This window comes from Glycine max, chromosome 8, assembly GCF_000004515.6.
Source record: "Glycine max cultivar Williams 82 chromosome 8, Glycine_max_v4.0, whole genome shotgun sequence".
Classification (NCBI taxonomy): domain Eukaryota; kingdom Viridiplantae; phylum Streptophyta; class Magnoliopsida; order Fabales; family Fabaceae; genus Glycine; species Glycine max.
The window spans coordinates 44987259-45102046 of record NC_038244.2 but is presented as its reverse complement, the minus strand read 5'-3'; the positions used below and the strand labels follow the sequence as shown (position 1 = coordinate 45102046).

Sequence of the window (114788 nt, the reverse complement as noted above, 5' to 3'; positions counted from 1 at the left end):
ACATTTATATCAAATAAATTGTTATGGTTTATTTTAAATTTAACTATATATTTCAAAATTCTTATTATTATTTATTATTGTTTGTAAGACATTCAAAAATTAATGTCCAAAATAAAAATACACTTGAACATAAAATATATATAAAATTTGTTCTTACTTATTTTAAGTTGGGACCATTTTTTTGTTACAGATAGTATTTTTGGGGCAGATAGTTCATTAGAAAATACATATCTTTCAATTCCCGATTATTTTAAAGATACAAATACCTTTTTGATAGATAAAAAAATAAGAAGCTGAAAAACCAAAGCAAGACCTATTGATTAAATAAAAAAGAAAACGTTAAAGAAAGTAGAGTATTGCACATAATTTTAGATGCTCTGTATATTTAAAAAAAAAAAAATGAGTTAGTGAATTAGCCGACTAACCAGAAGTCAACCCACACAAGTTACCTCTCTGAAACCTATAACATTTTATTAAAAGTTTAATGTTTATGAACCGAAATTATAAAATAGTATTAAATTATCATTTAATTATAAATTATTATTTGAATTATTTTAAAATTAATAAATTTATCATATATAATAAATTGTGATTAGATAACATGTAAAAAAATTAATTAATTATTAATCTATAATATTTTTTCTCTTCGATCTATCAATCTTTCTCATTATTTATATCAAAGTTGCATATGTAACTAGATTAAATGCTCTAAGGAAAGTTTTGTCATAACAGTCTTGCTACCCTTTCGAACAATAATATTACCTCTAGTAAGAAATAAGTGTCCTTTATAACAAACAAAAAAAATTGCTCAGCCTAATTATTGAATAATACTCCTATTTAATAATCAGTAAACTTTATATTTTCTTGTTTTAAATTTGAGTTATATAGCAAATTACCCGGTCCACCACAAGTCTGCCCTGTCCTCGACCTAAATTACAACACCATCTTAATGGTCTTAGGTTCGAGACATGGACATGATCAAAATCAAAACCACAAGTCTGCCCACAGGTTAGCAGATTTTAGACCTAAATTTTATTAATCTGACTCATTTTGCATATATATCAAACTGATCGGCCTAACTTTTTTGAATAACACTCTTATTTTATATATCTCGGGTCAGTACGAATGTTTTAGAAGATGCCCACAACTAGCAACCTCCAACGTTGATTAGTAGAAAAATGAACAGAAGACAAACATGGGTGATGGCCTGTTGATTTATACACGTCACATGCTTCACTAGAAAAATGAACAAAAATCAGGAATCGTCCTATAAATATTGTGTGTAATTTAATGCCTTAGAAGAGGATGCCAGCTAACCACGCCTAACAAAAGTGCTATAGTATAATATATTATATTCAATCAATTGTGTTGTAGTATAATATTATATTATCTGGATTGAGATGGGTGATCATCTACGACACGAGAGTACAAGCCTTACGTAACATGCTTCAATAGAAAAATTAACAAAAATTCAGGAAGTAGAGTTGGCAGTGATGGCTAAGAATGAATGAGCGATGATGATACGTGGACATTTATATTTTTTTTAAATACTTAATAAATATTTCTTTTTTTTATTTCTCTCTTTATATCAAATCCTAATATATATATATATATATATATATATATATATATATATATATATATATATATATATATATATATATATTTCACTTTTATCTCTTTCACTCCGTGTCAATTAATTGGTATATATATATATATATATATATATATATATATATATATATATATATATATATCACTTTTATCTCTTTCACTCCGTGTCAATTAATTGGTATATTAGGTGTTCATGTATAATTTAATAATATATAGTCCATCTCTCTTGCCATGCAACATGCACGTAGCAAACACCCCCAACCTAGCCCTAGCTCTACTCTTCCATGAGCTGATGATGAGCTGAAACGCAACGTTCATGATGAGACCATTTTTAATGATCAAGGACGCTTTGGAGTCGGCATATATATTATATGCTCATCATCACACTTCTGAGTTTTGATTTTATTTATCCATGCTATTCTCTTGACTGAAATGAAATAAGCCACTTTCTGAAAGAAAGAAAAATTCAAATAGTCTAAAAGTCAGGCGCTTGGTTGAATTTGATATATTATTTATCTACTTGCCTATCTATCTCAGGTTCATGTACATGATTTGCGGTCCCCTCAGGCAATGATAAAACGCTTCCCTCTTGATGTATCGTTTGAGTTATTTATTAATATCCTCCTTTCTTTAAATAAAAAAAAATTGCAACTCAAATAATTAAAAAGAATTAGCTAGCAAAATATATTTAATTTGCTTAGGATTAACTCAACAAGTTATTTTCAAGGAAATATATTTTCCTTAGGAAATGTACTATATATTATATTTATTAAGCTTTGGGTGTACAGTCATATTTATTTAATTATTGATGCTACGTACTATTGTGTTTTAGAGTTTTTAAAAATATATTTCAAAAGATAAAATCTTCTATTATTTAGAATAATTTTGATTTAATTGTTTATATATTAACTTGTGAAATGAACTTTTAAAATGAATAATAATAAATTAAAGTCTTTGAGCTTAAGTCTAGTGAACTTGACGTAATGCAATCGATTTGTCCCCTTTGCACATGTGATAATAAACTTTACAAACTTTCAAAGTGGATAGTAATGAATGAAAGTCTTCGTTTTCATTTTTTTTCATGCACCTGGGATTTAGTTTTCGTACTTGCCAGTTTTCGCACCGTTTCCAACAGCTACTAAACTCCAAGTTCCCAATTAGATGGGCATTGGTGAACCATAGTTGAGTATTCTGATCTTTACAAAATTTCATCAAGGCTAGCCAACGATGTGCATGACGTGTATGTGCCAATGTCTGCAAATATTTGATTTACTTTACAAAATTTCTCGTGCAATATGCACAGGGTGCATTCTTTCCTCAACTAACTAACTTTTTTTACATTTTTAATTTCATCTTTAAGAATAAATAATTATTTTGCTCTTGTATGTATATATACAAGGGATAATTTAATATCTGAAAGTACAAAAATAAAATTCTAATTTAATCATTAAATATGTAAAAGTGTAATAATTTTGTGTTATGCATAATTAAATGATAAATTAGTCTTTACATTTTATAATTTGATTTTAAATAAATTTTTAAAAAATATTAAATTAATCTTTAAATATTACAACTTAATAATAAAATAATTTCATAAATTTACCACTAAATGAAATTGTGATATTTTTTTCACATTAAAAAACACAGACTACTTAACCATAATAACTATTTATCCATAATTTAAACATGTTTAGTTATTGGTGATAGAAAGGCGGCTCATTTTTTCTTTAATTAAGTTGTTTGCGTGCAGGACTTAAGGCGGCTCAATACTCCTTATTCTCATGTGACTTTAAAATAAGTAATGTATATTACGTATTATCTAATCATAAAATATGGCGTAACTTATTTTGTTATATCTGGTAAGTTTATTTTTTATTATTTTAATTAAAATATAAAAATCTTTTTATAAATATATATTTTTAATTTAATTTTTTTAAAAAAAATAAAATACTTTAATCTTAATTCTAAACCTAAAACGTTCACCATTTCAACAGATCATACAACTTCAGCCTAGCCTCAAGGAATTCCAAACAAGGCAATAGGAATGCAGGATGATTAACGTGAATTGGTGATGTGCCACATCGAGTAAAAGTAAAAAGGTTGAACACCATATAAATAAAGAAAAGACTCGAGCCTTAAAGTTTTGGATTAGAGTGTGATGTCAGATTTGTTGATATGATGTGGTTAGTACAACTGGCCTCAAATTTCCAATAATAATAAAAAGATGACGGGGTAAAATAACAAGCAAAACAGAAGCACACTTGGTCCAGTGCTTCCTCTACGCTTCATAAAACTGCTTTAGTTACGTTCCTGTATAGAGCAGTGTGTTGCTGCGGTGTGGAACAGGACTACGCCAACTTTCACTCAAAACCCGAACCTAAAAAGATTATGGAGAAGTACGAGGTGGATCCTGGTTAGTGACAAAGTAGGAGGCACGTCATCGGTGGCGAGTTAACAGTCAGAAGAAGATGAAAGCTACCAGATTCAAAATTAGAAAATTAGGAATTAAATTTAAAAGATCAATGATAAAATGATTTTTTTAATAAAATATTAAATTAAAAATCAAAAATATAAAATTTACTATAAAATTCTCAAATTTGAATTATAAACAAAATTAAATCTAATTGATTGACGTGATTAATGTAATTCATATGACATTCTATTGAACTATATATAATTTATATTATTGTGACTTTAGAAAAAAGTTATACGGAATTAACGGACATTGAATATAGCTCCATCTTTACACGTATTACATATTTCGTGTTACAGAAATTCGTAAAGGCACTATTCTTATTTTATTCAGTCTTGAATTAATCATTACAACCAAAGCATTTATTCAGTCTTACACTACGAGAAACCACATGATTTTTTAAGGCCACCTCAAGCAGTAGCTGATGATTCAACTTCAACTTTCTTAAAGTGAACCAATAACGGATCATTATTCTCAGTCACCACCAAACGCCTGTTTCCTTCACCATCAATATAAACCCCAATATCCACACACGTGCTATCTTCAGTTGCACAGAACACAAGCTTATAGTCATTGAATTCAAGGGAAACTCTCTCAATTTTAAACCAACCAGGCACTTTATTTTCATACCCAGTAAGTTTAACAGCGAGTCCTTCTGGTAAACCCTTAACAGTAGTCCACTCAGAAGGAATTAGGGCACAGGGGGGCACAAAAGTGAACCCAATGTTCAAAATAAGGCCTTCTTGGATGCTAAGGATTTCGAATGGTGATGAAATGATTAGTGGTAGACCCTTAGAGACCTCAAGGGGAGATTGCACTACAGTGAGAGGGCATGTTTCGTTTCCTGTTGCGGCGAATTCTATTCCACCTCCGTCTCCTCTTATAACTGGCAAGATGTAGTATGTGCCACCGTTTCGGACAAAATCACCATTTATGTCGAAGATAGTATCAGCGGTGGCTGAAGGTAGGTATGAGGTGAAGGCACAAACAAGAAAGAGAGCGAAGAAGATAGTATTCTTCATTTTTTAAAGGAATTTTTTTTTTAAAAAAAAAGGCTTTTGTTGTTGAGTTGCGTGAATAAGTAATGTTGGAAGAATCTATTTATAGTCAATATATAAGCTTAGAAATTTGGATTAATATGATAAGGGACGATGGAAGTACGTGGAATAAAATTTAATAGGTGTTAGTGGCACTTATTTAAAATAAAAATGGAATAGGAATTATTCGATGCATCTCATCTTATCATTTTATTCAATGACCACTAGACGAGCCATAAGGTTCTAAAAATCTTTGACAAATTCCACAACGCACGTGCTTTGCTTTTCCTTTTAAACTTTAAATTTTCAATGTTTATCCTTTTCATAATATTAGTTTTTGTAGAATTATTTTTTATACAATTCATTTTCATACTTATCTTTTTTTTATTGACATATGTTTGTACGAGTATCTCGGACTGCTCATGGAGGCTATATAATCCCTTTCAGGAAATTTGAATGTACCCAAAGGTAGGTTAACTTCTTTCAACTAATTTGTTTTCTCTATACACACAAGAGTCAAGATTGGAAGTCTACTTGCTTCATGAAGCACATGACTTTCCATGGTCAATGATGCTTCATGCAGTGATCTAACTTTCTGAAACTGAACCAACAACGGATCGTTCTCAGTCACCACCCCAGACGAATGTTTCCTTTATTACGATCGACATAATCAAACATCAATATCCTCACACGTGTCTTACTCACGTGCACAAAACTTAAGCTTATAGTTATTGTCGTCATAGTCATCATGGGAGAAGGTACAAAGTAAATTAAAACAACCGAAAGCATAAGCTTGGATTATTTTATTTTGTCTCACAATAATGTTATTACTTATTCCAACCAAAGCATTTATTTAGTCTTACACTTGTTTCTCACTAGGAGAAAAAGGTTCTTAATGCTCCTTCTATTCCACCTCCTCTAAGATTAGCATCCAATATATATATAGCAAAAGCCTTTGTTTTCGAGCTTGTTACCATTCATGTCATACACAAATACAACAGAGGCTGAAGGTAGGTATGAGGTGAAGGCACAAATTAATTAAAGTAGTAGACACTATTAAAAAAACACTTTTTTACGACACAATATTTACAACGGTCGTAAAAAACCGTTTTAGTATGTATAACGATGACAATCTCTTAGATATTGTAAATATTTTAAAGGTGGTTTCACAAAAACCGTCTTTGAATTCGGGTCATTTTAATTCTCGCGTCCGTTCCTCTTCTTTCCACAATTAATGTCGCGTTTCTCTCTCCACAAATCTTGCGTTTGTTCCTCTCTCCACTCGCTCGCTGTCTACGATCTCCTCCTCTTCCCATTACCCTTTCTCCACCTTCTCCCTGGGACTGCAAAAAACCCTCTCCTCCGGTGGAACCGCAAAAAACCCTAATCCCCAAAAAACCCACAACTTATTCACTCTAGACGGAACTGAACTGGAGCTGCACAAGGCTACACCTGATGTGCGTTCGTGCGCTGCAATGATCATGAATGAGGGAAAATGCGAATAAGTCAAAGCAAAGGAGAGAGAAAATGGTGTTGTTGCGCACGATGATAGTCAATCACCGGTAGCGGCGAGTTTCCCTTGTGTCACTTGTAACTTCATCCTTCTCTTTGTTGCTTGCATTTGATGAAGGCTTTATTGTTAATGGGCTTGTCTTGGTGTTGTGTGGGCCTAGTTCATGTTTGATTCAAGATTGAGTGATGATTAATGTTGGTTGGGGATGCATAGAGGTTGAGACGGTTACAGAGAGGGCGATGGTGTGCTTGTAGTGGAGATTCGCTGAGGTGTGTTCAGATGGTTTGTGGGGTGGAAGCGAGAATGAATGTTGAAAAGGTAAAATAGTTTTGTAAAGTTACTCTCTCTCTCTCTCTGATATCAAACCCCTAATTACATTGAAGTGCTTACAAATTTGAATGCATTTGTTTTGTGAAGGCAGAAAAGTAGTGTCGATTATGATAGCAGAGGAGTTGTTGGATGGTTATTTCCCAGAAGGAAAAAATATTGTTGATGTATGATTTTGGGTAAGTAATTCACCCTAATAGTACGTATTTTGTTTTAATGTTGTCTCTAATATGCTTGGTGAGGTGATTAACTGTTTGGGTTTCATTTCCTCCTCTTCATCTTTAAGCTTTGGTTGCACCACTAAGATGAGCACATCAATATTTTGTCAGGCAGAAAATGAATACCATCGAGCCAGGAACCAAGAACTAGTGAATCTGCAAGAGGAATCATTAATCAGACAAGACGTGCAACAAAAGAACAAATTCAAGCTCAAAGAAGGCATTTAACATTAATTTTTGGAGTGACATGTTATATTATCTTATTCTACCTTCATAATTTTGTGTACTCAGTGAACCATTGGCTTTAATCTATAGCCTATAACTTTTTATTCATTTTTCCCTGATTACTTACTGACATCAGTGTTTTTGCTTGACTGGTTTAGATGAACTCCATTCCATAACAATCTGTATGTTGCAGGGGGATTAAGAGTCATTCTAACCAATCAAAATAAGTTGGTTTTAGCAGTTTGTGGAGTGACTGCTCTGGCAGCAGGGAGGGGTCTACACTGCAAGGTATACATTAACCATGCCATTATTGGTTATTGCTGCCACTTTTTCATCATGCCCTTATTTTAAAAATGAAACAGTACGACAATGTAGTAATGAGATATATCATGTACTATTTTTCCAGCCTTACTCACTTTTAGAAATTTAAACCTGAAAGAACCTTGTTTTTTTCCCTTCATGAGATATTTCTTATACCGTGGAAAAATTCCACTTTGGTGTCATTTGCTTGCTAGAGTTGCACAATTTTGTTCATACTGGACCTTTCATGTTTTCCTCATTAGTTGTTGTGAGTGAAATCATGGCTTGTGCTGTTTTATAATCACATTGATGTTTTCGTCTTATGTTTCTTGGCAGAAACAATTTGAAGAGATATGTAAAAAAATATGTAAGGTGCCTGCTCTTTCGATTACATTTTGTGTGACTCCAGATGTCGATCCTTGATAAGCTTACAGGTTATGAATCAAAACCTGATTTTAGTGCTCATACTCATATCATTATCATTATATGTGTACATTATGAAAAAATACTGCCAACACCTTATGTTAGGTGGAATGTCTTGAAAATTATGACCAGGCCTTACTTACTTCAGGGAATAGAAAAGAAGACTGCGAAGTTGAGAGGAATTGAGAAGGCTCTAGTTGCACGGCATGAAGCTGGTCATGCTGTAGTAGGTAATGCAGTAGCAAACATTCTTGCTGGACAGCCACGTGTTGAGGTAAACCATGGAAAATGCTCTATTTTTCGCCATTTAAATATGTCAATGCCATTGCAGATATGTAGATGATGCTTGGACCAAGTTACTTGTCTGCTTGAATTTTTGGATTTGAGACACTATTGAACTATAATTATTCTCAAATACTCTGATTGATGATTTCTAGTTCATACATGCTCTGGTTATCAGATTCCTGATTTAATGACTTGTGACCAAAATTGGTTAATTTAAATTTTTTATTATTTTTTAAAATTTTAGGTGTGGACTTTGGGATATTTTATTTTAGAAACCATTTTAATGTTTTTAATTAAACTCCTAATTACCCTCACTTATGTGATATTTTTTCTCTTTTCATCAGCTAATATGAAAACAATAATTAAACTCCTAATTACCCTCACTTATATCATAGTCCATTTTATACAGAATTAAATTTAAAAATATGAAGGCAGCTATATATCGAAGGCTTTTCTTTTTCAGTTGTGAATAAGAAACGACGGAAGAATCTATTTATAAGACCGTGCTAGTTTTAGATAAACATGAAAGGGAAATTGTGGGCTTACACTCAAACACTAGTTAGGGAAAAGATTCTCGTACCTACGAAAATTATACATCGTCCCACGTGAATAAGTAATAGACTATGTGTGTAGATATGGTTGTTTCATGAATAGTTAAAAATAGATGAATATAAGTCTTTGACTTCCCGATGAGATTTTGAGTGATTATCATTTCATAAAAATATATTTTGAACGGATTAAATTTAGGTTCTTACTTACAAATTAAAGTATGTGTTAACAAACTAGATTATATTCATTAAATTCTTTTTTCTTTTTACTAAATGTTATTTTTAACATCATTGAATGATAACTTTTACCTAGTTTTGATAACTCTTTTTTATTATAAAAACATTTATTGTGTGTATTACTTTTTGCAATAATAATCATATTTTGATAATGATTTGTATCTCTTAATTAATTAAGTGATTCAAGATATAATTCTTAGTTAACCTTTGTGTATAAAATAAATCTTGTTTGAAAAAGAATATACATTTTGTGTCTACTCATAGTTCCCAACAAAAATTAGTAACCACATTTGACAGAGATTATTTGATACTAATATCATAATCCGTAAAAAAAGACCTTATTCAATGTACATGACATTTTAGATTTATAAGTATTTTAATAAAAAAAATTATGAATATAAGTGAACAATTTTTTAACATATATTATATTTTAGATTTATGATAAAAAAAAGTTATATAATGACATAATATTTTTTAACTATTAATATTTTTTTTTAAAAGTATTAAACTCAATAAAAGGTAAAAAAAAAAAACAGAAATTGAAAGGTATGAGAGATTAAAAAATATTCCTAAAAATGCTCTAGATAAAGAAGAAAAAAAATTGTAAAATGATGTTTTTTAATATAATTCCTAAAAATGCTCTTGAGTCTTATTTAAGATATTTTTTCTAATTTAAATAGAGAGCCGATATAGGATGGTATATTATTAAAGATTTATGTATTTTTTTCTAGTGTATTTTATTTTTGACGATAAAGTGTGTTATGAATTAAAATTCATCAAAGACCAAAAAACAAATGAAATTAAGGATGGCCGAGAAATTATGAATTAAAGTTTTGCCGTGCAATGCAAAAGTTAGATAATCCTTGTTATATTAGATAATAAAGTTATTATTGTATAATTTTGTTAATAAAAATAAAATTGGTTGTTTTGGTTATTATTTTAAAATATAAAATTATTGTATATTATATATAGATATAAATTAGAACATTGACAACAAAATTGTCATCAAATCTAACCAACACATGCAACCATGGACCACCTTAATAGATCTTCAACGACCCTGAAGAGTACTCAAATCATGACATAAATTAAAGTGTACCACATGCAGTAGGTGTAGTTTTTATTCTTGTGGGTGAGATTCAAGCAACTGACTATTATCACGTGCGTCCCTATATGCACCCGTAACACAAAGCAAATGATTCAATTCACGATGGAGAAAAAAAAAAACTCAATGGAGAACCCAAAAACAAAGATAGCTTTCATGAAAAATGAAATAACTTAAATAGATTTTTATTACTTTAAATTAGTGAAACTTTTAATTTTTGTAAGTCAATTAAAAATTTACTCCCTTTTAGTCTTTAAAATTTGAGGAGTGTTGTTTTTAGTTGCTAGATTTCATTTTGAAAATCAAAAATTTACATTTTAGTTCTCAACTGAAAATAATATTTTATGAATAAGAGACTAAAAAAATATTAATTAGATTATCAAAATCAAAAGTATCTTAAATTTGAGATACTAAAATCATATTTAAGACAATAAAATAAAGATAATGTTAACACTAAATTGGATTGTAAGTAGGTAGGTGTAGCTTTTTCCTTGTAAGTGAGATTCAACAAACTCTAAGACTTAATTGTACTTTCTTTTCCATATTTTTTACTTTATAATAAATTTTAACATCAACAAATTAATTTAACACATTTTATCTTTTTATCTTTAAGAAATTTTTATATTTTATTTTGTTTATTTGTTTGTTAATTGTCTACCCGATAGTTGACGTGGTATGCTGACATAATAGAATATACTAATTGAATCAAGTTAGTCAATTACTGCATGCCATATGATGTGCCGGAAGTTCCTAACCTTCTTTCCTCTAAGAATTGAACAATGTTGGAGGTAATAAGCCACCATCTTGTCAGAAATTCCATTAATATCAATTCTATTTCAATTTCTTTTCATAAAATTTTGTCATCGATTCGTGTTATGTATACCAGATCAATAGGTTTCGGGGAGAAGGTACGAATTAAATTACAACAGCATAAGACATAAGCTCTGATTATTTTATGCAGTCTTACAATAATGCTATTACAACCAAAGCATTTATTTAAGTCTTATACTAGTCTCTCACTAGAAGAAAAAAGCACCAATTTTTTTTTTCAGGGCTATGCCAGTGGTGCCTTAATTCATGCAGATGATGATCTAGTATTCTGAAAGTGAACTAGTAATGGATCGTTCTGAGTGATCACCAAACGCCTGCTCCCATCATCATCGGTATGAATCCCAACATCCCCACATTTGATATTGTCAAGATCACAGAACTCAAGCTTATAGTCCTTAGAGTTAGGTGAAGCCCCCCAAATATAAAAAAAACCGGGTATTATCGATGATGAAGTTTTAGTAAGCTTAACAGCATCATTGACGATAGTCCACTTAGTAGTGGCTATAGAACTGGGGCTACACGGCGGTCGATAAGCGAAACGAATCTCCAAACCAAAGCCTTCAAGGATATCATCAAGCGTTTCTATAAATGGATATGAAAACCTTATTGGAAACCCAATAGAGTCGCCACTGGGAGATTGCACGACAGTTAGAGGGCAAGTGTCGTTTCCAGTTGCGGCAAATTCTATTCCACCGCCGTTTCCTCTTGTAGCTGCCAACACAAAATATGTGCGACCCTTTTGAAGAATATTACCATCCGTATCGTACACACTAGCAGCGGTGGCTGAAGGTAGGTATGAGGTGAAAGCAAGGAGTAGAAAGATAGTGAACAACGCAGTATTCTTCATTCTTTTTTGGCTGCTATATATGGAATAGTGGAAGGCTTTTCTTTTTCAGTTGCGTGAATAAGCAGCGTTGGAAGAAGATTCTATTTATAGACCTGTTAGTTTTTGATAATGAAAAGAAAATGGGGCTTTCACACTCAAACTCGGGTTAGGGAAAAGATTCCCGTACATATGAAAATTATGGGAATTTTTTCTCGAATGCACTTTCTCTCTGTTTTATTTTTCTACTATATACATCTTTTTTAAAATTAACTCTTCAAATGCACCTTGCACCTTTTTTTTAACTGGTGGTGAGAAGTGGGGATTTGGTAAACTCATTTCTCTCAGGTTGTTTTTTTATTTAAATTTAAGTTAACATTATAATATTATGTTAACTCATTGGCAAGTGTACCAAATCGTTACAAGTAGTAAAGTTCTCGGAAGTCCGAGTGTCGAATCCACATGGACTTTGTTTATACTTAGATTAATGCAAACTCAATTAAAAAGCAAGAGATAAGAAATTAAAATAAAAGATAAAGAAAGATAGAAGATAAGGTAAAGAAAAGATAAGATATTTAAAGATAAAATTAGAAGATAAATGAAAAAATAACATATTTAAAGATAAAATTAGAAGATAAAAGAAAAGGATAAAAGATTGAAAGATCAAAATAGAAGATAAAATATTTAAATTGCGATAAAGATAACTACTTCTACGAAATTCAAATAAAGTCTAAATCTACTAAGCCTAACTACTTACTCCTAATAAAACCCAATAGTAAAACACGGAATAACTACTTCTGATACCTCACGATGACAAGCCTACCTTAATTACCTATCTTCCAAATGCTATTTGCGAAGACTCAATAACTAAAATGCATTAAGATTACATTCTAGATGTTTTGCTAAAGCATGGGCATTGAGGCATTAAGTCATGCTAACCCAATGATTTCTTTCTTTTATTGTTCTATTAAGCGTTACCCTCTCCCGAGTGGCCTAACCCTTAAAACTGATTCACGCATCCATTCCTTATCCCTAATTAGGCTTTACCCTCTTCCGAGTGACCTAAAGACTAACAGAAAACAAAGTCCGAGATGCAGAATAAGCAAGAAAGAAAAGCAGATAAACGAACATGAAAGGAAAACCCTCTAAAAGATAACCCGATAATTTCTTCCTTTTAGTGTTCTCTTAAGCGTTACCCTCCCGAGTGGCCTAACCCTTAAAATAGATTCAAATATTCATTCCTTATCCCTAATTAGGCTTTACCATCTTCCGAGTGGACTAAACCGTAACAGAAAGCAAGTTCCAAGATACAGGATGTAAAAAGAAAGAACGGTAAATAAATAAAAAAAACCTGGAGAGAATTCCTCTTTTTATTAATAACTCTTGAAATGCTCCATACATCATTGGCTTTTTAGGCCTGTCAGGCCCTAGCTAGGGGGTTTAGCCACTCATAGTCATGAGGACTTTACAATGAGAAGAGGGGTGAAAGAAAGTAAATGAAACCCCTAGGAGAGGGGATTCTGTGGTGGTGTCTTCTGTCCCTTGGACTAGCTCTCTATTCATAGCTGCTGAAGTGGGCTTTGGGCCTACGTAGGCGTGCTTAGCGCGACACCCGCGCTTAGCGCGTGTACTTCCTGGCCCGCTTAGCCCGTGACGCGCACTGAGCGCTCGTATTGGGCTGGACTTTCTTCAAATTTTCTTCTTTTCTTCAATTTTTTTGCCTTTTTTGCTTGTTACACCTCCAATTTTTATATCTGCAATCAAAATTCGAAATTAATTAAATCTTTCCAAATTGAAGCATAAATAACTGCTAAATAATTAATTCTAAGTTAATTTTAGACCAATTTTCCACTATTAATTCACTATTATTTAGCAGTTATCATATCATAATATAAGAAAGCTAAGAAGTCGAGAATTCACTACTTGACTTTCCAATTTTATTTATTTAAAATGATATATTTTATGAAAAATAATTTTTATTAATCTAAAAACTTATTTTTATTTTTTAAAAATAATATTTACTTTTTTAAGAAAATGATCTTGTTAAATATAATATTTCATTATATTATTTAATTATTAAAATTTGATAATATTTTTTGGTTTAATAATAATTAATTTATACAAGACATTCAAACTTTTGATTTTTTTTAAATATTTTTTTATAAAGAACACAATAAATATATAGTTATCAAATGTTAATTATATTATATGAAGAAATTAAAACACTCAAATAATGAAAAATACTATCAATAACAATTGAAAATAATAAAACATAATTGAAACATAATAAATGGAACATAATAAAACAAAAATAATGAAATGTACTAACAATAATAATTCAAACATGAAAATGATAAAACTAATCATAGTTTGAAAGATGTTGTGCAGCGGACATATCTTTTTCCAACATTGTTTTTCTACTCTATTATTTGATATTCGATTAATTTTTCTGAATATTTTGTATGACCCGATTATCAAAAGAACAATTGTCTGACCAATTTGAATTCCATAAGACAAACCCTTATAGGCAAAATTTACTTGATGATATCCTTGAGTTTTTCTATGCTACATCTTGAATGAATTTCAAATCTTATTAGGTTTGTTTCAGTGAAGGAGTAACCCAAAAAATTGTCTTGTCGTGATATTTTTTACTTGTCGTTGTAATACAAGATTGCATCCTGAGTAAGAGTGATGATGGATCGAAATAGGTGGAATTTATATTGCTGAGTATTCTGTTAATGGTACATAAGAATTATATAGAACCAACACATGGGTATGCTCATTGCACATTAACATTGTGCAAACATCATCATCATCATTTTTCAATTGCAGAGAATGAAAAAAAGATTGTTAATTTACATTTATGGATGGTTGTTGGTAATAGATTTCATTCACTAATTGGTCATTGGTTAGTCAAAGAGTGTTGCATTTTACTCCTGAGTGTCACAAAAGAACACTCATCAAGAACTTGCATTGGTATTAGAGCAGGACATTGAGAATAAACATCAGTTTAGTTGTGAATGATTGATCCATTTGAAAAAGCGAATGCTAATCTCGAGTTAGAAATGATCTGTGTTTATTTCTCCAAAGAATGTCATAGTATTGAGATTGAATATGGTTTGTAAAGGTATGTTATGTGAAAGTGTGTGATTGTATTGAGGGTGTTTGGTGTTATTTATAGTTGTTTGAGTATTTGCCCTCTTGATGTTTACTGAGACATGTCATTATTTTAATTTTACTTTTATCGATATAGTACATAGTATTGTGAATTTCGATTATGATTTTATCATGCTACCTGGTGCACCAGACATTCATTTTTACTTTCATACTTGAATTTAAATTGTGAATTATCTATTAAATGTCAGTTTTGTTGGAGAAACATCTATTATTTTTTCATAGATGTAGGTAAATTGCAAAGTGTTATAACTTTAGACTGTGATTTTACCTTACTACTTGACGCACTAGACTGTTAATTATTACTTTCATGGTGTAGTTTATGATAGTATTATACCTGATGACTCTCCATATAATTTATAGGAGATTTATACTGGACCAAGTCATCATGAGGTGTGTCCCTATGTTCTAATGTACCACCACTCCATTTGAAATGTAAACAAAATAAAACCACTATTCATTGTAATGTTATAATGTGCATCATTGAAATTAAAAATTTAGATTTCACTATTTCTAATAACCTTTCAGCAAGTGGGTAAGTTATTTCGGGCCATGGGACTCTTGATGCAATAAAAGGCATGTGGTACCAAGCCCATGACTGTAATAGTAGGGTATAACCACCCATAACTATACCAACCTTGGATGATGCCTAACGCAGTTTTTTGTACAAGTTTGCTAAACAAGTAAAACCTCAACTATATTTTTTTATGTTTTTGAAGTCATGTAATAGGTTCAAATACATTAGATGAATTCTATTTCTAGATTTATTAGGTATTAAAGCACCACCAATCATGTACATTATGTATGCACCACACCTACATTATAGTTTGTGTATTGTTGGTTCTTCAGACAATGGTGCGCACAAGATGCTAAGCAATCATGTTAGCTTCAGTGCGGCTTTCTTACGTGCATTATCTGGAGGGACTTCGCCTAGTAACTCGTTGCATAACTCATCTCAATGTAAGAAGTTAGGTTCAATTATAGCATGACCATCGACCCTAACTCCTAGATGCAATGCAACATCTTCGAGTGTGGCGATACATTCACTCCATGGCAGGTGAAAGGTGTGTGTTTCAGGCCTTCATCGTTCAACCAATGCAGTGATTAATGCAAGATCAATTATGCACTGTTCGATTAGGGCAATATGTTGGTACCCGGTAGATGATAATAATGGTGTAATCTGTGGTACATGAACGGTGAACGTGTTAATGATACAATAGAGGTATATGAGCCATGACAACGAGGTTAAATGGTAAATCGGGTACAAATCGGGCAATGAAAATATGATATTGACATGCACCTCACATCTATTTATAATATAAACTATGTCGAGATTTCAAAGCACATTTACACTTTGTCTCATTGTAAGGCCTCAAGATTCAAAAGCGTATTAACACGACTATGTTACTGTCACACATCGAGATTTCAATTCATGTGAACCATGGACCCATGATTGATTGTATATATAAAGACATCATATCACCACAGACTATGCATAGTTGCATCAAATCAAATTGTACGAGGAAAAAAAAAGAGTAAGCAAAATGAGTTCGAAGCCAATTTGTGCGTACATTTATATCAACGGTGAGATCATTCACAGTTCAAGTGCAAATGCTATTTTCAGAAGTGAGAAAACAAAATCGATACCATCGAATCCAACAATGATGCTGCCAAACATAATCACCACAATATTGTCATCAATTAGAGATAATCATATTATGCCTATAATTACTACACTTTGGTATCATTGTCATATATACCAATTCAATGGTCGTGTTGAGTATAGGGCAATTCAAATTATTGACGAAGAAGGTGGTTGGCACATGTTCGATACATTTACAAATACGGCAAGTGTAATATGTATGGAACTTAAAGTTGATGTTCATAATTCATTATAGTCTTCTCAAGTTAATGACCTAAGTTCGGCGGAGGAGCATAAGCTACACAATTCCCTGAAATTAGAATAAATAATTTAACATATTTTGCTATTATATTGTGTTTAAGTTTTTGTTAGTCTTTATTATGTAATCGTAGTTGTTCCATGCTTTTCAGTTTTTATTTTCAATTAACTTTAATAACATGATCATAAATGTTTGATAACCGCATTAATGTATATCTTAATAATCTACATGGGCTCGACACACGATGCAAAACAATTCTTTGAACAATCATGACGCAAAATAAAATTATCATTTGTGATGTGCACAACCGCACATTATTCACTCACATGCACAGACAATCGCATTAATGCAAATCTCAATAATTTGTGTGTGTTCAGTGCGTGATGCGGAACAATGTCGTGAATAGTCATGATGCAAAAAAAAATTGTCATTTGTGATGTGCACAGTTGAACATTGTTCACTCACATGCACCGATAATCGCATTGATGTGAATCTCAATAATCCGTGTGAGCTCGATGTGTAATGTGGAATAGTGCGGTCAACAATCATAATGCAACGGATAGATTGTCGTCTTTGATGTGCACAGCTGCACATTGTTCACTCATATGCACTGACTCTTCTATCTATGTCTTCCACCTAATTTTCTCACCTAACTCTCCTATCAAACCTTCCACCCAACCCCCTCGCCTAACTCTCCTACCAAACCCCCCACCTAACTTTCTTATCTAACCTTCTCACCTTACCCTCAGTACCAAACTTTCTCACCTATATGTAATCCTACCATTTCACAACACATCACAAGCAACAACATTCCCACCTAACTCTCCTATCTAACATTCTCACCTAACCCTCGGTACCAAACTTTCTCACCCTATATGTAATCTTACCATTTCATGACACATAATAGACAATAACATTCTCACAAAAGTTTCCTATGTTCCTAACTCACAATTTTCCACTCACATCCCACAAACACCACTCATGGCTCTAGCTAAAGAAATATTGAATGTTATTCACCACCATGTGAGTCAGTCTATTATGTTAAGACAATTGATTCAAAAAATTAACAATCATCTCCTTACTCGGGTTTATTGAAATAGTTGTTTAATTGTTATATCGTGTCCCTATTTCATTTCATCATGGCCAAACACATTTCTTTTTACCACGACTACATAACAATGACGATCGCAGAGGCTTGCTAGAAAAAATTGTGCAAAATCCAAAATTGAATTATGCATTGGTCAACATCATTTCGTTTAGCAACAAGATTGTGTACAACCACTAACCAGTGCACTTAAGGTTTGCATGACCTTCGATGAAGAAGCACAATGTATTCAAACAGTCAAAGAATACAACATTAGAAATCATGTTGATTGCAAAACAATATATTCTTATCAGAGAAGGCTAAACTTTATGTGTAAATTACATAAAAATGGTTGTATATGAAGCTTAGGTACATGCAATTCAAAGAGACATAAGAAATGTATTATCAATAGTATCAGAGGTCATCACACTTGTCATGCATCAATGCTCAGACAGGATCGTCGGTAACTCAACAAACACGTTATAGCGCAAATCATCTAACTTATTGTTAAAATGAACCTACCGATCTCCATCAAAATGTTGATTGAAGAGATCAAAGCATTCATGAATTATACTCCATCCTACAAAGAGACATTGGTTAGCAAAGCAAAGAGCATTGGAGATAACTCATGGAAATTGGGAAGAATCATGTGCCAAGCTGCCAAAAGTTTTGGGAGCTTTGCAATCTTGTGTTCCCAAGGTTGTGGTCGTTGCTCGAACAGCTGTGTTTGAAGAAAAGAAATGGTACCTGGCAAAAAATGTGTAAACGTGTGATCATTTGGTTCATGCATTAATGGGTTTGCATACTGCAAACTCATTGTACAAGTGGATGATAAATGACTTTATGGGAAGTATACTGACACATTATTGATAGTTACATCACAAGACGATGCTAACCATATCTTCCCGATTGTCTACGCCATTGTAGAACGATAGACAACTTCAGCGTGGGGGTTTGGTTTTTTCTAAAGAATTTGAGAAGACACGTTACTTCTCAAGGTAACATTTCTCTCATTTCATATGGGCACCCCTCAATTATAAGCACCTACAACAACCCAAAGTAACTTGTGGGGTCAGGACACATCCCATTTCTTTTTCCTACACCACATTACACAAAATTTCCTTTGTGGATACTCGAACTGCAAAAATTTGAAGAAACCACTCATGTAGGCCCGTGAGAATCTATAATATTTTATTTTTTTGTTAAACTTTACTTTAAATCAAGTCTCATAACATATTAAATTGATTGAATATTTACAAGATACACATATGCAAAAAAGATGCATTGCCGACACCTTAGGGATATCAGTGCGAACAAGCCAAGCACAGCTGAATAGCTTGATCAGTTACCCAAAAAATATTGGGTACAATGCTTCGATGAGGAGACTTTGGGGACATATGACTATAAATTTGTATAAGTCAGTCAATTCCATGTTCGAAAGCACAAGACATTTGTCAGTGTCTTCGTTAGTTGAGAAGACTTACTTCAAGACCACAAAAAATTTTGCTATTAGAGGTTGACAAACCAAGAAATGATCAACTTCAGCTCACAATATTTTGAAATCGTCTCCGAGGCAATGAATAATGGTAAGCAAGAATCAAATATGCACATTGTTAATGAATTCAACAGACACAACCACACACTTATTGTAACAAAGATGCAAATCCTACTTCAAATACCTAGACCACCTAGAAGGTTTAGGGTCATATTACAATCCCAAGATTGTGATTATGGTTTACTATCACACGAATTAATGTGACAAGAATATGAAAGAGATCAGTGGAACAGGATATATACTAGAAAAAAAATATGAAATTTACTAGCAACAAGAGCATAACAAGAAAAAAAAAATTCCAAACTTACCTTGATCTTCAGTTTTTCCTTAGACAAAATATTATTATTTATATATTTTATTTACAATGTAATGTATTCTTCTATAAATAAATTGTTAAACAAAAAATATTATCATTTTAAAAAAAAATTAAATGGCATAAACAAAAAAAATAATATTAAAAAAACAACAACCCTAGAGAAGTCGGGTTCTCAAATCCTAACTTCTCACCACCAGCACAAAGAGGTGCATTTCTAGATTTCATTTTCAAAATGGTGTATATTGAGAAAATAGATGAGAGAGAAGGTGTATTTTTAAAAAAATTCCAAAATTATGCACCGCACGTGTAGACTCGAGAATCATGGCATAAATTGACGTGCACCAAAGCAGGTGTTGTTTTTTTTTTTCTTGGGGTGAATAGTTATTTTCTTTCTTCAAAGTGTGTGGCACTCACAAATCTTTCTTTAAAAATGAAAAACAAAATTTAATATTTTAAAGTATAAAAAATGAGACAAATTTGTCTCACCGTAAACTTTTATTTGTTAAAGTTAAAAAACTCGCATGCGTGACATGCATGAACAAAATTATCATAAAATTGATACTCATGTGAATATAGGAACTAAAATGACTAACAAATACAAACATCTTTAAATTTAACAACTTTTGAAATTTCTGTCCTTAAAAAATACTATTAACAAATATATTCATGAAATATATAAATCTAATGCTCTTGAGTGTTATTTAAGATATTTATTCTAATTTAAGTAGAGAGAGGATATATGGAGTACGGTATATTATTAAAAATTTATGTATTATTTTTCTAGTATATTTTATGTTGTGACGATAAAGTGTGTTATGAATTCAAATTCATCAAAGACCAAGAAACAAATGAAATTTGGATGGCCCATAAATTATGAATTAAACTTTTGCAAAAGTTAGATTATCCTTTTATGAATTAAACTTTTGCAAAAGTTAGATTATCCTTTTATGTTAGTTAATAAAGTAATTATTGCATAATTTTGTTAATAAAAAAAATTGTTTTGGTTATTTTTTTAAAAATATAAAATTATTGTATATTATATATAGATATAAATTAGAACATTAACAACAAAATTGTCATCAAATCTAACCAATACATGCAACCATGGACCACATATTAATATGTCTCCAACGACCCTCAGGAGTACTCAAATCATGACATAAATTAAGGTGTACCACACTATTATTTCTACAATAATGTTACCGCTATTATTTCTACGACGTTTTACATCTAACCGTGGTAAGTGTGATGTCATAAAATAGTAGTGTAGGTGTAATTTTTATTCTTGTAGGTGAGATTCAAGAAACTGATTAATTATCATCAGCGTCCCTACATGCACTGGTACCACAGAGCAAATGATTCAATTCACAATGGAGATGGAAAAAAAATCAATGGAGAACCCAAAACAAAGAAAACTTTTATGAAAAATAAAATAACTTAAATAGGATTTTAGTACTTTAAATTAGTGACACTTTTAATTTTTGCACGTCAATTAAAAATTTGCTCCCTTTTAGTCTTTAAAATATGAGGAGTGTTATTTTTAGTTCTTAAACTTCATTTTAAAAATTAAAAATTTACATATTTTTAGTTTTCAAATTCACTTTAGAAATTAAAAATAATATTTTCTAAATTTGAGAGATTAAAAAAACATTTTTAATTGGGTTATCAAAATTAAAATTATCTTAAATTTAAAAGATTAAAATTATATCTAAGTCAATAAAATATACACAATGCTAACTCTAAATTGAATTGTATGTAGGTAGGTGTAGCTTTTTCCTTGTAAGTGGATTGCACGAACTCTAAGATTTAACTGTACTTTTTTTCCTACTTTTCACTTTATACTAAATTTTAATTCCAACAGATTAATTTAACATATTTTATCTTTTATTTTTAAGAAATTTGTATATTTTATTTTATTTGTTGGTTAAGTTTCTAGCTGATAGTTGACGTGGCATGCTGACATAATAGAATATACTAAATGAACCAAGTTAGTCCGTTACTGCATGCCAAAAGTTCCTGAACTTCTTTCCTCTAAGAGTTGAACAATGTTGGAGATAATAAGCCACCATCTTGTCAGAAATTCTGTTATCAATGTCAATTCTAAGACAGGTGTTGTTTTTTTTAATAGTCATTTTTACTTCTAAAAGTGTATGAAACTAATAAAGTTGTATCTGAAAGATAAAAATAATAATAATAAATTTTAATCTTCAAAAGTTGTAAAAACAATTAAACAATTAATTTTACTTTAATTTAGCTCATATCTCCCATGTAAAGTGAGAAAGATGTAAAATAGCTTCCAAGAAGGTACAAGTTTAATTAAAAAATATAGATATATAACTCCTCGCAACCAAATTAAGCATAAGGCTTTGATTATTTTATTTAGTCTTGCAATAATTTATTTATTACAATCAGAGCATTTATATTATTCAGTTTTACACTTGTGTCTCACTGACATGATTTTTCAGGCCAGTGGGGCTTGATGCAGTTGATGATGATCTAGTTTCTGAAACTGAACCAATAACGGGGTGTTTCCATCATCATCGACATGAATCCCAATATCCCCACATGTTCTCGCGTCAATTCGACAGAACACAAGCTTATAGTCGTTAGAGTAATGACGTGAAGGTGCAAATTAAAGTAGGAAAAAGAGACCAAACAACGTTGTACTCTTCGTTTCTAAAGCGGCTGGGAAAGGCTTTCTTGTTCAGTTTGGTTATATATACTGTAGTTTATTTAATAAAATAATAAAAAATGTAAATGTAGATATACATATCTAACATAATTGGCAATCAAATGTAACCATGGAACACAATAGATCACCAACAACCTTGAAGGGTCAAGTCATGACACAATAGATCGTCAATCCTACCAATGCATGTACCTAAATCCACGCTTTCGAGACACAAAGAGAATATACGATTCAAAATCGATCACAATGGAGATGTGAACCTAATTAAAGGAGCTCAATGGAGAACCCATAACAAAAGAAAAAAAGTTTTATGAAGAATAAAATAAAGGGAATGCTAACAATATACTTCATCAATCTAGCTAGTTTCCTGAATAAAAATTAAGAAGAAAAAAAGATCTGTGCCAAAATTAAATAAATAAAAACTAGCTTGTTTGCAGGTGAATTAGTAATTATATTTATACACTTAACTTCTCTTCATCTCACTTTTATTTTGTTTTTTCTCCCTTTCTCTCTTTTTATATCTATATAAGAACCTAAGCAGAAGTAATTAAGTGCACGCACACAAAGTCTTAATGTTACTTACATCTAATAAATCATTTTAAGGATTTGAATAATGTAATTCTTATGTATAAATTAAAAAAACGTAATTCTTAAAGAAAAGGTCCCCGCATAGTAATAGTAGAAAAAGCAAAGGTCTCCGCATAGTAATAGTAGACAGGATGTATGAACATATATAATATAACCTTTACCTTTCAAAAGCTTACCTCTTCTTTATTAAGAGTAAACCGAAGCATTGCAAATCATCCCTCGAATTGTTTTATTTCCTGACCTGTCCTTCCATATCCTTTTGGAACTGGCACTCAAAGCCAGCCTAACATAAAATAAGGTCTATAACAAATTTGACCCTTTACTTTAAAAGTTGAGAGACACTTATATAAAAATTGAGAATGAAAGCAGCATCTCAAAATATTTGAAAAATTATGTCAACCATATATGGAGGAAGTTCGTGATCCTCAAGTTACTCTGAAAATAGGGTTTATTACAATGAGGAATAAACTGAAATCGCATCTGAAAATTGACGGAGGCTTTGACCTTATGGTTGTTAGACTTAGACATGGATTCTGTAGGGTTAACTTTGACTTAGAGACTGAAAAAGGCTATTAACGGCGGCCCATGGATGATCTATCATCATTATCTCACCCTTCGTTCTTTCTTTCTGACAACTAAATCTTTTGATTAAATTAAAGATAAAATAAAAAATTAAAAGTTAAATTGTACTCTTTCAAGGATAAATCAATAAATAATAAACATATGCATATATAAAGGGGAATTAAAGATGATGTAACCAGACCAATAGCATTAGAGAAGGCTACAATACAAACCAAGCTTTGGTTATTTTATTCATGTGGTGCTTGGCGTCTCTCAGACTTGGTCCTACAACAAAACCATTTTATTGGTCATACACTTAATTGTCTCTCACAGCTAGAAATTAAGCACATGAATTTTTTTTTTGGGCCAGTGTGGTACTGCTTCATGCAGTTGAAGAACTAATTTTGTGAAAGTGAACCAAAAACGGTTCACCAGTAACAGCAAGCACCAAACGCCTGTTTCCTTGACGATCGACGTAAATGCCGACATCCAAACACCAGGTCTCATCATACTGGCAGAACACAAGCTTGTAGTCATTAGAGTCACAGGATTTGGAAGCTTTCTGAATTTTAAACCAACCGAGTTCAGTACCATGGAACCCAGAGAGTTTAATAGCAGGTGGTCCTTCAGATATATCCTTAGAAATGGCCCACCAAGGATTCTTTCTTTCACACTGCTGTGGGTAACTGAACTTTATTTGCAAAATTAGGGTTTCGTTTATGTAATAGGCGGGGTATGCAGATTCAAACTTAATTTCTAACCCCTTAGAGTTTGGATTGGGAGATTGCACTACAGTGATAGGGCAAGTGTCTTTCCCGAGTGCGGCTCGTTCTATTCCGCCACCGTTTCCTCTTATTGCCGGCAAAACGTAGTATATGAAACCGTTCCGAATCGGATCGCCATCCACGTCGAGCACGTCCTGGGCGGTGGCGGAAGGTAGGTATGAGGTGAAGGCGCAAAGTAGAAAGATAGCGAACAAGCTAGTGCTCTTCATTTTCTTAGGCTGCTATGGAAATGGCTTTTCTTAATTATTCAGTTGCATGAATAAGCAACGTTGGAAGAAGAATCTATTTATAGACGTACGTATTGGACTACTTGTCATTAGGGTTATTAATATTTGTATAAGTTTCTTTACAAGTATTTTTAAAGAGAAAATTTGAATTTCTCTATAAGCTAGGCAATGAGAGCACTCCATTAGTAGACAGCTTCTACAAATTTAGTGTTACTATTTATGACAGTAATTTTAAATATTTTTATATTATTATATACCTGTAGTACTTGCCTTCGTGTTTTTGTAGTTTTTATAATAATTTTGTTAATAAGGATGATTTTTTTTCTTTTGATTCTTGTTTTATAATATAAAATATGACATGATATATATATATATATATATATATATATATATATATATATATATATATATATATATATTTAAGTTTATTTAATAATATAAAATTAACAAGAAATTTGGCTATCAAATCTAACCAATGCATGCGTAAATGCACTCTTGGACACAAAGCCAATGATTCAAATTACAACAGAAATGGATAAAAAAAAAAAAAAAAAACACTCGTCAATGGAGACGCTAGAACAAACAAAGTTTTTATGAAGAACAAAATAATGCCAACAATATACTTCAGAGAAATTGTCGCATGAGCATGTGATGGATTATGCTCATTAAGGACAAAAATCAACACCTTATCCTTATGCACAACTAATAAAAAATTTGTAATTAATAAAATAAAAAATGTCAAAATGTTAATTAAGATAAAATAAAATAAGTAAATCCACTATTCTTTTCTCCATCTACACGTATTAAAAAAGAGTGATGATTCTTCCCTTCATTTACATACATACACACACATATGTGCTAAAAGCAAAAACAATGTATATATAACATTATTACAACGTTTTCTTATATTTTTTTAATTACATCTTTGGTCTTTGAAAAGAAAGAAATATATTAAAAAAAATCATCTTATTTAACTTAATCTAATACGAAACTAAATAAAAATGTTGAAATATTTTTGTTAACATTTAATGAATAAAGCAATAAAATAAATAAGGTGATTAATGAAAAAATATTCCTCAAAAAATATTTATAGCTTTCGAAAAGGAAAATATATAAGACTCTATTTGAGTTATGAAAATATTTTTATCTTTTCTTTTATAAATAATTATAAAATCATAATATATATATATATATATATTAAATTAAAAATAATAAAAAGTAATAAAAGTATATCCTTATTGATATCTCCTTTTAACTTTTATGTTAATACCAAACTAAAAAAAAATTAACTTTCTTTACACTAGAATGTCAGATTAAACGAAGCTTGGAAACTTTTATTTTAAAAATAATTGAAGTTAATTGCATTATTTTTTTATTGATTGAAATGTAATGAATAATTCAACATTTTTATTTATTTTCTTGCTAGATTATGCTTAAATAAGATAAATTGTATTTTTTTTCAAAGACTAAGAAATGTGATAAAAAAAAAAAGTGTTACTCATGCAATGGAAGTTAGAGTATTTTTTATTTTTACCACTACACTTGCTCTCTCTCACGTACTCTCTTTCTCTTAGTTCACTGTGATGTCTGTGCAAAGCCCAGTTGGATGGTTCTAGTTTCAATTAATGTTGAATTTGAAAATTTTATTATGAAGAATAGGATAAGGTTGGGAAACTTTTGTTTTTTTCCCTAAAATGAAAATTTGTATTTAAAATTTAAATTCTAAAATTAATAATTCTTGACAATTTTACATAATGTAAAACAGTTTGTCATATTGCAAGTTCCGTTAACACCATTTTAATGGAGGGACTGAAAACAGTATTTTTCGAGTTTGAGAAATTAAAAAATACAAATTTTAATTTAAGGAATAAAAATAAAAGTGTCTCAAATTTGAAAGAAAAAACATTTTTAAGAATAAAATTTATTCACAAACTAATTTCGACCCTAATATAGGTAATATAGTAATTATAACATAATTTTGTTAATAAGGATGAGATTTTTTGTTTTGACTCTTATTTTATAATATAATATATGACATAATATATATAGTAGTTTATTTAATAAAATAAAAACAATATAAACATTAACAAGAAATTTGGCCATCAAATCTAACCAATGCATGTATCATGGACCACAAATATCACCTACAAGGCAAGTAGGCAACAACCTGAAGACTCAAGTCACAGTAGACCGTCCATCTAACCAATGCATGCATAAATGTACTCTTGGACACAGCCCATGATTCAGATTACAATGGAAATGGATATAAAAAATAAAAAAAACACTCATCAATGGAGACGCTAGAAGAAACAAAGTTTTTATGAAGAATAAAATAATGCCAACAATATACTTCAGAGAAATTCTCGCATGAGCAGGTGTTGGATCATGCTCATTAAGGACAAAAATCAACACCTTATCCTTATGCACAACTAATAAAAAAATTATAATTAATAAAATAAAAAAAAATGCCAAAATGTTAATTAAGATTAAAAGAAAAAAAAAAGTAAATCCACTATTCTTTTCTCCATCTACACGTATTAAAAAAAAAAACTGATGATTCTTCCCTCCATTTACATATATATTGTACCGTAATTAAAATGTGTGATAAAAGCAAAAAAAAATGTGTAGATAACATTATTACAACGTTTTCTTATATTTTTTAATTTCATCTTTAGTCTTTTTGAAAAGAAAGAAATATATAAAAAAAAATCATCTTATTTAAGTTAATCTAATAAGAAACTAAATAAAAATGTTGAAATATTTTTGTTACCATTTAATGAATAAAACAATAAAATAAAATAAATAAGGTGATTAATGAAAAAATATTCCTCAAAAAATATGTATTTCAAAAAGGAAAATATATAAGACTATATTTGAGTTATGAAAATATTTTTATCTTTTCTTTAATTAATAATTATAAAATCATAATATATATATATATATTAAAATTATATCCTTATTAATATCTCTTTTTAACTTTTATGTTAATACCAAACCAAAAAAAAATAACTTTCTTTACACTAGAATGTCAGGTTAAACGAAGCTTGGAAACTTTTGTTTTAAAAATAATTGAAGTTAATTGCATTTTTTTATTTTATTGATTGAAATGTAATGAATAATTCAACATTTTTATTTATTTTCTTGCTAGGTTATGCTTAAATAAGATCAATTGTTTTTTTTCAGAAAGACTAAGAAATGCGATAAAAGAAAAAGTGTTACATCCTTATGGTGTTAAATGTCTTACTATGCTTAATTATTGATGGTTCATAATTATGATTTATATATGAAGGTTGAATTTATGATATGGTAAATTATTATGATATTGATATTGATGAATAGTAGTATATATAATTAATGTATGTTAGTTTGTTGGTTAACTCATGAGCAACATAATTTTACGTGTACCAATAAAAAAAATTATTTTAATTTCTTTCTTAAGGATAAGATTTATTTTTATCATTAGAAGGGAAACACAATTAACTGACAAAAGCCAAATATGGGTGATTAATTGATACACTTGACATGCTTCACTAAAAAATGAATAAAAAACTGAAATCGTCTACGTGTATGAACAAAAGCCAAGCATTTTGTGGTCGTCCTTGTGTGTGTAACTTATTGCTTAATTAATTATGTGAATTATGGATGATCTTCTCTATACGAAAAGACACTTGGTTGGCTGATAGACTGCTGATTGAAATACTGACATGCTTCAGAAGAAATATCAACAACATTAAATAAATCAAGAAAGCCTTGCTAGCTGCCTACGAATTAACAAATCATATTTCGTGCATTCGATTCCCACTATTAAATTCACCACTTTAGACTTCTATTGAATCTTTAATTAGTCCATTTTCGTTAGATGTTTATATATTCTTTTCTTTTCTTTGATTTCGTAAAAGGAGAAGCATTATAAAAGGAAAAATGTAAAAATATGGTTGTTAACTAGAAAAATAATAATTTAAAATAACGAATTATATTTAAAAACTTTCACAATTTATATTATAAACATGTATTTTATTACAACCTTAATTATTAAATTTTAATATCAGTTATAGTTTTGTATTTTTTTTAAAGTGTATCATCATTTGGGAAAACAAAATATGCATGATGAATTAGGGCAATAATATTATAATGTATAGTATCTATCTACGTGGTTCACCGGTGAGTCATGAATTTTGTATAGTTGGATTTAAATTAAAATAGTCAACGGTCCAGATTAGTTACTGTATTTTCAATTTTGTAATACTTGAAAGAATATATTAAAATGAGAATTGACATTTTTAAACTTAATCCGCCGGCATCTCCAACGCCGGGAAGGAGTCGAGCCATACGTGTGGAAATGTGTCAGAGATCCACTTTCCCAGTAGTTGATGAGAATCGAGGATTGAAACAAACACACTATTACATAGCAAAAGCACAATTAGATATTAGCAAAATTAATTATACTATTTATTTTAATTATTAATAAAATAATTTATTTTAAAACAAAAATCATAAGAGTGTAAAATTCATTAACAAACAAAAAGGTATGATTACCCAAAAACATGTTTTTTACCTACCAAGTAATTATAATATATAAAAAATCATTTAAATTTCTTATATTTTTACATTTAATAACTGGATCAACAAATAATTTTACTGTGTTTTTCCAATTCAATAAGCTAATTTTCATTTTTAACTAAATTAGCTTTTTTATTTTCAATTTCAACTGATGTATTATAAAATTTCACCAAACAAAGCCCAAAATATAAAAGAAATAAAAGTTTATGCTATATTTATAATAAATTATTGGCAAAGGAGAATCTTATAAGAAAATAAAATTACAACAATTTTATCAGTGATGTTCATATATCAACATTGTTTAACCCTATAAGACGAAATCGTGATTAAAGGTAATGCATTACTTATATTTTTTAAAAGTCTTCGAAAGTTTCTAGTAACATTTATAAAATGTTTTATTTCCATTAATTAATATTGTTTTCTTCTCATTTTCAGAATAACGGTAATTATGTCAATTCAGTTTGAAATTGTATTCTATTCACATTGTAACGTGTCGTTTCAAACTTCAATTCATACTGCAACACAATGATGATTCCGTTAGTCAGTTTTTTTACTTCATATTTAAAACTATCATTCCACTTTGTTAACTCCCTAGTCCATCCAATTCACAGTTCTATCCTACGGTATTTCATTTATGCAACACTTATTATCTGATGCACATTAACAATTTATTTGCACGGACATTTGTCTCCAGATGCAATCTTCGTATAAATCCAGAACAGCTAAATAACGTATTTCGAATATTAAAATATAAAATTACATGGATGAAATGTACAATATTAAAGTAACATATCGTAATACTCTTATTTTAGAATATACAACGGGTGCAAGGTTAAATTGTCAATTTAAAACACTTGCACTTCAATAAAAATTAAAAAAAAAAATCACTAAAACCCAATCATACTAGAGTCAATCATTAAGTGCACAGAACTTGATCAAAATAATAACCAAATCAAATTAATTTATAATTTATACCTTTTATCAAATCAATTCCTAAGATTTGTTGTTCCAAAAACATACTATACAAGTAATTACATCAAATTTATGCACATGATGTATGATCAGTACGAGACCATCACTTTCAAGTCATTATTGACACTTTTCACGAAGTAAAATTGGGGTCACACGCACACCTCCTAATTTATCCAGGGTTAAGATGCTCACCTCTTATGTGGAATTCAAATCTGAGTCGAATCAGCATTTTCATCCAAGGATTGCAGCAGCAACCAAAGTCATTATTACAAGAGCATGTCACATTCTCAAGGGCAGACATAAATTCATCCAAACACATCCTCAGTGATTTACGAAAAAAGAATCCTCTCTACTTTATAATATATTAATCATTGTAATCAATGTAGTCGTATACAGGGGCAGAGCCTAGGAAAACAAATTGCAGAATAAAGAATATTGAGTATCATAATGAAAAAGGTTTTCTATGCACATCAAATGCTTCGCAAGCTGTTAACTGTGGTTCCTGTTGAAACAAAAGGAAATAGGAAGAAGAAACAATAGCAGAAGTCAGTTTAACAATAGGAAACAAAGTGGACACAAACATAAAAGGCACTGATATAGGTGGTATACATGAACTAATGAGTTCGAATCATCGAGCAATTGACATAAATAAAACAGTCAAAACTTTTGTAATATGATCAGCAGATCAGGTAACTGTCAAATCTAACTATATTACCTGTCCCAGTCCACCGACACCGCTGAGACTCCCTCCAGTCAAAAGCATGGAGAGAAGGGATGTTACCACATCACCACCCCCGGTACCGCCGCCGCCGCCGCCAACATTTCTGATGGAAGTGCGCATTGCAGTAAGAATGCTGCCATAGGTAGCCCCATGGCCACGCTCTATGGCTTGGATGAAGCAAAATGTCATTGCCCCAGTCGATGTAATTTTTGATAGAGCCTGTTTAGAGGGATAATGATCATATGTTCAGAAAAAAGATCTCACAGGTCTAGATTGAAACAGTCAAGAGACAAATCAATTTGAAATTGCTGAAACTTACAGATGTATCAGCTGAAGTTTGATGATCGTCGCATCCACTGAAGCAGATAACTTCTCCACCACTAGATCCCTTCCATACACCGGATCTAGGGCGATGGTCCTCCCATACATATTGCCCACTCCTGTTACAAAGATATAAACAAAGTGTGAATAAAAGGTAAGTTAGGGTTTATAATGAGAGTCAATAATGACTAGTTAGTTAGTTAGAAGAGACTGGTTATAAATAGGGGAAATCAGATTAGAGGGAAGTATTCTTGAATTTGATAGATTCTGCAGGTGGAGAGATCCTTGGTGAAGGGGAAACCCTTGAGGAGAATTCTGTTCTACATTTCCTGTTCTGTTTGTCAATAAAGTTCTGTTCTTCTGGTTCTTTCTCAGTTTTTCTCTAGTTTCAATCTTATTTTTTCTGCGTTTCTATCAAGTTACCACAGAACTACACATGTTCTATGGAAATAAAGACTACACCCAAGAAATAAAATAAAGTGAAAACTATATTTATAAACCCAGGAAAAAGAAAGAAAATGCAAAATACAATACATATCTTAGTTGCCTTCATCTAAACTCTTCTCCCATGTTGGACTCTATTTTTCAAGGAATATATCCAAGTAAGCAAAGAAGATTAAAATAATAAAAATCAGGCTTTATCACACAAGTAGAGTAAGCTACATATAGTTCAATGGACAGACACCATCAAATCTTGTCAATCTGCCTTTTCATGTAACCAAACCACCTCAGGTTCTCTCATTTTTTACTCAATAAGTGACACTCCAACTTTCTCAGGCATACAGTATTTGCTACACTTATCTCAAGTTACATATCCAGACATCCACCTTCATGTTCTCATACGCACTATTAATCCTCATAATACTAATAAAGTACTAAACAAAAAAAGTACATAAATTTATTATTGTGAAAACATAATAAGAAGGATTTAAAAGTATTCTTGAAGACTTAACTCTATTTTTTAGCAGAAGATATGTGTTTCCTTTAGATAAAGTGTCACTGCATTGTTAAGAATTTTTCATTGGCCATCACATTGCTAAAGTCAACAGAGCCAAAATTCAGGAAGTTAAACCATGCAGAAACTATAACAGACTTTCTTTAGAAGGTAACCTGTTCATTCTGCAAAGAAATGGCAAATCTAGAACAGTGCCACTATGGCAGGCATCAATTAGTGCATGTAGCTTAGCTCCATGAGGAATAGGTCTAACAAGTGCGGCATTGATCTCATCATCTACAATCATACCCTGTGTTTCAAAATCAAGGGGACATAGAGTTTCATCATATCCATCAGCTTCATCACCACTATAGTTCCTTTGCTGTGATCCATGACCAGAATAATGAAAAACCAGGGAGTCTCCAGGTTGACATCCTTGTGCAAGCCAATACATTGCCATCCTGATGTTGTGCTTCGTTGGAAATTTGGGGCCATGGGGATCTTCTTCTTCTGCATTTTGAAATTCAAATGATGAGTACTAGTATATATGCTTTATGAATTTCTTTTTTTTTTCAACAAAAGTAGCATAGCATAATTAAGTCTTCCAAATTCTTAGACTAAATCATAAATATGCCCTGCATGTCAAATTTTAATATTGGATTTGGCTCCTCTAAAGTGAAAAAGTATGCAAGTGCTTTGACGTGTTTTTTTCTTCTATGTACCTATAGGATTTATAGAAAACGAAAACATAGCATGCATCTAAACAGTTGTACCAATCTCCAATGTGTGATAACTAAAATTTCCTGTCATATCTTTTATCTATTTTGAGCTTCACATTTTATCTGAGTTTATAAAAATGCACAATGAAAATATGTTGGACAGTTAGTGAAAGTTATAATCACATGAAAACACAGTTATTTATTGCATGCAATAGTGCCACAATTGTAGGCATCATTTTGCATCATGGCCTTCGCGTTGTGATTTTGTGGAGGACCTGTCATACCCCAAAATCCCAAATCATATGAATTAGCAGCTACAGTATTAGTGACCTTGATTGGTAACAAGGGGTTAAAGAACCCTCTTTTTCACCTGATTGTTAATTGTTCATCCAATCTTTTGGGGATAATTCTGCAATTTCCCCCTTTTTCCATTGGGTAGAGTTTGAAACTTCTTTCCCGTGTCTCTTCTATTCAACACAAACTGTCTATACCACAGCTCTCTTATGTGTTTCTGGCCAACCCTCAGTACTCCTGCAGCATTTTAGGCCAACCCACTAGCCTCTTCTGCTCTGTTCTCTTTTTTTTCCTTCTTTCTCAGCATGTCTATGTTTTTTTCCTCAAATTTTTATTATTCCTAAACTGTATTCAGATAGACAATTCAAAGTAGCAGAAAATTGGGAGGTATCTGCTGTTATTACAGTGTACCTTAGGACTATGATTTTTTACTATTAGTTATGAATGTCTTCAATTTTGAGAATTTTTATTTTTAAGCATTTACAAGTGCATAGTTTAAATTATTTAATTTGTATTATAAACTTCAGTATAGTGGCTATCCTACTATCCATTATCCCACGAAGGTTGGCCAATAAGCACCAGTGTCTTGGATTGATTAACATTCATGAAAATGAATGAAGTCAACAACTTAAAATTGTATTTGAGAAACAGGAAACTGCAAAGGACTGACTTAATTACTTAATTGTTAGAAGTGTAAATGCATGTAAAATTGAAACTAGTAATAAGATTTTGCCCAAATCCTCAAGGGCACAACACAAGAGTTGCTTAGTGAGATGGCGTGACTGTTGTCTGAACCAGTCAAACCAAGAATGAAGATAACAGATGTACATGGATTTCAGGTCAGATACTATTGTGAGTAAAAAGTATAAATACTTCCTTATGTATGATAAATTTAGCACAGGAATCATCTCCTTCCCCTCCTCCTCCCTAAAGCTTTTGATAGAAACTTAAAAAAAAAGTGATGATGACATTTTCTATTATTTAAAATTACCCTCCTCTTTCACCAAAAATTGAGTGTGTCACATAAGTGAATTTAACTCTCCAACATTTGGATGATAAGGAGAAAAATCATGCATTTACACTTTATATTTTCTCGTTTTATATGAATAACCATGAAATCAGAATTTCATAACACACCAAGAGGTAAAATCAATTAAATCACATATATAGCTAATGAATCTTCGTTTGAGTTACCAGAAGATAAGTTGTATTGTAACTTCTGTAAAAGGAAGAGAGCTGTATCTAATTTTTTCATTCTTCAATGTGAAGTCTAAACTAAGTAATTAACTCAATTTTTTATATTTATTTTATTCATAACAACCATATAGGAGTTTCTGATAACAAATTTTCATAAAAGCTACTGTAACTATACTCTTGAGGCAAATTGTTTAAAGCATCAAAGTGAGGACTAGATAATGATGGATATGAGTATTGCATCCACACAAAGTATTGAAACACTTATCGTATAAACTAACATATGAACCAAATTCAATAAAAATACAACAAAGATCTGATAAATTATATGTCTGAACACTTAAAATGCATTCTTTTAACGTCTAGTCAAATAAGTACATTGGATATGCAATTCCAAACGTGGTGAAGATGCAGAAGTCATGCAAGATTGAACAAAAGTACACATCAAAATTGGAGTGGATGGATACTGTTAGCAGAGATTTTGAGCAAGAGAATAAATTAATGTCACTTTCTATGATTGAAAGATAAAACATTTATTCAAAGAACTGCATTTAAGTTTTATCCTAAACTAATACTACCTAATCGAAATTTTTAAAAAATTGTTTACTCTGAAATCCAACAAAAAGAAGAATTCCTGCATTGAAGCCGCATTTAGAAAATCCCTCAATTAGCACGAATTAAATAATTAAAACGAAATTAATTGATAAAAATTACTAAAACCTGAATTATTGATAAGAACAAAATCCACTCTTAAGAAGAAAAAAAATCCCAATTTCTGCCATTCTGTCGGTTGCTTTTTCGAGAAGCAAACAAAATCTTAGAATTTGGATTTGGACCTAACTCATCCATACAACATTGGCTAGTAAGGTAAGGCGAGGGTTATTCCCCAACTTATAAACTTTAATTAGGGATAAGATCGGAGTTCGTGTGTTCAAATCCTCCAACTGACATTTCCTAACATAACTAATAAACTAACATTTCCGGAGGAAAAAAAATATCAATATCATTAGTTGATGTGGAATCTAGAACACAAAAACTAAGCGATCGAAGCGAAAGAAAGACGAGGGGGACGTACGTACCGGTGAGCATGATGATGGAAGATTCTGGAAAGCTGAACTTGTTGATGAGGAGGTACTTCATGCACTTGGCGTCGTTGATGCATCCCTTGAGCTCGTGTCGCGAGAAGCGGTAGGAGATGCCGACGATGACGGCCTTCTTGCGGCCGTGGGGGTTGGGCGGGGGCGGCGCGTGGCTGTAGGGAGAGGACGGAGGAGGAGGCGCGTGGGTGGAGGCCGGTGGCTGCGAAGGGAGGGCGCGTGGATCGCCGATGAGAGTGACAGCGCGGCAGAGGGCGCAGCGGATGGATCCCGCGCCAGGTGGCAGCTGCAGAGGGGTGCGGCAGTTGGAGCAGTTGACCAGCATGTTGCTGTACATCGTAGGTAAATTGGGGAAGAGGGTAGGGGCAAAATTGGGATTTCTGGGGGAGTGTGAAGAAGAAGGAGGACGAGGGTGTTGAAGCAAAACCAAAAACTAGCAGAGGTTTTGGGGAGAATGAGAATATTAGTCTTTAGGAAGAAACAAATCGAACGCAAAAGCTTTTTGTTTCTGAAAGCCAAAAGGAGCGACGCGTTGGTACTTTCCTAGAATTTGATTCGAAGATGGGTTTGACCTTCTGGGTGTCACATTCGGTCACTTTTCGGGAGCTGAAGAAGCTGCATTATATATAGTTTTCGGGAATTCAAATTGCATTTTTATATCTATAACTTTTTTATGTAAATATTTATACCTATATTATACTCTTTTCATCTCAAATATAAAAAGAAAAAAAACATGATACATTAATTAATAAAATTTATTTAATTACATTTAATTACGTAAATTTTAGTTAAGAAAAATTATAAAGTCAATAAAACTAGAATTTCGATTAAATGAAAAATATTTTAGAAAAAATAAAATAAAATAAGATAAAGGTAATTAGAATTTTTTATTTTAGTTAATAAATACTTTTCAAAATTTTAATAAAATTGGTGACAACTGCCCTTTTTCATAAAATTTCAATTATCTCTTGTGACATCCTCTCTGAGCACAGTGTGACACTCGTAGCACTTAAATCACAGTAATGTGCTTCAAGGCAACCCAAATCAACAATCAAGAACATCCAACTTTCCAATCAAGGAGAAAATTATCCATACAAAGTACTAGACTATTTATCTGTACCATTTAACTTATTTATTAAGATTGGTAAACTGTTTTTCTCAGTTAATTAAATTTACAAAACATCATTCCCAAATCTAACCCAAATAACTTAGTTAGGGAAAAAAAAAAAAAAACCCTTATTGTGTATGTTCCTCCTCTCCTTATTTTACCAAGCCATTATACAACAGTAGCCGGTTGTAGGTTTCACCAACACACCAGCATTTACATAAATTTACAAAAAGTGGAAAAAAGAAAAGTTATCTATAGGATAGTTTTACCATATGGATGCCATCACCCTTCCTCCCTCTATACAAGGACCACAGCAGATACAGATAACAAATCTGCTTCTTTTTTTTTTTCCAGCCAGCTACCTGGTGGTAAGGTGCTAGGAGCAAATAATGAAAAAGATCAAATCAAAGAAAGCATAATGCCAAAAGCAAATGTTGCAGTCGGCATGAAGCTGCTTAAACTAGTGTAGCCACCTAGTGAAGCTGCTTTCTTCTACAATCTCAAGCTTCTCTTCTAATATAAAAGCAGCTGAGATACTCTTTACACAACAGGAATTGAGAAGCTTTCACTGCTAACATGATAATTCTGTTTTTGTACAGCTTTTACAGCAGCTACTCTAGCTGCATTGGCTGCTCTATTAGAAGCTGCTACAGCTCTGTTCACCCCTTCATCTACCTTAGCCATATCATAGGCTTTCTCGGCAGCTCGTCTTGCTTCCTATTTGTTAAACAAATAAACACAAAATTTATAGTGAAAATTGACTCTCAATGCTGTAAATTATATAACTGTCTGCAATTTGTTTTTTCTCTTTCCATTGACAAGATTGAGCCTAATTTTATGCACAAAAGACAAGTACAAAAATCTGTAAGTAGACAGTATCCTCAACTTCAATAAAATTTTCCTTCTGGCAATTTCTAAGCTAAAGAGTAAAGACTCAAATTGAAACAAATACTTAACTAATACCTATTCTAAGTGAAACATAGGCTTAATGGCACCAAATATCTATTATACCTTAAACCTCAACCATGATCAACTCCTCCCTACTCAAAATCAAGGGCTAAATATAACAATGAAATAATTTTACTACAAAAATTAAAAGCAAAAGGCAAGGGATAACCAAAACCCTGAATTGCTAATAACATAAATTTTCAAAACACACAAATGGAATGAATCATGTAATAATCATAATTGAGAATTGATGCAACCTGAACCAAGAAATTAAGAAGAGCAGAACTGATTTATATTGATGATAAAGAAACAAAAGAAACAATATAACCCAGGTAATTTGAGGAACCCAGAGCCTCCTAAACAATTTTCAAATATCCCCCCCACCCCCTCCTAAATATTATCTCCTACTCCTATATATAGTTTCTACCTCCCATCCTCAATCCTAATTATAATTAGTGTAATTTATAAATATCCTAATTAAATCCTAAAAAGATAAAGATAATGATCTCCAAATAACAGAAAAGGCAAAAACAAGAATTCCCTAATAACAGAAAAGATTATGATCTTCTAAAAAGGTAAAGATAATATATCCGAAAAAGGTACAAATAATGATTGCCTAACTCCTTTTTGTCTTCCTTCTCACATAGACCTCCCTAATAGGGAAGCACACCCTATCAAGAATACTACCCAAGCAAAGTTAATCAGCGAAAGACTGGGACATCATACTAATCTTTGGAATAATATATTCATAGCAACTAGAAATGACAGACTTGTTTGATTCCAGACTGATATTCCTGGGACACCATGTCGACAAACATAAAATGATAGACACCAACAGGAAAGAATATTTAACATAACTAAAGGAAATAACTCATTAACATAAAGAATGAACCTGCACTGCATTGAGTACTTTGGAATAATAGACACCAACAGGAGAAACTGGAGAAGTGGTGTTCCGTGTGCTTGGAATGTCAAGGACTCCATTTTGCCAGTGACCAGATTGGGTTTCACCATTTCTAAATGTATACATTCCAAGTCCTTGCCTTCTGCCTTCATGCCAGGCTCCTTCATAACGATGGCCATTCGCAAAATGATATATGCCAAAACCATGCATCTTGTCTGCAAAGTATTCACCCGCGTATGTATCTCCATTTCTAATTAAACAGATGTAATTAGTTCCACCAAAAATGCAACATTTAAACTTTTCATGGTAGGCAAAGAAAAAGGACAAAGACACTCCATTTCTAATTCAAGTTAACAATAAGGACGTAATAGTTATTCTTCAGAAGAAAGGTCTCCAGCATTTGTCAGAAATCAGGACACATTGATGCATAACATGATTAAGAACCAATTGTTACATGTCACGGATCCAAGACATTGATACTAACCACAATGTTGGGGATTTGCTGAGGGAAAAGCAGTCGGTATATTTTCAGATGTTCAACCCAGTATCTACCCAAGTGCAATCATCATAGAACAGATAGTCTGACAGAAACTGTACCAAAAACGATAAACTAAACAAAAAAAGGATGGGCTTTTATTGAATATCACTCTCCTTACTGAATCTGAATAAAAATGGTTGCAGAATCAAGAAGGAAGATGAAATAGAAGAAATATAGTCAAATATCTCACAGCTCCAGGAAATTTGAGTATTGACGCTCCCTCTCAAACTCTACTCCAAAACCAAAAGTTACCCTCAATATTTAATATATACCCTGTAATTTCTGTTTCTCACTCCCTAACTGACTGTCAATACTGTTGCAGCAAAACTGACTCATTCTATTCCTATCTATGCTATCATCCTTAAGGCTTTAACATCATCTCATCCTAAATTTTCAATTGATTATTCTTATACGATACGACGTGGAAGCAAGCATGCACAAACAGGAACACAACGATCCAAAATGAGCATTGGCAGAGAGAATTGGAATTGAATTAAAATTTAGAAACTAACCTGAAATGGTAATGGCCAAGGCCATGCTTGACCCCCCACTTAAACTCCCCAACATAGCGACTCCCATCCTCGCAAGTGTGAACCCCAGACCCATGGCTCTGCCCATTAGACCACTCTCCAGCATAGACATCCCCGGTGTAAAACCTATAGACCCCAAACCCGTGCCTCAGCCCCTGCCAGTAACACCCACGGTAGCGGCTCCCACGCGCCCACGTCTCCACCCCATACCCATCGTACTTCCCGTCCACCCAATCCCCCTCGTACCTCCCACTCCTGCTATAGTAATACACCCCGCTCCCCGAACACTTCCCCCGATGAAACTCCCCCTCGTAAACGTCGCCGTTTCCAAACACCTACACCCAGCCACACACACGAGTTATAATATAAAAACTAACAAATTAACGAATATAAAAAAACAAAGAATGTAACAACTAACATAACATTTATGAATACATAAACAAACAAACCTGCACCCAGCACCCGGACGCCGCGGCGCGCTTCTCCGTCTTCGGCCTCGACCCGATCGTCCAGAACACCGGAAGAGCGGGCGCGGGACGGGAGGCGGAATTCTTCGCCGCCTTGAGGCGAACCGAACGGAGAGGCAAAGGGAAAGCGAGGTTAAGAGAAAACACGAGCGCGGCGGAGAAGGCGATGGCGGAGAGGAGGTCGAGGAGGAAGGAGCGCGAGATGAGGAAGTAGAGGTAGAGGAAGGGGACCGCGAGTAGGAGCAACGCGCGCTGGCGCCTCACGCGCCGCAGCGCGCGGAACGCGGCGCTCTTCGCGGCGACGGATACGGAGAAGAAGGCGGCGTTCTGGGGCTTGAAGATGTGTTTCTGTTTGGAGAGTGAAGGGGGAGGAGGAGGAGGAGGAGGTGTGGTTGGCTGCGGTGGGGATTGGGGAGATATATCGATTTCGATTTGGGGGTAGAATTGCTGGTGGCGGTGGTAGGGGTGTTTTTGGAATTGCGGATTGAAATCGGAAGAGACGCCTACGCTTTCTTTTCCGATCTGAACCTCTGATTTCTTCTGATGCATTACATGAATGTCCCACCCTAACGATTATTCTACTACACCTTTCTTTCTAAATCTTCTTTCTCTTTCTTTCCTTTGTTCTCTGGATTTTTTCTTTTTCTTCTTTTTTTTTTATTTTGTGCCCAATCGGAGGTTTAGCGACTCTCTCTCTCGGAGCGGAGCGCGATGGATGTTTTGTGCTTGAAAAGCGGAGTGTGTAAGAGTTTACGGTAGTAATAAATAAATAATTATTATTATAGGAAAATGGAACAAAAAATTGAGAATTCTAGAATTTAAATTAGAGAATTAATTTATAAAGAGAAGAAGAACCATATTCTTTGGAGATTGGAGCTGTCCTTACGTTAACTTCAAGGTCACCTTTTTTCTTTTTCTTTTTCTTTAGTTGATTTTTTGCAATGTAATTCAAAAGCGGTGTGTGATTGGATTATAAGATACCGGACAACAAAAGAAATGAAAAAATAAAATAAATAATACTATTAGTGGTTTGAATAGATAAAAAAAAAAAGTGACAAAAAGAAAATAAAATCATGTTAGACGATATCAAATTTTTTTAGTGTATTTTTTTGTGAATATAACAAACATATACTCCAGAGGAAGTAATATACATGACTCATATCATATTCATTTAATATTTCAGTACGCAACAGTACCTAAAATAGGATTGCTTAAAAAAACGTGTAACAAAATAAATATTTATAGTATCAAATCTTTAATTTATCAGATTCCTATAATATATTATAATTATTATAACATATAATATAGATAACGGTATATTTGTATTGAGCAAGTCTTTCTCTCTTGACTAGGTTTCCTAGTCTATATTCAAAATTTAACAACGTGAATCCCACGTTCCAATTTTCTTCCTCTCTTAATTAATGTCCGAGTCTTTCAAACAAAGTACACATACAAAATTTTTTGTTTTTTTCTTTAGTCCGTAAATCAATCCATTTAATCGATACATAAAGAAGAATAGTCCATGATTGATTTAATCATGATTAGTCATAGCAAAATTACGTCAAAATTTGAACATAACTTTACATACTTATAATCAAAATTAGTCTCATGAAAAAATAATTGCTTAATTATTAATTTAATTCCAGGTTATTTTTAATTATTCAATTTGATTTTCAAATTTTTAAAAAATACAATCTGATCTTTAAGTTCTTAAAAATGAATTAATCTAGTCCCAAAATTTTTAAAAAATTCAATTTAATCCTCAAGATTTTAAGAAAATGAATCAATTGAATCTCCAAATTTTTAAAAAAGAACCAAATTAAACCATATAGAATAATTTGAAGAGTTTCTCTTCATCCTTCTTCTATCTATCACTCAAATGTATGGGGAGTTTTCAATTACCCCAACGACTCACTTTACTGTCAATGACCAATTCAAGTTTTTTTTTTATCAGTCAATTCAAGTTTACACATTTAAGAATCACTTTCTACCTAATGAATTAAAAATAACAGAAAAGATTAATTATTCACTCTTTCAAGATTACACAGTAGTTTGTACAAGCATTATTGATCAACATTAAATTTTTGTTCCCGGATAAAAGCACTCAATGCCATTTTCCTTGATCTTGAAGTGAAAATTGTGAGTCTTAACGGTTGAAACTCCATGTCGATGCTGTGTTTCCTTATCTAACACCATCAACTGCATATGAATAACAAAACATAATCAACCGAAAGTTCACATGATATGATTTAATCCTTAGTTACAGATAGCAGTTGCTATACTAAATCATCTTGAACCGAAGAGAAATCCAAGCAATCAAAAAGGTAGCATGAGCTATTAGCAGTTGCAATGTACCACTACATTACTACAACATAATTCAACAACGGGAAGATAAACAATAATGATTTATTTTCTCCTTTATGTTTAATTGGTAGGGATCAGAATGCCTTATACATGCCCTGAGTGCCACTGATGATAGATATTTGGAAGGATTCAAATGGTGAGCTGGAAAATTGAATTGTGAAAAATATCATTGTTTTTCAAGGTCTGCAGATCAAGTGCTCCACTTTATTATGAGGTGACCAAGGGCACATGACGCAAATAGAACAAATTTAAGGTATCATAAAAATGAAGACAATTTTCCTCGGTCATTGGGATGTAATACAGAAGGAATGACTGAAATTCGAGGAACAACCCTTGGAGCTCCTTGTATAAAGACGGTAACATTTAATTATCAAGAAGATGAAAAATAGATCAAATACAAAAGACAGATGGTTTGTAGAGGAAGAGTGAAAAACATGGGTCTTGAAAGAGTGACTCCGTGAATTGCTAACATAATGCTGCTTTTGTTTGAATTTCAGCTTCAATTCTTCAATTAACTGTAAAAATGATAAATTTGAAAAGGGTACTAACAATGAATAGATCTAAAGGAAAAGTCAAGTCATTTGATTAGTACCCAAACACCAGAAGGAATCAGAGCGAAATAAGCTCACCATATACCAATAAAACTTAAGATCAAGTTTCTTAGTAAAGATCAAACTCAAGACCTTGTAACCATATTGGCCAAAGGTATATAGCAACTTTAGTAAATTGTCACTTTTTTCTTAGCTTTAAAGGTCCCTTAGACAGTGAGAATGCTTTGTAACAAGTAGCCTCTTGCCTTGAAGATTTTTCCTATTCTGTATTCCAAACAGAAAAGCGGCAGTGGCAGGGTATATATTTAATCAACAAAATGAAATAATGGAAAATGACAGTTTTGTCATTAGCTTAGAAATTAGACCTAGATGGAAAGCTAGGAACTCCAGGTTCCCTTCATGGTGTAGGTGTCAATCTCTACCAAATGGAATTAAATAGGTCGTTTTAAGTAACAAGATAATATTTTAAAAAAATGTGGAATCATATATAGAGCTGCAGAATGAATTTATTATATTGCTGAATGATACACTATACCTGCCCATGCACATCTTTTGCCAAACCAGTGGCCAATGGTTCAGCCTTGACCAAAATGTCAGCAAGGAACTCCATCTCTAACATAACAGCAGTCCTGTCTCCGTTCAAATAAATGTCCTTATGGTCGAGTGCAATAAATGCACAACCCTGTGTCAAGAACAGAAAAATAAAAAACTAAAAACATTGGAATAGATTTCAAACACAGGTAAGGTAGTATTAACTTACATATTCTGAATCAGATGTTAACGTATGGCAATAATGCACCAAGTTTAAAACATCATTGGAAGAGCCATTAGCAGCAACTTCAAGAAAGGATATATCATCTATCATGATAGAGATGAATTTCTTGTCTTGATGTAATGCAGTGATCACTCTTTCAATTTGCTCAAATACAGAAGCAAGCCCATCATGATTGGCTTTTCCTTCATCTAGTCATCAATAAAATTGATGTTACTCAATCAAGTATATAATCCATCAAATTTTATAAATTTCTCAATTTCTTTATTCTCAAATAATAAATTATGCCAAATACATTAAGGATAAGACTCAAAAGTAAGGATTTTAAGCCACTATAAGACCCAACAATACTAGACTTAGCACAAGGCCCGTGGCAGAAAACTGAAAATGAAAAAAGCAATACTTATCCTCTAGGATGCCAATGTGAACTAATAAAATTGGACAAGTAATATAATAACTATAACAATTTAGAGGGTTTAGACTAGGAACTAGCAAACAAATTGCAGTCCTTTGTTGCATGTGGTTGAAAAATGGCTGGACAAAGTTTTAAGAAGGCACACATACCTTCCCTTTGACTCCCTAGCGTTCTAAGAAGAGGTGAAAAGCCCCCCTAGAATGAATGGCTTTTCTGGATAACTTTTTATCTTTCAACTCATCTCAGGTATTAAAATACACCCAGCGCATGGGGCTCCTACTCTAAACTTTAAACACAATACACTGGTAACAATCAAACACAAACAATTGCAACGAATCCATTCTCACATCATTTAATTTTTATTTCAAACAAACAGTAAGACCAAAGTGTCAAGAAAATAAAAAAGAACCAAATACCACCAATACCTGAGTTTCTCACCTGGACACTGCAACATAAGCATGTCAAGGAAAAACAATCTTCCATTATCTCTTTGAGCAGCTAAGTTGCAACCCTATCACAGGTACACATGAAGATTGTCAAACATCGTAACAGAATACAAACAGAACAATCTGACAAACAATTGACTAGCATGCAATGAAACAAAGAAAAGGCACGGGGACACTATCATATTTCCTTTGGTACTGTTGTCATTAAAAACAACATTAATTGATAGAAGCAAAGACATCAAATGTAAAACGAAACTTTAGTCACCTTATTAGTAACAAAATCAGTTTCACCACCAAATAAACATTAGAACATAGGAGTTATCACAAGGTTGACTTGGTGGTTGAAAGGAGAAGAGGGAGGGAGAGGTTGTGGGTTCAAATCCCTCTCACTAACAAAAACTAACAGACTAACATTTACTGATAAATACAAGGTGTGTTGGGTGGTTAAGGGGAAAGAACGTGGGTTCAATCCTTCTGCTAGCAAAAAAAAAATTATCAATTAACAACTAACATTTGGCGATTAAAAAAATATTAGAACATAAATAACAGAACCAATACACACATACATACTACGAATAAAATGTTTATATAGAGAGAGAAGGAAAGTTACAAGCTTTCTGAGGACGCGATCATAGTGGGAAAAAGGGTGAGAGAAAGCGAGGAAGACGACGGCGGAAGAAGGGTGAGAAGAGAAGGAGCGTTTGAGGATTTGGTGAAGAACGAAAGCGGCGCTTGTGTCAACACAATCTTCCACAAGCACGAAGCGACCACACAGAGGCCATGGCTTCGCATTGTTGTTGTTAAGCCCTAAAGCTTCATCGAGAAGGTTCCAATTTTTCTGCTCCATCTTCTTCTTCTTCTTCCGCTTCCAGTTCTCTGGCTCTCCTATGTGTCTGTATATAAAACTTCGGATCCAAATGCATCGGGTACGACCCGGGAAAATGTTCTTTTTTCTTGACCCAACGACCCTACCCGTTAGTTAGTTATCTAACCCGGAACAGTTGAAGTGTGTGTTTATTAGAGGAATGTTTGCAAAATTAATTTTGAATGAAATGAAATTAATTTTGCAAAATTAGTTTTAGTGTAAAATTTCAACATAACACATGCTGTTTTTATCACTTTTAAGTTTTATGTTCTAATCAAAATGAGGTTTTGAGGCAAAATTAATTTTACTTAACAATAACTAAATATTGAAAGTTTTGAAAAATTAAGTTTGATCAAAGTTAATAAATTCTCACCAACTAGTAAATCAAGCACACTTAATGAATGTAGATTTGTTAAAGTGAGGTATGACGTGGAAAATTAACCTTACCTATCACAAGTTTCATCAAGGTTAGATTGTTATAAATCAATCAATCTTGTTATATATAAAAAGTGAGTTGACTCACTTAGAATTTAGCTCACCCAAGTTGGATTGGGACTAGAGCATTCTTACTTTACTTTAAAGATTTAACTATAAATTTTATCATTCAATTTTCTTTTTTGCAAATTTTATCATTTAAATTTTTTATTTTTTACATATTTTATCATCGTTGACACGTCATAGAAAATGTTAAAAAAATCAAAATAATGTCATTTTGTTACCAATGCAATGATAAAATATGCAAAATAAAAAAGTTTGATTAGTAAAATTTGTGAAATGATAAAAGTTGGATGATAAAATTCAAAAAAAAAAATAAGTGATAAAATTTATTAAATGATGAAAGTTAGGTGATAAAATTCACTAAAAAAGTTGAGAAATAAAATTTACAATTAAGTTTTACTTAAATGTTAAAAATATACAAATTATAAATATATAATATGTCACCCTTAATTATTTGGTAATTATAATCTTCAATTTCAAATGCCGCAGTATTAGTTTTAAAACTTTATTGAATGTCTAATTATTTTAATATTTTTGTTCCAAAAAATGAAATAATGTATGAATTTTATTTTATTTTTAAAAAATGATTTTTTATTTATTTAAGGTAAACCAAGTTTTAATCCACCCGCACGTGGTGGATTGAGATAGATTGGCTATTTCTTGGCTTGCCAAATAGTGAGTCGGATTAGGCATACTAACCTTTTGAGCAACATGTGATGAATCCAATTTAACAACTTTGTATATGTTTGATTTTGCGTTAAAATCATGCGCATAAAGAGACGTAAAAAATTTAATAAAAAACTTCGAATATATTTTTTATTCCTCAAATTTGCTTTTTTGGTCCCTCAATTTTTTGTTTTGTTTAGTCCCTCAATTTTGAAGAAAAAAAACATATTTTTTAGTCCCTTTTATGATTAAAAAAAATTGCTATAAATTTATACATCCAAACCATAAAAAATCAGTTACTAGGGGCTAAAAAGGCATTTTTTGAAATTGAAAAACAAAAATGATTAAATTTGGGAAGCCAAAAACAAAAATAACCCAAATCTGAGACATTTAGTATCTCAAAAGAAATTGCTAACCTAATTTTAAATGAATTTAGTATCTCAAAAAATGTATACAATGACATTAATGAGGATTAATTTTAAGCCCGCATGCATTTATCCTAACCTCCCACCCATTAGGCTTAGGCTGATCCTAATAGTTTGAATTCAGTGTCTCTAATTTTATGTTATGTTATTCTACCGATACTTTTAATGGAGATCCCACAAATTTTATGCACTTCTCTTCCGTAAACTATTATATAACCACAAATTAACTTACAGGGTTATAAATTTAGAATCAGGTCACCTTAATTGATTCTCATTTTCTCTTTTTTTTATATAAATCAATTAAGATGATTTAAACATACAAAAAGCTATTGGAGTCACTGGTGACAAAAATAAATCGTATGGATTTTATCCCTATGAAAAGGAGGATAGATGGAGATCAAAAAGGACATTAAAAGAAATAATTAAAAGGGGTCTCATGGTTTTTAATAGAGTCCAAATGTCCAATAGTGTTGTGTGATTCATGTAATCCATTCTCGCCTAGTGGAACAAGATTATTGTTGTTAATGATGTATAATGAACTTTCACATGAGTAGATGCTTTATTAGTAGCTTTCAGTATCAAAATATTTGATGTGTCAATCTACAAGCCTATAGATGTTGCTCCATGTAAGATGATGCATTGTTCTCTAAAGCAACATCACAAGCAGCCCAAAGTTCTCATCATGTTTTCGCAATTTGCAAGACTCAAGACAATTCAGCATTCCCTAGAGTACAGACGTTACTGAGTCACAGGAACCATATATTGCACCTAAGTTTTTTCATATCTACCATGTTTCTGCCATAGTCCATTGTTGGCTTGTTGCCAACCACCATTAATAACATTGGTACTCAATACTCTAATTATGTTTTCTTACTAAATGTAACAAATGAGTAGACACACTTAAATGAATCTTGCTCTAGTGGCCCTGTAGAACAACTGCAGCACCAAAAAGGAAAGGAAAAGGAACCTAAACTAAGAATTGAGACAAAAAGAAACAAAGTGTAGAATAGCATTGAACACATTTATTGGAAAGTCGTCTTGTTACAGCTTCAGAAAACTTCATAACCTCAGTGCTATGATAGATGAACCAGTGATCCTGGTGAACTCTTAACTTTGTTTACTATGATACGATGAGTAAACTCCCGGCTAAGATTTCACGAGAATAAGGATCGGTTTTTATTTCGTTCCAATCGTGCTTCCCTCTGTTAAAACAAGGAGAAGGAATTACTCAACTAGCCTGGATAATAAAAGGATGCTCCCAGAAAAATATAGGTTGTCTGTTTATATTATATAAGGGAAAATCTAATCATCAAAACTTGTAAAACCATATTTAGCTAGCAGTCAAAACATTTCAAGCAGCATTATCAAGCAATGGGTAAAACAACAAAAAATAATTTTAAAAACAATATTTGATGAGTTACCCAGTACATATACGTCAAAGCAAACACACAGGAAGACTTAGCCAAAGATCTGATGCATTAATGAATTTAAGTCAACAATGAGAAGCTGCCAATAATAAGTACAGCAATGAAATTCAACGTAGGCTTAAGAGATATTTATGACCATTTAATTTATGAAATTCCTTGAGTTTAGAATTTATTTTTATATCTGGTATTACCAGAAGGAAACATTCAGGCAATGTGAAATTTAGAATAAGAACAAAACAAACAACAGACTTCTCTCACTAGGTGGATTCAGCTATATCACCCAATACCATAATATTCTATCATAAAACATGTTTATATATATATATAGCAGAACACCCTGTCTGCCACCAATGCCATGCAAAACCCGCCAAGTGCCATATCCGCTTTTGGACAACATTACAGGAAATAACAACAAAGTTAAACCAACTAGGGATTCTAAGACACAATGACTTCAATGGTCAACGGCGTGAAAATTACTTATTTTGACAACATGCTTTGGAAAGGGAGAGCAATATTAGTGCTCTAGCCAGTACAGAGTGTATATGTGTAGTGAGTACCTTAGAATAGATGGGAGAGTACACAAGATAAATAGGAAAATTTGGGTAGTATTTGGCATGTAGACAAAACTGATGTTCTATTCTGTTCTCTTTGATTACATCTTTTTAGTGGGACCAAAAGGGCAAACCCAATGCATGAGGCTCCCAACAAGTGGGGTCTAGGGAGGGTAGATGTATACATCCTTAACCCAAACAAGTAGAGAAGATTTTTCTAGGATTTGAACATGAGTCTGCGACCTTGGCCACAAGAAAACAACTTTACCATTAGGCCAAGGCTCGCCCTCTTTTTAGTGGAACCAAAATGTTACTTTTTTAACCCTATATATATTCCGTCATGTTCTAACCTGTCTATTAAATGATACCATAGGTTGACAAACAGTCAGAAAGGTAGCAATGGATATGCTCAGCTGTTCAGTCATTAGAGGGATTTTACACCAGTGCCGGGTGCATTGTTTGTTCAACGGAGTGGAAGATGCAATTAGAGGTACATCTAGATATCCATACCCTACATGACATGTTGTTTAAAGGAAGCATAACCATAAAAGATAAATTTCCTTATCATTCTGATCGAAATCACATTTACTACAGCTTTCCAAACTCTACTAGACATGGTTTAACAGAAGCACAACCTTAAGAGATAAATTTCCTTCTCATTTTGATCGAAATCATGTTTCCTACAGATCCCTACAAGGCGTGGTTTAAAAGAAGTATAATCTTAAGAGAGAAATTTCCAGCTCATTCATATTGAAATCATGTTTATTACAGATTACCTAGTATGGTAGAGAAGTACAATCTAAAGTAAACAACATATTTAACCGCCATAGCTTAATCATAGTAAACAAACGCCTATTTATTTCTTTCCATGGTACAACTGGGTTCAACAATCACATTAAAACAAGGGATCAGTAAAAAAACAATAAATACACAACCCAACCAGATAACAAAGATCATAGCTTAAAATTTTGCACACCTAGATGAAGGATATTTTGATTCAAATAATAAGAGATTTGGTATAAAATGAGATTTTATAATCAAAATGTAGAGCAACATGATGTTTTCAAAACCTCTTTTTGTATTTTATATATAGAAAATGCCACTAGATCTGATATAGCTCAGCTAATTGCCCATTTGAAGTAAAGATTGACTGGTGGAGCCTTGCCTAACTCAGCAGTTTGCTCAAAAGCTTAAATTACCATGAAAACTTTTTTCCCCGGTGTTTTTAAGGAAATCTACAAATATTTATGGCTTCCCAGTAAACATTCCCAAGGAAGTGTGGTGAAAGAGAGAACATGGACAAAGGAAGTAGCAGTTATGCTTAAGAACAGAACAATGCTATGCAGACATAATTCACATAAAACCAAAATGATCAGCCCACTTGAGAAACTTCTCATTTTGTATATCAGCATCACATTTCAGGCAGAGATACATGCTTCATTTGAAACACCTAATCCTCTTAGTCCTAGGATCCATGCTGCCACTTTCAAAATATGCAATGCAAAACATTAAGCAAAGGTGCTGAAATTTCCCGTACCTCTTTTTTCTTGCACATCTTGTAAACATCAAAATGTTCTTGACATTTACTCTTATCAGAATTAAATTCTTCTAAACCTGGAAACGTTTAAAAACAATGTAAGATACACTAATAATTGGCTGAATAGCCCAAGGTCAGTCATTAGTTACCAGGCTTTCTCTTACTTCCCAAGCAGTGGCATAGAATTTTCAACCATTTAAAGACATTAGTCATGATCCCATAGAGGAAATGTGAAACATTCAAATTAATCATATAACTATGAACTATCAAACTTGAGTATACCAACAACAGTTGCCCTGGTCCAACATTCACTCCACATTTATACTTAATTCAACCATCAATCAAAAGATGGCACTCGTTGAAATAAACAGTATGATATGAAAGTTTGAAGTCAGAAGCCATAAGTCCACAAGTCCTTCCATTTTCTTTTACATCTATTTTCTTTCTTATTTCATCTTTGAAAAGATAACTGCTTGATTCCCACTTGACACAATCAGCTAATCCCCAATTGAAATCACTTAATTATACACAGTTGCAAAACGGTAATACCAAAATTATTAAATATATATATATATATATATATATATATATATATATATATATATATATATATATATATAAGATATTTCTTAGGTATGGAAAATACCCACATTTTTTTTTATTCTAGGTAAGTCACCACAGGTGTCTTCCAACGCACTGGGTTAACCTAATTCCGCTCGCTGACTCAGGAGAATTTTACACACAGTCAAAACCAAATACGGGTTCTTCTCCCACTAAATAAATTGTTCTCACTCGTGAAAACACATCGAGAACTTACACCATAACGTTAACCTTTAGGTTAAAATACCCACATATCTGTGAAGGTTAAAACTTTCTTGGGCCATTTCATAATCAGTCATCAGAAAACGTACCCTATGCATTCAATTGGAAAAGTAAAAAGTAAAAAGGAAAAAAAAAAAAAAAACTGTAAAGGATGAAGGAGGAGAGGAACAAGAGTGAGTATCTGACATTTGAGAGAAGCGGTGTATTGCGGAAAACACTGAGAATCAGAGATTCTGGCAGCACTGGGATATGGAGCTGTTGGAGCTTTCGACGCCATCACCGTTTTCTAGTTCACAATATTGGATGGGATTTTTCTCGAATCAGATTTCCAAAAAATTTGAACTAGCCTGCGTGATAAGCACGGGATACATTTACTCCGTGTTTGGGAAACACGAAGAAGATACAGTGAATTTTACTATAAAAAAAAAAAAAAACAAGAAGAAACTGAGTGAAAATGATAAGTAAAAAAAAAGATGAGAACTATATAAGAAGTATAATAAAAGTATAGGTTGTTTGGTCCAAAGGAAATAGAATAAAAAAACTATTATAAGGTTATTTAATTTGAAAGGGAAAAAAACAAAGAAAAGAACTAAATTATTAATAAAAACATCATTAGTAAAAAAAATGGTTATATTAACAAGATGGAGTATAATTGATAGATTGGTTGGATTTCTTAAGCAAAACTTACTTCAGAAATCTGAATGTCTCATAGTTATTGTCATGGCTTTTGGCTTTATGAGAATATTTTACTTCCAGCAAAAAAAAAATAACAGTATAAAAAATTACACTATCAATTAATCAAAAGTATTAATAATATAATTTTTTAAATAATTATTATAAAAATCAACAAATTTATTATATATGATAATTTATAATTAAACAATATAAAATTATTTTACACTAAATACATAACATATTTAATCTAAATGTAAATATATATACACGTTATCAATAAGGTTCAACTCAATTGAGAGACCATTTATATTTTTAGAATAATGTTCATATTTATCTTTCATACATTTCAAAATAACAGATATTTATTTATTCCTAAGGCATACTAATTAGCAAAATCTTTAATTTCAATCTAAATATTAAATAACCGATAAAAACAATCAAGATATTAAATATTTAATTTAATTACTCGTTTAATTTTTATACATGCTTATCTCTATGTTTCCTAACACTTAAAAAGTACTCATTCTACGGTTTTAGTCCCCCATATATACACTGTTCAACTTGTTTTAACCCTTATATATACATTTTTTTAATTTGTTTTTAGTCTTTACAATTTTGAAAGCAGAAACTAAAACGGATTAAAAAATACACTTGCAAAAACCAAAACGAATCATTCATAAATGTAGAAACTGAAACGTACATATTATGGAAGTATAGAAGTCAAATGAGTGATTAAACTTAAGCCTGTGAACAAGCATGGCCCCTCTAACATATTTTTTTTAAAAAAATATAGAACATGAAAAGTATCTATTAATGTTTGAATATATATTTGAAACTGGGTGATTATTATAGTAAACAAAACCATTTTTCTAATTTGTTTAACAGAACATACTCATACATATCCCTTTACCGAAAACTAGTGAACACTAAGAAGAAGAAAAAAGCATCGTCAGCTAGTATATTTTAAAACAATTTAGTATGTGGCGTTATGCTTGATTGCATGTCCCTATACACATTGACATGATGCAGATCAATATGCCAGTATATTTTCATGGACAGTTTGAACTTTGAATGATACAAGACTGCTGAAAAAGTAAACCCTCATGACAGACATGATATATAACTCAGCCTAAAATTTTCAGACGCTTAACTGAACCTTTTATAATTGCAGTGAAGATATGGCAGAAATAATCTTTTAGACAGAAATCCGAACATAAAAATCTCCCCCACCCACTCCCCCATGGAGAAAACCATTTCTGCAAATTTGAGTATCCCCTATTAGTAGCACTAGACATGAATAAATATATTCCTCTATGAGCATCTCTACCCCTAAATAAATTTCTCTAACTTCCTTGATTTAAGAGGTTCGGGTGGCCGGAAGGTCTCCAACCGCAAGTTGGAGCTCGTGCAGATCTCACTCAAAACAGCATCACCCTTTTCCATTTTTATTACCTCCAATGTGCTTCCAAGAACATCAGCTGCAAGTCCAGCTTCTAAGAGGCTCCCCGGTTCCTCTCCACCCTCATGTATTAACCGCCCAATCTCTTTCAAAGAGACTACATGCTCTGTTATAGCTTTGGCAAAAACACGGCCAAGAAACTCTGGTGCTTTGGGGGCATCGTTAACCGCATCTTCCAAAGTACTGAGAACAGATTCAAACCTAGCCAAGATATAAGAAGAAAAAAAAGGGATGAGTGAACAATTTATTTTTTTATTTTCGGAATGATAGATTCTTACAATTAGTCATCATACTATCAAATAAATCTCACCCTTTGATGAGCTGGGCTTGACCCAAGGGTCCATCCTGAGATTTCACAACCTTGACAAGCAGCTGGGCCAAAAGATCTCTCTCGTTGTCCTTTCTCTCAAATGAGTCTGTGACCCAGAGAGAAACCATGGAAGGATGAAAGCCTGGGGAGTTCAGATCTTTGATGCATAGAACAACTTCATTCACATCTCTAGCACTGGATTGAATAATCAACTGTCAGAAGAATATGCAACAAGACAAAATAACTTGAAAAAATACCATCACCGCAACACTACAAAAATTAGAAATCAACTTTCTTTGTGACAACGTAAAAAGCAAGGTTATCAAATAGAGATTCAAATCGTGAATTGCCAAGCTAATTTTTTAATCATGAATCATAATTTGTATTGAATCGTAAGACTCAACAATTAAAAATTACTTCAAATATATCATATAAATGATATTTAGTGTTCAATTCAATGTAATAATTTAAATAGAAATAAATAAAATAAATTAACCATAAGTTCTATAAAATCAAATTATTAGTAGTTATATCTAAGCCTTTATTTTAGACTAATGGAATAGCCAAATAGAGTGCAAGCATTGAAATTGAACAAGTGGGGGATAAATAAAGTAGTGAATAATCAAATAGGATAAATTCAGAAATGATCCATCAATTTCTTTTCATTTAACAACTTTTTTATGAGAATTGGGTTAAGTAAAAAAAGAAGAAAAAACAACGGATCACTGAATCATGTGATTCATATCGATGACACAAAATCGCACAGACTCATTCATGTATTGTAATATACAGCATTTGAAATTCAGCTTGTGATACGGATCTATAGATGGTGGAATCATAGGATTCAAATTGTGAATCGTAAGATTCCAATACCTATGCTTACAAGCTTAAACATTAAATCCCATGGTTTGAATAACAATTTCAATAAAATTCTAATAACTATATTATGAAACATTTTCAACATTTACCGGATGTTGCAGCAAAATAACAATTTAAAGTGATTGAAGCAATAGCAACAAATACCCCGTATGAATCCTCAACGGAATAGAACTAACAGCAGGGAGAAACAAAAATGAATCCCATGGTTCGGCCATCACTTTGCACCATGTGGATAAAAAGGTAATGAAATGATGTTAAGATCTTAACATGCCATTTTTTATCAAATCATAGGGTTGGAAAAAATAACCAGGACAAACAGTGAGAAATAAATAAAATAATCAGAAATTTTCCTAAAACAGGAAACAGAAGCCAGTTTAACACACTGCAAGTCTGCAGCCATAAAAAAGTAATCATGTACAATCATAAAAGCCATGGTTCAAAACCATAAAGAAATTATTTCGTTTTAGGAATGAAAAATAAACCCCATGGTTTGGTCATCACTTTGAACCATGTGGATTAAAATAGTAATGAAGGGTTGTTAACATCTTCACATGCCATTTTTTTAATCAAATTATAGGGTTTTATAATAAAAATAATAAGGCCAAACAATGGGAAACAAATCAAATAATCAGAACATTTGTGTAAAACAGTAAACAGAAGCTAGTTAAACGCGTACTGCATGTCTGCAACCATTAAAAAGTAATCACATACAATCATAAAAGTAAGAGTTGAGTGAAACGGTATGATAGAAAATTCATAAGCAACACATCCCACACACCCATAGGCCTAGCAAGAGTCCAAACAAAAACACCCTAATCTATACAGGAAAGACAGCTTTGAGGAACTCGAGCTTGAGGAAGAAAATAAGCAGCTAAATCAACTATGACAGATCTAAATGAAGAAAATAAGATGACACAACATTCAACAAACAAGATTACCTCTTATCCATGTTAGGCCCTCTTTTTCTCAACTAGAATACATTACTTCCAATATTAACTTCAAATGTTAATTTATACCCAACTCATACTCATCCACTTGTAATTTTATGTTTATGTTTATATAGCTATTAAAAATGGGTGTATACATCACATCCGTACTATATGCATATTTCCTTCACATTTACTAATGCCAGAACCCACAGTATCCTGTACATTGAACTCCAGCATATCATTTCATTGTTTACAAATAATATAAATATCACAATTCTAACCCCTATAGGATCAGTATTGTAATATGCTTTGAAAGCAATACGTTTACTGAAACAGAACAATACAAGACACAATATGAACCAAGAGAATAAAATCCTTTACCTCAGTAATAATGTCTTGGTGAAACATGGTGTTTTCAAGTGAAAACAAACAAAGAATTTGCCAATAAAGAATTTGAAGAAATTCAGTAAATTTGGAGGTTATAATTTTTTATAAAAAAAATTGGATGCATAAGAAACTATAAATCATTTTTCACAAAGAAAAAGTGCAATTGGCCTAACAACTTGAAACAAAGGGGATAAAATCATCATGAATAGAAAGCAGTACCTATAGTATTCTCTGATTGCTGCCATGGACATGTCCTGCAGTCGCTCTGGAGAAATACTCTGGGAGGCTGCTGTCCCTTGTGTTCGGGCAGGAGGTGAAGTTACAACAGGTTTATCAAGAATCCTATTTGCATTTCTCAAGTCCCTGTTACCATAATTCATATTACGATCTTGAACAATAGATTGATCGTAAGCAGTCGAACCAGCAAATCTATCTGGAGTATATCTTGATGCAGGGTCCTCCCTAGAGCTGTATGAAGTGCGCTCTGACAAATTATTATAACCATTATTAAGACCAGTTGAACTTGAAACTGCAGGTGGACCTCTAATGGACATTCCTCTGGCAAGGCCACCCATTGGTCCCAAGGTTATTGATTCATCACCCAAAGGTCTTTGAGGCAAGGGAACTGACAATGTCCTAGCCTCATAAGTTTGCCTGTCTTCCATGCGAGCATCCTGAGAACCATACCCGCGAACTTGAGTAGGCAATCCACGCAGTCCACCCATCTGAGCATTAGGAGATAACATTGATGATCCTCTTGGACCAAAATCCATAGGGATTCTTCGAGGTGGATTGTTGCCTGGACCACGACCCAGCCTACTAGCTTGGGCCAGCCTCTCTTGAGAAGCATCTCTGTGCACCTCCTCAATCTTCTTCGGACCTTCAACCTTTCTTCTTTGTTGCCATTTATTCTTTCTCAAATCAATGACATCCTTCAACATGAACCTCAACCTAGAAGATAAATTCATGTTGTTTGATAATGATCTCATCATTTCAAAATATGCATCCATATGTTCCTTGGCTTTGGGATGGTCAATCATCTCCCCAATAGTACTCATCAGCTTGCACAAAGCTTCAATATCTTCTTCATCCGGATCCTGATACTGACCCAATAACTTCTTGATGCATTCATGCATTATCCTTTCTGTCAACATTTTCTTCTTATATAGTTCTCCAATCAATCTGATATTCCCCAACATACGTCTTCTTGCCTTGGTTCGTTTCTCTTCTCTTTCCTCATTAGACAGCTTGACCTCACCCTCATCAGCCTTATTAGCTTCTTCTTGCTCTCTTTCCCCCCTCTCAAATTCTTCCTGGCACTTGTTTAACAATAATCTCTTGAAAGTTATCTTTTCATTGTCTTGACTGAGATCAGGTAACACAGCTGCCAGATGAAAACAGAAATTGGCATACATTTCACAGAAGGTAGGTTCCATCAAGGCCTTCTCAAAGATTTGCGAGATGACACCATTGAGAGTGACCACATTGTCAATATTAACTGCTCTAACCTGATCAAAAAGCTTCTCAAAATTCTGAGGAGTTAACTTGTTTAATATACCCTTCAATTGCCTCTGCTTTGCCTGTTCCTCATCTGTCACTTTACCCACCTCATATTTCTTTTCAGCTTTGTGCATCATCTGTAAAGGAGTTTGAGGAGTAGACGGAGATGGAATTAAACCCCTCTGCTGGAAGCTATTAGTGCGCTGCCACCTTTCTCCATCAGGGCTATTTCTTTGCATTCCTCCCTGATTTACCATGGATTGCATTGGACCAGAAAGAATCCCACCAGCATACTGCAGAGGTGTCTGTGTGCGTGGATTCCTTAAAACACCAAAATTGCCTCCTTGGCCAGGTCGAAATCCTGCATTACCTCCAACACCATCCAATCGCATACCGGAATGAAATGCATTAGAAACTTTATTCCATTTGTCTTCCTCAATAACACCACTCCCACGACGAGACATCCCACCTGACCTATCAATAATTCTTCCAGTAGAAGAATGTTCAATAACATGAGAACTAACATTAGCACCCATCAAAGCCTCAGCTATGTCTGCCGTGATTTCAAACCCTCCAGGAAGATCAGTGCACTGCTCTGCAAATTTCAAAAGGAAATCTCGAGAGTACTTTTTGGCAGTAATTGCACTTCCATCACTAACCTGTCCGGTTTCATCAGAAACTTCTAGTTTTGGTGTAGACATGTCAGCAGCATCCTCCCAATCATCAAGTTCAGCTTTACTCTGCTTAGATTGCTCAGCTACAGCATCTGGCTGAGCAGTATCAGTTGGCAACTGCTCTAAATTTTCAGAAGTGGAACCACTTTCTGTTTTCTCTGAACTTAAAACAGTTTCTTTCTTTTCTTCAGGTCCCTTGTATGCATTATAAAGATCAGATGTTGACCCGGCAGCATCGGCCTTCTGAAGAATCTCTTTTCGTTTCTTTTTCCCCTTTGATGTAGGTTTCACCTTACTAGACTCTGAAATTGGTTTGTCCTTGGTACCTGATGCTGGAAGAGACACTGAACCACTGCCAGCATTCTCTGCACTATCATCCTTGCACTGTTTTGAAGTTGTTTCTAGGAGATCAGCAGACTGCTGATCTGATGTGCCAGAATTTGAAGAAACAGCTTCATTACTAACTACACTATCATTTCTATTCAAACAAACATCTTTGGAATCCAAAGTGGTAGAGATAGATATGCCCTTATCATCAGCCGTCCTGTCACATTCTGCACTACAACTGGTAGACTCGTCCTGCCCTTGCCCTTGCTGCACGGTCCTCAAGGTTACAACCTCAGTGCTTAACTTTGCAGCACCTTGCTTGGGTTGTTTTAATTCTGTTCCACCATCACTAACACTTTGTTTACTTCCTTGAAGAGACAAATTTTCTGTTTTACGAACCATTTCCAAAATATCTGGCTGTAACGGTTTATCCTGTTGTAACAATTCATCTATCTCAGCATTCTTATGATTGTTCAAATTATCCGCCACTTGTGTAACGGGTCCTTCAGCTGAAGCACATGCAGAAACTTGTGTAGAATCATTAGTTTTTGTTTCAACAGCAGAAGTTATGCTCTCACTGGTAGCTGATAACATGTCTGAAGCTGCAGCGGAGAGATCTTCACTGGTAACTGCCGCAGAATGGTTTGTTTTAGTTCCTACAGTTTCAGAAACTTCACCAACAGGGATATCACCATCAACAGCTTGGGAAGGCACATTAGCCACAGAAGGAGATTGCACAGCAACCTGTGAGAAAAAATAGTAACAGAATTTTCACAGTAATTGAAGCAAGCCAAAATCAAATTTGGAAAAAGAAGGTTTAACAAATATTGACGAACGTACCTGATGCTGTGATTGGCCTTTCTTGTGTATTTTCTTCTGGTTATCCTTCAAAGAATTTGACCTACTAAGAGATTCCTTCTTTCTGCCCTCATTATTAGGCAGAACTGAAACAGACTCTTCACTCACAGCAGATGTAGGAAGTAACAAGGAAGCTGATGTAGGCTTCACAGTACATGCAGCAGACAGATTTGGCAATGAGTTCAAAGCTGATGAATCACTGGACACCTTAGACTGTTGTGAAGAGATTTCAGTTGTTTCAGACCCTTTTAGTGGCACAGAAGAGAAAGCATCACCAGATGTCAATGAAGAACTAGGAGATCCACTCTTTTGATTACTGGAATTGGAAAATGATGAGTCCACAACACCAGATCCACCACTTGGCTTAATAGACACAGAAGTTACTCCTGAAGGAGCTGACAAGAATGTATTATGCACATCCCAGGAAAATTCTGGATTAGGCGGTTCAGCATTGCCAGGAATAGAAGTGCCAGCTTTATTAACAGGCAGGGAACTATGAGATGATGAATTTACAAAACTAACATTTTGCGGGCCATGGTTCACTGCATAATTAAATCTGGGTGGCTGAGAGTTAGGAGTTATCTGGCTACTTGTTAATGGAAGAGAACTGGGAGTTGGATAAAAGAGAGGATTGGTACTGTAGGAACTGGATGGATAATAATTAATGGGATGGGAAGCTGCGAATTGCTGGGCAGGCTGAGATTGAGAAGGCATGCCAGAATGAGGCCTTGCACCAGATGACCCACCATCTGAATATGCATCTGTCCTTTTATCAAGTCTTAGCTCTTCATGTGTCTCAGGGTGAGTTATCTTGACAGGAGTAGTTTTACGAGGAGCAGCAAATTTTCCTCCTTGCTGTGGTGGATATTGTGGGCTAATTCCAATACCCATGTTGCCTAACTGATGGGGCAACTGAGGGCCAATTTGAGGATTGAAACCCATGCTTTGGCCCTGATGCATGATTCCCTGAGGATGGATAGGATGAGGTTGAAGGCCTGGAACAAAAACCTGTTGTTGCACTTGTGCAGCACTTCCAATCGGTAAAGGCATTGGTAATGGCATCTGAAGAGGTGCCGATGACATACCTTGAGACTGAATCTGTGGATTAGGACCACCAAAGTGTACAGATGCCTGTGACTGGTGATATGGCATTGGCATTGACATTCCAGATAAAGAAATGACAGAAGGCTTCTGCATCTGGCTTGCTGGGGGTAATGGTGACACTTGAGTATCCTTTTTGGCCCTAGTCCCAGTATAAGTCTCCCCAGTGTTAGATTGGTCAGCAACACTTGTATCCTTCTTCACTGCCTGCTGCTTTGGAACTGGAGGTGTTGGCATTGAGGGTGCGGGTCTAAAAGAATCATGTCGAGCCTGTTGAAATTAGGCACCAAACAAATACTGGAATTAGTATGTAAACAAGCGAAGAAGACAACTTCAATAGACTGAGTACAAAAACATAGAAGCACCCCATGGCCCATTGTCAGATTCTATATTTTGCAAAAGAAATCCTAATGAACTTTCCAAGACAATAGAGGAGTTGAAATCAGTGATCACCAATTACACCCCTTTCCTTCTAAAGTATTAGGCCGTAAATTTATATCTATATTGTTATACATATAACAAGGAGAGGGAAGGAGCAGAGAATAAACTGCATACTTGCTCACGCCTCTGCTCATCTATATTAGGAGGAGCTGAGCTTGTGCGAGCAGGAATCTGCAAGTAATAACAGAACATGATTAACCCCCATAATTCCAGGCATTATGTAATGCACTAAAAATAACTTCAGGTGGACAGTAGGAAATTAGCAGATATGAAACTTACTGCCATCCCATTCATAAAGCCAGGACTAATAGATCCAAATTGGAAAGGGAATGCCTTAGATGCATCTGCTGGGGCATAAAACAACATACAGATCACTCTCACAGGTCAGATGTAATGGATAAAAAGTTATTTCATAACATGTCTCTTAACTATGACCTCAAACTACACTTCAGAAATCATAGAACTTATTCTGAACTTTATGGACAGCATTAAAAACCTAGAAGAGTGACATACCCTTAGCTGGGGTTGTAGGAGCTGCTGGATAAGAACTCATGGCGGGAGGTTGAGAAGTAGGAGCTTTTGGAACAGTTCTGGTGCTCCTCTGTGCAGCCAACGATTCAGATGGCTTGGCAGTTGCATTTGTAATCGGTGCATCAGATCCTCCTATATTGTACAACGTAAATAGGTGAATGGTGTCCATGAAAGACTATCACATTTTACCAAAAACACTTAAAGTCTCAAACACATAGATAAAATCTGCATGTTTTTTCCAGCAAAATGGAATGCAAACAATTCCACTCAACAACATAACCATGCACTCAAAAACCAATTTTTAAAAACACATATATCTTCTTCATCAAGCTTACCATGAATATGTGGCTGTACATGGGAACCGTTTGGTACAGTCCGGGCTGCATAAGTACTATTAGACTCAGTCGAATTCACCGGAGTAGGGTTTACCCTAGATTGCCCACCTTGTGCATTATTATTAGACTTCTTGTTAAAACTAACACAAGCAACAATAAGAATCAATAAGAATCGCTAAAGAAACAAACGCAAATCATATAAACCCTAGGTCACCACGAAACAAACCCAGTTTCAAAATCCACAGCCCCCACACTGAAAACAACACAATCCAATTACCACATAAGAAAAAAAAAGGTCAAATAAAAATCACAATCCCGTATTCCCATTATTCATAAAAACACGCAATAGTTCAACGATAATGAAAAAAAAGGAGAGAAAAAAGGAAGAAAAAGATGAAATTGCAAACCCTAAAAAACTAACCTCCGGTTAGAGGAGAGCGACGGAGAAGGCCCGGCGCCGCCACCGCCGCCCTTGCCGTACGCACCGCCGGAGGGACCGCGCTGCTGATTGAAGCTGCCGGGTCGCCCGGATTTTCGGTACACAGCGTCGCTCTTATCGGACTTTGATTGATTGAAGGACATAAATCCCAACCCTTAATTCCTCAAAATCAAAGTTTTCTTGAAACAACAAAAAAGAAACACCAAATAAAAGAGGAAAAAAATTGAAATTTTCTTCCTCAATCTCCCCTGCAACGAAACAAGCAGATCCACGTCATCATCGCGCGTAACAAAACCAACCCCGTACGAGGAACAACAACAATTACAAAAGTGGAGTTAGTTGGGTAAGAGAAAGAAAAGGAGAGTGAGGTACTCACCAGAAGAGTGTGCAATTAGGGTTTCTTTTTCTATTTTTTTCTGTTGTTGTTGTTGTTGTTCGGTGGTTGGTGCTTCGCAGTGGGGTGTGCGTGTGTGTATCCGCGAAGAAGAAGGGATAGAAGGGGAAAGAAAAAAAAAGGGTTATTTGGGAAGAGAGAGAGAGCGAGCGTGGTAACAAAAAAAAGAAAGGGTAGGTTTTTTAGGAGATCATCAACACTTCTACAGTGCTGAGTTTAAGGTCTATAACTTTAGTAAAGAAACTTTCAAAGAATATTTTTACCTTGTAACAAACACACTAGATATCCTCTCTCCCTAGTCTCTTCTTCTAATTCCTTTCTTCATTCACCATTTTCAAATATAATCACTTTCATTTTTATCATATTTTTTTACACTTTTATTTCCATAGAGAGGGATCAAATGAGATATCCACATGGGAATAAAGGGAATTACTTCCTAAAATACCACTATTTTTTAATGATGTTAAAAAATATTTTCAACAATATTAAAATGTAACTAAATATTTTTTTTAAATACGATATTCTCCTATTATATTTTTAAGAATGAAAAAATATTTTGTGAAACAAACGCCTTATATATAATTCCTATATAAGTATATTTATTTTCCTATTGTAAAAAATAAATATTTAAATATATGTAATTAAAATTTCTATTAAATAAATATTGTTCCAGATATAAATTACATTATAAATATAATTCATAATAAAAATATTTATATTATATAAATTATATTTTTATTTTACAATAAATAATTTAAATTGTAATATACAATTATTTTAATAAAAATAATAAATTGCAAGGGATATACGATTACGAAAATTAAATACACATAAAATGATAAAGAATGGTTGTTTAAGATTATTATGCTGTAAAAAAAATATTATTAAGAAAAACTTTTAAGTTGTGAGAATTGTGGATAAATACACATCTAAATTATAGAAGAGAAAAATACTAATAACATACTTTCTAATACCCTCATCTTAATGCAGTTGATTATTAGTTTTAAAAAATGAACAATAAAACTATAAGTAATACTCCCTGTAATTCAAAATAATAATCTTTTTAGTATTTTTTTCTTTCAAAATAATAGTATTTTTTATAAGTTATTGTTTCCAACAATACACCACTGTATGACTAAGAAATAAATAAATATTTGGATTGGAAAGAGACATCAACCATAAAAAAAATAGTGGATATGGTCTAAAAAAAATATTTCAGTTAATTTTTAATTTTTTTATTAATCAAAAAGTTCATTTAATTGTTTAATAAATAAGCTTTATTTAATAGTTTCTCAATCATTTTTTGTATTTTTTTAACCATACTTGAAATAACGTTTTTTAAAATACTAACTTCTAATTTTTTATATTTTTTTTATTTTTATCATCGATATATTTATTATTTTCATGTTACCTTTTTTAAATAAATCCTAAAACTATTTTTTTTATTATTTTATATTTTTCAGTTATTTTAACCGTTTATTTTACTAAACACTTTTAATTTAATAAACTAATTTTTCAATTTTCAACTAACATTTTAGCTAATTTTACCAAAGCCATAAAATATATTAGTTATTGATGGACAGTAGGATAATTATGATAATATTAGTTTAAAAGTTGACGTATTTTTGTCTAAATTTGTATCAATTAATTTTTTTTGTGAAAATTTGTATCAATTAAATATTTTTTAATTGGTGTATGTAATCTTAAAAGGTTATTATTTGGAATGGAGAGTACTCAATAATAAAAATTTAGATCTGTAAATTTTTAGTATTTTTTAATAAATTTAATTTGACAACAGAGAGTGTATTAAAAATGTGTTAGTAGCATTATTCTTATCTAATTGAAATTCTAAATTATATATTCTAATTTACTATATAAAAATATATTTTAACGAAATCCATACATCCTAACTATTTATGAAATTTTTAACTATTTTATCATACATTTATTTAATCTGGCCAAACCTAATCATTGTCTTAGTTGTAGTTATTTGGTTAAAATTTTAATAATTAATTATTAGTCATATTTTAAACACGATTATAATAAAAGTGATTTGAAGTATCTTTTGCAATAAAAAAATGATTTTGAGATGAAATTCAATGAGTGTCCCATAGAAAATCACATAACTAGGTAACGCCACAAAATTAATGTCAATATTGGTGTTTTAAAACCAGTCCTATAATTAGTTTTATCTAATTCCTTGTAATTGAATTTTGTTTGCTTGACAGAAAAAGGCTTGCTTCAAATGAACTATAAGATCCGATCTAATATGAAGAGGGTGTCATTTTAGTTAAGATTCGAATTATTTTTTATAATATAGTTCAAATAAACTCACTATTTTCACTAATTTGCCCAACTATTAGTATTTATGATTTTTAAATTAATACAATCAAGCATTTAAAAGTATTTTTTAGTTAAATGATTTAGGAATAATTAAAAATAATCAACAGGGAATATCAGTAAATAATTCAAATACAAAAATGGCTAACCTTATCATTATCTTAATTCTATTAAATTAATTAGTTGTTTGTTGGTTTTGCTTATGTGTCACACTCTGCATTTTGCCAAATATTGGTTCGTATGGTGTGTGTGGCATTTCACCGCATACTGTGTTTTCGACTTTTCGTCACTTACTTAACGCATACTTCATTCACGGTATTTGTTGTTCCACTGCCAAGTGCTCGTGCACGCGCCACTTACGATTGAGATTGAATTTTTGTACTTGTCCACTCGACTTAGAAGGTTACTAAAAAATGTGTTTACTTTTTAAGGAAGATTCTTTTTCCTCCAAATAAAAATACGTTTGTTCCTTTGTCACAGAAAAAAAAAATGAAAACACAAGATAAAAAAGGGTGAATAATTGCCGGTGGTGGATCCACACTTAATTGAGAGGGTGCATATACACTCCTCATTTTTTTAAATTTACATATAATTATCTTCAATATGTATATTTTATTCCTTCGTAATTTTGTATATTTAAAGTCTATGCCTCTAATTTTTCATTCATTTCATTGATAATATTTATTACTTTTTGTTTTTTAAAATAAATTATTCCTCTAACTTAGGGTCTTAAATTCGCCATTGACAACAAGAAGGTGATTATTGTTGGAGATGACTTTCGAACCCGATTAGTCTTTTTTATTGTTAAGCATGTGGGTTAGTTTGTATTCAATTAATTTGGAGGTGAACTCGAGAATGTTTTAAATGATAGTTTAGGGGATTTTTCAAGAACTAGGGATGAGGTAATAGAATCTCTTAGTCTTAAGTCAGATAAACCTCAACAATGACTTATTACTCATAAATTCTTTGTGAAAATATCTTCAATTTGGTTGATTAGGATTAACAAGATCTTAACTAGTAAAATCAAAATGAAAACAATTATATTAAAAAATGTGAGCAGTTAAATAAAAAAACCTTCAATTATCTATTCTCGGGCTCTCAGTGGATAAAAGATTAATAAATCTATAGCTAATCCATTAAATTGAAATGATCAAATGACCATGAGGTGGTTATGGTCACATCTCCACTAGATTTTTCAATAGAAAAAGGTTGGCAAAACCTAGTTGGAGATAATTTGTCATCCATTTTCTCCACAACCTTGCAAGGTTATGTGTTTTTAGTATTTTAGAGAATCTCTAATGGGTTGCTCAAGCTATTTTAACAAATAAGCAGGAATACTAATTGAAAAGTTAGAAAATATAACTTCTATAAAAGTTGAAAGCAAAATCAATTTTAATTTATGGGAGAAATTTGATTTTTATTTTATTTTTTTATAAGTACTTACTGAAAATTTTATCCAACCATTACTACAAAAAAACGTTTGAAAGACAATTATTTAACACTTTTCATGACACTTTTGAACTATCTTTGAAACTACCATTGTAAAAAGTGTTAACTTTTCACAACGATTTTTAAATCACCTTAGAAGGTCAGTTTTTACATCATTTTTTTTTAAGAAATCATCTTAAAATCTTTGACTTTTTGTTTAAATAATATTGAAACAAAAACCATTTTAGAATGTCTACTTTTTAAGATGTTTTTTTATTTCAAAATTACATAAAAGACCTTATAAGCACTTATGAAATAAACATGTTTATTTAATAAAAATTTCTTTTTTTATGCATGCATCATATGCCCATTTTTTAATTAAAAAAGACGCTAAAATATGAATAATAGATAAATGAAAATCAAATGAGAAAAGTATTACGATGACTAGCCAAAGGCCCGCCACTTAACTAGTTGAGAAACATAAAGCAGTATAAACAAGCAGAAAAAGACCAAAACAGATAGAAAAATAGAAATGCCTATCCTCTCACAATATTTCCAAATTTAAATAGAAACGGAACTATGAGAAGATAGAATATATACTAAAGTTGTCTTACTTTAGAAGTAACCTCAAGATGACACCACACCTATTCATCATGTTCTCTCAAAAACTAGGACAATTGATATCTCGTAATGGTTGAACGGATTCCCATAACACTGTTGTCAAGTTGTTGAACGAAGTTATGTCGAAACCCAATCAATAGCTCAATGAAAGCACCACGACAAGAATAACAGAGGTCTAAGAGCAAGGCTTGAGTGCAACCGGACTCGAAAAATTAGCTTTTGGATTCAATACAAAGACGGTTTAAACTTCTTCTCCAATCTATGATGGTTTTCACCAAAATCATCGTTATATTGAATGGTTTTACGATGATTTTACCTAAAATCATCGTTAATGCGTCCACTTATTTATGAAAATGTCACCGACAAATTTTCTACATCGATTTTGGTACAACCACCGTTGTTCCGACGTTGTAAAAAACCTTTTGTGTCATAGTGAAACATAGTTGCATATTAGCAACAACGGTTTAAAAAAATGTGATGATTAGGGCACATTAAAATTTATTTCAGCACTAGGAAAAATGATTGTTTAAATTGGGTAAATAATATACAAAAAAAAAAAAGTAATATATCATGGTAGGGATCACATAATAATCATGAAGTTATAAAACTCCAACGAGATGCACTACTGGAGATGTTCTTTATATCCAATTCATTACTATATTCAGTTTGAGTCATAATGCTGCAAAGTGCTCTTAGTGCCATGGTTTTCAGAAGTTACAAAAGTTGGAAAGTTGAACAGATTGACTCCATATTTTACCCTTTTCATTGAAGCTTTTCCACAAAGAAAATTCCATCATCTATAAGGGAATATCAACAAAGAATAGTGCAATGTTAGACATTTTGTCACATAAAACTATTCACTAATCAACAGAATGGTAAAATCTGCTATCTTTGGTGCTAAGAGAAAATAAGGAACAACTGGTGCTACCAGGTCAAGTTCTATTTTCATATCTTGGAAGGAGTAATGGAAGCTTCCAAAGAACGTTTAAGGTAAAACCATAAGTTAAATGATGATACAAACGGAATATATACATGTAGGGCCACTCCAAGTAACATTGTTTTGAACTGTCCTTTTCTTTTGGGTTTTGTTTATTGGGAACACCATCAAACAAATAGTGAATAAGCATTATCTGCAGTTTTTTATAGTGAACAAAACATATTCGATAATTACACCTTTGGAATTTGGATACTTGAAGAGAAAGAGAGGGACTCAAAGGACTAACACTCAAAGCAAAGATGGCATCTTCCATTTGGAATCCACTACACTATCCTTTTCTGCTTTCTTCTTTTTCTTTACCTATAAATTTCAAGGTGCTTCTCTTGTCTTCAAAATTTGCATATATAGAAATTACTTACTAGTTACTTCTGACCCTTTGGTTGTCCCAAAACTAGTTTATTTGATTGTCACAAGCCAAGCACCTGGAAATTGGGGAGTAAGTTTCTTTTGCTTGTCATACATATTCCTTTCTCTTCTTGTTTAATCTACTTCATATCTTGTTGGGCATTGAAGAACATTTGGAGTTTGTGACTTATCAGAATATCATATGACAAATGGTTTGAAAGATTTTACGAATTGAGAATTTCTGGTGAACATCGTATATTCATATAGATGTTGATTTATAGAAAATAATAATAATTCATTTATGTGACTTCTCCATTGCCTAGCCGTAGATTTGATTTGTTCTGGTTGAGAAGAATAGTGTTGTGTGGTTCACGTAGCCAACGTCATCTTGTGGGATTGTACATGATGATCTGATGTTTATCAAGTGAAAAATATCAAAGACCCTATTGTTAGATTAGTATTATACAGTTTTCAAATTGAAATTATTCATTTTGATCCTTGATCATTACTGGAATTTGCTTAATTTAAGAGTAAAACAATATATTTTGCGTGGCTGGTGGAAAATTAACACATGATTAATTCCTTTTTTATGTTTCCTTGTCCCTCATTACAAGGAATGCTAATCTTAATCTTACCTTTTGCTTTCTTCTGAAGTCTTTTGCCCAACAAAACGGGAGCAATAATGTCATGTATTGGTATCTCAAGCAAGAAAATGTGCTTGGATGACAAGCTTGAAAGGAAAATAGCTGAAATGAGAAGATATAAATTTGGACAAAGCAAATTGAAATCAGTTGATAGTGTAGTTATGCTGTTCCCTATGTTCAAGGAGAGACTGAAAACATTAAGAGGAATGTTTGAACAGTATGGTAAGTTTAAAAAACAACCCAATCATTCTTATCTTTATAAAACACAGCTCTTAATTTTTGATAGAAAGGTAAAATCCTTTATGTTGTATCTTTCACAGATGAGGATTCTAACGGATCTATAGAACCCAACGAACTAAAAAAGTTCTTAGAACATCTTGAACTTCATCTTAAAGAGCAAGAGATTGAGCATCTTTTTCAGTACTGTGATCTTGATGGAAGCAAGGGCATACAGTTCAATGAGTTTATAGTTCTTCTATGCCTCATCCATCTCCTAGCAGAACCTTCATCCTCTGATATTGTACTCATCAGAAACTTAATGTTATGCTTTCTTGATCTTGAAATTGATATATCTGCTTAAAGTCTGTAATCACTATAATGATTATATTTCTTTTCTCAGTCATCCAAAGCTGAGTTAGCACAGGTTGGAGAAATTTTTAATACCATAGTTGAGGTCTTTGTATTTTTTGATCAAAATGGTGATGGAAAGCTTAACCAAAAGGACATGGTCAGGACACTGAATGAGACTAATCCAAGGGAAAGGTCACCGGCGCGTATCTCTAAACACCGATTTCGTACTACTTACCTCACTTCAATGCTTCTTCTATAGCAAGATCTGTTGTTTCATCTTTCATTTCTCCATCCTCATCTGTATGTTACCTTTTTGACTTTCCTTTCTGATTGTGTTCATTGCAGAAGAAATGGACTGGGACAAGAATGGACAGGTCACGTTCAGAGAGTTCCTCTTTGGTTTCATTAATTGGGTTGGAATTGGTGATGATGAATAGATACATGAGAAGAAGTTATACTACAGAGAGGAGTGCCTGAAGTTAGATTGTGTTGAATGTGTGTGAGCTTGAGTTTTCTCATTTTTTAAGTTTGTGTTTGAGAAGTTTATACACTTGTGGAATTGAAAATTAAGTATGAAAAGAAAAACATAATCTTTGCCATGCTTCAGCAGAAAGATACATTGATATATATACACTTGTGGAATTGATTTTTTTTTTTAAAAAAAATGAGTACGAATTGAAAAACATAATTTTTGCCATGCTTCAGCAGAAAGATACACTGATACATTAAGCTTCTTTTATATACAACCTAGTATAGATAACAAGCAGACAAAATAGATAAAACAGAGAAACAGAAAGAAGATAGAGCTTTCTCTATTTTACAAAAATTTCAGTTCACATTAGGTAACTTCAATGTCTTTTACAACTTCTTACTGTATTCCTAGAGCTTGAATTCTCTTAATCATTGACAAAGAACAATCATTTCTTTCCCTCCATTCTTCTCTGCTCTCCTTGTTATTCTGGATAAGTAATTTGTCATTGCCATCAAGGATGCTTACAATTTGTCTCATGCTTGGTCTTAACTGCGGGTTACATCTGGTGCAAGCTATTCCTAACCTTACCAATCTCATCAATTCTTGGTCATTGTACTCTCCATTGAGTCTTATATCAGCTAATTCCTTCAATGGCCTTTTTCTCATCTCAAATTCATGAACCTTCTTAACCAAAAGCACCTCTGGCTGCCTGAAATCCACTGCCATCTGTCCGCTAACAACTTCAAGCACCACCACACCAAAACTATAAACATCAGCCTCAGTGGTTGCTTCACCTGATTCAACATATTCCGGTGCCATGTAGCCAAATATCCCACGAACCGACTTTTTAGTATCAATGACTACATGATGACCATTCTCATTCCTTGACAAAAATTCGGCTAGAGCAAAAGAGGTGAGTCTTGGATTCATATCTGGTTCAAGAATGACAGCTGAAGAGGTAATGTTTCTGTGGATCACTTGTTCATCCCATTCCTCATGTAGATAGAGAACTGCAGAGGCCAGTGCTTTCACTATGTTATACCTGTGGTGCCATTGGAGGACAGAACTCCCCCTTCTACTTCCATTGCTATGATGCTGAAGCCGTTGGCTGAGAATTCTACTTGCTGAGTAATCATATAAGACAAGCATCTCTCCTTGCTCGGTGCACCATCCTCGAAGCTGAACCAAATTCCTATGGCGAAGCCTTCCAAGATTCCGAAGTTCGTTGGAGAATCTATCACGCAATGCAGGACACGTTTTCAGCCCAAGGCGTTTCACCAAAACATGGCACTTGTCATCAAGGATGCCATGGTAAGCAGTTCCAAAGTCTAGCTCAGCCACCCTTCTCGAATCAGAAAAGTTATCTGTAGCAGAAACAATCTCCTTGAATGATATTTCCCTTGGAGTTTCAACCACAGGAAATGGTTGCTGGTGGTGGCTCATGCTCTTAGAAGAGATGATTTCACTGTTTTTGTACTCAGCAGTGACATACACAGTTTCACCTGCAGCTGTGACATAGTTTGATGAAGTATGGTTGGTGATTATGCTGCTAGCATTATCTGTGGTGGAGGAGCTAGTGACACTTGTGCTGCTAGGACTATTATTAGTATTAGAAGGAGAAGACAGAGAGATGTATAAAGGGTGGGAGAGGAAAGAAGGGAGTGATGGTAATTTGAAAGAAATGTCAGAAAGTGCTTCCACTACCCATTTCATGCTTGGCCTCAATTGAGGGTCATGGAGTGTGCATAGGAGGCCTATGTGAATGAAATGCTGCATCTCTGAAAGCTTGTATGATCCATCCAGTAACCGAGAATCAGCCGCTTCCAGAAGCTTCCCTTCATCAGAAAGCCTTCTAATCCAATCAAGCAAAATGATTTGTTCATCAGGGTGTGTTAGGTCAATTGCTCTCCTTCCAGACACCACCTCTAGCACAACAATCCCAAAGCTAAAGACATCAGATTTGGAAGTAGCATTGCTTGGTTTCTGCAAGCTTTCAGGTGGAAGATACCCAATTGTGCCACCAATTCTTGATGTTTCTCCCAACCTGAAGTGGCCACTTTTGGTTGCGATTGTTTTCCTATTGTTATACTTGTACTCATACTCAAGCTCATGTTCTAGCCACCTTGCCATGCCAAAATCGCCCAACCGAGCATTGTAATGCGAATCAAGCATCACATTGCTGGTCTTAACATCCCTATGAATGATTTGAGTCTCTAGCTGCTCATGGAGATAGTACAATGCTGCTGCCAAACCTTTCAAAATCTTCCCTCTTTGTCCCCATTGAAGAGGCTCAGCCTTCGAATTCTCATGCCTTCGAAATAGTACGCGGTCGAGGCTTCGGTTAGGCATGTAGTCATAAACAAGATGCAACTGATCCTCATTCACACACCAACCCCTCAGCCTCACAAGATTCTTGTGGCGAAGATCTGCCACAGCTGTTAACTCAGCAGCAAAACTCTTCTCAAACTGCTTCCCTTTCTCTGCTAAACAGCACTTCACAGCAACCTCAGTTCCATCACTTGGCAAAACAGCCTTGTATACTCTTCCAAACCCTCCACTCCCTAGAACTTGGTCTTCACTGAAACCATTGGACCCTATGAACAACTCAGCATAGCTGAAAATTCTGGGGTTGTCCCTGCCAATGTTGACAGAAACTTGCACACCATCCATGTCATGAAAAAACACACCAGAGTTGTTCTTCTCTTTGTGTTCTCCATGTTGGCAAATTCTCCACCACCTTGAATCATATAACTTGGTAAAAGAATCACGAAGCAAATCAAGAACTTGTCCACCACAAGCCCTATGAGGCTTCTTGGCCTCAACTTGTTGCTTCTTTGGTGTTTGAAAGGGTTCTTCTTGTAGGACACCCTTTTCAAGTGGCACTACCATTTCACCAGAATTTGGTGGTAAAACTATGCAGAGGCGATTGAAATGCATGGTTGTGGTTTTGGTGAATGGTTTGTGAGAGAAAAAAAAAAGGAGGTATTTGAACATGAATATTTGAAGATATTGAAGAGATCCTTTGGTATTTGATTATGACATTTAATTGTTGTTGTTGGGGTGGGGGATATATTTTTCAACGCGTTTAGTTTGAATATGTTGAATTTTATACTCGAAATTGGAACCTACCTCCAAAGGCCATGTCAATGTTTCTTAGAGATGTTTATTTATTTTATATTCGAAATCTTGATTTGTTATTTGATCTTCTAAAAAAAATTCAATAAGTGGTTTCATATCTTGACACTAATGTGAAACAATGAAGTCGGATGTTTTTCGTGACACATCTAGAAGAAAGGAAAAGATAAGACCGATATGCCTTTTAACTTCATTTAAATAGCCGTCAAGTCCCCATATGCATTCTTGACTTTTACTTGTACAGAGAGGTGATTAATTTATACTTATAAGAAGAAAAAAAATGTTTTAATTATTTTTTTTTTCCTATAATGATAGTGTTTTCAAAATATTTTTTATTTTAGAGTTTTATTTTAACTCTTATTTTTATTCTATGCAATTAATATAAAAAGTATTTTAAAAAATGAATTAACTTTTTTTATTGAAACTATTAAAATTAAACAAAGTTAACTAATTTTTATGATGGTGTGATTTATTTATTTATTTTTATTTTATATTTCAGTTCAGAACGAATAAGATTTAATTTTTTTACAAAAGATTTAGTTATGAGTTTATCAATTGAGAAAAAACAAATATACACTAATAATATAAATTTTTTTCGATGTTATCCAATCACAAACTATCCTAATAATTTTATTGACTTTTATGATAAATAATTTAAAAATCATATTAACAATTTACACCGTCAAACAATTAAACTCTTTTCAATTTATCTATATTTATACTACCATATATAAATGAGATTTCTTATATTGATGTTCAATTTGTGTTCTTTTTTATCACTATTAACTCAAATTTTATATAATCCTAATCCAAAGTTATGGAGTCTTTTTTATCATTACTTTTCTTAAAAAATTAATTGACACGATATGATTGAATCACGCTATAAATACAAGTCCATTAAATGAATAAAAAAAATCATTTTCAACTAAAGTGTGTAAGTTAAGTAACGTGCAAAAGCATTTTTTTTATAAAAGAAATCTCTGTTTCAGCACAAGTATCGGGCATGGAGACAAAAGTTGTGCATTATTAATAGTATCAATTTCATGAAAACAGACAAAATTGTGCAACTATTAGGTTGAATTTAGGTGAACTCTGCTAATCAGTGAAAAAACATTCCTCAAAGAATGGGCCAAAAACACAACAGAACTACATCAACCCGTATTAGAAAATGGGAAAGATACTAGCTGAACTTCGAGTTTAGCTAGTTCATGTGAAATTCATTTGATAAGAATGTGATGTGATTTCATTTGATAAAGAACCATTACCCGCTAAGTGTATTGCTAACAGCTCAGCAAACCATGCATAAAGAAAATGAAACCATTTTGAATTCACATAATAGCTCCATTATCAATTAAATATGAACATGTTTAAGTCCAATTGGTTGTCCCAATAGCGACTGAGGCAACGATGAAATCGAAATCAAATAAAAAACCTCATCCACATATCCTTATCCTCAACTTATTGGTATTTTCCCCACAAAGGTATTAGGTAGGGATATAACTTTTCCCCTTGCCTCGCCACATTTAGGGAGAAACTGGCGCAACTCACAAATGAGGTATATGAAAGCAAAAGGAAACCCATGAGAGCATGAAGAAATGGGTTTTGAATTAGATAAAATTGAGATGTGATACATACACAATAATTTATATGATAATATTATTTTTTGTATTTATCTTCGTCATTATAATATGTAAGATTATTTAGAAATATTTTTAGAAGAAGAAAATAAGAAGACAAAAATAAAATAAGTTTTATTTATAAACTAAAATTAACTTATGCATAAACTAATGTGTAAAAGTTAAGCTTTTTTATATAATTTTTAAAAAAATTCACAAGTTTTTTTAAAGTTAGGGACAAAATACGTCGAATTAATTTGTTAGTCATAAAATACAATTAAGCCTAAAAAGTAAATGAGTCTTAAAATATTGTAAAAATTAAAAAGAAGTATTATCTTTGAGTTCTAAGATTGAATTTGTTTGGTAATCAAGATATAATAGAATAAAATAACTATTATATCTTAAGGTGCAACAATAGGATATGATTTTGTTATCTATTATTTTTACTTGTTGTTATAGTAAAATACTATTTCATAATTGAGGGTGAGACATGTTTAGAAAATAAGATAAATAAAAAAAGTAAGATAAAGTAGTTATTTTTTCTTTTTGCTCTTACCACTTTCATCATTGACATCATCTCATCATATTATTGACATAATTATATTATTATTGACATTGTCATCACTTTCTTCATGTTGTTATTGTTGTTGTCACCACAATTACTATTATCACTATTATTATAATTTTTATCATTATCATTATTATCACTACAGTTATCACTATCACCATCATCATTTCATATTGTTATGACCACCAAAAAGACTTTTAGGATTTATGGTTTAAGCCTTTAAGGTTGCAGGATTGAATTTTACATAGGACAGATAAAGGACGTAGTCAAAATGCTCGTCTAACTGCCCGTAAATGTAGAGACAGGGGTAGACAATTGCAACAATTATACGAGGATGGATTCATTATTTTCTTAAGTATACCGATGTCAAATTTTGAATTTGAATTATATGAACTTCACACAATTTCTAACTCAACAATCGACACATTTTAATACATCATTGACTTTAGGTGTTTTTTAGTAATAGACTAATAGTAATGCGCGAATGTTTTTTTTTTAATTATAAAAGGAAATTCCATTTTAACCGCAGGTACCGGGCATAGAGACAGAAACTTATATATGCTCATTCATTGATATCGATAGAGTCTTACTACTGACAGCATTGTATTAAAGACAAAAGCTTAAATACAGCAATGAATTAACTGTTACGTTGAATTTAGTAGGCCATGCAGCTCCGGGAATCAGTAAAACCCCACGCACATGTCAACGGAATTTGAAAATTGGATCAACAAAATACCCTAAAAAGTAAATGCACTATAGATGGTGTAATGCAACTAATTTGATAAGAGTCACAAATCACAATCAGAGTACAAGCTCAGGACAATCATATGCATGCAGAAGGAAAATGAATATTCAATCCATGTATCCAGGTCCAAATTCAAATTTTTGTCACAAATTGTAGCGCGGGCTCTAAATATTCGAATCAAATAACCCAATGAACAGTTGAGTACTAATATTCATTCATTCCATTTTGAGTTGGATGGGAATAGAAAAAGGAAAGAGATAGAGAGGAAAAAAATGATAAGAGAGAAATTGATAAAAATAATCGGCGATGTAACACCTTTGGCATTTTTTTATGGTTTCAAAACCACCAAAAATGATAAATTATGAAAAAAGTTTGATAGGTCTTAATCTCTAAAGAATTTTGTTTATGTTTTTAGGATATCTACCATTAACATAGACAATTAAATTTATTAATTAATAAAATAGAGAAAGGATCAAATTACTCATCATTTTCATTATTCATTTTCTTGAATTCTAATGGTTAAAGTTAGTTACTTATTTCAATGTACTATTAGATTTTAAGAAAATAAATGGGAATGATAAAAAGTAACTCTCTTATAATTACTTTTGAGTTATTTAATCTCTCCTTTATATATGTAATGCTAGCCTCGATTTTTTTAGCATTATATCACATTTTGAATTCAAACACTTTAGTTGAAGTTATGGAAATGCATTATGTTGTGGACATGACACATGTGGCAATTTAAAGATAACCTATGTCGATTATCTTGGCCAACAAGAAGTACTATTATTGAAGTTAGTGATTTAAATTAAAATCTTGCTTAAATGACCAATAGAGAATTTAAGGTATAAATGATTTGAGTTACTTTTCACATCATATGTGATATTAACTAGGTATTAATGTCATTGGACCAATAAAAAATCATATTTAATTAAAGTTGATGGGCTTTCTTAAGTTTCATGTTGCATTGAACTTGGTGTTCTAAGTTGCTTTTGTGTATCATGTACCTCCTATTTTTAAAAAAAAATCTCAATCAATCCCTTCGATCTTCTTCCCATTTTTCCTCTTCTTTCTCCCACAGCATTTGCACACCCTTTCATTCATTCTTCTCTTCTTCCACCCTTTCATTGATTCTTCTCTTCTTCTAGTAGCGCACCTTGCTTTCCAGTTCTTTTCTTCTTCTCCAACTCATGTCCTCTTCCCGCAACAATCAAAGGTTCCGGCATAGAAGTCCCTCTCCTCCTCCAACTCTTCACACCAGCTACGTTTCAACGCTTCTCATTCACGTTGTGGACATGTTTTTGGAACAAGCTTTCCGGAACGACTATTCTGGAAAATCATTTTTCTAGAACACATTTTCCAAAAGCAAAACTATTCTGAAAACCTATTCTGGAGTGCACTTGTTACTTACGAAATGGACGACCATTCCAGAAAATAGTTAAACAACTTCCAAAATAGATGTTTCAAAATAGAAGTTCTAGAATAGTTATTCTAGAACATCTGTTTCTGAAATAAGTGTTTTGAAACACGTATTTCGAGCACTTGTAGACCTTCCCTACTAAAACCCAACCCCCCATCAATCTACCACCAAAACCAGAACCCAACCCCCACTCCATGGCAAAAGAGACAAAAAGGAAAGTACTCACCTTCAATGGCGATAAGCAGGTTCCAGTTAGATGGGAGGTGTTGTCACCGTGGGAAAGGAAGTGTTAGGGTTAGGGGTGCTATTCATTAATGGTAATTTAGTATTTTCAAACGTGGTTGGGAGGTATAGGATATAGGTATGGGGTGTAGGATTCAACTCTCCTTTATCGGGGGTCTTGTGTTGCACCTTTTCTCATCAAAAGTCATTGGATTTGACATACCCAATTTTTTTTTTCTATGGGCCACTAACATCTCATAAATAATTAGTTATTTGAAAGGATATATATATATATATAATTATATTGATACCTAAATAATTAAATAATAAATTTTAAGCTAGTTAAAATTAATTTTGTGAAAAATTGTGTATTATTGTAAAAGAATAATACAAATTTATAGTAAAAATTAATAATACACATTATGTGAAACTAATGATTAATTAGTTATTAAGTTTGACAATCTAAATTAATATAAGAATTAAAATTGATAAAATTTTCTTTAAGGGACTTAAAATGAAAATTGAGATAAATACGAGATTATTTATATAATTTACCTTTTTTAGATAATTTCAAAATCATAAAAAAAATGTCACATCATACAAGTAGTCTACATAACATGTTTTCATGATATGTCTTAGTTAACATTACTTAATATTCAACTCAACTAAAAAGTAAGGATCTAGAGATGAATCAAAAAATATGAAAGACCATGACTAATTAGTAAAAAAAAATAGGAACCAAAAATAGAAACATGTATGAAATGAGGGACCAAGGGTTAATAAAAAAATACTGTTATTAAGTGTTGTTAGAATATTATGTAGGAAATCAATAACTAAACACTTCTATTCAAAACAATGACAATGCTTTAGATAAAGTGATGATATATAAGTAATTTATACATCAAATACTTTATGAACACATTATTTTTATTTTTTTTCTTCATTTATCAGATCATATCATTTATTTATTTATATATAGAGATTTATTAATATACATATAATTATTTTTTTAATGTGAATGTGTTAATAAATTATATTAATATATTTTATAATATTTTAAATTATAATTTATTAAGAATACTCATACTAAAAAAATCAAAGATGTGTACATTAACAAAACCTCACTAATATTTTGTAAGGTACACGTGTGTGAATGCGAATGGTCCCTCCCTAGCTAGCTTATACCTCATGACTGTATGTCAGGTTATATCCACGTACGTATTCTACTATTGTAGGGGGAACCGGGGAAGTTTAATTTCTTTATTTGCGATACACCGATTTCAAAATTTGCTGTTAAGAAAAAAAAAAAAAAAGGAATATGAATCAAATAATAATATTGATAAAAATAAATTGATTTGAAATCTACAAATAAAATAAAATGTGACTAAGATATAATTTGTGGCTAGATACATACAATAAATAATAAAAAACTGAGAAAGGAAAAGATAAAATTTTGAAAATAAAGATAAATTAAAAGGAAGAGTGTTATTTTAAAATTATTGTAATAACACTTAGTAGTCCCTGACTATTTTTAATTGGCAATTAAGATTAAGAAAATTAATTTACGCATGTTGCCTATAATATAAATTAATTGAAAGGGAAAAGAAAAGGAAGATGTTTCTTCAAGCAATCCTCTTTTGGAGTTAGGTGTTAAAGATGTTAGAAATATACTCTAGTATATTTTTTTTAATATTTTCATCTAAGAAAATATATTCTTTTGAATATATTTTATTTTATTGGTTAAATTTCTAAGAAATTATAAAATTTTATGAATTTCATATCTAAATTAATAATTTTTCTAATAATTTTTTATTTTTCAATAAATTTTAACTAATAATAAAGAATGTGTTAGAAGGAGTATATTAAAAAATATTGTCACAATTGTAACACGGTAGCTTTCTTAATGAATGTTTAAGTGATTTTGATTAACTTGTAAGAATAATTAAATTTATTTTATGTTGTTGAAAAATAAAATATAAATCAAATGAATGATCTTTTATATTGTTTGCTAGGGTTAAGTTATGTTGGTCCTTTAAGTTGGGCTTCAGTGAACAAGTGAGTGGCCTGTTATTTTCACCTTCAAAATTGCTATTCTCATCACCCACGTGAATGTTTTCTTTACCAATGTTCAAAAATACCCTTTCTACGAAGGTATCTTTTCATCAAGTGTAAAATGAAATCACACTTTTGTTGCAATGCATGAGATGGAAACAAATATATGCTATAAAATTAGGATTCTGTTGTACAATATACAACTGAATCACACTTTTGTTTCATATATTTATGTCCCCCTTTGAGGATTTTGTTGTACATTATACAATGAAATCATGTTTTTGTTGATTTGTTTCACACACAACCTAAAGTTTTGGTAAAAAATAGCACCTAAATAATAATAATACAACAACCATGACCAAAATGTGCAACAATTAACAGGCTTTGCACTCAACATTAGAGGACTAAAATCAACACACATAACATAAAAATAGAAAGCAATAACAATAATAAATACAAGAGTAATTAACTAAAATTAATTCCTAGTAATATCTACTACATATTGAGATTCTCTAGTTAAATGAAATGGTATTAATTTGAATTCTTGTGTGCATTACAGGTATAGTCTTTGCCATGAACGAGCTTCAATAGTGTAGTATATTCTCCATTGTGGTGCGATAAGAGGCTGAGGGAAATCATTCTTTAAAAAAACTAAATAATGATGAAAAAGAGGATGAGGTTAGTGAACAATTTTACATGTTTTCAACTAAATGTTCATTTTAAGTAGATTATGTATACTTGCATAAAGTGATTTTCGTTAACAAATCCAATACCAATGACACGTTGAGTAATAGATGTTGCTCGACTCCTAAGTGAAAACAAAATCCAACTTCCAACCTAGATAAGTGAACCAATACAACATTATACCGATTAGCAATTCATGTTAGGAATGGTCATTCACTTTTTACTAGGTGCTATTGAGACATTACATACAAAGAGAACCAATACTTCTTTTGTGCAAAAGAGCACAACATAAAGAGAGTGTCATGTTTGAAGGTTCCGCAATTAGATCTCAAGATTTCTCACCCTAACTTAGCAAAGTTGCAATTGTCATATAATTATGATTTCAATTCGGTCCGACATCAATAATTTTAAGGATGAATTGTTGCAACTTATCAAAATTCATCCACATAAGACATCATTTTGTTTCACTTATTGTCATATACAACTTTGCGAACCACACTAGGAGTTCCTAAACAATCTATCACTGTGTTAATTGCACATTTAGTAGATTCCACAAAATTTGGTGCACCTTTTGTTTTTACATTCTCTTGAAAGGGATACATTGAAGTTGCATCAAAAATTGAAGTTCACAAACTTTAGTCTTCATTGTGATTTTTCCACATACGTCAAGTTGTGTAAATTTGTTTAACAATACATCAACCTCATTTGTCAAAGTTAAGTTCTCCCAAAAAACCACCTGTGTCGTTTGCACTAACAATAACATCTTTCAATGCACATGAATGAACATCAAAGATACTGAGCCTAACATAATGCTATATATAGCAAAATGATGTTTTCATTGATGGCCAAAGGTGAGAGAGGGAAAATGAATTAATTTTAAGATTATGGGAGTTACCCAATAGACTCTATTCAATCTCACCTATTCTTAAAAGATAGTTGTTGGATCTAAACTTTTCAAAATTATTAAGATTCAAAAGTGAGAGAAGAAGTTCATATTTAAAAACTGGATACTTGTTAAAATTTTTTCTCAAACAAGTTTTCAAATATTATATATATATATAATATATACAATAGCTAGATATTTTTTTTGCATTTCAATAGATATAAATAATTCAGTGTGTAGAGGATTTTTTTAAAATTATGTGGTTTAAAAAACTCTACATAAGTAAGAAAAATAAAACCCTCCTTAGGCATTGGAAATGTTTAGAGTGTATTTAGCAAGACATTTAAGTTAGTTTTTAATTTTTTTACTAGTTTAAAAACTTGTTTGACTGTTTGATAATCAAAGCTTTTTATACTAGTTTCTGGCTAGAGTTGTCAAAATGGGCTCAAGCCTGTGGGTCCACCCAGCCCACCACGGGTTTGAGCCTGCCCGAGCCCAAAAATCCACAAAAGGTGCAATTAGGTGAACATCTAAACTCAACCCACCTACGACCTGACCTGAACTTGTGGTGGGCCGGGTTGGCCCACCTAACCTGTGTAAAAAACCTAAGTGACTAATTGTAACCCTAACCCACTAGCCTGTTGGACAAACCCTTCACGCTCTCACTCCAAACCACTATTCTCGCTCTTCAACACAGAACAAACTTTCATTCCCATTCCTAGTCGCTAATATTTTCTCTTAGACCTTCTCGTTGCTTCTCCGTCACCTCTGCCACCACTGCGCCGCCTCAATTTGAGGATTTTGATGTTTCCAATGTCATTTCGCCCAACAATTGCATTTCGGAAATCATCATCACGAACTTTCTCAGCTTCAACAAGGTATCCATTTTTATTTCCCCCTTTTCTCTCATTCAAAGAAAAATTGAATGTGAAATGTTTTTTTCGTTGCATTGAATTGATTAACTGACTAGATAACATTGTTGAACCATATTCTGACCGTAGAGCATGGAAAGAAAATTGCAGATATTGAGAACGAGGTATTATGTTATGGAATCCGCACAATTCGTGGTTATGAGATCTCGAATGTCAATGTGTTGCTTAGTGCTTACTCCCTACATTGTTTGTAGTTTGGTGAAATTGATTTAGATGGTTCTTTGGTTGCTGCAAAAAGTGTTGGTGTCGAAGATATTATGATGTTGAACAATAACTGCCTTTGCTGCATTGTCAATGGTGACCTTGTCAAAATGATTTCTAAATTAGTTGCTAAGAATAAATGATTTTTTTAAAAATGTTTTTTAAATTTTAGGTGGCTTGGTGGGCCAACCCATTTAACCCACAACCCGTGATGCCCAGGACTGGACCATTATTTGCTGGAAAAAGTTATAAGTAAGTTGGATTGGACTGACCCGTTTAAGGGATGAGTCAATGTGGGTTGGATCCAACGGTCAAACCAACCCGTTTTAATTGGTCTACTTTTAATAATCTCTAATATGTTTACTTGAAATAATATTTTTAAAAATATTATTTTCTAAGTTTTAATTTTTTATATTTATTCTCTTTTTGTCCTTAAATATTTATTAGATTTTTTAAAATATTTTTATTTAAGATAAAATTTTATTATTTTTATCAATTTATTCAATTTTAAACTAATTTTTTTAATTAATTTTGTGAAATATAATCTTAATGTTAACGAAAACGGTTGAATTTGGCGCGTAGCTGGTTTCCTTACGACACACCGCACTACCCATTCAACGTTCGGAATGAATTCCAGTAGTCACAACAACGTCAGTGGATCCCACCAACCCCTTCAGTGGACCCCACCAGGGGTTTCAAAATTTCAAATTTTGAAAACGCAATCTTACTTTCGTTAAGACAAGAAAAACGTCTAAAACGGTGCGCACCACGATATATCATCGCATATTCGTATCCCTGTGGTGGTCTTCAGTTCAACTAGTGCGTGACCTTTGTGTGAAAACGAAAGCCACAATACTCTTTTCTCTCTCCCTTCTCTTTCTAGAATCTGCGTTTCCTTTTGTTGCTCTGCTTCGCGTTCGTGTTCTACGTCGTCGTTTTTGAGCTGGTTAAAGGGATTCTATTCTAGGGTTTCACGCAAGAAGAAGAAGAAGAAGATGACGACGACGATGGAGAGCTTGATTGGGCTGGTGAACCGAATCCAGAGGGCTTGCACGGTGCTCGGTGACTATGGCGGCGCTGATAACAACACCTTCTCTTCTCTCTGGGAAGCTCTTCCTTCTGTTGCTGTTGTTGGTGGCCAGGTTCGTCTCAAGTTTCAACCTATCGTTTTTTTTTTCTTTTACATTACATCATTTTTAATTTCAAAGCTCTCGGTTTTTGTGACGGGGAATGGAAATCCGAAATTCAGAAAAAAATGGTGCTTTTTTGCTTTCTGCGTTTGCAATTTTCAAGTAAACTTAAAATTTGGCGTGGTTCTGATTTTTCTTTTTCTTTTGTTGAAATTTGATTTGAGCTTAGAGAGTGTTCAGTTTTGACTTTTGAAGAGTGGTTTTGGCGGTAGCCGGTAGGTATTTTTTTTTGTGTGTTCTGTTTAGTGGCTGTGGTAGATATGAATCCTTGAAATTTGCGGCAGAGAAAGTAGAATCGATTGGATAATTGGAACTTGTAATTGAGTGCTTTTCGTTTTTCTGTTAATAGTGTAATTTTCTCGGTGTAGTTCTAAATTTTCGTCATCATTGTTTTTTTTTAATAGTGAGTAGAACACGAGACAGTTGTTTTCGGGTGCCTTTTTATTTTCATGTTTTAGTTTTCTTTTTTCTTAACGGATGAGTCTGAAGCGTGAATTTTCCTTTTTCTTTTGAAAAAAAATTGTAGAGTTCGAGGAACTGTTCAGTTTATATTTTCAAGTTGATTAGTCTTTTAACAACTGTATTTTGAGTGTGGGTCTGAATTTTAGTTTTTCAAGTTAGCAGCGAGGAATAAAAAAATATCGACTTTTTAGGATTTTTGTTTTTGTTAACGGCATGTGGGTTTGAACTTACTTTCTTCACCTAATGAGTGTAATTCAGTTGGCAACACACCCTGAGTTTTTTGAGGAGGACCTAAGAATGAAGAACTTTAAATGTGATTAAACTCCGAAATGAGTGATTACAGTTATTAATAAAAAAAACTTACTTTTTTTTTATTTCTTTTAAAATTTGAGCAGAGTTCAGGGAAGTCTTCAGTTTTGGAGAGCATTGTTGGTCGTGACTTTTTGCCAAGAGGATCAGGTTTGATCTCTTTTTTCTTATTTTTCCCATTATATAAAGCATAATTTAGCTCATGTTTTCCCCTTGGTGTGAATGAATTACAGGGATTGTGACTAGGCGTCCATTGGTGTTGCAGCTTCATAAACTCGAAAGTGGGTCACAAGAGTATGCCGAGTTTCTTCACCTGCCCAGGAGAAAGTTCACTGACTTTGGTACGATAGGAACCCTCCCTCACTACCCTCCTTACATATATATAGTAACAGTGTGATTTTCAATAATCGGAGGATGGCTTTTGTTTTCTGGTTGCTCAAAAAGAATTTTAATGCTTGTTAGCATCTTTTGTGCTTGTTGTTTGATAATTGCAAGTTCACTAATGTGCCCTCTGCCACCTGATTTTTTTATTTAAAATTTCCCATTATATGTCTGGTACATTTCTCTCATTTTTCTTGATAACATTAGAGCTGTCCTCTTGTGTCCTCATGGTTACAAAGAATTTCAACATGTTCCACAATTTTTTTTTTTGGATTCAAATCAATATTGTTTTTTAACAGAATCCTTCGGTCAAGTGTCAACAATTGTGTTTGGCTAGCAATTTATCATATGATAATTGCGGCAAATTGTGACACTTTCCACTTAGTTTACTGGGTATAGGATTTTGTATACAGTGGATTTTTTTTTTTCTTTAGTGTTATGTAGCATAATGTATAAAATATGTTAATTCATTTTTAAAACAATTTTTTTCTGTTGCAGCTTTGGTCCGCCAAGAAATTCAGGATGAAACTGATAGAGTAACAGGGAAGACAAAACAAATATCTCCTATTCCAATTCATCTTAGCATCTATTCGCCAAACGGTGTGCTTCTATTATCATTGTCTCTTGCTTTATCCAAGATCTTTTAAAAATTAAAACTAATCATATAAAATAGATTTGACCTCATTTAGATTATATTGATTTTGTTTTAATATCTAATACTGTGATAGATTCAACTGTATTTTGATTTTTGAGAGGGAAAACAAGAATTGAATGAAGTAATTTAGGACTTGAGAAAATCTTATTTAGGAGAAGGAGGGAGTTGCATTCAATTAGAATTTTAAAAGAGTATTTTGGCATAAAAAATCTTGCATATTTTAAAAGATTACTTAGGATTAGGAATGACTTATAACATTTTTTAGGGGAGTGTGGAGCAAGCTATTAGCTGTGTTAACACAGCACAGTTACAACAGAAATATAACTAACTTAACTAACTGAGAGAGAAAGGGATTGCCTGTTACAGAGATTAGAATGATTATTATACAACCATAGTAAAACAGAACACTGATATTGCAGACACATGAGAGACAGCCAAAGAGTGAGCTAAAACGGTAAAACCTTTTCACAAACAAAAGAGGTATCCGATTCCATATGTTTACTCTTCCAAGATAAGTTTACCATTGACTAGAACTAGTGATATGAATTGCTGGTGTAGCATCCAAGATAAGTTTACCATTGACATGAACTAGTGGCATGAATTTGTGATTTGTGACGTTGAGTTGTGCCCTAAGCCCAAATTCTAAGAACTCTTTTTAATAAGGGTTGATTATCGTATTTAATGGGCTTGGACTAGTACTTGTAGGCTATGAAACTATTTATATATGAATGGTAGTGTTACTGTATTAGGTTTGTGTATTGTATCATATTATGTATAGTCAACTCTTAGAAAAAGGATTATGGGCTTAAACTTCTTTTCTTCTTCCTTACTCCTAAAATAAATTTATTTTACTATTAACACATCCCAACCATTTTGACAAGCATGGTTATTTTGAACAGTTGTCATACGCAATATAATTCCTTTATTTTCTGACTAAATTTAATGCCTCTTCCCTTTTGTCTTTTGAGCAGTTGTCAACCTAACTTTGATTGATTTACCGGGTCTGACTAAAGTGGCTATAGGTATACTTTGTATATAATTGCTAATTTTTAATTATAAATCAATTGTTTAGATCAAATGATAATCTTTATCTTTAAATTGACAATTGTGTCCATCTTTTTCAGAGGGACAACCTGAGAATATTGTTCAGGAAATTGAAACTATGGTTCGTTCTTATGTTGAAAAGGTAAAAAATGCTTTCCTCTTACAACACTTTCTTTGGATTCAAGCATCTTTTATTGTTACTTGTTAGATATGCCGATGGGTCCTTTTAAGTACATGTGCAACTGCTCCTTGAGCTTGGAAGCTTTCTCTGATCTTGGGATGGGGCAGCCACACCTGTCCTTTAAATTTATATAATATCCCAATTTTTCCTGTATTTGCTAATAATTATTTGAATTACAAATCAAGTGAAAATGATATAAATAATAAAAAAATCTAAATAAGGGATTATTTGCTACTTGCATGGCATACAGCTGAGATCAGTATTTTCTTGAATCAATTGCTTTATGCTTTATGTTCAACAGCCTAATTGCATCATACTAGCAATATCTCCAGCCAATCAAGACATAGCAACTTCTGATGCTATTAAACTTGCCAAGGAAGTTGACCCCACAGGTACCTTTTGTTTGCTACTTGGAATTGCCAATTATTACCCTTGTTTGTGTCATAATTTTGTACTAAAGTTTATGTCTGTAATTTGGCTAGGTGAAAGGACATTTGGGGTGTTGACAAAGCTAGATTTGATGGACAAAGGAACCAATGCTTTGGATGTAATCTTCCTTACTTTCTTAATTGATGCATGTACCTTTAATGTAAATGTTTGAAGTGTGCCTGTAAAATTATACTGCTTTATCCTCTTTCTCGCTTTTATTCCCTCAAGGTCCTTGAAGGAAGGTCTTATCGCCTGCAACATCCTTGGGTTGGTATAGTAAATCGATCCCAAGCGGACATCAATAGAAATGTTGATATGATTGTTGCTAGACGTAAGGAGCGTGAGTATTTTGCAACCAGTTCTGATTATGGGCACTTGGCCAATAAGATGGGTTCAGAATACCTTGCAAAACTTCTCTCACAGGTTTGCTTTCGGAAGATATTTTTTGCTGACCTTTTACTGAGATAAATTGTATTTTTAATCCCGTGAGCTTATTTTGCAGCATTTGGAGTCAGTAATCAGGGCAAGGATACCTAGTATAACATCTTTAATAAACAAAAGTATCGAAGAACTTGAATCGGAGATGGATCATCTTGGGAGACCTATTGCTCTTGATGCTGGGGTGAGTGGTTTGTACTTTGGACTTGTGAATCTGTGATGATTTCTTTAAAGAGTAAAATTCTTTCTATGATGCCCTTCTGAGTATTTGTTGAATGTTGATTTCTTATTCAGGCTCAATTATACACCATCCTAGAACTTTGCCGAGCATTTGAACGGATATTCAAGGAACATTTAGATGGAGGGTAAATATCTTCTCTTGTGTTCCATTTTTAAGCTATGTTTGAATGCAATGTAAAGGAGGGGGATGGGAGGGGAAAGGTGATGGACAATGAACATCTTTGGTTGGAAGGCTTTTAGGGAGGGCGATGGAACTGGATGCATTTCCCTTTATCCCCTGAGTGCAAGCTAAGCAGAATGAAGAAATAAAAATTCTTTACTTAAAATTGAACTAGTGAAGATGGTTCTTGTCTTTTTCTTAAAGCTTGTAGATCCTGCCTAGGATTGGATTAGGGATAAACATGTAAAATGTGAAATCATAGCATGGAATAAAGTACCTACCTTAATTAAAAATTCCCTATACATTACAGTAGCCAATTGTGCCAAATAACAGTGCTGTTGCAGTGGAGACTAACATCGCATAGGTCTGTTGCTAGTTCTTGTGCCTTGGTGTCACTATTGATGCATAAATTGCAGTGAAGTTGCAGCCCAAATCATGAGCCGAAAATTAAGATAATTCTGCAGAGATATTCATTTCTTTTATAACTAAATTCCTTTTCAACCCTCACTTGTGCTTTTATTTTTCCTTCACTTAATCTTAGGAAGTCTATTAAATTTTGTCCTCACTTAAATTCATGTTCTTCAACTTCAACCGATCAACCAACTTCTAGGCTTTGTTTGGAATAATAGAATGATGCAAAATGGAACATAATTACCATCCTGTTCAGATATTTTTATGATGGACTAGGGAGGAAAACACTTGTTTCCATCCCATACCCCCAAAATTGGATGGAAAGAAAAAAGAGGGGTGTTGAATGGAATGGAATTTAATCCATCAAGTTTAATTCTATTTCATTCTATTTTTAATAATTCAAACAATGTTCCTCTATCATTCCTTTCCATCAATCTAAACTTATTCTTAGGATTTACAGTAGTCTCTCCTCTGTCTTGCACAAGCTCATTGAACACAGGGGAAGAAGGTTCTAGGAGGATGTGGAGGAGCTGAGTTGACAGGTTGTTAGCACATCTCTATAGGGAGGCAGGGTTGGTGTGATTAAGGGGAGGAGGTTTAATTTGTTTGTTAGGCCTTTTGGCTGGGCAGAGAAAGTATCTTCTCTGAGGAGCTTTTGCTCTAGGTGAGGAGGTGATTTCTCTATTGTATCTGCTCATTGAGCTTGTTTTCAGGGGTCTTTACAGCCAAACGGCCATTCTATACTAATCCCTCAAAAACAACTTCAGATTGTGAGGGGAAGAATGTAAGGTTAATATTGAACCACTGAACTGATGATTATCAATGGTCAGTAGTTTATTGTTCCTAAATGGAGATATTTTTACTCAAAATGTGCTTTTAAGTTTTCATTTTTCAGCATTGATCTATAATCTATATATCATATGGGATTTTGCAGTCTTGCGATAATACACTTGCTTTTTCTGAACTATCTAGTTTCTTGTTTTTGGTTTTTTAGCTGCTTATATTCTAGACAAACTACTATATTTAGTTCCTTGTTAACACTTTTGCTGAATGAAAGCATGCTTTCAGCAATAGGAACCTTTGTGATGTTGTTTGTGTACTGTATAAGCTAAAATGATCATGGCCAAAACATTTTAGATTGATTGTTTGGGTGTCAGTTTGTTATCACTGATGAACTGGTTGATAGGTCTCTTTATTTATATAATAATTTTCTTTTTTATTCATAGGCGTCCAGGAGGAGATAGGATATATAATGTCTTTGACAATCAGCTTCCTGCTGCTTTACGGAAGCTTCCACTTGACCGGCATCTTTCTCTCCAGAATGTAAGAAAAGTGGTGTCAGAGGCTGATGGTTATCAGCCTCACTTGATTGCCCCAGAGCAAGGTTACAGGCGCTTGATTGAGGGAGCTCTCGGTTACTTTAGAGGCCCAGCTGAAGCTTCAGTAGATGCTGTAAGTATTCCAGTTGGTATTATCTGGTTATTAATTTTCATCTAACAGAAAGAATTAAACTGAGTCGGTCTTGATTTTCTGTAGGTTAACTTTGTTTTGAAAGAACTCGTAAGGAAATCAATAGCTGAAACAAAGGTAAATTTAGGAAGTATATTTTGTATTCACCTTGTTCATATATAGTTGGGATAGTTTATAGAGATACACTAATATGTGACTGCAGGAACTGAAGCGCTTCCCAACATTTCAAGCCGAACTAGCTGCAGCAGCAAATGAGGCTTTAGAAAGGTTCCGTGAAGAGAGTAAGAAGACAACTGTTCGGCTTGTAGACATGGAATCTTCATATCTCACTGTGGATTTCTTCCGGAGACTTCCTCAAGAAGTGGAGAAATCTGGAACTCCTGCTGCCACAAATATTGACCGATATGCAGAGGGGCATTTCAGGAGAATTGCATCAAATGTGTCATCCTATATAGGGTTGGTGGCAGACACGCTTAGAAACACAATTCCAAAGGCTGTTGTCTATTGTCAGGTCAGACAAGCAAAACAGTCATTGCTAAACCATTTCTACACCCAAATAGGGAAGAAAGAGGTACATTCTCTCTGCTCTTATTTTCTCTCTTTTTCTCTCTTAAGAAAATACACCTTTTTCCTTAATGGATAGCCATAAAAACTTTAGGAAAATCTAGGTTCCCGTACATTTGGTTTGGTAATCAAGTTGGATCTAAACATCCCTCCACACTCCGCAGCTACCAGCATCCATGCAGGAGCTGTGCACTAGCCCTCTCTGGCTAATCCTGGGCTAACACTACAATGCCAACGTCACCACCTGTGTTGCTCACTTGCAGCCAAGAGACATGATGAAAAACTTAGATAAGAATCTTGGGTAAACCACAGCACAAAAGCTGTTGTAATTGGAGAGCCTGGGGTCTTAGAAACCCTACATTATAATTTCATACTTCCAATGTGGGACTCAAGTCCCATACCTTGCAATTGGATCCTAAGTCCTAACAAATTGTTGCTGTTCTGTAACTTAAGCTAACCCAGATTGACTCTGTCAATCATAAGTATCTAGTATTGAGTTGCCTTTCTAATATTTGATTTATCTTTACATTCACACTTTTTGGTAAAAACTATTTCATACTTGTTAGGGATAGTGAAATACTTTTGGAGACAATTAGTTGCATATAAACATCTTTCTCTACATGGTATGGTCCTAATAGCTTTACCATGGAAAGATAACTCAGTTGCTTCCAAAGTTATATCTAGGGGTAATTTTGTCTAAATTTTATTAAGGCGGATTTCCAACTCCTATGCTTTTAGTGCTTTAATTACAAAAATTATATACAATTGTGTATTTCTTTGAATGTGAAATAGTTTGAGCCAGCCATGAAGAGGACAATTGTCATCTTAATACTTTTTCTGTATGTCATGATAAAATAATCCCCCTTTAGTTTGATGTAACTATTTATATCCAACTCCGCTGCATGCTACATTATTTTGTACTCACTATTTTAATTAATTCGAATATATCATTGATAAGAGTTAACCTACTATAGGGTAAACAGCTATCGCAAATGTTAGATGAAGACCCTGCATTGATGGAGAGGAGACAACAGTGTGCAAAAAGGCTTGAACTATATAAAGCAGCAAGGGATGAAATTGATTCTGTTTCCTGGGTACGATGAGCTTGGATTCTGTTGCCCTCATCTTGATGATAGTGATCGATCATGGGTTGGCTGGACCCTGATGTAATTTACATATTTACTATCATATTTTGTTAATGTTCTTGATTGTAGGATAACATTGGAGTTACGTTGATTGTCTGAATGTATGGTATACTTCCATACAGACCTTGGTGATCCCTTCTTTGGTTGTTACTGTGATATGTAGATAGTAGATTAAATTTGTGTATTTGTGTGTATTCTTTGTGATCTCCTTCTTTGGTTGTCTATTTGTGTTTTCTTTGTAATCTCAGCCTTGAGTCTCAAAACGACTATTTTGGTATTCCAATGTTTATCTTCCTTTTCTTGACACTGAAAAACCAAAAGTGGCCGAGAAGTCGTCAGCCCCAGAGGAAAGTTGACATGAGTTGACGATGAATCATACCCAAATTGAAGATTGATTAAACTTCGGCAAAATAGAGATACGCAGAAGAGACAACAAATTGAGTAAAAAATAACTCATCTAATTACTAAGGCAGGAAGTTTTACAACTGATCTTGTTCAAGTGGCAAGGTTGAAGGTTATACAGAAGATCGTTGAAAAGTTCCAAGGTTTGAAGGAAATTATGGAAAAGTGCCAAAGAAAATTACATGTCGAAGAGGACGCCTAATTAGTTAGCAGATTCCAATGTCTTCTGTACAGGATTTTTTCTTATTATTCTATCTGTAGTTGCACCGTTTTCTAGTTGGTCCTGGTTAATGTATATATTAACTTTTTTAGAGCTATTTTGTTATTGTTTTATTATTATTCTATCTATTATTTATCTTGTTCTGTTATTAATCTTTTCACGTTAATTTCTCGTACCATGTTATGATGGTTGGTTGAATTGGCACTAAAACATCATAACTGTTGACTGTGCTTTCTTTGTTTAAATTTCTCATAAACAAGTTGATTTAATTTTTTTAACTACTGTTACAAAATCATCACAAACAAAATCAAAACGGAAAGTTTAAATTAATAAATTAGGGAATTAAAATTATTCTGAAAATATTTTATAAAAAATGGGAAGTTAAACTTAAATTAGGGAATTAAAATATTCTAAGATATTTTATAAAATAGTAGAGATGCTACATTGCCACATTCCCTCGAGCCTTAGTTTAATAGTTTGGACATCTAGAGCATGAAAATTAGTAAGATTGGATCTTGGTAGTCTGGTAGATGATCCATCAATGACTGGAATAGGATCATAATTAGAAATAAGCAAGGGTATTTCAGTTTTAACCTAAAAGCTAATTCACAGGCTAGAAGATTATCCAAGTCATTTTAAGCATAGGTTTAAAAATTGGAATGGTCCAACCGGAAATTGGTTTCACGATTGTCTATCAACTTAAAAGACCTGTTCATCTCAAAATTGATGAAAATAGGTTGAACCAATCTTAAAATCGATTAAAAAAATAGTGTAGATTATCCGTTTTAACATGTATTTTTTTATTATTTAATTTAAAATATTTTAAAGATAAATAAAAACACATATTTAAGGATTACATACAGTTATACACTATTTTTCAATTATTGTTAATTTAGTTATCAAAGAACATATATATTAATTTTCAATTTTTTATATTTTGATTTCTTATAATTTTTTTTTACTTTAATCATTATATAACTTAAAAATATAAATCTAATTACTATTGATTTCACCTTGACTTAAACAAGTAAATCCAATATTCTCATAATCGTCACAGAAACAAACACTAATTTAAGAATCAATGAACTAGACACTAATTCAAGAGTCAATGGTTCAATCGGTATTAAATCGAGATCAAAACAATTTTAATAAATTATATTTTTTAATATTTTAATATAATATCCCAGTGACATTGAACAAAAAATAACATAATATACATGAATTGATAATAATAAAAAATAAACTTCATTTAAAAGTGTCATAAGTTATATAATATATATATATATTTAAAAATCAAAACGATGTTGTTTTGAAAGTTTTTTTATTTTTTAAAAATAGTTTTAAGCAAAACCAATTAAATCATATGATTTTACCGGTTTTTGATCGGTTCAACAGTTTTGAGCCGATTTAAGAAAACACTGATTTTTAGGAAGTGTTGGATCGAACATATGACCAATTTTTGATCAAATTGGATGGTCTAATCCAGTTTTCAAAACAGTGAATAAATTGTATTAAAAAAAAGAAACAAATTAATTGTGAATCAATGCTTTTATTAATTCAATTATCTGTCAAAATAAGTTTTGTATGCAGATCTAATCTAATGAATGAGAATCTAGGGCATCTATGGCTTCCCTTGAGGGCAAAAAATCTTTGGGCTCAAAAAATATTTATAAAATTACTTATATTTAACTTTCTCAAAAAAGAGAGTGAAAGTTGAAACCTCTTATTAGACAACCAACGGAATAAGAGTATATTCATTTAAAGCTTTTCAAATTTATTTATGAAAAAAAAAACATGTTGAGAGCTTTAAAAAATTAATTATCATGCTATTTATATTTTTATAAAAATATGAAAATATACTCGTATATTATAAATTAAAATAAATAATTTAAAAAAGTAAAATTCCCACTTTTCTCTTTTTTTTTATAGATATAAATCATGAAAAAATTATACATTTTTCATATTTTTTTCTCTTTTATCCTTTGAATGCTCGTTTCACATACTATTTTGCTAGTTAAAAAGTTTCTCTTTTAACCATACCAAATTGCTCTCTTTTTATTCTATTTGAATACATCTTAACATATATCCCCTTTCAATCTATACTATATCTCTAAATTAATTTTTAATATATTTTTTAAAAATTAATAGCTAAAATAAATTATAACTATTATAAGTTGTCATTGTAAAAAAATTATACTTTCAACAAAAAAATGTCTGTTAATATGATTTTAAAATAATCATTTAAAAGTTAATAAATTTATCTATATACATAATTTATGATTACATGAAAATACTATTTTTAATTTTTCATAAAATTAATAGAAAAAACTATCGGTCTTTCCAACATCAGTCAGAGAACTTTTTTTAATAAAAATAGATTAAAAAGAACTTTTTTTCTCTTTCAAATAGAGAGATTAAAAAATAAATTTAATTTTGGTGGAAAAAAAAAACAAAAATATCCAAATGAGGGGAGAAAATAAAATGTTTAACTAGGAGAATGCAGCATAGGCATCGAACTCAAACATTATCGGTGGACAGAAACACCACTGAACGAGGTTGCTTGCTCCGACGCCGAAATGAAAGCCCCTTCCTCTCTTTTCCTCAAAGGCCACGTTCTCCCTTCTTCCATTTTTCTCCTCAGAAACTCCAAAGGTAACTAAGGGCTCAACTTTTCACTCCTTCAATTTTGTCTTTTTCAACCTTCATATCTTAATTGAATCATTCCATGCTGCAACTATTGCTGAAATTAAGATGGAAGCTCCATTTTATTATTTTTTTTAAAATTCTTTATTTTGATAAACTCTAAAGAGTGTTTTTTTTTAAAGTTATTTTCAATTGGGTACATAATACAGGAACACCCAATGTGAAAATGCACCCCATCTGGTGCTTATGTAAAGCCATTCAAACTAATTCATATGAAATTTCCAATGGAAGCTATCATCCCACTGTGCAACAAACAACAGAAAAGAAGACAATGGTATGTATACATATGTTGCTTCTGTATGTATCCTAATTCATATGTATGTATTGCTTCCACCACTGTCATTTTAACTCCCACTTAATAGTGGCTTTATGGTAATTTGGAAGAAAGATTTTCTAGTGTTACCTTACCCTTTGGATGTATATTCGACTTGTAGGAAAAGCTATCCAGGAAAGTTGAATCTATTGGGGCATTTCAAAAGTTGCCCATAGTGATGCCATCTATTGACATTATTGGCTCTGCACTCAGAAAGGCGAGGAAGGTTTCTCCAACGAAAGGTTCATGACTGCAAAATTATATTCTTAGATTCCAGGTTGGCGTTTGTGTTTACATCTTAAAACCCTATGGTTGGCATTGACTTTTAGGTTGCTTAAACTGTAGGAATTGCCAACATTGCGAAAAGGGAGAAAAATAAGGGTGCAAAGCAACTTGATGCGTTGATGAAAGTATGTTCAATAATCAATACTTCTGAATATGTCATGCTTTAGAGCTATAATGTGTATTTCAGTTTCTACTGTCCATTTTATGTAAAAAAGAATGTATCGTAAGTTAACTGTACTGCTCTTGTTAGGAAATTGCTGTTCCCTTGAGGACGTATGTGGAGAATTTTCCTAACAAAATGCATCTTCATCCTTATGAGAGATCTCTTATTGAGCTGACACTTGGAGATGGATACTACGAAATGGTATGTTAGTAAAATGGCATTGCACCGCTGATCGTGTTTTTCAACTTCCACTATCGCATTCCCTTAGTTATTACAGGACATATAATAGTCTTGTGATTATTTATCATTCCCATATTAGAGAGGCTGGATGAATACATATTTGTGGTTGATTGCTGTATTCATATAAACTTGTTATTTTAGACTTTTTCTAATTTTAGATTTAAAAATGTTTAACAGGTGCTACGAAAGGTAGACAGTTTAAGGAAGAGGGTAGTATCTGTTGGAAAGGAACATGCTTCACTTTGCGCTAAGGTTTCTTTAGTAATTTACATTTGATTTTGATCTATTCCTTGGATGGGTAATTCTGTAGTTGTCATGCTGCTTGAAAGTATTATTTGCACTGATATGTATGAAGTTTTAGTAGCAAGATTAGGAATCCTTTATGTTAGGTCTTGATATGAATACCAATTTGTTCTTGTTGAAGGTATGAAGTCTTGTCTTCATAATGATATGATTTTATGATATTTAAATTTTCGAAGAAGAGATCTTTACATGATTTGTGTGGTCTTCATTGCTTCATCCTTAAAGTAGGAAGCATTGCTCATGTCAGTATTTGTACCATCATGTCAGCCTGTTATTTTTCTAAAATTGAATTCTTTCAGATGGACTGTTCCAATATCTCTTTACGTAATCATCTTGTTAAATTGGTGAGTTCTTTTTTGCTTTCTTCTCATGATTGGTTTCATTTCATTTTGTAACAGTCTTCATCAAAGCGAGAAGCAGAGGAAAGGCTGAATGAGGTGAGGTGCAAGTCTTTTTAGGAAACATCTGCTTTCAAATTTCTCTGAATATTTCATTATGTGCCATGATTTTATGCAGGGGCTTAAGAAAATTGAAGAGATTTTTGCTCAAGAACGAAAAGTTGTTGATGATTTGTTAGGCATAGCCAAGGTATTCTGCACTTTCAACAAATGAAATCCTTCTTTAGTTGTGTGTGTGTTTACTGTAAACATATATATCAGTGTTCACAATTTGGGTGGCCTGTGAAATTTAATTTATTTTCTTCAATAATATTCCATCTGAACTCAATTTATATAATCTAGCTGATAGTTATAAATGTTACAGACTCTCAGGGCAATGCCTGTAATTAATTTGGAAACACCAACTCTCTGCCTTGTTGGAGCTCCTAATGTAGGCAAATCTTCTTTGGTCCATGTACTCTCTACTGGCAAGCCTGAGGTATGCGACCAAATATTTTAATATTTCTTTGTTAAAATCCTTCTTACATATACTGTTTTTATTTTAGGCTCTTTAAAAATCTGGGCTTGAATAATTTTTTTGTTAAAATCTGGACTTTAAATTCTACATCTCTTTCAATTTCCTTCTTATGGGTCTGCCAATTCTGCCCAAAAGATTTAATATGCATATGGTGATATCAATCAGGAGTTCAGGACACAATCCCCTTGGTTAAAATTGCTACTGAAGGATAAATATTTTTATTTTGTTACTTGGTTGATATGTGGCCATTTCCAATGGTTCTGTCTGCGTTGGTGGTTCTGAAATGTTCAAGTGCACTATGTCACGATTGTAGTACTTTTTCCTTATTTTTGTTTTTTTTAACAGCCATTCTCTTAGTTCTTGAAAGAATAGTTTTTATGAGACTGTGTGTAAGCACTTTTTGATTGTATATATAATTTCCCTAGTTTCCTTATGTCCTAATTTCCACAATAAAAGGAACCTAACTAATCATATGCACAATGAACGTAGATACTAAACTAAGCTAGATTAAATGTTGACATGTTTTGCTTCAGGCTTCAGCAAAACTTCTTAGTTGCTAAATATTTAAAGATTCCACCATCCACTCTTTTTCTCACACTTTCAACTTTCCTTTCTACCTAATATTTCAGATTTGTAACTATCCCTTCACAACAAGAGGAATTCTTATGGGTCATATTATTTTAAACTTTCAGAAGTTTCAGGTTAGCAATTTTCTGACTGGTTATTGGATTTTTAACATTTTTTCCCATTCTGAACGGCATATCACACAGTTGTAATTGTATACCTTGCATGTCTGTAGGTAACAGATACTCCGGGCCTGCTAAGGAGACATGATGGTAATTAACATTTATTTTGTTTTTCTCAATTTTCAAGTAGTATTTATTTATCTCATTTGGTGAATAGTATGTATCCAAGGTTTTCTTAGTGAAATATTTTACTCCATCATTGGTTTGAGGATTAATTTTCCTACGAGGGTTGTAGTATAGAGGAGTGTGGACAGTGACGCCCATTTCCATTCTGCCTTAGCTTTTTAATTCCTTAGAATTTGCAGTGCTACTTATTTGGTATCCCTTTGAGTGTTAAGCTAGTGGCCCAAATATCTGTTTAGAAGGTTTGATGGCTGGCTGCTTGTTATTTTCTGTAAATCTATATTTTTTAAGTATTATAGTAGCAATTTTAGGTGGATTATAAAGAATTATGGGAAATATCCTATGGTTTATGGATGGTGGTAGCAGGATCACTTGGTTAGTTGGGAGAGTTGTTGTAGGCCAGAAAGAAACGGGATTTGTTCTATGTAATTTGGTTTCTTAAAGCATTGTTATACTGAAAAAGAGTGTAGAAATGGCTTTCAATGGGCAAGGTAGGTTGTTGAAACTGGACACAATGCAACTTGACTTGTTGAAAATTCACAGGCACCTTACATGTTGGTATATTATAATACTATGAGATGTTGGAGGATCTTAGATCTCCTGTACCTCATAATTAGTTCTAATAAATCACAATTGATTTCTTGTCCTTTTTATTTAGTTAAGCTCAATATTTTCCTCTTTATAAATTTGTTTTTCTGATTTGGATATTTAGAGGACAGGAATAATTTGGAAAAGTTGACTCTGGCTGTCCTTTCGCACCTGCCGACAGCAGTTTTGTATGTCCATGACCTTTCTGGGGAGTGTGGCACCTCACCTTCTGATCAGGTATGCTTCTATGACAACTGAATTATTAAAACTGAAAATAAGTGTGAAATTGATCTTCTTTAACTGGCCATAAAGATAGTTATCTGGTTCATTGCTTTCAAACTTATAATGCAAGAAACACAATTTTGTTCAAGTGGTTGAAACATGTACTTGTCTAGACTACATGGGCATAACTCAGACTTGTAACTCCATTTGAATTAGATGTCGATTAAAGGCTTGTATTTGTGTTTGATTTCAGTGCTTCTTCATTCTAATGTATTTTGGGGCCATTAACTTTTGGTTATTTACTTTGTAATTACTTCCATGGAAAAGAAATCCATACATAAAGGGTATATCTGATGGCAGTCAGAAATAAAATATCAGAATTGGAGATGAGAAAGTGATAGGAATTGATTCAAGTGAGAATGATTCATGTTCTGGGCTCCTACTGCTCCTTGCCTTTTTTTTTTTCCTCCATACTACTTTAAAGAAGACAATTTAAATGTTATGAGCTTATGCCTTCTTTGAGAAAGGTCCCTTGTTAATGAGCTACAGCCTACAGCCTCAGTTGCTGGAGTCTTATGCATTACAAAAAATGGATTCTCTTCCCTTTACTTTGATGCATAAAATGAAATTCTGTTCCTTTCCATTCAATTGCATAAAACAAGTTGATCCATACCACAATCCCTTCAATCTGTGGAGAGAGATTATGTCTTTTTATGGTTGGCATTAGACTGAAGATTTTTAGCAAAAATATTTAGCATGCCATGCTAGTTACAAAGTGACTCCAAACTCAAGAGGAATGAGTTGAGTTTATAAAAATTTTCAAAACCATATATAGTTTGAAAACAATTGTAATCAAATTGAAAGTTTTTGTCTTTTTGATAAGGCATTAAATTGATGATGGTTGGTTATGCAGTTTTCAATATACAAAGAACTCAGAGAAAGGTTCAATGGACATTTATGGCTTGATGTCGTGTCAAAATCTGATTTGTTGAAGACGTCTCCTGTAGTCTATGCAACAGACGAGCCTCATCCCTCCCAACTCGAGCTTGAAAAGTACCGGAAATCAGGTCCCAATGGAGCTATTAACGTATCTGTCAAAACACAAGGAGGGCTACATGAGGTGAGGAAAATCTATTCTAATTTTCATATCTTCACTAGAATCTCTATTATTGTTTGTGTATGTTAAAATAGAGCGATAATGCTGAATTCCACACAATGTTTTGGTGATGGCGTTCAGTAGCTAAACAATGGCCATGTTGATGCTGGCTTATGCAATTTTTTATTTGTGAAACAAGAAAACCTATGCTAGATGTGCTGAAAGCTTTGCAAAATCATACACATAATATATTATAACCATTTTTTTTTTCTAATAAGTCATCACAATTTTATGGGGAGAAAAGTTCTTGTAATGATAGCCATATTGGCACTCTTCGTGGCCCACCCCATTTTTTGGTGCATGGGGCATCCTTTAGAGGCAACTGCTAATTTCTTTAATATGATAGCCACTTGCGTTGGTTGAAAACCCACTGACTCTGCACAATCACATTATATATAGTCATTTGAATAAAAATTATAATGTATCTGAATTTTAAAATAAGTTGCTTCTGTTCGTAGAAAAGTAATTAATAATAAATTTGAAGTTTATAAACAATTAAATTATGTAACTGGTGCACTATGATTAAAGTCTTACTATTATTAAATATAAAATGATGAATTTTCCTTTCAATAAAACAATTAATATGTAAAACTAGTTTGATATATTTACCCAACTGATATACCTAAAAATGACAATTACATCAAATCCTAATGTGAAAATATAAAATACGATGTATTTATTTTTGTGGGTTGAAGCATTGCATGCAATCTGAAGTTGTCAACTAACATTTGTAATCCAAATAGAGAAATGTGACAATTAAATTGTTAGAATATTGCAGAAATCAGAATTCCATTAGTGTATCTTGTATAATATTTTAGAATATTTTAAATGTTTTTTAGAATGTACTATGGAATCAATTAATCCTCTGGATAAGGATGCAATCATAGGTGTTGTTTCCTAATTTTTTTCCCGTTATTGTATTAGTGAACTTGTACTTGTACTAGTGATAATGGATTGATTGTATACAAAACATTGACATCTATTTATACTAATAATTTGGTTTAGACTTAAAAATAATAAATTGGTGCTCAAGGAAATTGCAGATACGAAGATCGGATCATTTTGCTTTCATAAACTTCTATTGAATTGAGGGGTTAAAAATAAATAGAATAAACAAATTTAGATGGGGAAAATGGGGTGAGGACCATAGTACATATGGTCCAATGCAAGGGTATATTTTTGTTGCAAGATAACAAGATGCTGAAAGACATTTGATGCACCAAATATATTGGAGCAACCTTACTTTTTCTGCTGATAGATTTATATTTTATACATTTTTTTTTTTCTTTTTGTGGCTTAGCTTTTTGACTAATAAGGGTTGTTGGTTTTATTGTGTAGCTAAAGCAGAGAGTGCATGAACTGCTTAATTTGCAGATGGCCAAGATAAATGATATAAGCAACAACCAGGAGAAGTGAAAGGTGTCACTCCACTAAGGGTTGATATCAAACTTGTGAAGAAACTTCCTGATCAAATAGGGAAGTCTGAAACCTTCATGAGCCAGAAGCTTATCTTTGTAAAATATGTTAGCAGCTCTGTGGCCAGCCTCCAAGCAGGAAAAGAAGCAAAGGCTTCTTAATTAATACCTTCAAGCAATTAAGCATTGGTAGGTTGAGCATACGAAACTTCCAGAAAATGTTCAGTCACTTTTAGCTTTGTTGAGGAGATCATGTTCCACCCGTATTGGGCCTTCTTGAAGAAACAATAAATGCTTGTTTATCAACTTTTCAGTTCATTGATTGTCATTGGCTTCAATCATGTGTCTTAACTTCTTAAGTCCATTGTCAGAAGTCTTCATAAATTGGTTAATGTTAAGATCTGAATTGATATTGAGATATAATGTATTGATATATTAGATATGTTCATAATATCTAGTGTTAATTCTTATTTATACTAATCATAATTCTAGCTAATTAGGAAACAAATCATGATACAATAAAGAAATGTGGTAATTTATCCTAAGATAAAGAGGAAATAGAGAAAATAATAGTAAAAGTGTTAGAGATATAAAAAAATGGTTTAAACATTTCAAATTACTACCTAAACTTTTTTTTTTGCTTTTAGTACATGTAATATTTTTTTTGGTTTTTATATACATCATCACTAATGGATTTTACTTACTACACCCCCTTATTTGCTCCCTGCACCCCAATCGAAAAAAATATTTAGGAACCCACGGGATGCACCCTAGTCGTAGCGTTTGAACCTCAAATTTGTAAAGAATAGTGAGAATTGAGGTGCTTATGACGCGATGAGAGGGGAACCAAAGAGAGAAGCTGATGGTGCAAGGGACACATAATAGTGAGGATCGGTATTTAATTTGTTTTGAAAACACCAAAGAAGGATTGAGCTTTTTCATTAACCAATAGAAATATTAGTTAGTCCACCATCTTTTTTCTTTGACAGAAAGAATAAAGACATGATTCCCTATGCTCTATTTTTTTTTTTATTTGGATTACAATCTAAGAATATTACCAAAGTATTTCAAAGAAGGATTATCTTGATCTAGGTCTACTTCTGGCCTAAATCAACTTAAGTTAAATGAACTCTTTTTTTATCTACTAAAATTAAAATCTAAGATAGGAAATGACACTTCATACACCTTAAAGTTCATAAGATAAGAAGAAAAAAATAATCTTTTTAAAGTCCCTATACCCGCATTATGCCTAGCATTGAGGAGAAATGAGTATTCATCTTATCAATATCTCAAATCAATGATGGATTTGATTTTATGGCTTAACCCTTTGTCAAACTGCCGACATCATACTAAACAGCATACCGAGCTCCTTGTTAATTAGAATTGATAGTTCAACCGTAAGAGAGAAGAGAATTGGAAAAAAAAAAGTGTAATGAGTAGAAAATATAATGTATTAATTAGAAAGGTGGATACAAAGTTATTACTCAAGTCCATAGGCAAATACGTCCTCCTCATAATGTAGCCACGGTTGGAAACTAGATTAATACTCACCATCATTTGTAATTAAACTTACATGAAACCTTGTCATTACTAGGGGGTGGTTCAGTAGTGGTCAGAAAAAACCATTTTACCTTTGCCACATCCATGTGCTGATCCTACTGTCAAGAATTAACTCCCCAAACTGTGTATCTCATTTTGGTCTAGTATAGGGACATGCATGAGTCACGATCTAAATTCACATTCTTGGCTAACTGTGACAACTGTACGTAGCTATAATTAAATATAAATATTAGGGTAAATATAGAGCGCGGACAAACTTGACTCCGAGAAATGAAAATTCAAATTTTAGTCTCTAAAAGTGAAAATAATATAATAAATTCATTTATCCATTAACTTTTGCGTTCATTATCATTAATGAAAAAGTCTAAGTGACACAAATAGACAAAAATATCATAATAATAATTGTTAACATCATCGCTGAATAATAAGTAAAAGAGTGAATAAGTAAATTTATTATTTAATTGTTTTATACTTATTTTCATTATTCTCACTTTTTTTCTTAGTGAGAGACACTTTGTACTCTCTCTTTCTCTTCAAAATTCAATTAGAAAAAAGGGATGTTTGATTAAAAATAATTTTATTATATTTTAATTTTTTCTTTGAATTATAAGAATATTATTGTAGTAATTTAAATTTTTTAAAAATATTGAAAACAAAATATTATTTTTATATCATTTTGCATCCGATATTTTTAGTTAAAAAAATAAAATTAAGAAATATAATAAAAATACACAATAATTAATAAATGAATGCATAAATTTAAATATTCGATCAAAAAATTATTAAAATCTGTTATCCCTTCCCAATACCTAAAAGTGAAAAATTAAAATATTTTATAAAGTGTGTTAAAAAATTGTTTTCTTTTTATTTGTTCATAAAAACTTACTCTTTATTAAATACCGTACTAATCACTAGTATTTCTAAAATAAATTAAAATAATTTTAAAAATGCCTAAAGTGCTCCTAGTTTGAGGAAGTTTTTTTTTTATTTTCACTTTTAATCATAATTTTTTTAATTGTTTCAAAATTGGGAATAAAATATGTGAAAACAAACTATTCTCTTTTTTTTAATATTATATTTTTATTTTAAAAGAATAAAATTTACTAATATAAAATGAATGCACAAATTCAAATAAATTTAATTATAAAATCATTATGACTATAATTATTTACAAAATTAAAAATAAAAATAATGTAAACAAAATACCTTCTTAGACACATCCATACTCTTGAATTGAGGAGTTTTATATGACTCTGATCATAGTATATGATTATTAAGAAAAACTAGCTATGTGACGAGTGTTTTAAATTCTTTAGTACCGTATTAAATGAGTTTGCTCGCAATAAACACTAAGTATTTTTTATTTTAAGCAAACGCACTAAGTTTTAATGCAAGTTATTCTAACGAAAATATTAACTTGAGCGTTTAACAAGACAAACCTTTGCATGCCTTTACAACATGATCCCTTCATCTTGGACTAGTGGAGCCTTAATTAGCATTAGCTTTAATGTTCGTGTAACACCTTTTCATAAATAAGGTTCAAATTAAAGCACAAAAATAAATAAGTAACTGAAAGAATGATAATTAAGAAATCCAACAAATAAGTTATTATGTATTAATAGAAAAGTATTCCATCAAAAAATTTATTAATAGAAAAGAATATGACTAGTTTTATTACCAAATCAAGGTTATACGTTAGATCAAAAGATAATATTTAAAATTCCATTTGGTGTTATGATTTTTATTTGCTGAATTGTGACGGATTAGGCCTTTCAAAATAATCAATTTTCAATTACTCGTACACAAATCCTTATTAACATGACACTTGATTTATATTTTCTTCAATATTTTCATGTTTCCATTAATAAATAAAAGAGTAAAATTAAAATGTATGAATTAAAAGTATATAACTAAAAAGAAAGAAGTATATAACTAAAAAAACCCTTGCATCTCTGGATTTAAAATCTAATAATCTAATATGAAGTAAAACCTTACCCACACCCTCCATTATTCCTTGATGTCTTAGCCACCATCACTCGCCAACATCTATCTATACTCTACACCAAAGCCAGTTAGCAGCCAATTAATATTGGTTACTCTTGTACAAACTCAGCTACATTAATATGCACACACGTTACTATTTTTTTTTTTTATAAAGGCACACGTTACTATTTCTCATCTTTATGACAATCCTTGAGCCATATGAACTATGGTTAGTCACCCCATAAGTAACCAACCCCATTATACCTTCAATGAGCCATTCGATCTTCTCATAGAACCTCTAAAATTCATTTAATTGTCATTCTCCAAAAAAATTTAATAAATAGTATTTTAGTTCATCCTATTAGTTTCACATGCTTGTCTGTCATATAAGTTTGGTTTAATTCATTCAACTTATTTTCTGTAGTATAAGTTTGGTTTAATTTATTCAACTCATTTTCTTAATTTTCATTTTTTAAACGCATTTTATGTCATCAAAGAAAAATCAGGCTTTTCCTTACCTTGGGATTGGGACGGGCCTGGTACGATAGAATAAGTATAAATTTAGAAACTAATCAATAAAAATATAAATAATAAGAAATAAGTACAAGTATAGAATTTCACCAAAAAAAAGTACAAGTATAGAATAAATAAATAAAAATTTAATAGAAGTAAAAAAATAACAACATTGTTCCCATCTATCAATTTATGCATCATTAACTCTAATAGAAAAATAAAAATAAAATCAAACGATTTCATATTTACATACAACAAATATCTTCGATTAAAACAATTTTCTATTTTTATCGTTATCACATGTTGATGGACAATTCACAATTAGAAATGGGTTAAAAAGTAAAAACCTCCTTTAATATAATATATTTTGTACTTTTTATTATTATCAGAAAACAACAAATCAAGAAAGAGGACTAGGGAGTTCACTTGACAAAAGAGAAAGGGGATCAACGTGACAAAGTGGATGATTAACGGTGTGTTTGAATCTGCGTTTTTTTTAACGCAAAGCAAAAATAATTTTCCCGTTACTTTGTAATTTTTGCATAAAAAAGATTCCCAAACATTATAAAATGTACATCAATGTAGTGTAAGTTTAGAGCATTTCCTACAGTGCTTTTAAGACTTAGTAAGACTTTGCAAGACAACATAAACATAAACATCGATATTCTTGTATCGAGTGTGATCTTTTTGTCAGCATCTCAGTCTCCGTAGAGATCCTTAAAGTCTTTTTTGACCTTTGTGCTTTATTATCTTTTGCTATTTTTTGCCAACATGTCACAAACAGGGCCCTTATTCAGAGGTCGATTTGTTCTCTCATTGGCGCCACTTTTATATATTTAGAAACTCTACTCTGTCACTGTGACCCCCCCTTCAGCTTCTTCTGTCTTTCGTTTATTTACTTCCCCAACACGGTTTCTCCTTCTTCCTCTTCCCTTCAAACACTTTCTGCGTTCTCTTTCTCATCTTCTTCTCAGATGCTCATTTTCGCTCGTTGCCTTCTCGGTGGATCCTGGTGGACTCTAGAGGATAAAAAAGAGATCTTGCGTTGTGGGGTGTTTCTGATTATTGTTCGAAGAAACAGGAAAGAAAAGGGTCTTTTTTTTGTGTTGGTTTTGTTGTTTGAAATGAATGAGTATACTGGACCAGCTCGTAGGACGCGAAGCAAAGGAGTCGAGGTTCGGGGTGGTTTGATCAGGAGTCGGAAGAGGAGGAGAGTGGTGGATTACGATGATGATGAATTGGTTTTCGTGAAAGAACTCAAGGGTGGAGGTGAAGGTGCGAGTGCGAAGATTGAAAAATCTATGGAAAGGGGTTTTGAGTTTCTGGGAGAGAGTGAGGATGATGGTCCTTTTGAGGTTGTTGAAATTGATGAAGATGATGATGAAGCTGAGGAAGAGGTGTATGGGGAATGTGAGCAGAAGAAGAAGAGGGTTGAGGTTAAGGTGGAAGAGAAGGATGAAGGCCCTGAAGTGTTGTGTTACGTGGCTGCTGAGAAAGTTGCAAGCTTTGGTGGTGGTGACGATGATGAGTGCGGTTCTAGACCCGAGAACCCGGTTGTTATGCTGTGTGTTTCAGATGATGGGGGTGGTCAGAGCGAGGAGGACCACGGCAGGGATCGTAGTAGCGTGTCTTCTGATGATGGATTTGGTTCGAGTTCGTCCTCTTCGAGCGAGGACGATGATTCAAGTGATGATGATTTTAAGGTTGGTGTTGAGGATGAAAGGGCTGATGATGAGGAAGACTATTCAAGCATTGAGGAGGAGAGTGAGAGTGATGATGATTCCTCTTGTGATGATGAGAGGGGAGAGTTGTACAAGAAGTTTGTGAAGGAGAGGGTCAGAAATCTGGTGAGTAAATCCGGGAGCAGTGGAGTTAGTAGAAGAAAAGGTAAAGGGAATCGGAGAATGCAGGTGGAGGAGGAGGAGATGGTTGAGAAATGGAATGGTGCTGATTGTGCTAGTGTGACATCTAGCAAATCGTGTACTTGCAAGGATGAAACAAGGCAGGCAGAAGTGATAGATGATGCAGCAGAGAGAGGAGAAAGTGTCAATGCTGCTGCTGATGAGCTCTTTGCTAATCAGGTTCCGAGACCGAGTCTGCCGTTAGCTGCTAGGGAGACAGTCCCTTTGAATGGCAACTGCCAGAAGAAAAAACCTGTGGAAGCAGAATCTGCGAAGGAGATTGATATGCTATGGAATGAATTGGATATTGCTCTTCAAGAAACTGAGGCAGGAGATTCAACTATGTTGAAGAAGAAGCGTTTGCCATCAGGTGTGAGAAGTGTTTCTCCTTTGCCAAAAAGGCAAGAGAAGATGGGAGATTCAGCTAAAGTTGTTATGAAGGAGGATGATGGAAATGGTGACAAAAATGGGCTCCATGAAGTCCTAAGGATGTCAAATAGATCAAAGAACATAGGTTTTAAATTCTTCACCGAATGCTTTTGGGGAAAGCCTGATTCTGACAAAGATGATCCAATGGAGTTGGAAGAAAAGGATGGTGTTGTTGTTCAGGGTCAGACTCAGCCATTAGCTTGTGGGGTGGGAATCCCTTTGACATGGGACTTTCTGAAGAAGAACCCTGTTGAAAAATCAGAGGCTGAGAAAGAGTTAGACATGTTGTGGGCTGAAATGGAGATGTTGCTTCGAGCTGGAGAAATTGGGATCCAGGTAATTTTTTTTTATTTGCTGAAAGGCCGAAGAGAAATATATAAATGTAATATAATTTCAGTTATAGTCATTAGATGTTAAAGGTGGTAGCATTTAAGTTTGTATTTTTATGTGCATGTGTCAGTAGTGCTTAAGAAGGATGCTAGTGATAGTAGTAGGGTGGTAGCATGTGATTTTGAATATTTGAGCTCTGTTTTGATAAATTCTTCATAAATGGATAAATGTTCAAACAAATTGTTATTTATATGAGAGGAGAAATTAGTAACTAACTTTGTATGTTATTATCTGCAGGTTGATGAAGCAAGAGCAAAGGAAGAAAATCCAGCCTTGCAGTGCAAGCATGACACTATTTTTAATGAGGAGATTGGGGTATACTGCAGATTGTGTGGTTGGATTGCCACTGAAATCAAATACATCATGCCACCATTTGTAAGCACAGATTAAATTTGATGATGGTTTATAGAAATCTAATTTCCTTAATTTTAGGATGTAAAGTAGACTTTGTTATTGCCACTTTTAGGCCTAGTATCTTTTCACTTATGAACATAGGCAAAAAGAATGATATGTGGTATTATCTATTGAACTATGCTGCTCACTATTGTTATGTGTTTTTTTCTTATTTAAAAGGCAAATCACACTGCTTCTTATGAGAACCATGGAGCTTAAATATTTATTTGCTAATTTGCTAATTCGTGGTTGTTCTGACTTGATTATCATGCTTAATGAAATGGTAGGAAGTACTGATGTATGCGTCCTTGTGCATATAATACAGGTGGATTCCAAAAGATCCGGTAGAGAGGCATTTCCTGGTGCATGGAAAACCTCACAGTTTGATGGAGCTACGTTTGATGATTGTGGTGATGACTCAGGGGCAGCTTGGTCTCACAATGAAGGAACAGTTTGGGATATTATTTCTGACATTAAAAAAGGCTTGTTTCCTCATCAACAAGAAGGGTTTGAGTTTATTTGGACAAGTTTGGCAGGAACCACCAACCTTGCTGAGTTGAAGAGGGTTGACCCGGGTACTGAGGGTGGGTGCATTATTTCACATGCTCCTGGAACAGGAAAGACAAAGTTGACCATGGTGTTTCTTCAGACATATTTGCAACTGTTTCCCAAGTGTCTACCTGTTATCATTGCTCCTGCCAACATACTGCTTACTTGGGAAGATGAGTTGAGGAAGTGGAACATAGGAATTCCATTCCATAACCTGAACAATGCTGAATTGTCAGGAAAAGAAAATGTAATTAATGAATTTGGTTATCAAGAGCTGAATAAGGATGCCATAAGAATGCTGAAGCTGTGTTCATGGTACAAAGAGAAGAGCATTCTGTTAATTAGCTACAATTTATATGAGAAGCTAGCTGGGGGAAAGTCTGAAGATGATGGGGAGAAAGAGAAGAAAAACAGAAAGATTCGGAAAGAGAAGAAACGTGCAAGCATTGAAACTGCGATGGGAAAGGTTCTGCGAGACTATCCTGGTTTATTAGTTCTTGATGAAGGGCACACACCGAGGAATCAGCGTAGCTGTATTTGGAAGGTTCTTTCAGAAAGTAGAAGTCAGAAGCGAATCCTTCTTTCAGGGACTCCTTTCCAGAACAATTTTCTGGAACTCTTCAATATTTTTTGCTTAATGAAACCATCCTTTTCTGACAACATACCGCAAGAACTGAAGAAGTTTTGCCAAAGTAAACTGATACAGGAAAGGAAAGCTTCAAAAGATGTGAGTTGGGAGTCCATTAATTCTGGAAATCCGGCTGACGAGAAAATAAAACAGCTGAAATTGCTGATGAATCCCTTTGTTCATGTTCACAAAGGTAGCATTCTTCAGAAGAACCTTCTTGGGTTACAAGATTGTGTACTGATTTTGAAGCCCGAAATCTTGCAGCAAAAAATTCTGGATAGCATTGAATGTTCTCAAAATGGACTCAATTTTGAACACAAATTGGCCTTGGTCTCTGTACACCCATCCCTTTTCCTCAACTGCTCTCTCTCAAAAAAGGAAGAATCTGTTATTGACATGGATCAGTTAAAGAAGTGTAGATTGGACTCTTATGAAGGGGTCAAAACAAAATTTTTGATGGAATTTGTGAATTTATGTGATGCAGTTGATGAGAAAGTCCTTGTTTTCAGCCAATTTATTGATACCTTGATCTTAATTAAGGACCAACTCGAGTCAGCCTTCAATTGGTCTGAGGGCAGAGAAGTGTTGTTTATGCATGGCAGGGTTGACCAAAAGCAAAAGCAGTCCCTAATTCATAGTTTCAATGATGCCAATAGCCAAGCAAAGGTGTTGCTTGCTTCTATAAAAGCATCTTCTGAAGGAATTAACTTAGTTGGAGCTTCAAGGGTCGTGCTTCTTGATGTTGTTTGGAATCCCTCGGTGGAAAGACAAGCTATTTGCCGAGCATATAGACTTGGACAAAAGAAGGTTGTTTACACTTATCATCTTCTTGCACAAGGCACCCCTGAATGCACCAAATATTGTAAACAAGCAGAAAAGAACCGGTTATCTGAACTGGTTTTCTCAAATAGAAATGCTGAAAGTGATAAGCTCAAGAGAAGTGGAGTAATTGAGGATAAAGTTCTTGATGCCATGGTTCAGCATGAAAAACTCAAGGATATATTTGGTGAATGTCTGGTTCAACCAAAGGAGGGAGATCAGGAGACTTTGTGCCCCTGATGCTTTGTTTAATGGAATTTTCTAAAGATATATCTGATTGATTCATAGTTTTTTGTTTGACAGAAAAATGTTCGTTGCACAATTTATTTAATACAGAAACTTTTGAACGGCAACAACAAATACGGCTAATGGTTGAATACAAAAGTTCTTTAATTTATTGGCTCCATTTTTTGATCATGCCTGTGTCATTATGTTAGTTGCACAATTTTATTTCTAGAATTTTCTAGTGTGATCTCTGAATTTTATTTTTTGTTCTGTCTTGCCTTTATAAACCAGATAACTGTTGGAACAACTCTGGTCTCTGGAAAGCAAGAAACACCTTAAATGCAATTGTAAACCCAATTTGTGGATTTTGAACAAGTTTGGCCCAACTAGAATGGTCAAATTTTGTTGCTTGTGTGCTTGAATATGTTTACATAGACTTAATAGAGGGAGCAAGGAAATGCAGCCAGGGTCAAGCAAAAGTTAAAGAAATTATTCACAAGATTTTTTTTTTTTTTGATAAATTTCTGTTGAGCTAACATGGGTTGTTGCACGAGGAAGAGTGTGTTTTCCTTTACCTTCAATCTATCTGAAGCAACATTGGTGGTTGATTTGTTATTTCTTAGAGACGCTCCAAACGTAAAGGTTCATCTATCTACTAATTGAAAATGATTTCTAGATTTTAACTAATATGTGTTTGACATTGACTAACCCATATTTCATGTGGTGGTGTTCTTTCTACTAATTCATTCATCCCCGGCTGTATGTGTTCTGCACTTCTGCTAGGCTTTTCCTTTTTTGTTTTTTTCTTGTCCTTCTGGGTTTGTGGTGATGACTTTCTGGTTTTACTTTTTTCCATTTCATTAACTATTTTCTGGTTCTTCTCAGCCAAGGTAAATTTCAATCTTCATTTTCATTCTTCTTCTTTATGGATGCCAAAACTCTGTTTTGCAGATTCAAGGTGAAGTCCTTCTTTCTTTCCTTTTCTTATTTGCTATCCAGTTACTTATCAGTTGATGAAAATGCTAAAAGTAACTGAATCATTTCTAAACAATATGCAGGCAAGATCAACAATGTAACTATTGACAAATGCACAAAGATTGGAGGTGTATTTGAGGTTTGGGATCGGTCGATGCCTACTTAATAGAGCAATTTTTTTTGTTGTTTTTGGACATATACTTGTGTGTGTAGTTTTTATTTATTTATTTTGAGTACAAGATAGGTCACCTTACAATTACAAAATTATCAAGAATTTTAAATAGTAGCATTGAATGTAGAAATAGAAAGAGGATAGAAAAAATGACACATTGGTAGTCAATTGCCACTTTCAAATGAGGCTGTATTCACCCTATTGATTTATCTCGCATATAATTGTGAGCACGGCTATTATATTGGTGGTTGTTACATCTTTCTTTTTTATTATTGTAGTTTTTCTCGTTTAGATTTGCACAATATTTTCCTTTGGTTTTTTATACTGACATTTTTACTTGCTTTACCAGCATTTTTAGACTACTGCAATATACCTTACAAAGTTTTGGATGTCAACCCACTCAGAAATTGAGTTGCATTTGTTACTGGTAATTTAGTGCTTTACATGGATTCATGTTCTTCTTAATCTCTGCATTTGAGATCATTTCATAGTATTCAAAAGGACTGAGCTAGGCATGGGAGACTGGATTGCTTCTAGTGCCAATATGTTATTATGTATGTGTCAGTTCCCTTAAATCTTAAATTTTAGTCTTGTCCAATGACTTTTGATCTATGCATGGGAGAGACTGGGTTGGGGTTCATGGACAAAATTCATGAAGTTGTTCCTATGGATAAACAACCTGAACTACTTCAAAAGTTGTCGAAAGGAAACTTCACCTTGGGGTCCATGGGCAAAATTCATGAAGTTTTCAGAACATACTTAAAATAGGTCCCATCAGCCAGGTTACCTCCTTATTATGTTTGAATTTACTATACTCAAAACTTTACATTTGATGCACTAAACAAATACTAATGATTGCTTGGTTACTATATAATGATGGGGTGCTCAATTTTGTTTGTCAATTTGCTGGTTTGTTTATGTAGGTCTTTTTCTATGCTACTACCAGCTTAAAAGAAGTTGCGTTTGAATGAAATTGTCAGCAAATAGCAATTCTGTCCTCATTGGTCAAAAGGTTGTGCCTAATTTTCAGCCAAGTGGTTTCGTACAATATTTTCAATTCTCCCTTCCCTTCTACCTTGAAAAAATAGTGTGGTTATTTGGTTTTGCTTTTAGTTTTAATTTTCAATATCACACTGGCTGAGATTTTCAACACTGTTTTTCCTTCGTAAGTGGCTGATAAAAACTTGGTTATGTTACAGAAGATTGTGAAGATAAATAATAAGAAAACTAAATCTCAGGCAAAAATGGTAAAGCATAAACCAATCTTGGTTAACCACTACTGAACTAGAAGTGAAACTATTTATATACTGTCACTAAAATCATTTCCTCTTCAGAAATTGCATTGGCCTTTATTCTAACGATAATCACTATATATTGATACTATTTTGTGCAATATCACTGATTGTGTTAATATCATCAATTTACAAGTTATATATATATGTGTGTGTGTGTGTGTGTACCCCACTCTATGCCTTTTAGAATAATACACCGAAAAAGACAAATTTAAAAGACTGATATTTGTCGTTTAGGAAACAAAGCTTCAGAAGCTAATGCAGTAAGAAGGGATGGTAGAAAAATCTAAGCTCCCTAAAAAGGCTATATTGACTGGCAGAGGTAGAAAGGCAGGCAACTAAGTCAGCTGAAATGTTAAAACCCCTGGCAGAAACCAAGATCCAGAAGGGAAAGCAAACTCAGATTACTACTAATCATCATGATGTATGGTCAAATTGTGTAGGTGCAAGTCACTCAATGATAAACCAATTCACTCGATGGCATGGGGCTAGTGATGAAACTCATAACATTCTCTTTGATACTACATTACTCTCTTCTCAAGATAGATAATCATCAAAATTTGGAGAAAATGGTGCTTCATGGAGAATGCCCGATGATGAATTTTAATGGGAAATTTTTACATTGATTAGTTATAATTATGACAGGTGTAGAAATCGTTATTCTACATTAGTTATAATTATAACTGATGTAAAAAATTAAAAAAAAATGATAACATGATACATATAGGTTTGGGTTATCCGAAATTATGATTGAATAAAAAAATAACCTATTTAAATTTACAATGAAAAAAATAAATATATTTTAACCTAAATGTAAAGAAAAGAAACAAGAACCTTCTTGTTTAAGGATTTCGGGCAATAACATCAATTCCCATTTTCCTTGAATACAAAAAAAAAAAAAAGTGTGGAAATTATTACTCCCCTAATTTAGCTTTTTTTTCTTTTTCTGCCTACCATGCAAACTCACGCCAGGTTGATCTAAAAAAGGAAAACTTAATCTACCTTTTTTTCCCTTAAAAAAACAAAACAAAACTGAGACACACTAAAACTTTTGAATTGCTACACTCAAGCTAACTAATTACAGATAGAAAGCAATTGGAATCTTTTTTAATTAATGACCAAGTGCGTTTCATTAATCTTTGAAAGACATCAAACCAGCCAAAATAATTGCACTTAAATTCTCTTTTTCTTACTAGCTCTCAAGACACACACTCTGTGTCTAGAACTTTTTAGGCCTTAGTCAAATTATAAATTTTATTTTTACTTTGATATTATTCATCAAGTTTTATAATAAATAATTTCAACATTTCGCTTTATGATAATCTATTATTCAGTCACTATCTTGTAACATAGTTAGATCTCAAATTAAATACAAAAGAAATTAATTTTAAGAACTTCTTTTAACAATGACAATATTTACAACTTTTATTGATAATATTCTATAATCACATGAATTCAAAAATCAATTTTTAATATAATTTTATACT

The 114788-nt window shown here is 32.7% G+C and overlaps 14 protein-coding genes across 20 annotated transcripts; 5 read left to right on the top strand and 9 right to left on the bottom strand.

The window, feature by feature from the left end:
* Window positions 1–4319: 4319 nt before the first annotated feature.
* Window positions 4320–5191, bottom strand: LOC100500599 (kunitz-type trypsin inhibitor KTI1-like). Its single transcript, XM_003532186.5, has one exon. It carries the CDS (start codon window positions 5107–5109, stop codon window positions 4498–4500), a length of 612 nt encoding a protein of 203 aa, XP_003532234.1. The 5' UTR covers window positions 5110–5191; the 3' UTR covers window positions 4320–4497.
* A 120-nt stretch (window positions 5192–5311) lies between these two features.
* LOC102667670 (uncharacterized) lies at window positions 5312–8555 on the top strand. Of its 2 annotated transcripts, none has more exons than XM_026129813.2 (5): window positions 5312–6955; window positions 7059–7143; window positions 7251–7402; window positions 7601–7695; window positions 8044–8555. In XM_026129813.2, the coding sequence occupies exons 2-5, from the start codon at window positions 7097–7099 to the stop codon at window positions 8128–8130; spliced, it is 381 nt and encodes a 126-aa protein (XP_025985598.1). In that variant the 5' UTR covers window positions 5312–6955; window positions 7059–7096; the 3' UTR covers window positions 8131–8555. The 2 variants fall into 2 exon arrangements, with proteins under 2 accessions (XP_025985598.1, XP_025985597.1); XM_026129812.2 differs by having other exon boundaries at window positions 7055–7143.
* Window positions 8556–11167: 2612 nt separating this feature from the next.
* Window positions 11168–12223, bottom strand: LOC100305549 (kunitz-type trypsin inhibitor). The gene has a single exon (NM_001250006.2). It carries the CDS (start codon window positions 11981–11983, stop codon window positions 11381–11383), a length of 603 nt encoding a protein of 200 aa, NP_001236935.1. The 5' UTR covers window positions 11984–12223; the 3' UTR covers window positions 11168–11380.
* An 11825-nt stretch (window positions 12224–24048) lies between these two features.
* LOC100798239 (kunitz-type trypsin inhibitor KTI1-like) lies at window positions 24049–24885 on the bottom strand. The gene has a single exon (XM_003532185.5). The coding sequence runs from the start codon at window positions 24819–24821 to the stop codon at window positions 24210–24212; it is 612 nt and encodes a 203-aa protein (XP_003532233.1). The 5' UTR covers window positions 24822–24885; the 3' UTR covers window positions 24049–24209.
* Window positions 24886–30699: 5814 nt separating this feature from the next.
* Window positions 30700–36838, bottom strand: LOC100808327 (metacaspase-1). The gene is made up of 5 exons (XM_014779475.2): window positions 35634–36838; window positions 32524–32857; window positions 31412–31532; window positions 31087–31311; window positions 30700–30873 (listed from the first exon to the last, which is right to left on the bottom strand). The coding sequence occupies exons 1-5, from the start codon at window positions 35986–35988 to the stop codon at window positions 30814–30816; spliced, it is 1095 nt and encodes a 364-aa protein (XP_014634961.1). The 5' UTR covers window positions 35989–36838; the 3' UTR covers window positions 30700–30813.
* Window positions 36839–36890: 52 nt separating this feature from the next.
* Window positions 36891–40966, bottom strand: LOC102667330 (phosphatidylinositol 4-phosphate 5-kinase 5). Of its 2 annotated transcripts, none has more exons than XM_006586140.4 (4): window positions 40129–40966; window positions 39662–40014; window positions 38600–38861; window positions 36891–37476 (listed from the first exon to the last, which is right to left on the bottom strand). In XM_006586140.4, the coding sequence occupies exons 1-4, from the start codon at window positions 40693–40695 to the stop codon at window positions 37300–37302; spliced, it is 1359 nt and encodes a 452-aa protein (XP_006586203.1). In that variant the 5' UTR covers window positions 40696–40966; the 3' UTR covers window positions 36891–37299. The 2 variants fall into 2 exon arrangements, with proteins under 2 accessions (XP_006586203.1, XP_006586204.1); XM_006586141.4 differs by having other exon boundaries at window positions 38618–38861; window positions 40129–40948.
* A 1102-nt stretch (window positions 40967–42068) lies between these two features.
* On the bottom strand, window positions 42069–45564 carry LOC100797712 (UPF0405 protein C3orf75 homolog). Its single transcript, NM_001252780.2, has 5 exons — window positions 45305–45564; window positions 44687–44759; window positions 43822–44024; window positions 43597–43743; window positions 42069–42345 (listed from the first exon to the last, which is right to left on the bottom strand). The coding sequence occupies exons 1-5, from the start codon at window positions 45539–45541 to the stop codon at window positions 42223–42225; spliced, it is 783 nt and encodes a 260-aa protein (NP_001239709.1). The 5' UTR covers window positions 45542–45564; the 3' UTR covers window positions 42069–42222.
* A 2416-nt stretch (window positions 45565–47980) lies between these two features.
* Window positions 47981–52005, bottom strand: LOC100500197 (cytochrome c oxidase-assembly factor COX23, mitochondrial). The gene is made up of 3 exons (XM_003532183.5): window positions 51672–52005; window positions 50664–50740; window positions 47981–48350 (listed from the first exon to the last, which is right to left on the bottom strand). Exons 1-3 carry the CDS (start codon window positions 51760–51762, stop codon window positions 48303–48305), a joined length of 216 nt encoding a protein of 71 aa, XP_003532231.1. The 5' UTR covers window positions 51763–52005; the 3' UTR covers window positions 47981–48302.
* A 1179-nt stretch (window positions 52006–53184) lies between these two features.
* LOC100796636 (eukaryotic translation initiation factor 4G) lies at window positions 53185–62966 on the bottom strand. 2 transcript variants are annotated; one of them, XM_006586137.4, is made up of 10 exons: window positions 62707–62966; window positions 62313–62578; window positions 61892–62031; window positions 61539–61688; window positions 61305–61372; window positions 61140–61196; window positions 59466–60854; window positions 56344–59369; window positions 53930–54124; window positions 53185–53820 (listed from the first exon to the last, which is right to left on the bottom strand). In XM_006586137.4, the coding sequence occupies exons 2-10, from the start codon at window positions 62471–62473 to the stop codon at window positions 53490–53492; spliced, it is 5517 nt and encodes a 1838-aa protein (XP_006586200.1). In that variant the 5' UTR covers window positions 62474–62578; window positions 62707–62966; the 3' UTR covers window positions 53185–53489. The 2 variants fall into 2 exon arrangements, with proteins under 2 accessions (XP_006586200.1, XP_006586201.1); XM_006586138.4 differs by having other exon boundaries at window positions 61305–61369.
* A 5329-nt stretch (window positions 62967–68295) lies between these two features.
* LOC100807795 (probable calcium-binding protein CML22) lies at window positions 68296–70254 on the top strand. 3 transcript variants are annotated; one of them, XM_014779474.3, is made up of 5 exons: window positions 68296–68546; window positions 69110–69321; window positions 69420–69619; window positions 69719–69861; window positions 70015–70254. In XM_014779474.3, exons 2-5 carry the CDS (start codon window positions 69138–69140, stop codon window positions 70076–70078), a joined length of 591 nt encoding a protein of 196 aa, XP_014634960.1. In that variant the 5' UTR covers window positions 68296–68546; window positions 69110–69137; the 3' UTR covers window positions 70079–70254. The 3 variants fall into 3 exon arrangements, with proteins under 3 accessions (XP_014634960.1, XP_003530839.1, XP_014634959.1); XM_003530791.5 differs by having other exon boundaries at window positions 69719–69893; XM_014779473.3 differs by lacking the exon at window positions 68296–68546 and adding an exon at window positions 68571–68699 and having other exon boundaries at window positions 69719–69893.
* A 133-nt stretch (window positions 70255–70387) lies between these two features.
* LOC100796108 (receptor like protein kinase S.2) lies at window positions 70388–73186 on the bottom strand. Its single transcript, XM_003532181.5, has one exon. The coding sequence runs from the start codon at window positions 73133–73135 to the stop codon at window positions 70538–70540; it is 2598 nt and encodes an 865-aa protein (XP_003532229.2). The 5' UTR covers window positions 73136–73186; the 3' UTR covers window positions 70388–70537.
* A 10142-nt stretch (window positions 73187–83328) lies between these two features.
* Window positions 83329–92393, top strand: LOC100794878 (dynamin-related protein 1E). The gene is made up of 15 exons (XM_003532178.5): window positions 83329–83741; window positions 84647–84710; window positions 84794–84901; window positions 85440–85541; window positions 86568–86618; window positions 86721–86782; window positions 87123–87213; window positions 87304–87368; window positions 87479–87673; window positions 87753–87872; window positions 87983–88053; window positions 89726–89951; window positions 90036–90086; window positions 90172–90540; window positions 91508–92393. Exons 1-15 carry the CDS (start codon window positions 83595–83597, stop codon window positions 91634–91636), a joined length of 1851 nt encoding a protein of 616 aa, XP_003532226.2. The 5' UTR covers window positions 83329–83594; the 3' UTR covers window positions 91637–92393.
* Window positions 92394–94793: 2400 nt separating this feature from the next.
* On the top strand, window positions 94794–101923 carry LOC100794359 (nucleolar GTP-binding protein 1). 2 transcript variants are annotated; one of them, XM_003532177.3, is made up of 14 exons: window positions 94794–94952; window positions 95153–95277; window positions 95438–95558; window positions 95662–95726; window positions 95852–95965; window positions 96182–96256; window positions 96706–96744; window positions 96824–96895; window positions 97070–97183; window positions 97852–97923; window positions 98022–98058; window positions 98804–98916; window positions 99815–100021; window positions 101396–101923. In XM_003532177.3, exons 1-14 carry the CDS (start codon window positions 94877–94879, stop codon window positions 101471–101473), a joined length of 1308 nt encoding a protein of 435 aa, XP_003532225.1. In that variant the 5' UTR covers window positions 94794–94876; the 3' UTR covers window positions 101474–101923. The 2 variants fall into 2 exon arrangements, with proteins under 2 accessions (XP_003532225.1, XP_014634957.1); XM_014779471.3 differs by having other exon boundaries at window positions 95126–95277.
* A 4474-nt stretch (window positions 101924–106397) lies between these two features.
* LOC100807262 (SNF2 domain-containing protein CLASSY 3) lies at window positions 106398–113022 on the top strand. Its single transcript, XM_014779470.3, has 3 exons — window positions 106398–108194; window positions 108486–108623; window positions 108967–113022. Exons 1-3 carry the CDS (start codon window positions 106503–106505, stop codon window positions 110875–110877), a joined length of 3741 nt encoding a protein of 1246 aa, XP_014634956.2. The 5' UTR covers window positions 106398–106502; the 3' UTR covers window positions 110878–113022.
* Window positions 113023–114788: the final 1766 nt, after the last annotated feature.

Bases quoted from the DNA above. Each gene is read 5' to 3' on its own strand.
- LOC100794878 (XM_003532178.5), top strand. From the start codon at position 83,595: ATGACGACGACGATGGAGAGCTTGATTGGGCTGGTGAACCGAATCCAG. The intron at 84,902-85,439 runs GTACGATAGGAA...TTTCTGTTGCAG, and splicing joins GAGAAAGTTCACTGACTTTG to CTTTGGTCCGCCAAGAAATT. The intron at 90,541-91,507 runs GTACATTCTCTC...AACCTACTATAG, and splicing joins CCCAAATAGGGAAGAAAGAG to GGTAAACAGCTATCGCAAAT.
- LOC100807795 (XM_003530791.5), top strand. From the start codon at position 69,138: ATGTCATGTATTGGTATCTCAAGCAAGAAAATGTGCTTGGATGACAAG. The intron at 69,620-69,718 runs GTACTCATCAGA...TTCTTTTCTCAG, and splicing joins AACCTTCATCCTCTGATATT to TCATCCAAAGCTGAGTTAGC. The intron at 69,894-70,014 runs GTACTACTTACC...TGTTCATTGCAG, and splicing joins TATCTCTAAACACCGATTTC to AAGAAATGGACTGGGACAAG.
- LOC100500599 (XM_003532186.5), bottom strand. From the start codon at position 5,109: ATGAAGAATACTATCTTCTTCGCTCTCTTTCTTGTTTGTGCCTTCACC.
- LOC102667330 (XM_006586140.4), bottom strand. From the start codon at position 40,695: ATGCATCAGAAGAAATCAGAGGTTCAGATCGGAAAAGAAAGCGTAGGC. The intron at 40,015-40,128 runs GTTTGTTTGTTT...GGCTGGGTGTAG, and splicing joins CGTCCGGGTGCTGGGTGCAG to GTGTTTGGAAACGGCGACGT. The intron at 37,477-38,599 runs GTTCATTCTTTA...TTTAACAAATAG, and splicing joins AAGTACTCAATGCAGTGCAG to GAAGCAAGACGAGCTGCCGA.
- LOC100500197 (XM_003532183.5), bottom strand. From the start codon at position 51,762: ATGGCGTCGAAAGCTCCAACAGCTCCATATCCCAGTGCTGCCAGAATC. The intron at 50,741-51,671 runs GTCAGATACTCA...AAACGTTTCCAG, and splicing joins ATACACCGCTTCTCTCAAAT to GTTTAGAAGAATTTAATTCT. The intron at 48,351-50,663 runs GTACGGGAAATT...TTGTTTTAACAG, and splicing joins AGATGTGCAAGAAAAAAGAG to AGGGAAGCACGATTGGAACG.
- LOC100798239 (XM_003532185.5), bottom strand. From the start codon at position 24,821: ATGAAGAGCACTAGCTTGTTCGCTATCTTTCTACTTTGCGCCTTCACC.
- LOC100796108 (XM_003532181.5), bottom strand. From the start codon at position 73,135: ATGTTCAAATACCTCCTTTTTTTTTTCTCTCACAAACCATTCACCAAA.
- LOC100797712 (NM_001252780.2), bottom strand. From the start codon at position 45,541: ATGGAGCAGAAAAATTGGAACCTTCTCGATGAAGCTTTAGGGCTTAAC. The intron at 44,025-44,686 runs GTGAGAAACTCA...ATTGATGACTAG, and splicing joins GCTTATGTTGCAGTGTCCAG to ATGAAGGAAAAGCCAATCAT. The intron at 42,346-43,596 runs GTATAGTGTATC...ATTCATATGCAG, and splicing joins CAAAAGATGTGCATGGGCAG to TTGATGGTGTTAGATAAGGA.
- LOC100796636 (XM_006586137.4), bottom strand. From the start codon at position 62,473: ATGTCCTTCAATCAATCAAAGTCCGATAAGAGCGACGCTGTGTACCGA. The intron at 62,032-62,312 runs GTTAGTTTTTTA...TGCTTGTGTTAG, and splicing joins TCGCTCTCCTCTAACCGGAG to TTTTAACAAGAAGTCTAATA. The intron at 61,197-61,304 runs GTAAGTTTCATA...TATTACTTGCAG, and splicing joins GCTTTATGAATGGGATGGCA to ATTCCTGCTCGCACAAGCTC.
- LOC100807262 (XM_014779470.3), top strand. From the start codon at position 106,503: ATGCTCATTTTCGCTCGTTGCCTTCTCGGTGGATCCTGGTGGACTCTA. The intron at 108,195-108,485 runs GTAATTTTTTTT...TATTATCTGCAG, and splicing joins CTGGAGAAATTGGGATCCAG to GTTGATGAAGCAAGAGCAAA. The intron at 108,624-108,966 runs GTAAGCACAGAT...CATATAATACAG, and splicing joins AATACATCATGCCACCATTT to GTGGATTCCAAAAGATCCGG.
- LOC102667670 (XM_026129813.2), top strand. From the start codon at position 7,097: ATGGTTATTTCCCAGAAGGAAAAAATATTGTTGATGTATGATTTTGG. The intron at 7,403-7,600 runs GCATTTAACATT...TGTATGTTGCAG, and splicing joins CAAATTCAAGCTCAAAGAAG to GGGGATTAAGAGTCATTCTA. The intron at 7,696-8,043 runs GTATACATTAAC...GTTTCTTGGCAG, and splicing joins GGAGGGGTCTACACTGCAAG to AAACAATTTGAAGAGATATG.
- LOC100794359 (XM_014779471.3), top strand. From the start codon at position 94,877: ATGAAAGCCCCTTCCTCTCTTTTCCTCAAAGGCCACGTTCTCCCTTCT. The intron at 96,257-96,705 runs GTTTCTTTAGTA...ATTTTGTAACAG, and splicing joins ATGCTTCACTTTGCGCTAAG to TCTTCATCAAAGCGAGAAGC. The intron at 96,896-97,069 runs GTATTCTGCACT...TAAATGTTACAG, and splicing joins ATTTGTTAGGCATAGCCAAG to ACTCTCAGGGCAATGCCTGT.
- LOC100305549 (NM_001250006.2), bottom strand. From the start codon at position 11,983: ATGAAGAATACTGCGTTGTTCACTATCTTTCTACTCCTTGCTTTCACC.
- LOC100808327 (XM_014779475.2), bottom strand. From the start codon at position 35,988: ATGTACAGCAACATGCTGGTCAACTGCTCCAACTGCCGCACCCCTCTG. The intron at 32,858-35,633 runs GTACGTACGTCC...TTCAAAATGCAG, and splicing joins TTCCATCATCATGCTCACCG to AAGAAGAAGATCCCCATGGC. The intron at 31,533-32,523 runs GTTACCTTCTAA...TCTTTGTAACAG, and splicing joins TTTCTTTGCAGAATGAACAG to GAGTGGGCAATATGTATGGG.